The 102,448-nt window shown below is 33.1% G+C and overlaps 2 protein-coding genes and 1 long non-coding RNA gene across 4 annotated transcripts; 2 read left to right on the top strand and 1 right to left on the bottom strand.

The window, feature by feature from the left end:
• Window positions 1–1,899: 1,899 nt before the first annotated feature.
• Window positions 1,900–29,312, bottom strand: LOC126891879 (zinc finger protein 234-like). Its single transcript, XM_050661216.1, has 2 exons — window positions 28,925–29,312; window positions 1,900–6,582 (listed from the first exon to the last, which is right to left on the bottom strand). The coding sequence occupies exons 1-2, from the start codon at window positions 29,154–29,156 to the stop codon at window positions 5,054–5,056; spliced, it is 1,761 nt and encodes a 586-aa protein (XP_050517173.1). The 5' UTR covers window positions 29,157–29,312; the 3' UTR covers window positions 1,900–5,053.
• Window positions 29,313–39,050: 9,738 nt separating this feature from the next.
• On the top strand, window positions 39,051–92,950 carry LOC126891880 (zinc finger protein 664-like). Of its 2 annotated transcripts, none has more exons than XM_050661217.1 (2): window positions 39,051–39,946; window positions 91,442–92,950. In XM_050661217.1, the coding sequence occupies exons 1-2, from the start codon at window positions 39,532–39,534 to the stop codon at window positions 92,785–92,787; spliced, it is 1,761 nt and encodes a 586-aa protein (XP_050517174.1). In that variant the 5' UTR covers window positions 39,051–39,531; the 3' UTR covers window positions 92,788–92,950. The 2 variants fall into 2 exon arrangements, with proteins under 2 accessions (XP_050517174.1, XP_050517176.1); XM_050661219.1 differs by lacking the exon at window positions 91,442–92,950 and adding an exon at window positions 50,991–60,868 and having other exon boundaries at window positions 39,068–39,946.
• A 1,181-nt stretch (window positions 92,951–94,131) lies between these two features.
• LOC126891885 (uncharacterized) lies at window positions 94,132–95,209 on the top strand. The gene is made up of 2 exons (XR_007700603.1): window positions 94,132–94,873; window positions 95,082–95,209. It is a non-coding gene; the product is annotated as an uncharacterized LOC126891885 (long non-coding RNA).
• Window positions 95,210–102,448: the final 7,239 nt, after the last annotated feature.

The raw sequence follows: 102,448 nt of genomic DNA, 5'->3' as shown, positions 1-102,448 counted from the left end.
AATTCTTCTAATAATTTATTTAATCTGACTCATTTATATCGGCAATTCAGACACGTATTATACATTTTAAAGTAGACGACTTTAAAATGATATTGCCAATATTGATGAGTTGCGTTCCTGGGACGACTTTACTAAAAGATAGTTCATTCGATTACATGAAATGAATCCCAACTCAAGAATATCCGCTATAAAAAATCATAGCATGTGATCTGTCTTTAAAAAGACAACCAAATGCAACGGTGGCAATGAAATTCTCGCTAAAGACTAAATGTATCAGCTATAATGGAGTTATTGACATTATGTAGTAATAATACCTATTTTCAACTAAATAATGAATTCTATAAACAAAATTTTGGTCTCGCAATGGGCTCTTCTTTATCTCCATTATTGGCTAATATATTTATGGAGGATTTCGAAACTAATATCATTTCTAAACAAAATTTAAAACCCACAGTATGGTGGAGATATGTAGATGATGTGTTTTCCATATGGCCTCATAGATCGGAATTGTTGGATACGTTCCTGAATATTATAAACGATCAAGAAGAGACAATAAAGTTTACAATGGAAAAGGAATACAATAACACCCTACCTTTCCTCGATGTTTTGGTCTCAAAGAAGGATACTGGATATGACACTCAAGTGTACAGAAAACCAACACACACCAACAGATATCTCAATTACAAATCAAATCACAACATCAACGTTAAAAAGGGAATCATTAAATCCTTATATGATAGAGCCAAAATTACTTGTTCTAACGAAAATTCATTTTTAGAAGAAAAACAATTGTTAACATCTGTTTTATTAAAAAAATGATTATCCCATATCGTTTATAAATAAGGAATTGTCAAGATTGGATCGAATGGAACAGAACAACTTAGAACGGGATCCTACAACATTCACAAGAAATAATACGAGGAAAATATCAATACCTTATGTAAAAGGACTATCCGAGAAACTTAAAACAATAGGAAATAAATTCAACATATCAACAACATTCAAAACAACAAACACATTGAGATCTATTCTATCTAAAACTAAACCTAACAGTGAACAAGAAAGAACAAAGAATTGTATTTATAAAATACCTTGTGAATGCGAACAGTTTTATATAGGTGAAACGTCAAGACCATTAGACGTTAGAGTAAATGAACATCAGTCTTATATAAAAAATAGAGAATTTGATAGATCTCATATATGTCAACACGCATGGGATAATGAACATAGAGTTCAGTGGAGAGATTCAAGTATAGTCCTAAAAGAAGCAGATAGTAAAAAGAGAAAAATCAAAGAAGCGGCTCTAATTATGCTAAATGAAACCAATTGTGTCGCAAATTCCTCGGTAGAATGCAGTAGGATGTGGTTACCCATATTAAAGGAGGAAGTCAATAGAAAGAAAATACCACAATTAGTAAATCAGTAACATATCGAGTTAGTACATATTTAGTATTATTTAAAATTTAAAATATCAAGTCAGAATTTGGTATTGGTTTTTTGAGAGTAAACTAAATGTAAACCCAAATACTTACGATGTCGGGATAGTATCACGAGGTTTTTCCTGGTTTTCCCTCGTGATTTACTATGGAATCTCTAACGCGAGAATTTCATTGCCACCGTTGCATTTGGTTGTCTTTTTAAAGACAGATCACATGCTATGATTTTTTATGGCGGATATTCTTGAGTTGGGATTGATTTCATGTAATCGAATGAACTATCTTTTAGTAAAGTCGTCCCAGGAACGCAACTCATCAATATTGGCAATATCATTTTAAAGTCGTCTACTTTAAAATGTATAATACGTGTCTGAATTGCCGATATAAATGAGTCAGATTAAATAAATTATTAGAAGAATTTTTTACTAAGCAACAACATTTTTGTTTATTTAGTATTATTTTGTATTTTGACAACGACACCCGACTTGGGCGTCGAAACGTTAATAAAATCATTTTTAGGTAAAATTGTGGCTTATTTCCCATTTGAATGTACTTGATTATAAAAATGCCACAAGAAAATAGCTTCGGAACAACTTTTCTTTAATATTTACCCAGTTGTGCAAAGGTTTACTCAAACTTATTTTTTGTACTTATACCGGGTGGAAGAAAAAAATATGTTTTTCTTGTGTTAAGTTTGAGACACCCTGTAGGGAGAACGAGGTACAAATGTAAGTATACATCAGAATAATATTGTAGTCTTATGTTTTGTGAACATGCTGTTGTTTGAATGTCCCTGATATCTTTAGAAACAAAAAAAATATACGGTTTTGTAATTTAACATGTGTTTTAATCGAAACAAAAGTTTGAGACACTTTGTAGGGAGAAATAGCCACAAAGATGAGTATACCCCGATATTATGTTGTAGTCTCATATTTTTTGAATATTTTATTTTTTTAATTTCTCTGATATCTTTAATAACAAAGAAACTAGACGGTATTACTCTTTAATATGTTTTTCTATGTTTCACATGTGTGATGTGACGCATGTCGTCAGTTAAAACACATATTAAAGAGTAATATCGTCTAGTTTCTTTGTTATTAAAGATATCAGAGAAATTAAAAAAAATAAAATATTCACAAAATATGAGACTACAACAAAATATCGAGGTATACTCACCTTTGTGCCTTTTTCTCCTTACAAGGTGTCTCAAACTTTTGTTTCGGTTAAAACACATGTTAAATTACAAAACCGTCTATTTTTTTATTTCTAAAGATATCAGGGACATTCAAAAAACAAAATGTTCACAAAACATAAGACTACAATACGATTTCGATATATACTCCCATTTGTACCTCGTCCTCCCTACAGGGCGTCTCAAACTTAACATAAGAAAAACATCTTTTCTTCCACCCGGTATAAGTACAAAAAAAAGTTTGAGTAAACCTTTGCATAACTGTGTAAATACTAAAGAAAAGTCTAAAATAATAAAAAAACATTTAGCGGAATCCGTTAATCAGTTCACGAAAAAATCTACTATAAAAATTCAGAATTTTCTATATCCCTAACTTTTGACGAGCAGTTTATTATAAAGCCTACTACCGTTTGTCGAGATAAAATTATCAATGGGAATGGGTGGAGATAAAGTGATGGATGAAAACATTTTTGTTCAATCATCAATAGATTTTTGAATTCTGGAAAATTCAATTCGGAAATCGCGAATATGCTTTAATTGTCACAGTATAGTGTAAGAAATATAGTTAGGAGATACAAAACCTCAGGTTTGGATATTACCAAACCTATAAATGGAGAAAAAAGTAAAATAAACGAAGCAGATCGAAGGGAATTAAGACGCATTATAGTGAAAAAACGACGTGCTAGATTTAAGTGTTTTGTGGATTAACCTCGTTGGAAGACACGATTCTAGATCAGCATATCACCGAGAGGACCACAAATTAAGATTTGCTTACTTACAAATTAATTAATGAAATTAAAAAACTCAATATAAATTATTTTTGAAAATTTTCATTTTAGTATCCCAGACTAATCCAGTCTTAACATTACAACACAAGAAAAATAGATTAAAATGGTCAAAAGAGTATTGAGGCTGGACAAATTGACAAGGGATGCAATACAATGGAGTGATGAATCTAGATTTGAAGTGTGTGTTGGAGTCGAATTGGAGACAGTATGAGTCGAGTTATTCGCAGAAAAAAATAAAGATTTTCAGCCTTACTGTCTTAACAGAAAAGTCAAATACGTTTATCGTGGTCTGGGCAGCATGTCGGCGAAAGGTGTGAAAAGTTGCATTTTATCGATATCATTTTAAATACGGGCAAATAATATTTGAAGGTTTTAAATAATCTCTTACCGATTTTGGAACAAAGTCATTCAAACAAGTTAAAATCAGCGAAACATTTCGTCTTCCAATGGGATGGCAAAGGTTGCCATAAGCCAAAAGAGTTTAAACTGGATTGGAGACCATGATATTATACTTCTGGAATACGTCTCTAAGCGTCCCGACTTGTCCCTGAGAGAAACTTTCAAGCCTCTTTGTGGCGCGAAATAAAAAATACATTGGGGAAACATACTGCTAGGTCCGTCAAAGAATTGAAGCAAAACTTGCAAAAAATATGGGATTCATTTACACCAGAGTGTTACCAGAACATTGTAAAAACTATACCTCGAAGAATTTTGAATCTAATTAAAAATAAAAGGGATGTCACTCAGATGTAAACTTTCACATTTCTTTTGTTAAAATTAGATATGTTTACGTTTTTTTTTAAATTTATTGTTATTCTGTTCAATTAATCGTTTTTATTAATTTAAAACATATTTGGTATACTTCTGGGAATTCACAAATTATCGGTGAAAGGAGCTTTCAAAGTTTAGGTATGCTTGACTTTGGTTTTTGTTCTATAAAATTGGCTTTTCTTTTCAATCTGCATTGGGTCAACTGATATGGGAAGGGGCTCGTAATAATTAAGGTTTCAATTATGTTAAATATCCATAATCACAAACGAATTCTGGTTGGACGTTGCCAGCTTATTTTAATTTTCTGAAGATCAAAATTCGTTTATATGGAGAACAATGTAATTTTTTTTGAAACGGTTACTTTTAGAAAAAAATGTTATAGGACTTTTTTGTTCTAAATTATGTATTATATCGATATCTTAAACCCTTTCGGAAACACCCTGTATTTTTTTCAGATGGTCATAGGAAAAAATCATGTATACAAGTAGCATTTAATTGGCATGGTGTATTCCAATTACTTGCATCACAATGATGTTTGAGATGTCTTTTCATCAGTAAATGCTCGTTGCATTAAAAATAATTTTTTCATGGTGCAATCTCAAAAATGTGATTTTAAGTTACTTTTCACAGAAAACTAGTTAAGACAAATCTCACACTTGTAAGGGTTTTTCCCCACTATGCATTCTCAAATGTTTTTTCAAATTACCTGCTTCACGAAATTGCTTAAAACAAATTTCACACTTGTAATTTTTTACTCCAGTATGCACTTCCAAATGTGCTTTCAAATTACCTGCTTGACTAAATCGCTTAAAACAAATCCCACACTTTTTCAGGTTTTTCTCCAGTGTGTATCCTTGTATGCCTTTTCAAATCTTCATCTTGACTGAATTGCTTAAAACAATTTCACACTGGTAAGGTTTTTCCCCAGTGTGCACTCTCAAATGTGCTTTCAAATTATTTGTACTAAAGTGCTTAAAACAAATCTCGCACTTGTATGGTTTTTCTCCAGTGTGCACTCTCAAATGTTTTTTCAAACTACCTGCTTCACTGAATTGTTTAGAACAAATTTCACACTTGTATGGTTTTTCTCCAGTGTGCACTCTCAAATGTCTTTTCAAATCACTTGCCTGACTAAATTGTTTAAAACAAATCTCACACTTATGAGGTTTGTCCCCAGTGTGCACTCTCAAATGTGCTTTCAAATTACTTGCTTTGTTAAACTGCTTATAAAAAATTTCACACTTATGAGTTTTTTCTCCAGTGTGCACTCTCAAATGTGCTTTTAAACTACTTGATTTGCTAAATTGCTTAAAACAAATCTCGCACTTGTACGGTTTTTCTCCAGTGTGCACTCTCAAATGTTTTTTCAAACTACCTGCTTCACTGAATTGTTTAGAACAAATTTCACACTGGTAAGGTTTTTCTCCAGTGTGTATTCTCAAATGTTTTTTCAAAATCCTTGCCTGACTAAATTGTTTAAAACAAATTTCACACCTGTATGGTTTTTCTCCAGTGTGCACTCTCAAATGTCTTTTCAAATCACTTGCCTGACTAAATTGTTTAAAACAAATCTCACACTTGTAATTTTTTATTCCAGTGTGCACTTCCAAATGTGCTTTCAAATTACCTGCTCGACTAAATCGCTTAAAACAAATCCCACACTTATGAGGTTTGTCCCCAGTGTGCACTCTCAAATGTTTTTTCAAACTACCTGCTTCACTGAATTGTTTAGAACAAATTTCACACTGGTAAGGTTTTTCTCCAGTGTGTATTCTCAAATGTTTTTTCAAAATCCTTGCCTGACTAAATTGTTTAAAACAAATTTCACACCTGTATGGTTTTTCTCCAGTGTGCACTCTCAAATGTCTTTTCAAATCACTTGCCTGACTAAATTGTTTAAAACAAATCTCACACTTGTAATTTTTTATTCCAGTGTGCACTTCCAAATGTGCTTTCAAATTACCTGCTCGACTAAATCGCTTAAAACAAATCCCACACTTATGAGGTTTGTCCCCAGTGTGCACTCTCAAATGTTCTTTCAAATTACTTGCTTTGGTAAACTGCTTATAACAAATTTCACACTTGTATGGTTTTTCTCCAGTGTGCACTCTCAAATGTGTTTTCAAAGTACTTCCTTGACTAAATTGCTTAAAACAAATGTCACACTTGTAACGTTTTTCTCCAGTGTGCACTCTCAAATGTCTCTTCAAATGATGTCTTTGAGAAAACTGCTTAGAACAAATTTCACATTTATTAGGTCTTCTTCCCGTCACAACTTTCATGTTTTTATTTAGAGTTTTTTCTTCAGTTTGTCGACTCGTGTCATTTCCTTCGTAAGATAAATCTTTGATGAGTTTTCCACCAATTTCCATTTTGTCTTCATCTTGGAGATACCCTAAAATACAAACCAACTATAATGTAATTATTTTGGTAAAAAGAAAAATGAATGAAATAATCAGCAGAAATATTAAATGATATAAAAATAGGTATGTTCCTTTATTTTTAGGTGTAATAGTCTAAGATCCGAATAGGAGGTCGGAATGTACCCAACTGCTTGCCGGATGAAACATTTTTGAAGTTATACTTCTTTACGGGCGTAATGACGGTGAATTTTTATATGGGAAAACCTACCGACCGGGCGCATGCGCATTATAACTTTGTTCTGATTGGATGTTCAAATGACATGACAAAAATTATCCAATATGGCAGCTGTGGGACTGTGGTTTGGTTATAATGTATGGTTGTTGCGTTTTAAAATTTGTAGGAAGAGAAACAACAAACAAAAAGTTAGTTAATGGTTATACTGCCTTTTTAAATAGTTTTCATATTATATTTTTGGACTTATTTACATAGAAGAGATGATTGTTGCATGCCAATGTGAAAACCCATCAAACTGTGACTAGTATGAGTGCCGCAGAACTCGCTTATTCAAAGCTAAAGAATCTTACACTGGTAAGTGTTTTATAAATAGTTGATCAAATTTTGTTATGATATTTGAACATAGCCACTTTGCACGATTCAAGTGATTGCGAAATTTATTAGTCGTTATACGGGCTCCGATACCTACCTATTTGAACCTACCAAAATACATAAGTAGTATGTAATACTTTTATTTACATAATTTGATTACCATCAAAATTTCTATCAATATTCACCTAATATATTGTTTTCTTACTCTATGTTTTGTTGTATTTTTTCAATTCTAAATCATTTCAATTCAAAATCAAAATAATTTGATTTACATAAGTTAAAAATGTCAAAAGTTTAATCCGTTTAGTTAGTCGATCTTCGCACATAATGACAAACTGTCTCTGTGGCGAAGCTTTTAATGCGAGTGAACCCCAATACAACGCAAATACCAGCCGCGTGGTAAGTTGGTTCGAATCCCAATAGAAACTTTTATTTTTTTTATAATTGGGATTTTCTCAAATCAAAACTAAAAAATATTAGATCCTACGACGGAGATTCTAATAACCTGAACAAATTTATCTCAAGATGCGACGAATTAATGCGAACATATACTGTATATAAGGATGCAGATTTAAATAAACATATTTTGGAATGCATACAGGATAAACTAGTTGGAAAAGCAGAAGCACTAGTAGGAAATCGCATGGAATTAACTACATGGGATAGTATAAAGAAAGCATTACAACAATGCTTCGCAGATAGACGTGATTTAGACTGCTTAATGCAAGAACTAACACGAACAAAACCATATAAGAATGAAAGCCTCCATAATTTTGGAACAAGGATTCAACTCTTAAGAAGTAATGTAGCCCAAAGAATAAGTAACGATACTAGTATAGAACTTGCAGATAAAGTATGCCAAATTAACCATTGTGACAAGATCGCACTAAACACTTTTATTGCGGGATGTACAGGTGTTCTTAAAAATAATATGCACCTTAAGAAACCCAATTCTCTTGAAGATGCCATTGCATATGTCGACGAGTTTCATAATTTTGAAAATTTATATGGACATTCCAGTAATAATTTTCCAAAAAATAATCATAATTTTAAGCCACACAATTCTTTTAATCAATCTAACAGGCAAACTCAGCCTAACAACTATTATCGACCCTTAAGTTCGAACCCCACACATCAATACCAAACAAATCCAAACTTTACTTATCAAAATCAAAACCCTTTCAATTCTAATTATTTTAATCGTAATCAAGGTTATCAAAACCAAAATCCTTCAGGACCCCGACATTTTGAAAATCGGTCCACACCTCAGAATCGTTCCACAAACTTTCGACCAGAAAGTAATGTCTTCAGGCCCAACCGAATTCCTAATGATAGGTTGCCTAAGCCACAACCGATGACTATAGCATCCAAAAATACATTAAATTCAAACTCTAGATCAAATTCCAATAGATATAATAATTATCGAAAAAATTATTTCCCAAGAAGAATTCCTGATACTATAGCTGAAGAGCTATACACAAATAATTATCAAAACGAAAATATTAATTCAAGAGAGCCTCAACATACTAGTCAACTTGAATATTTTAAAAATCCTGAATATGATTTACAACAAAACGGTCAAGACGACCAAAATTTTCGGATAGTTGCCTCGGAAATGAAATAGTCAACATCGAAATAAACTCAAATAATCCCCTACCATATATTGAAGTAGGAAATTCAAAAATAAAATTATTAATTGATACCGGTAGTGCCAGGTCTTTGCTACGACCAAGTATTGCCCAAAAATATTTTTCTAATTGTATTTACCAGTCAAATGTAGACATAAATACTGCTCTTTATACTAAGACTATTAAATATCAAGCCGAAATACCAGCATTTCCAGAATTCGGAAGTGACTTTTATATCAATTATATCCTATACGATTTTCACGAATACTTTGATGGAATCTTAGGATTAGAAGATATGATGAGAATGAACTTAGTTATAGATTTTACTAATAAAATACTTTATAATAATAACGTAATGATACCAGTTAAATTTAGAGGACCTATGGATATTAAATTTGAATTTACTATAGGAGCACAGGAAAGAATTCTTTATCCTCTGCCTGTAACTATACCTAATGGAGAAATAATAATAGAAGAAACATATTTAGACAAAGTTTATATACCCGAAACATTAACAGTAGCAAGAAATGGCTATGGTATAATGGAAATAATAAACACAACAGATAAATCTTTGAAGATAACTTTACTAAGACCAATAGACGTATACGCTGTGAGCTCGTACGTAGAGGGGATATTTACAAATTCTCGAACGCCAGTAGTGACAAGTCTGTAAACCTTTACCGGAAATTTGACATAAATGTCAAAGTGATTAATTTTAAATTAAAATTAAAAACATTAATTATAAAAAATATTAGTTGGTCAAAGCTGTGGTATATATTTTTACCTTAAATATGCTTACGTTTTAAATAATGAATTTAAGTTTTTTTAATGTTCTATTAATCTATTAATCCATTAATCTTAGCGCCATCTACACGATAATTGTGAAAGTATCCGAAGTAAGAAATTCATATTTTGTCAATAGAACGTCAAAATGATTAGCAAAATCTTAAAAAAATCCATTACAATTTAATTACTTTTTTGCGTTGTAAATATTAAGCGATAACAATTAAATAATAAATTTAAAAATTACCGGTGAAAGTTGAATAGTAGTCCGCTAGGAGCGACACCAGCGAAGCTCACAGCGTATACCCATTTGAAAACGAAAATTATGAACTATATAACCTGAATTATTTTAACAAAAATCCTAATGAGAAATGGAGCAAGAAAAACAAAATAGACTTAGGAAATCTAATAAGAACAGACCACATGAATTCAGAAGAAAGAGAAAACATAATTAAGCTATGTAGAGAATTTTCAGATATATTTCTAAAAACAGGAGATCCTTTGACATTTACTTCCAATGTCAGACACACCATAAAAACTACAGACGAAGTTCCGATACATTCAAGATCTTATAGATATCCTTATTGCCATAAAGAAGAAGTTAGAAGGCAAATTCAAGAAATGTTAGACAAAGGAATCATAAGGTCAAGTTGCTCGCCTTGGAGTTCGCCTATATGGATTGTAAACAAGAAATTAGACGCATCAGGCAAGAAAAAATACCGTCTAGTTATAGATTACCGAAAACTTAATGAGAAGACAATTTCGGATAGATATCCAATTCCACATATTACAGAAATTTTGGACAAATTAGGAAGAGCGCAATATTTTAGCACATTAGATTTGGCCAGCGGATTTCACCAAATCGAAATGGATCCAGAATCTATAGAGAAAACAGCATTCAACGTAGACAATGGTCACTATGAATTTCTAAGAATGCCTTTTGGTCTCAAAAATTCGCCGTCAACATTCCAACGCGTAATGGACGAAGTATTAAAAGATTTGCAAAACAAGATATGCATGGTCTATATGGATGATATAATAATATTTAGCACTAGCTTACAGGAACATATTCAAAATTTAAAACTAGTATTTCATAAACTACGAGAAGCACGCTTAAAAATTCAACTAGACAAATGTGAATTTTTACAAAAAGAAGTTGAATTTCTTGGTCACGTTGTGACACCAGAAGGAATTAAACCTAATAAAGACAAAATAATAGCTATACAGAATTTTCCAATTCCAAGAACACAAAAACAGATTAAATCGTTTTTAGGCCTTTTAGGATATTATCGCAAATTTATAAAGAACTTTGCTAAAATAACAAAACCATTAACAGTTTGCTTAAAGAAAGACCACAAAATAGAACATACAAAAGAATTTATCGATTGCTTTAATACTTGCAAAAATTTGTTAATATCAGAACCAATTCTAGCCTACCCAGATTTTAATAAAAAATTCGAAATAATGACAGACGCATCCAAATATGCCATCGGGGCAGTATTATCACAGGATGGACATCCTATTTATTATGCGTCAAGGACCCTAAATTCAGCAGAAATAAATTATTCCACTATCGAAAAAGAATTATTAGCTATAGTATGGAGTTGCAAATACTTTAGACCATACTTATTTGGAAGAGAATTTATAATTTTTACGGATCATAAACCACTACAATGGTTGTTCTCATTAAAAGAACCTAACTCACGATTAGTGAGATGGCGGTTACAACTCGAAGAATTTGATTATACAATTAAATACCAAAAAGGAACCCTTAACAAAGTTGCGGATTGTCTTTCACGAATAGACACCGACAATGAAATAAATGTACTAGAATCTGAATCTTTGTGTGTAAATCTAGATGACATAGATGAAATAATACAAAAAGAGATAGAAAACTTATCAATTCCAAATCAGGAAAGTACCGATCAATTATTTGATCCAAATGAACTTTATTTACCTGAGCTAAGTAATGAAGACATTTCTGAAACATTAAAAGACAAATATGAACAAGAAAAAAGGATAAACGTAATATCTGATGTACAAATTAGACCTCCAGATATTAATCAAAGGAAACGAAGATAGCGAAGGAAATACAGTACATACTTCAGCCGAAAATCCGAAGGAAATACAGTACATACTTCAGCCGAAAATCCAATTCTTAGCATACCAATAACAGATCGAGCCTTGAACTTATACAAGAACCAAATTTTACTAACTTATGGAGAAATTAACGAAATAAAAACTAAAAGAGAAAAGATATTCGACAACACAAGACTATTCGTTATCTTACCCCAAAGAGATTTACAAAAAGGAATAATAAATTTTGTAAAAGATTACATAGACCCAAGAAAATTATACGCCTTGTATTTTAGAGCACCGCTATCACCTGAAACATTTGTAGTTTCATTACAAAATTATTTTAAAAATTCTGCATTCAAATTTGTACACTGTACAAAAATATTAGATGATATTGAGACTACCGACGAACAAAAAGAAAAACTTAATTATTATCATGTTTATAAAAAAGGACATCGTGGCATGAATGAGCTAAAAGTGTCATTAAGTTTACGATACTACTGGCCCAATATGTCAGAAGATATAGAACAATATGTCAATAATTGTTAAGTTTGTTTAAAAAATAAATATGATAGAAACCCACCAGTCATTAAAATTAATCTTACGCCAACGGCTTCTAAGCCATTTGATCATATTCACATGGATGTATTTAGAATATCCAATACACCATTTCTCACAATAATCGACACATTTTCTCGATACGGACAAGCATATCAAATTCCTAGCATTAGTGGAATTTCAGTAGTCGATGGTTTATTAAATTATATCACACATCATGGATTATCCTATAAAATAACAACTGACTCCGGCACTGAATTCGAAAATTATGACTTAGAAGATTTTTGCAAATTACATAAAATAGAATTACATTTTACCACTCCTAAAAATAGTAATTCGAATTCTCCGGTAGAACGCTTTCATTCTTCCTTAATAGAACATTTTAGATGCCTTAAAGAAACAACTAAAGACATGTCAGTTGAACAATTAACGAAACACTGTATATTATCATATAATAATTTCATTCATTCTGTAACTAAATTTACGCCGTTCGAAATTATAAAAGGGCATATAAATAACCCAGATCCATTCGATAACAATGATCATCTTATTTTATCACAATACGTGCAAAATCATAAAGAACAATGCAAGATATTATACGGGAAAATACATGAAAGGAATGCCAACGTGAAAAGTCAGCAGATAGATAAACGCAATTTATCGAGGTCAGAACCTGATGAATACACAAATAGGTCTGGATCCCGCGTATGAAAAAAAAGTTGATTAATAGCAAGCTGAAAATTTGTTAATTGCTTAAGGGTGCCTAGTCGGATAAACTTTGATATATGGGAACACTGGAACAGGAGCAGTTTTAATTGTGGAACAGGTTAAAAATTTGGAACGGTCACACCACGAAAACGGCACATTTATTTTGTCCGACAGAACAGACTTAAACTCTCCGAACAGAGATTAAACTCTCATGCAAAAATCAGACTGCTATTTATCACCTGTCATAATTCCTGTCATTTGACACATTCTACATGTTCCACTCATTAAAACGCTCATTTGGTGATAAATAGCAGTCTGATTTTTGCATGAGAGTTTAATCTCTGTTCGAAGAGTTTAAGTCTGTTCTGTCGGACAAAATACATGTGCCGTTTTCGTGGTCTGACCGTTCCAAATTTTTAACTTGTTCCACAATTAAAACTTCCCCTGTTCCAGTGTTCCCATATATCAAAGTTTGTCCGACTAAACACCCCTAAGCTATTAACAAATTTTCAGCTTGCTATTAATCAACTTTTTTTTCATACGCGGGATCCAGACCTAAAATGAAGACAAAGCCTATATTAAAAGTGGAAACCGTAGCAAGGCACTTTCTAAGTTTAAACAAACAACTATTCTTAAAGACGATAAGCTGACATTACAGACTAATAAAGGAGTTTATCACAAAAGCACAGCTCGCAAACCAAGATCTAATAGAAAAAACTTTTTGCAGGTTCAACAAAATGAAGACGATAATCGTGTTGACTCTGATACAAGTGATATACCGGACGTCTCACCAGGTTAAAGGAGATGACATCGATATCAATATAACGCCCCTTGAAAACCTTTTACTCCCAATTAAATTAGGCACATGTAGATTAATTTATAGTAAACATACATTTATCCATTATATTAACTTAAGGCTATGGGTACATAATTCGCAAATATTTTACGTGTATCCCTACTTGTTCTGTTTTTACACGGCAAATTACGTGTAGTAAAATTCACACTGGTATGGCTATGTAAACATTACTAGAATGTCATTCTACTTAAAAATGTCATCATTAATTTAAAGAGATGGGTTTTGAATGTTCTTGGATAACTGTTATTTTTATAATTGCAAATTATTAATTCAGTTAATAAATGTGATAATTTTTTCACTAACTATGTATTCAGTGATTGTAATAATTTATTTGTACAACAAAGACTAATACTCAATCGAGAAAAGAGGAAAAATGTTAAAGTGATTTTTTAATAATATATTGTTATGGAACGCTTAAAATTTTGAACATCTTTAACAACAAAATACTTGGATCACAGAATATATTATCCTAATGTATTCTCTGCTTGGATCTTCCACAAATAATACACAATAAATAACTTTTTATTAAGTTCACGTCTTAAATCAATTATTTATCAAATACACTATATATCAATAATATTTAATCAATAACTCAACATATTCCCGATGCAGTGTCAAATATTTAAAATTGTCACTGATTGTCAGTGTCTGACTGACAATATATGCTGACATTATTATATTCGGCTGAGTGCGTTGTAAGACAAAGATAGATTTGGAAAATATTACCACGGCATTGTGTTCATTTTTTTCGAATCCTGAAAAAACCAATTAATATTTTTGAAAAATTTAAACGCAGAATGAAAGACTAAATTATTACCGAGGGCCGAAAGTCCCTTAGAATAAATAAAAAGTTTATTTTGAATGATATATTTGAAATTAAAAATCACACTAAATTTTCTCTTAGTTTTTCACCCCTGTAACTTATTAAAATAAACATTATAGAAGTTCTCAGGGACTTTCGGCCTTCGCTAATAACGTAATCTTTCATTCTGCGTTTAAATTTTTCAAAAATACTTATTAGTTTTCTCAGGATTCGAAAAAAATGAATCCCCATTTGAATAGCATTGCAGCCCAAAATACGTACCGATCCTCTTAAACGAAATAGTTAGGCAAGTAGAATCTCTTAAAGATAATTATCAAATAATAAAAACTAGTGTAGTCAAAGTTAATGCCTCAAATCCTATTTCATACCATGGATTGGCAGAAAACATGTTAGAAAGAACAGAAGTTTTAATTAATACATTAGACAAAAAATTAGAAAATATCTATCCCCATATTCGATCAAAAAGAGGCCTAATTGATCGCATAGGTAAAGTTAATAAATATTTATTTGGAATGAGATGACGGAGATAGATATGATAAAGCGATAGAAGTCCTGGAAAATAATCAAAAACATATTATCCATGAGACGAACTTACAAATATCTTTGTATAAAAAACTAATCGATCACTACAACAAATCGTTAGCCACACTTTGGCAAAACCAAGAAAAACTGCAACGTAACTTACAGAAATTCCAATTAGAAATCCAAAACACTATAAATAGTTTAGGAAATTATATTACTTTTCAAGGTACCATAAGTCAGATAAATTTAGATTGCCAAAATATTATAGATTTTATTGAGATTATCGCAAACGGAATTATGTTCTCCAAATTAAACTCATTGCATAGTTCAATTATTTCAAGTAAGGAAATTCAAGACATGATTGAATATTTGCACAGTATTTATCAACCTTCTCAAATCCCAAAATTTACAAATATTTTAACATATTACATGCTACTAGGGACACAAGTAACTTTTTCAAGTTCAAAACTGATCTTTGCTACTCACATACCTATCCTAAAACCAAAAGTCCTTGATTTTTATCATATATACCCAATAATCCAAAAGAACAAAATGTATACTCCCACATACCCTTATTTGGCACGAACCTCCGACGAAATGCACCTACAAAAAGACGAATGCCCAATTTTAGAAGAAATATATTATTGTAAAGAAGACACCATACTACAAGATAATTGTACCTTACGTTTCCTCAATGGTCAAAGTTCAACCCAATGTTTTACCACAGAAGTCACTCTTCAAGAATCCATTATCGAGCAAGTAACCAATAATGAAGTATTGATAATGCCATCCACATCTGAACGAGTCCAATCAAAGTGCAAGAGAGACCAAATTTTCGAAGTCCACAGTCCATCTCTCATTAGTATACCAGAAAATTGTGAAGTGACAATCAATCAATTGAAATTCAATAATAACATCAAAATAAACAGAGGAAAAGCTCTAATTTTACCAAAAATAAAATATTTTTCTACAGAAAATCTACGAAAATTCCAAAGCCATAATATTACCAAAATTGATTTTGAAAATCTTTACGCAATTAATAATATGGCGAAACAATTAGTACCAATAAGAGAAACAAATACTACATTGCATACAACTCCATTAGTGACAACCTCAGTCATAGCAGTTATCCTAATCCTGATAATTCTATATATTATTAAACAAAGAAGACCAAAGCAACGGAACGAGAATGAAATAGAATTACAAGAAGATTCCGGCTTTGAAGAAGAAGATCCAGCAACCAGCAACCAGCATCCCAAAAATAACTCCATTATTTTTCTGACTCAGTGAGGGAGGAGTTACGCCACTGGATTCTGCAGATTCTAGGATACTAGAATCTGCGCAATAATACCTTATAAATAGAGGGACTTTCAAATCATTATAGCTTTTTGTTACTTGTATTCAACTTTTGCTTAACTTTGTTCAGTTTTGTTTAACACTTCTGTTGTTTCAAATTTTTGATTTATATTTTGAAAATAAAATACTTTTTTAAAAACTCCTTCTCGAACATCAAATACATAATTCGTGCGTACAAAGTACACACACATTCTTTTTTTTATTAAATTTCATACATAGACAAACACGACCAGCACGGGTTGCCTATCAAAATCGTGTCATAGCTATCCTTATGGGGGAGCCGTAGGGGTTGAAATCAACATTTCAAGGACATTTTTGTGAATTTTTTTGAAAGTATGATAAAATTATTTTATTTTTATATTAAATAAGCGTATTCAATACAATTCAAAGAATACTCAAAAAAAATTCAAGAAAAAATAAGACAACGGTGGCAAATTTTAAGAAACCTCGAAAAAAAAAAGAATTTTGCGGTGGACATCCAAACTTATCATTAGATCATGGTAAACAAAAAATCCTACCTCGTATGATGGCCCCTATGGGGAATATACCAAATGACCATTGAAAAGTGTCTGCTCCCATTGTTTAATAATATACAGGGCGAGTTGTTAATTTTTACAGAAATTTGTATTCGTCATAATTTTTGAACGGAAGAACAAATATCAGGTCCGGCTTTAAAAAATTAGTTCGCTTTGGCCTTCAAAATTTCACCCTGTATACGGTTTTTGAAAACTCTAAAAATAGTTTTACACATTAGACAAATAGGCAATTAAAATGGCATATTTATTTTTTCCCCACACGATTACTGAATTTTTTATAAAAAAATGAAATTTGACTATAAATTAATTAAAAGTTTGGTAAAGTGAACCTTAGATTTAAAAAAATTAACTTTTATTACAACAATTAATTTTTGAAGTTATTCTTCTTTAGGCGCTAATTAGGAGTAAAATTTTTCATAAATCTGCGCGCATGCGCACACAGGCAGTATGTAGTTAGTTTCTAATCCTTCAAGATAGTATCTGTATCAGCGCAAATAAGTCATTAAAAGAATATATTAGTGTTTTTAGTAAATGTATTATTTATTATAATTTTTGTGTCTTTGAATTTCTCTTCTTCTGTAGTAAGATAATAAAATATATAGGTATAACATTTTTATCACGGTACCATTCAATCTATTTGTCACCGTGTTGTGTAATTATATCCGAAACTTACGTGTCAATAACAGGAGTCTCGGTAGTCTAGTTGTTGAGCGTTCGGTCAGAGATCGAAAGGCCCCGGGTTCCAATCCTGGACGATTCATTTTTTTATTTTTGGTTGTTTTAATAAAAAAAATTTGAAAGTGGTAGATAAGAAAGTTAGTTTAATATTTAAATAGAATACAAATAACCTGTTAAGTATATTTACTTCGTTAAAATTATATAATAGAACTTCTTACGTGCGTACAAAGTACACACATATTATTTTTTTAACAAATATTTAATTTATAAGTTACCACCCAATCATATGATTTATTCAAATTAGAAAAAAAATCAGGCCCGGATTTAAAAAATTACTTCGTTTTGGTCTTAGAAAAAATGTCACCCTGTATAAGGTTTTTAAAAACTCTAATAAGAATTTTACAAATTACACAAATAGGCAATTAAAATGGCATATTTATTTTTTCCCCACAGGATTACTTAATTTTTTTATAAAAAATCGAATTTGATAATGAATTAAAAGTTTGGTGAAGTGACCCATAGATTTAAAAAAATAATATTTTTTTTGCAAAATCTATTTTTTTAACACATAGTTAATTTATACATGTATTAACACTTCCACAGCTTGTGCTATACGTTGTAAATAATAAAACCCTTTTAGCTAATTTCCAGAATTTCAAAAGGAAGAGTTTGTTTTGAATAATACTAAAACATCGCCATGTATAGTATTTGTTTAGTGATTCATATGTAGTGTCGTTTTATTGAATTCTCAGAGTTTTATTTCAAAAGGCAAAATACAGTAAATTTATTTTTTAAATTAACGAAAAGAAAATACATATGTAAAACATCTGCTACATGTCATCATGCAAGGAAGAGTAGAGGGGAAAAAAGGCTTTGGAAGAAAAAAGAAATCTTGGCTGAGGAATATCAGAGATTGGACTAACCTCAGTGTTGAACAGATATTTCACGTTGCAAAAGACAGAGAATCCTTTAAAAAAGTGATCGCCAACCTTTGTTAGAAGACGGCATAAGAAGACGAAGAAGAAAAACATTGAACATAAACGGATTTATTTGCATGTTTAAGTAAATTTAACAATGTGTATATGTGTACAACAATTATATACATCGATACATAAAAGAACTTAAGAAACAAATAAAGCAATAAAACAATTTTTTTTCGGATTTATAGCAGATTTTCGAAATGAAATCCATGTTTGTCGGACCATCAACTGTCTAATAGACCTCCTGAGAGTTAAGGGACCATTTCTAATAATGTTACAAGAATCAATAATTTTATCAATTACTTAGTTCTTGTCGCATATTGATATTTTCTCGATAGACCATTTCTTTTAATCGACCCCATAGGGAATAGTCGACAGGGTTAAAATCAGGTGATCTAGGTGGTAATGCATGAGGCCCTCCGCGTCCTATCCACCTATTTCCATAAGTTCCATGAAGATGTTGACGAACAGCAACTGAGAAATGTGGTGATGCCCCATCGTGCATAAAGTACATACCTCGGCCGGCTACATTGGCAAGTAGATTCGGTAAACTATTTTGTAAAATGATAATGCAGAAAAGTACAAACAGTGTAACAAACACAAATAAATAATAACGATGGCGAACGAAAAGTACTCAAACAACGAAAATGTCAAATTATCATTTTTATACACATACATAGTATTAATACATGGCAGCAGTGTTACCAATGGATAAGCATGGAAAGATGCACCCCCATGTCAAAAATTATGCGATTTTATCCAAAATTATGCGCTCTGTCGTAAAACGTAAAAACTATTTTAAAATTTACTGCGCATGCGCAGAAATTCAAAAGTCTTGACGTGTCAAAGCATTTTTGTCTTTGTCAATCAACCACTAGACATAGCAATTAATCTTTTATTTTGACAAATGACATTAAATATTTTTGTAAATAAATATTTACAATTTACAAATAACCTATAAACTTTTTTTGGTACATGTAATAAGATCTTAGACCCAGATAAAAATTAAAATCATTGAAAAGGGTAAAAAGTTGAATTTAATTATTTTGTCATTTAAAAAATACCATAATCCATAATACTCCTCTTATAATTATGAAAATGCAATTATTAGAAATACTACTTATTTTAGGAGTTGTTAAAATACTTTTGCATATTATGGGTATAAAATGGGGGATTTATGGACAATGTATTATTAGGGAATAGTGGACCAGTCCTCAACTACCTAAAATGACACTATTACAGACAGCAGTTGGAGTGCTGTATAATCAATCACAAATTGCTTCAAGAATTGTGATTGAAAGAACATTTGGTATTTTGAAGAGATTTCCCATTTTAACGTGTGTAATAAGAAGCAAGTTACCATTTTTTCAAAGAATAATATCAGCTTGTTGAGTTTTACATAATATTGCATTAGTTAATAGAGGAAACATTGAAATACTGGCAAATAAGGGTGCTGTTGATATTGATATAGAACATTTTCAACCAGAAGCAAATCTACACTAAAATCACAATAAAGATGCACTAGAAATAAACAAACCAAGACACGTTGAATGTTACGAGGAGCACTCCCGAATCATGATTTACAATGTATAAATTTTGTAAATCATTATTTGGGATTTACAATGTATTCACATTGTAAATTATGATTTGGGAGTGCTCCTCGTAACATTCAACGTGTCTTGGTTTGTATTAGTGATGGAACAAATGTCATTTTTTTAACATTCATGAATACGATTGTGAATATCTGCTAACGACATTCGTGAATACAGATGCGAATGAAAATGTTCAGTTTTTTTAAATTTGTTTCTATTTTTGTAGTGGTTTATAAATTTATAATGAAAAATTAATTGATATTTAATGAAAATCAATGTGAATCTTAAAGCTTTATAGCATAATAGCAAATAATAAAATAAAGTGAAGACTGATAATGTGATTATACGAGATTAAGTTACCTTCTCTGAATAAATAAAGATGAAAAGTGAATAGATTTTGAAAAATATGAGAATATTCGCGAATGCGAATACGAATATTTGTTACATCACTAGTTTGTTTATATCTAGTGCATCTTAATTGTGATTCTAGTATAGTGCAACTAAATTGTGTGTGTTTGTTTTAAAATATTCACCATTCAAGACAAGCTTAATGTTGTAATTTTATTTTTATTGGACTGCAGTTTGTTAATAAATTTATAAATAAATATATAGTGGCTGATTTTAAGTATTTTATTATTATTAGCAGTTTATAAATACATAATTGATATTGGTGTTTGATTTTACGTATCGTTTAAAATATATTACATCTCTTTTGAAAAAGTAATACTTTGATTAAAAACTTTACAGATTCTACTTTATAAAGGATTAAAATTTCAAAAATAAATACTTAAACATTATTTGTTTTATTGTGTTACCTGTTTATATTATTAATACCTACCACTTAATATAACTGTTGAATTGAACTCTGTAGTTCTGTTGTAATACCCGTTGAAGTAATTTTGAATCCAGAATTTTAACAAATCCTAAACTTTTCCACAATGCCTGAAGCATGATATTTGTGTAAAAATATTTATTTCTATACAAAAATGTCAAATATATTGAGTTTAATAAATAAGTTATAAAGATATTATGTCTGATTTTCGTAGTCTATATTCACAATTCCTCGCTAATTGAAGAAACTATCTTCATTAAGGCATCCCTTTATGATTATTCAATAATCACTGGCGATTTTAACCCAAAATCAAGCCCCTCACGTATGAAGCAAATCAAAGGTTTTCTTCAAAATTCTAATTTTTGTCAAATACCTACTCCTCCTACGTTTATAATGGCAGGTAACCCAACCACAACTCCAGATATATTATTTTGTTCTAAAAATATTATAAATAATATCACAAATATACTTGTAACTCCAGATCTGGGAAGTGATCACTTGGCTTTGCAATTTGATTTTAATCTACATCATGATCCTGACCACATTAATGAAATTAATCTTCCCAATATAGCAAAATGTAATGTACAAAATGTAAATGGTAGAATGAAAGAATTTTTGAATATAAGGCATGACATTTGCCCAAATTACATTAAAAATTTCAACACTATGTTGTCTAAATTAATAATAGAAAAATCGCCCAAACAGAAGAAATCACCCTTTAATTACAATCTTCCACCCTTCATTTTGTCTCTGATTAAATTGAAGAGACAGTTACTCAGGCAGATCCAAAAAAATGAGACACATGCATTAAAATCACAATTTAATGAACTAAACAAAGATATTCACAAACTTATATCACAATTTAAACAACATAAATGGATCCTAGCATGTAAAAGTATAAACTCCATGAAAGGAAAAACATACTGGAATGAAATAAAAAAAACTGTCTAAATATAAATCGTTTAGACAACAGATTTCAGAACTGATACATGATGGCCAGACATATAGTACAGATGAAGAAAAATGTAGTGCTTTTGCTAGATACTTTAAAGAAACCTACAAATTTGATGAGGATGACAATTTTGATAGATATACCTTAGAGGAGGTGGATAGTTGGTTTGGAAGTTTTTATGAAAATAGTTGTAATCTGAATGCTCTTCAGGACATCACAGAAGATGAATATGACGAGGCTCTATATAAAGGAAAAAATACTGCTCCAGGCAAAGATTCCATCAATCGTAAAATCCTTAGACAACTAGATCCAGATATTCATAAGGAGATAATGAGCATATATAACTATTGTATCATGAATCATTTCTTCCCTGATGAGTGGAAGACAGGCATTGTAATAGTTATCCCTAAACCTTATACTAACCATCAACTACCCCAAAATTACCGTCCAATCACCCTTCTCCCAGTAATTGGAAAAAAATTTGAAAAAATTATCCAAGGAAGATTATATAATGAATTTAACCAACATATTCCAGCACACCAGTTTGGATTTAGAGAAAAATCATCTACAATCCTTCATCTTTCAATAGTAACATCCAATATACAGGCAGCAAGATTGCAAGGACTAAAGGCCGCTGGAGTTTTCTTGGACATCAAGAAGGCTTTTGACTCCGTTTGGCACAGAGGATTGTTATATAAACTTCACAGAATGAAATGCTCCCCTTCTCTAATATGGATTATCGACAAATTTCTTAGAAGACGCAGGTGTATAGTTAAGATCAATGAAACATATTCCCATTCATTTTCAGTGCAACAAGGAGTTCCACAAGGTTCACCACTTTCCCCTCTATTGTATAATCTCTATTGCAGTGACATATGCGACAATAGACTAACCAACACTAATTTGCTACAATTTGCTGATGACACTGCAGTGATATCATATGGAAAAAATTTAATAAAGACAATGGACTTATTGCAGAGGCAGGTGGATGACACAATATCTTGGATGAATAAATGGAGATTAACAATAAATCCTTTTAAAACAAAACTAATAATATTTAACCATAGAATCCAAGATCACTCACCAACTATAAACATATGCGACAATATTATTAAACCCTCACAAACTGTTAAGTATTTGGGAATAGAAATAGATAACAAATTGAAGTTCAACCACCACACAGCAGTTATAAAAAGGAAAATTATAACTAGAGCAAAACACTTCAGAAGTTTAACATACAGGAATGAGGGAATTACAATTGAAACAGCAGCCAATATTTATAAAATGATTTGCAGGACCATGCTGGAGTACGGTTCTGCAATTTTCTATAATTCTAAAGGTCCTGCCAAAAATAATATAAAAGTGGCTGAAACAGCTAGCCTTCGACAAATTACTAGAATGCGTCATCCTGATAATCCACTTCATAATCCATCCAACAGAATGCTGTACGAGAAAACTGGAATTGAACCTATTAATGAGAGACTCAATAAGCTGTTTAAATATCTCTTTATTAATGACAATAACAAAAATTTGATTGAGCCCCACATTGTGAAGATACCAGAGGACAGTGCCCGTAGATATCCAGGAAGAACTCTTTTTGAAGAAATCTGCTACACATCAAGACAATAAACAACTCTATTCAAATCATCATCTGTATTGTAACTAATTGTTAGTGATATTGTGATTACCGCCACATACAAATATATTTTTTTAATTATTGTATTGTATTAATATTAACAAAAAACATATATTGTAATAATGTATATTAATTGTGTAAATTGGCTGAAAGACTTCGGTCGATGGCCTTTTGGTACATTGTATCAATAAAGTATGTCTCTCTCTCTCTCTCTCTCTCTCTCTCTCTCTCTCTCTCTCTGTCTAATACATGGTGAGAAGGCAGTGATGCAAAAAACGATGGGAAAATATTTCTTTTTGTCTTTGTTTAATTTAGGTTTATTTGTTTATCTCCTTTTTGACAACCAAATATTATACAGGATGTTGTTTTAGTATTATTCGAAACAACCTGTTCCTTTTAAAATTCTGGAAATTGGCTAAAAAGGTATATTTAAAACTATGTAATTTAGCTATTTAAAACGTATAGCACAAGCAGTGGTAGTATTATTACTTATAAATTAAATATTTATTCAAAAAAAATTTATTTTTGTAATAAAAGTTAATTTTTTTAAATCTATGGTTCACTTCACCAAACTTTTAATTCATAGTCAAATTTGATTTTTTTATAAAAAATTAAGTAGTCGTGTGGGGAAAAAATAAATATGCCATTTTAATTACCTATTTGTCTAATTTGTAAAATTCTTATTAGAGTTTTCAAAAACCGTATACAGGGTGAAATATTTTTTTAAGTCCAAAACCAACTAATTTTTTAAAGCCGGACCTGATTTTTTTCTAGTTTGAATAGATTAGTTTATTGGGCGGTAACTTATATGTATAAATCTATGGTTCTTTTCACCAAACTTTTAATTCATATTCATACAAATTTCTGTAAAAATTAACAACTTACCCTGTATATTATTAAACAATGGGAGCAGACACTTCTTAATGGTCATTTGTTATTCCCCATAGAGGCCTGCATACGAGGTAGGAGTATGTACAGTTCTTCATGACTCACCCTGTATGTTTATCGAGATAACTCTGTCGAGTTTTTTTAGTTATAACAATTTTTGACTTTTTGGTATCACTCGGAAATCAAAACAACGAAATTTTTTGCACAAAAAGGGCGAAAATCAACATATTTATTATTTTTAAATAAAAAATAAGCATAAAACAAAAAATATATCGACATCGTTACCTCAAGGAATGTCTAAAGAAAATATATATAAAATTCCAGGTAGGTTGCTCAAGTAGTTTTTGAGTTACAATGTCTACAGCCTTTGAAAAAAGCAGTTTTGAGAAAAAGCGTTTAAAGTATTGTCAACTTTTATTTTCAATTTCTTTTTTACAACAGCAAGCATACCTTGTGGGGGTCACGACTTATAACAACAAAAGGCAGAGAACTGGCACATGTTATACAAAATAAGAATTACTCATTTATCTCAACGGGAACACCAACATACTGGCCGACCGATCACAACTAAAAACCAGATTTATTGGACTTCTTCATAACAAACAGTATCTGTATAACTTATACAGATATAACACCAAGCTATGACCTAACTACTGACCATAGCCCAATAATAGCAACGGTAAGTACAACAGTTATCACTAAAAAACCAAAACTCCACCTGCACAACAATAAAACAAACTGGGACACTTACCGACAAATAATTCACGATACTATCGAAATAACAACGAGGATGAAAAAACCGGAAGAAATAGAAGAGGACTATAACAAATTTATAAACATACTACAGTATGCAGCTAAATCAGTTACCCCACAAAGTAGTCCCAACAGAAACATAAGTAATATACCTTTAGAAATAAAAAAACTGGTAGCTGAAAAAAGAAAGGCCAGATCTGCATGGCAACGAACACACACACCAGACAGCAGAACAAGATACAATCGCATCAGCAACAAATTAAAATCAAAGCTGCAAGAAGTCAAAAATGAGTCATTTACGAATTATATCACCAATCTTTCAAGACAAGACAACTCTATATGGAAGCCCATAAAAAGTAAGAGAAAGCCAATAACAGCATTACCTCCAATACGTAAAAATTCAACACCACCAGGACCATGGGCAAAAAGTGATAAAGAAAAGGCTGACCTATTTGCCGAGTATTTAGCAGAAGTTTTTACTCCACTAAATGATGACCAAGTACCAGAGGCGAACCAAATATTAGAAGAACCACTACAGATACAGGACCGAATAAAACTATTTACTCCAAAAGAAATTAGAGACGTAATTGCCACCCTAAACCCAAAGAAGGCACCAGGCGAAGATCTGATCACCGCAAAAATGTTAAAAGAAATACCCAAAAAGGGCATAGTTAAACTACTGCACATATTCAATGCAATACTTAGATGTGACTACTGGCCCAAAGCACTCAAAATTGGACAAATAATTATGATACCAAAGCCTGGCAAAAACCCTCTAGATGTCTCATCATATAGGCCTATCAGCTTATTACCAACAATCTCCAAGTTGCTTGAAAGACTTATCCTAAACAGAATAAATGCAGAAATAAATCCACAAAATTGGATCCCAGATCATCAGTTCGGATTTCGACAAAGCCATTCAACGATACAACAATGCCATCGCATAGTCAACGCCATTAACCAGTCACTTGAAAATCAGCAGTACTGCACAGCAGCCTTTATAGACATCAGTCAGGCTTTTGACAAAGTCTGGCATCCAGGCTTGTTATGCAAAATAAAAAGAATTCTTCCAGCAAGTTGCTACAACCTACTGAAAGCCTACCTACACGAACGGCAGTTTAAAGTAAAAGTTAATGAAGGAGTCTCGGAATACAAGCCTATTCACTCTGGCGTACCACAAGGGAGCATACTAGGGCCATTATTGTACATACTATATACATATGACTTGCCTACAAATGATAAAACAACCATCGGGACATTTGCAGATGACACTGCTATTTTTGCCAAGCATGACGATCCTATTGCAGCAACACAAAATCTCCAAGAGCATCTAAACTCACTTGAAATATGGCTGAAGAAGTGGAAGTTTAAGGTAAATGAAACAAAATCATCCCATATAACATTCACTCTCCGGACTGGAACCTGCCCACCAGTAACCATCAATCAAATAAAAATACCACAAAGTAATCAAGTCAAATATCTAGGGCTACACTTTGACAATAAACTCAACTGGAAACACCAAACAACACCAAACAAAGAAAAGAATGCAACTTGACCTAAAAACCAAAGAACTTTACTGGCTCATTGGAAGAAAATCCCATCTTTCAATAGAAAACAAATTGCTAATATATAAAGCAGTGATAAAGCCAATCTGGACTTATGGCATTGAACTGTGGGGCTGTGCTAGCAAATCCAATACTGTGATTATCCAGAGAGCGCAATCCAAGATACTTCGAGCAATAGTTAATGCACCATGGTATGTATCAAACCAAACTCTACACACAGATCTAAAAATTCCATATGTAACCGAAGTCATCCGAGAAAACAATAGAAAACACCACAACAAACTAGAAGACCATCCTAATCCACTACTTCATCCACTACTGCAACCTGTCCACAATAGAAGACTAAGAAGAAGCTGGCCCTCCGACCTAAGAGGTAACTGAGGAAACATCGCTGGATGTTTACCTCTCCACGTCACCACATTTACAATAATTTAATTTAATGTAAGACCAACAAATTGACTTATAGATGTTTATTTATATCTGATTGTCAATAAAGGGAGATAATAAAAAAAAAATTTCTTTTTTGTCTATCAAATCTTAAAATGATGCACACTTATTTTGATATAATTAATATTTTTATTGATATAATTAATTAATATATAAATAAATCATTCATTAAATGAACACACCAGACAAGCATTCAATCGACATTGATACGTAGGTTAACGGATGTTTTGTTTAAATCTTCATCCCAATTCCTCTAGTTACAAATAAGAAGCAGCACCCTCGCTTGAGTTCGCAAATTGACTGAAATGGAATATAAAGACTCTACAGTTTATTCGCATAAGCCATGCACTAGATGTAAACATTAGTTGACAGCAATGTCGTCATCCTGCAGCAACAAACGAGGTGGCTATTTAGTTCAGGTTTTGAATATTTTTGGATAATAGTTACTTGTATAATCACGTAAATTATTCATTAATTTAATTAATAGGATTATTTTTTTCATTATCTATGTATTCAGTGATTACAATACAATATACACAATAGAAACTAATAATCGAGAAAAGGTGATGTAAATAATATACTGTTACTATGGAACAAGTAGATACAACTTGAACACCTTTAACAACTAAAATCGTTTACATGCACTACATGTCTTATTGAAATTTAGTTTAACAGTGAGCCTAACAAAACAAAACAGATGCTAGGGGTCGCCAAAATGAAAAGGTCTCCCTAAGAACAATAATGGGGAAAACAAGAAGATACAGGGTAAGAAATACAAACATTAGAGAGCAATGCCAAATTCAAGATATTGTAATATGGGGAAGGCAACGCAAGAGGATGTGGTATAACCATGTAAGATGAATGGACGAGAATAGACTCTCAAAAATTGCCCTAGAAAACAACCCACCCGGTTCCAGACCCCCCGGAAGACCACCTAAAAAATGGAGGGATAGTTGGCAATCTACCTCCCAGAAAATTAACCAGAGGCAGATGCAGAATTAAACAGATCGAAAGATCTCCAAGAAGTAAAAGAAGAAGACTCACATATTATTCGGTGCAAACTGTTTATTTTGTTATACCAAGATTACTATTATTATTGCACTCAGAAGTGTTATTCTTGACCGTTTGTAAACTTAAATGTCGTTCTTATAAAAATATACTAAATCGTGAAGGCCTTAGTTTATGAACAGTCAAGAATGGCACCCCAGGATAATGTACATAGGTACAAACAGAAATCCAACCTAGAAATAAAGGGCCAATGTCAAATCAAATGAGGTGCTGTTAAAAGAAGGGCCCATATCAACATTGGCCTGTATGGAAATAAAATTATTAGAAGTATTGGGGCCTAAGTCTACACTGCTCCTTTCTGTTTTAAAAATTAGTGTTCATGACATTGGCCAAAAGTATTGCCCTAAGTTTGTTGATACTCTATCCAGACATTGGCCCCTTTTACACAGTATTGTTTATGTGAAATCTAAGTTAAAAATACACATATGCCCAAACAGTCTAAAACTTTCATTGGTCCTTTTAGAACCAAGCTCCCGAGTTATATTATAAAGAGGGGAAGAATATTCATTATTGCTATTTACATAACATACCTTTCTCATCTATTTCTTCAGCTGGTCTAAGTTGGCTTTCATCTGGATCTACTTCAATCTTTGTAGGGAATTCCTGTGAGTCTGAATAAACAAATGTGTCATGTATGCTTTCTTTCTTGGGTTCCTCCTGAATTTCAATTTTACAGCTATCCAAGAAACCATCATCCACCTCATTATATATTTCTACTTTTACTTTACCGGTCTCTTCAGTAACCTCTTGCTTTACATCCATTTGGCATTTGGTTTTATTATATATATATTTCAATAACAAATTTACATTTATAATTATTTACAATAAAAGGTGAAAAATTGAAAAACTCAACGAACTGTCAATAGGGCTTTTCATCCATTTCATCGATTTTCATTTGTTTGGAGCTTCTGTCATGTGTCACATATTTGGTCGCGTTCACCAAAATAATCCGAGTGCAATCCATGTGCAATCCGATTAATTTACGCTGAAACGCTGACAGTTTTTTTACTAGTGAACGACTGACGTTTGACATTCGATTCAGAGTGTTCTGTGTTCCATTGTTCCGGTCATTCTCAAATGTTATCCGGGCCCCTGGCCCGGATTACGTACACTCGATACGCATCGTATCCGCCATGTTTTACCGTAGCGCCTTATGGGAAAACATGGCGGATACGATTCGTATCGAGTGTTCGTAATCCGGGCCCAGCAGCGGGATTACGAACACTCGATGCGAGATCGCAAAACGAACCGTAGGTAAACTCGATGCGAATATGCATCGAAGCCAAAAAGTGATTACGAACTGGGTTCGAGTAGACTGTCAGAAAATCATCGGCAATTTTCGTATTTTTGAACCTACGGGATAATATTTCGAACAAATGAAATGATGTGCACGTTATATGCCAAGGAATTTCTCTCATTAACCTCAATAATTATTACAATAGAATATAAAATAAAGTTTCTATTACATATATTTAATTGTTATAAACGTTTATTTTATATTCTAAGGATGGTACAGTGATAACGTGTACCTAGATATAAAAATATATGATTTTCGAACTTGAGTAGAATTTGAGATTAATTATGATTTTTTACCGTTATTAAAGATTAAATGGCCAGGGAAAGATGGGATACGTTATATAAAAATATTACTAAAGGTCGTAATGATCACTGCTAACTACCTATTCACTTCATCGAATTCTGTCTCAGAGCTTTCCTTCACATATTTTTAAAGTAGGAGTAAGTATTAGAGAACTGACAACTTCTGTCCGTGTAATGAGTGTAATAACACCTCACTGGGAGATTTAAACAATATATTTTTTTAATGTTCAAAACATGAGAATTATTATCAAAACCGTATAATCTAAATATCGTTTGATTAACGATTTACATTATTTTTAAATTGAAAAAATCAAAGTATGAAGTAAGTAGGTCATTATGTATTCACTTTTCTTAATTTTTATACTTGGACCGGCAAGAGAGAAAGCGTTATAGGAGATCAGCGATCTATCAGAGAGAGATAGATAGTTCGAGTTGGCAACTCGACAGGGTCGTAGGTATCGAGCAGTGCCTTCGAGTTGACTCGCATCGACAACGTAGGGAAAGAGGTTTTGTAATCACTCCCTACGGTAAACATGGCGGATACGATGCGTATCGAGTGTACGTAATCCGGGCCCAGAATCCAGGGCCCGGATTACGTACACTCGATACGCATCGTATCCGCCATGTTTTACCGTAGCGCCTTATGGGAAAACATGGCGGCTATTAACTGCTAAAATCAACTTATAAAAAAAGAATTATTAGAAATAGTGGGAGTGTCTACTAATCTCATAAAATTTTGTGAAGTTTATTTCTACAAAATATTTTTATTTTGTACAGCCGGTTCCTAAAAAAACTGATACGACTCTTAGTAAGATTTGATCATGTTGAGCAGTGTATTTGATTGATCTGACATTATATTTATTATGACAGACAAATAATAAAATAAACAAACAATAAGCAACTGATTACATATTATGTTAATTCATAAATTGTACTAATTATTAAGGTCTAAATGTTTATATTATTTTGAATTCCTGTATTTTATAAAGAGTATATTATAAATGATAGTTTTTACATCAAATAGATCACATAATTATTGTAAACGTGGATTATACAACAAATTATACAACAAATACACAACAAACGTGGATTACGTTACGAGAGTACTGTCATTTGAATCGTAATATGATTTTTTTCGAATCATGAAAAAACTAATAAGTATTTTAGAAAAATTTAAACGCAGGATGAAAGATTACATTATTACCGAGGGCGGAAAGCCCCTTAGAATAAACAATCAGTTTCTATTGAATGAAATATTTGAAATTAAATATCACACTTCTCTTTTATTTTCAGCCCTGTAACTTATTAAAATAAATATTATAGAAGTTTTCAGGGACTTTCAGCCCTCGGTAATAATATAGTCTTTCATTCGGAGCTTAAATTTTTCATAAATATTTATTAGTTTTCTCAGGATTCGAAAAAATGAATACCTACAATTAAAATACATTGAGAATTTTGACATGCGTCACAATTTTGCATTAACTCAATGTAAAATTCTAAACTGTTGAATTCCAGCTTCCCTAATTATTTGACATCAAAAGACATTAGAAACTATTTGTAGAGTATTGAAAACAACTGTTAAAATTGGTCTACATAATTAAACATATTCCAAAATTTTGTAAAAATGTAATACATTTCAGTTTTCAGCCCAAACTTAGGCCACACACAATGCAATAATGTTCACATTTTTGAACTGTCAATATTTTTATTTTATCATCTATTGTTTAAAAACAATACAGTTGATAAGATACCCTCAGCTGAGGAGAAAGTATTCCTAATAATAAAGATTTATAATAAAGTCTAATAACCGTGGAACAGAATAAGCTATCTGACAAATTTTAAGATTTGGCAGTGACATTGACAGTATGTAAATATTTAGTATTTATCCTTCAAAATACACTGCTCAATTTTCTACAAAATACGCTTCAAGAGTCGTATCAGTTTTTTTTGGAACCAGGTGTACAATAAATTTTTTTTTTTTTATTTTTTTTATTTATTTATTTATTGCTTATTTACAATCTACTTCAATACAGTAATAAGTAAATATAATGTATGTTGTTGGCTTGTGGCAGGTGTCGTCCATTGACGACTCTCTGGAATTTACCTAGCAGCTAGGTCTTCTGGCCAAAGTCTTTTCAGACGTCTGTCAACCAGTGGGGGGTTGAATAATTCATCTATGAGATGGTTTGGATGGTCTGCGCTGCGATTCATGTACCTTCTGGAGTGGTCAGCAATCACATCATTGATGAAGGGGATGTTGAGGTCTGCATGAAGGGTTTGGTTTGACACATACCATGGGGCTTTAGCTAACATACGAATAGTTTTTGACTGGAATGTCTGTAGTATTTTGGTGTTGGATGGTTTGCTACAGCCCCACAGCTCGATTCCGTATGTCCACACTGGTTTGAGTATTGTTTTATAGATGGTCAGTTTGTTTTCTAATGAAAGTTGCGATCTTCTGTTGATTAGCCAGCTCATATTTTTAACTTTTAGGTCGAGGTGTCGTCGTTTGGCTGCAATATGTGATTTCCAAGTAAGTTTTTCGTCTAGATGAAGGCCCAGGTACTTTACTTCTGTTTTTATTGGTATAGGTGAATTATTTAGGTGTAGTTGTGGACATCTAATTCTTCGATTTGTGAAATTTACTTGACAAGACTTGTTTGTGTTGACGTTTATTTTCCAGCATTTAAGCCAGTCTTCTAGTTCATTGAGATGATTTTGCAATTTGTTAAATGCTAATATTTCGTTGATGTCTGATGCTAGTATACCAGTGTCATCCGCATATGTTGCCATTAGTGTATTTTCGCTAATAGGAATATCAGCAGTGAAGATTTGGTAAAGGAATGGGCCAAGTACACTGCCTTGAGGTACTCCGGATTTTATTTGGTGGTAGTTGGATAGAGTACCTTCGTATTTAACTTGGAAGTATCTGTCGGACAAGTATGATTTAAGGAGGAGGTAGATTTGGTCAGTTAGCTGAGTTTTTATTTTAAAGAGAAGACCCTCGTGCCACACTCTATCAAATGCTTGCTGTATATCGAGAAATGCTGATAGACATATTTGTTTCCCTTCTAGGCTCTCTTTTATTTTGTTGACTAATCTATGGCACTGTTGTATGGTTGAGTGATTTGAGCGAAAACCAAACTGATGATCTGGGATAAGGTTTTCTATAGGTATTATTGTTTCTATTCTGTTAAGGATTAACCTTTCGAATACTTTTGATAAAGTCGGAAGGAGACTTATTGGTCTGTACGAACTGGCTTCAGTTAGAGGTTTACCAGGTTTAGGTATCATTATAATTTGTGCATACTTCCATTGCACTGGAAAATAACATAGTCTCAGGAGGCTATTAAAAATAATGGTTATTAAGACGACACCTTTTCTTGGGAGTTTTTTTAAGATTTCGCCAGTTATGAGGTCAAATCCTGGAGCTTTATGAGGGTTAAGCAGGTTGATTTCGTTACGGACTTCATTTGGTGAGAAGTATTTTAGTGGTAATGATAGCTGACTACAGGGTGCATTGAGGAAGTCTCTAATTTTCTCGTCGTTAATATCGTTGGCCTCTGGGGTGGAGAAGACGGTTGATAGATGTTCTGCAAATCTGTTGGATTTTTCTATATCTGATCGAGCCCAGGCTCCATCATTTTTTCTAATTGGTGATTTCATTACTACCGGCTTTTTGAATTTCTTTGTGGCTTTCCAAAGAGAGTTGTCGTCAAGAGAAAGGTTTGTGACATATCTTTCAAAGGATTCGTTTTTGGCTGTTTGGATAGCGGAATGAAGTCTGTGTGTGAGTCTGTTAAGATTTGTTTTATCTATCGCGTTTCTTGTTCTTTGCCATTTGTGACGGGCTCTTCTTCTCTCTTCTACTAGTGTTCTAATATGGAGGGGTATACTATACCTTTCATCGATGGTTTTTTCCTTTACAGGAGTAGCTTTCCAAGCGGCCTGTTGTATTTGTTCCGTTAAATATTTTACAGCTTCTTCAATATCGTTTTTGTGCTTGAGTCGAATGTCAAGAGATATTTTATCATTTATTTCTTCTTTGAATTGAACCCAATTCGTGTTACTGGAACATAGCCTTGGTGCAGGAGTTTTCCAAATTATATTGGTACTTAAGGTAATCAAGATGGGACTGTGGTCCGAATGGAGATCAAAACTGGGGGTGATGTCGCTGTGTATTTCAGGTATTCCCTTAGTTATAGCAAAGTCTAACAGATCAGGAATTTTGTTGTTATCAGTGGGCCAGTATGTGGGGGTACCAGTTGTTAGGTATTTCAGGTTATTATCTTGTATGATCTTTAATAGATTTCTGCCTTTTGGAGATATCAGTCTTGCTCCCCAGGTTGTATGTTTTGCATTCCAGTCCCCTGCCACTAGGAAATGTGAGCCAAGTTGTTCAAAAAACTCTCTGTATTCCTCCAGATTGATGGTGTGGCGTGGTGGGCTGTAGATAGAAGCTATTGTTAGTGGAAAGGTGAGCGCATGTACTTTTATGATAGTACTCTGAATTTTGTTGGTGATATATGGAGCAAGTTCGTAGTGTTTTATAGCTGTACGAATTATTACAACTGAACCAGCATGGGCTGTTCCATCTGGATGGTTTGCGTAATAGACAGAGTAGTGTGGAATTTTTATAAAAGACCTCTCAGTTGTGTGACTCTCGGATATAAGTAGGATGTCTATTTTGTTTAATTTTAGAAATAGTATAATTTCTTGCACATGGTTTGTTAGACCATTTGCGTTCCACTCTGCTATTCTAAGTGAGTTAGCCATTACGACGTTCTATTTATCACTGTTGTAAGCATGCTTAGTATCATGCTGTTTTGGTTTATCAATTGTGCAAACATATTTTTAAATTCGTTGAGGAACTCTGTAAGTTTATTTGAAAGGTCTGAATTATTGTTGTTGTCTTGTGAAGAAGTATTAGTTGCTGCAACTTGAGCATATGTTACATGTGATTGGTGTATGTGGTGAGCATTAGTGTTATTATTATTTAGGCTTGCAACTCTAGGTATAGGAATGCTGCTTGTTATATTTTTGTTTTTCGAATTGACTAGGTCTTTATATATAGCACATCCTTTATAGTTTGCTGGATGATTGCCATTACATAAGGCACATGTTGCTGGTGTGTCGCGTGCTTTTTTGCAGGTTTTTGTGTCATGTGATCCTCCGCATTTAACACAGGCGAATGGCCTTAGGCAGTAACTTTTTGAATGCCCGTATTTTTGACACCTTGTGCATTGAACTATTGTATTTTTTATTCTAGGTGGTTCTACTGTTATTATGCAGTTTCGTAGGACTTGTAGGTTAAATATGTTTTTGTTGTTTTCGTTTGGCTCTATATCGACAAAGAATAAGGGCAATGGTTCTTTGGTAACTCTATGTCTAACATTAATTATGTTGCGAACTTTAAAACCCTTATTATTTAATTCATGCGAGATATCTGCTGTGGGTATTGAATGGTGTAATCCTCTTATGACAACTCTATAGGCCCTCTCTTGTTTCGGTTGGTAAGTGTGATGTACAATGTTTTCTTTTCTAAGGTGCTGTATGAGTGTCCTGTAGGTGTCTGAGTTTGTAGGGTTAATTTTTACTGTATTATTTGAAATGGTTTTGGTGTAATAGGTTTCTGCCGCAGTTGCAGTTGAAAGGTTTGCTATCATAGCACTATAGTCAGTAACTCCATAAATATATATTGGTGGCGGTGAGGGATCTTTTTTGGTGATATTTGTGTTTTGTGTATTTGATAAATTGTCTGTTTGTTCATCTAGATTTTCTTTTGAGAGGGAATCAAATCTGTTTTGTGTTTGGATTTGGTTGGACGTTTCTGAAGTTGTTTGTCTTTTCATCCTTTTTCTCTTATTGGCAACTTCTTGCCAAGGATGTTTATTTTGGTTTTCTGTTTCGTTAAGTTCTATGTCGCTATCGCTATCTGTGTAGTTATTGGTGTTTTGTGTTGATGAGAGTGAGCATTGAGGGTTTGTGGATAATGTTGTGTATTGTGACTGAATAGGGTTTTGAGTGTTTTGAATATTTTGTGCAGTTGATTGACTAGGAAATTGTACTTGGTTTGGTATAGCTATTTGGGTTGGAATAGGTATTTGGTTTGAGCATGACATTTGATTTGTTATCTGGTTAGATGGTGTTTGATTAAAATACAAAAATGGTACTTGCGGTTTTACTGCTGTTTGGTTTGACTGGTTCTGGTTATTTATTGTTGGGACATCCTGTATAGTATTCATTTGTTGATAAATTGGTTGGCCATTATTATCAAATCCTAATAAGTTCCCCGAAGGGAACATATTTCTTTTGTTTGTTTCACTAATCACTTGGTTTTTGTTACTTTTCACTTTAACAATTTTTTGATGCTGATAAGATAATTACTAGTTAATTAGGTAGTTTTACGATAAGGAAGTTCTCTAGCGCTTTTAATGACGGTACATGTTCACGCTTCGAGAATCAGATTGCTACTTTGTACAATAAATAATTTTCTCATTTGCTATCAATACATTATAATGGTTTAAATCAATAACTATTTATTGGCGTAAGGTTTATGTTATTTTTATGTCTGTTTACTATTAATAATATTGGATATGAGCAGGTGCGTTGGTTTTGTAGTAATTTCCAGTCACTTCTGACAACTGAATTTTTCAAAAAAGAAATTACTAACCTACCAAAGCCAGAATCAGAGAAAAAAAAATTACTATACTAACGTCAGACGTCAGTGTCAAAAAAATCTCGCGAGAGCGAATGTAGTATAGTATTTTTACTACAAAAACGTTATTACGTAGGTCAAAATTTTTGACGTAAGAGAACTGTCAAAACATTAGCATGTGACTTTTCATTATTGCCGTGTTTATAATAAACATAGCAATAACGAAAAGTCACATTCTAATGTTTTGACAGTTCTCTTACGTCAAAAATTTTGACCTACGTAATAACGTTTTTGTAGTAAAAATACCATGCCCTGGAATCTTATATGAACAAACTGGGGAATTTCCCCCATCACTTTCACTACGGTCAGCTAATAAAGAGAAATGACAGCCTATCTCGCTCACGAAGACTTTAACCAATCATTTATGTTAACGCCATATCTGAATGTCACAAATAAAATAATCAAACGAGGCTTAACTCGGCAATGTCAATTCTGTCAAAAGTAATGACAATGAAAGTTAGTGGAAATAATTTTCCATTAGTTTACAGTTTTTATTGTATTATCTTTAACGATTTGTTCTTAGTAATTTCAATTTAAGTTGGTTCCTTATCCTTCGTTGATAAAGTGTAGTTTTGTTTTAGTTACGAAACGAAAGAAGTTTTGTGTTGTGTTAATAAAAAAACTGAACATGGTTTATTATTGTTGTGTACGGTTGTGTACAAATCATAGAAAAGTTAGAAAAATGCATAGATAGGTAAATAGTAATTAGTTTATAACTGTTTTATCTGAAACGAAACAACAAATAAATACACGTAGGTACCTATACAGTGATGAGCGCGCTAATAACCGGCAAAATAGCTTAAAAGATGGAAAATCTATTAAATTGTGAGATAAAAAGAAATGCGACTAGTGGAGGTGGGATTTTATCGGTATTAACTTATAATTTACATTACCATTATGGATAGTTTCCACCTTTAAACGTCAGTTAGTTAACTTCGGTCATAATTTTACGTATGACGTTCTTTCAAACCTATAAAAAACCTTTTAACCTATAAAATGACAGAAGTGCCAAAATTTCATAAATGTCATTAGTGTCAAAATTTAATAACAGTGGAGTAAACTTGCCTGCGGTTGGACCTATTAGAAACAAGCATTAAGGCGCGGTAAATTTGAATCACTCCTCTTGGTTAAAAAACAAACAATAGTTTTAATAAGTTATGTATGGCTTCTTCTTCTTTTGTTTATTGGCCTCTACCTGCATGGGTATTTGGCTAGTCCATCGTCTTGGAATAAAGGAATAATCCCTTATTCATCTACAATTTAGAGTTGATATCGGACAAATACAACAAAGGTAAAAATTTTTCTCGTACAGGGATAACTGCCGACCATTACACAATCTGCTTCTACTTCTTCTTCTCGTTCTTTAGTTAATTGGCAATTTTGAATTGTCATGCGACAAATACAACAAAGGCAAAAAGCCTTTCTAACACAGGGACAACTGCCGATCATTACAAGATTTCCCTGGTGTAAGCTTGGCGAATTATCCCAAGGAATATAACCCAATAAAGGAAGAAGAAAAAGAAGATCATTACAAGATTGCGTAATGTGGCCTAATTATTTATTATTTTATCCATTCATTTTCAATATTTTTCTTTCCTCATAACTACGTATGACGTTAACATGACATTAACATTTTTTTTTGATTTCGCATAAAGTAAAAATCAATTGAAGACAATAATGCAAAATAAAAACAGTTTAATTAGTACCTAGTAACCTTTTATTCTAAAATTAACTTAATTTCTATCATGATTTTAGACGTCTCGCATTCACTCATGTCACTACAGAACTGTCGAAGGTTGTTTCAAATCCCACATTTGTGATTTTTTGCAATAATTAAATATTAAAATTTGAAATTATTGAGTTATTAACTCTAAATTGTAGATTATTAAGGGATTTTTTCCTTTATTCTGATAGGATGAGCTGGCCAAAATATCCATGCAGGTAGAGGCCAATAAACCAAAGAAGTAGAAGACATACATAACCTGATAAAACTGAGTTTGAAGCTGCATAGGGATTACGTACACTCGATACGCATCGTATCCGCCATGTTTTCCCGTAAGGCGCTATGGGAAAACATGGCGGATACGATGCGTATCGAGTGTACGTAATTCCTGGTTTGAAGGAACATCATACGTAGAATTAGAATTATGACCGAAGTTAACTAGCTGACGTTTAAAAGTATAAAGGTGGAAACTATCCATAATGGTAATGTAAATTATAAGTTAATACCGATAGAATCCCACCTCCAGTAGTTTCATTTCTTTTTATCTCAAAACTTAATACATTTTCCATCTTTTGAGCTATTTTGCCGGTTATTAGCGCGCTCATCACTGTATTTACAAAAACATTGTCTAACTTTTTTTATATCCCTTTTCCTTACTAAATTTGACAGCAAAAATAACATATACATTTTGTAACTTGGGAATTCCGAATAAGTTATAAGTAGTACTTAGATATTATTTAAATAAAATACTTTAACAAGCTTTGTAAGTTCTGGTATTTTATTTTAATAATATAGGTGAGATTATTTCTCGTAAAATAAGAAGATATTTTAATTAGTAACAAAAGGGCCCGCAAGAGGCGCTGAACGGATGAAATTAATGCTTGTCCATTTAAATTTCCCGCCAAATGGTGATTAGTTAACACTACGGTCGCATGTGGCGAAAGGAACCAAATTTTTACAGTGAGTTGCCTATCTATCCGGTAATACTATATTATTTATCTATGGTAAAAATACTATATATCCGTGTTTTCTTATAAAATATAAAAGAACGTGACTGATTTTATTTTTTGAGTGTAAAAATTATTATTGGAATAAGAATGGAAGTAAAACAAGAAATTAGCGAGGAGCAGTTTAAAATAGAAATAGAGTATAATGATTTGGACCATGCTCTTTTGGATGGTTTTAAATGTGAAGTTCAGGAGGAATTCAATAGGCAAAGTACACATGATACAAATGATTCTGAAGACTTAAAGAATGGTTCCACAAATACTGAAATAGAACAACATGGAAATAAACTTTTTAGCCAAGAAACGTTTAAAATAGAAATAGAGTATAATGATTTGGACGGTTCTCTTTTGGATGGTTTTAAATGTGAAATCCAGGAGGAGTCCAATAGGCAAAGTACACATGATACAAATGATTCTGTAGACTTAAAGAATTGTTCCACAAATTCTGATATAGAACAACATGGAGATAAACTTAAGCCATTTGTAGAAAATCTAAAAGCTGAAGGTAAGTTACAAAATATTTAGTATTATACAGTAGTCTCTCTTTATAACGATTCCCTATATAACGATATTTCCTCTATAACGATGAAAATACAATACTAAACGTTTTTTTGGTTCCTCGTAAGAACAACATATTAATTCTTTCTCTATACCGATATCGATCACTTTTCAGTGTTACAAAGTCAATGATCTCACTCAAGAAATAACTGATAGCATTCACGTTTGGCTGACAACTAAACAGTGCGAATTTTACCAATTAAAGATTACACTTAATGGGGACACAGGTAATAAGTAATAAACATCTTGTGTAGGTGTAACTTGATATAAATAGATTAGTAAGTGATTGATTGTGTGGATCACTGTACAACATTCAGCAAATATTTGGTGGTTCAAATTACAATCTAGTGAGCAGAAAGTTGAGTAACACGCTTTTATCACTTCTCACTTCCAGTTTCGATTGTATCTCTATCTCAGTCTGTGAACAGTCAACATGTTTTCGAAAAAGCGTAAAGTACTTAAGTTATGATATTGTGGCATATATGGTATACTAGTGACGTCATCCATCTGGGCGTGATGACGTAATCGATGATTTTTTTAAATGAGAATAGGGGTCGTGTGCTAGCTCATTTGAAAAGTTCTTCAATTCCCTATTCAGTAATATAAACATTTATATAATTATTTATACAGGGTGTCGTTCTACTTATTTTTTGTCAAATAATTTAATTTAATAAAAATTTTTTGGACATCCTGTATAAATAATTATGTACCTAAATGTTTACATTACTGAATAGATAATTGAAGAACCTTTCAAATGAGCTAGCACACGACCCCTATTCTCATTTAAAAAAATGGATGACGTCACTAGTATACCATATATGCCACAATATCATAACTTAAAAATAAAAATCGACCTGTTTTGGGATTTTTCCTTAAAGTCGCCGGTTTACGAAATAACGAATTTATTACATTCATTTGCACCATATTGTCGGTGGAAAATAGTATCACGCACACTTGATTAGCAATTAAAAAACAAAGGAGTTTTGAATACTGTATTGCAAAAACTCTTCGGGATTTCATCAATCGATGTTTAAAGAATATCTACCTACCTTGGTAACATTCAAATTTTAAGTTCTTCCCATAGTTTTTGAAGGTTAAAAAGGGCCAATTTCGCAATTTTTCAATTTTTAATCGCTTATATGTCAAAAACTATCAACTTTAGAGAAAAGTCACTAAAGACATTTTCTGTTTGGAATGATCCAAAAAAACCTAAAAAACTTTGTTCCATGCAAAAAAATAAATTTTAGAAAAAAACAAAAAAAAATGTTTAAAAAATTTTGACCAACTTTTGGTCCTGGCAACATGCAAATTTGTTAAAAGGGGTCCTTTTTGAGTAAGATTGTGCAAAAAATCCGAATTGGAATATTTTTCCTAGCGGATGTGCAGTGCTACAATATATTGATGTTAATATTGACCGTCTAGGGGCCGCTTAAAACATATTGATATCACAAAAAATACTGGATCCTTTGTAAAAGGTATATTTAAAAGACCCTAACAAGGCTTACATCACATTAACAAAACATTTCGGATTAAAAAATAATCCATCATCACTGTTAAAAGCCAATACCATGGATATACAGGGTAGGGTGTAACAAAATACAGCTCATAAATTTGATCACATATTCTGGGATCAAAAATAATTTGACTGAACCTAACTTACCTTAGTACAAATATGCACATAAAAAAAGTTACAGCCCTTTGAAGTTACAAAATGAAAATCGGTTTTTTCCAATATATCTAAAACTATTAGAGATTTTTTATTGAAAATGGACATGTGGTATTCTTATGGCAGTAGTATCTTAAGAAAAAATTATAGTGAAATTTGGACACCCCATAAAAATTTTATGGGGGTTTTGTTCCTTTAAACCCCCCCAAACTTTTGTGTACATTCCAATTTAAATTATTTTTGTGGCATCATTAGTTGAATTAAATATTTTTAAAACTTTTTTGCCTCCTAGTATTGAGTTGCAGCTTCTTTTTTAATATGTTTACGTAAAAATTTTATGGGGGTTTTGTTCCTTTAAACCACCCAAATGTTTGTGTATGTTCCAATTAAACTATTGCTGCGATACCATTAGTTAAACACAGTGTTTTTAAAACTTTTTGCCTATTTGTATTTTTTTGATAAGCCATCTTTTATCGAGATGTGGATCCTTTTTTAATATGATTCAAAATATACCTAAAAATGTAAATCAAAAATAAATGTTCATATTATTACCAAGTTTCCATAATCGTACTTAACCATATACAAATATGTGGTGGATTTGACAAATATTCAAAATATCTCGATATAAACTGATTTTTCGAAAAAGTACTGGGAGGCAAAAAAATTTTTAAGACATTGTGTTTAACTAATGGTACTACAATATTAATTAAATTGGAACGTACACAAAAGTTTGGGGGGGGTTTAAAGGAACAAAACCCCCATAAAATTTTTATGGGGTATCCAAATTTAACTATTATTTTTTTCTTAAGATACTACTGCCCTAAGAATATCACATGTTCATTTTCAATAAAAAATCTCTAACAGTTTTCGATATATTGGAAAAAATCGATTTTCATTTTGTAACTTCAAAGGGCTGTAACTTTTTTTATGTGCATATTTGTACTAAGGTAAGTTAAGTTCAATCGAATTATTTTTGGTCCCAGAATGTGATTAAATTTATGACCTGTATTTTTGTTACACCCTGTATATATATAATATTCCTGGATATTACCCAGGGCAACACAGGACTCTAACCCATGTGGACGTAATGTGAAAGGGATGAACCTCACATATTGAGAATTGAATGTCAACTGTTAGTTGACATTCTTCACAACAGTTATGAGTCCTGTGTTGCCCTGGGTAATATCCAGGAATATTTGCAATATCCAATATTATTATTAACAATATGTACTACAATTTAAGACTTTGTAACATTTAACACATTGCGTGCCATGCTTTAATCGGGATACTACTCTCAGGGGTCACTGATATCCACAGCCATGAAAGTTGGTCATAGGGTTTTACTCATAACATTTTGGTGACTCACACATGCATGCTACTGGCTTTTAACATTGATTCTTCTTCTTTAAGTACTGTGCCCAAATTTTTAGGCCTGGGTAGCTTCTCGTTCTCTCGTATCGTTCTCGATCTTGTGCGGCATGTAATAATTGATCTGCTGATAAGTAAGTCTGTGGACGAAGGTTTCATGAATATTTCTTTCGACCAATTCCTCTTTTTCTGTCGATCTTTCCATTGAGTATTAACTGCAGCACATCCTGTATCTGCTACATCTCATATGCCCCAGATATTCAAGTTTTCTCTTTTTTATCATCTTGATTAAATCACCTTCGCCTTGACCTACTCTGGTTAAGACTTGTCAAGATATTCTGAGCATTCTACGATACAGTTACATCTCAAAGGCTTCTAATTTGTTCATCATGTTAACCTTCATGATCCAGGTTTCACATCCATATAGTAATACAGGATACACATAACATTTTAGGAACTTGATTCTTAATTCTTTTAATTTTCTTTTTAATTCTTTTAACATTCTTTTTTATTCTTTTATTTTAATATTCTTTTAACATCGACTTATTGTCGACATTGTTGTAGCTGAAATGGCTTAATTTGTATAAAGGTACGGTCATTCAACCTGCCTATGTAGATAGTTCCAACTACTTTGGATGTGAAGTAAGTAACCACGTTTTAATTTTTTCCTAACTTTTTAACAATCAAAATTTCAACTTTGCCTTTTATACAGTGGTTTGCTTATTTTAGGTTTCAACCTGATGATGGACTGATTAGTCCGAAAACGTTTGTTTTGTACTAGTGATGTACAGCTGGTTAACATCGACTGGTTCCTAAAAAAACTGATATGACTCTTAAAGCGTATTTTGTAGAAAATTGAGCAGTGTATTTTGAAGGATAATTTTTTTTATTTACATACCTACTGTCACTGTCACTGCCAAATCTTAAAATTTGTCAGATAACTTATTCTATTCAACATCAAAAAAAGGCTCCACATGCTAGCAAAAAACTAAAAGCAAGAATTGTAACGAAATTAAAAGATGTTTGGTCACTATCTGTCATAGCGAACCATTTTAACGTAAGCAGAACAACAGTTTTAAAACAATTCTTACTTTAATATATTTTTGAGTTAAGTCGTTTGTTTTATTCCTTAATAATATTAAAAATAATAACAACAACCCTATTTTATGTAAAAACTATCATTATATACTCTTTATAAAATGCAGGAATTCAAAATAATATCAAAATTTAGACCTTAATAATTGTTACAATTTATGAATTAATACCGGGTGTCCACTTATATTTTCCCCCATTTTAACTGCCTATAACTTTTTTAAATATGCGGTTTTCACTGAAATGTTTTATTTTAGTAAAAGTTTTGTCTGAATGGATGGAATTTTTTATATCGCTTTCAAATACGAAATACAAAATGGCGGATTTTTGAAAAAAACTTTGTTGACTTTTTTTTAATGGAACACCCAGTATATTCTTTTGTAAATTGAAAGAAAGGTCAATCACCTATCTAGCGATATAAAGTTTTTCAAAATCGGTTGTCAAATCACTGAGTAATTAATTTTTAAAATGAGAGGTGCATCGTGGATATCACATACCTAAATAACATAACTAAGCAAGTTATGTGATTTCCACATTGCATCTCTCATTTTAAAAATTAATTGCTCAGTCATTTGACAACCGATTTTAAAAATTTTATATCGCTGGATAGATAAATTACCGTTTTTTCAAGTTTTTAGGTAAATGACCATTTTTTATATCGCTTTTAAATAAAAAATGGCGGATTTTTGAAAAAAAAAACGTTGTTGGCTTTTTTTATTAAAACACCCAGTATATTTTTTGTGTCTTGAAAAAACGGTCATTTACCTATCCAGCGATATAAAAATTTTAAAAATCGGTTGCCAAATGACTGAGCAATTAATTTTTAAAATGAGAGATGCAATGTGGAAATCACATAACATAATATCATTTTGCTCAGTTATGTTATTTAGGTATGTGATATCCACGTTGCACCCCTCATTTTAAAAATTAATTAATCAGTGATTTGGCAACCGATTTTGAAAAACTTTATATCGCTGGATAGGTGAATGACCTTTCTTTCAATTAAAAAAAATATACTGGGTGTTCCATTAAAAAAAGTCAACAAAGTTTTTTTCAAAAATCCGCCATTTTTTATTTCGTATTTGAAAGCGATATAAAAAATTCAATCCATTCAGACAAAACTTTTACTAAAATAAAACATTTCAGCGAAAACCCCATATTTCTATCTTGAACCGTTTAGAAGTTATAGGCAGTTAAAATGGGGGAAAATATAAGTGGACACCCGGTATATGTAATCAGCTGTTTGTTTGTTTATTTTATTATTTGTCTGTCATAATAAATATAATATAATGTCAGACCAATCAACATTTGATTGGTCGGTATTTAATACACTGCTCAAAATGATTAAATCTTACTAAGAGTCGTATCGGTTTTTTAGGAACCAGCTGTACCTACTTTAACCCAACGTGAATCTTTAAAAAAAAATTTAATAAATTTATATACCATCTACCTACAAGAGAAGTTTTGACTTTCTTAGTAATTTGTTATTATGGTATACAGCCAATGAGAGGAATGTTTTCCTTTTTATTTTAATTAATTCAGATAATAGCAAAAATGCCACATTATAAAAGCATAAAATAATTATTTTGCAGATAGGTACCTACAGATGTCAACAACCCCAAAAAATCACACCTCAAATAGTAAATAAAGAAGGGGTAGAATTAGGTTAAATTTCCAGTTACAAACAAGTTCTTCTATGACACGTTGCCAGGTCATTAAAATTTATGAAAATAAAAATTCACTTCTATGGAGAACAATGCAATTTTTTTCTTGGAAACAGTTAACTTTAGAAAAAAATGTTATAGGACTTTTTTGTTCTAAATTGTGTATTATATCCATACCTTAAAGCAGTGTTTCCCAAACTAACCTAAAGCGCGACCCCTTTTTGTTAAAAAAATTGTTCACGACCCCTACTCATCACCCAAACCAAAATAGCGACAAAAATAGCGTGCCTAATTTACAACTGATGGTTTCTCAAATTTTATTTTACTTTACTGTTTAAATTTAAACTAAATACATTTAAAAAATTCAACAATTATTTTAATAATTGCGATCTGTCCCACTAGTACACTAGTAGTACTTCTGCCAGACTAGCATTTACAATAAAAATAAATAATAAAAAGTTGACTGCACATTGTACACCGCGACATCTTTGTGTCTACATCGCAATACTTTTCCATGATATTCGCGAAGGCTCTACTCCTTATTTCGCTACTAGATGGCACTCTGCAACGTTCTCGTAGCCTCGTTTTGGCTTTATATAAGCGGCGATGTGCAATGAGACCTCAGTTCGAAACAGCACGTTGTGGCGAATGCAGCGGTATTAAGTAATGAGTAAATATTTTGCGACTTACGTATTCCCGTTTACGTATTTACGTCTACGATAAATTACAAATTATGGATAAGTTTTTAAAAAGAAGTGCAGAACCATCTACGTCTGAAAGTGGCAGTAATAAAAAGAAAAACAGACTTTACAGTGATGAATATCTTAAATATGGTTTTACCATTACTTCCAATAAACCACAATGTGTTATTTGCGAAGTATTGTCAAACGAAAGCATGAAGCCATCAAAGTTACTTCGACATTTAAATAGCAAACATCCAGATAAAAAAGACAAACCCGTAGAATTATTTGAAAGAAAGCTGAACGTCCTTCACAAACAGCAAGATACTTTTCAATTGGCAACCACTACTAACGAAAAAGCATTATTAGCAAGTTATAAAGTTGCTTATCGCGTTGCCAAAACTAGTAATCCGCACACAATTGCTGAAAATCTGATTTTGCCAGCAGCTGTTGAAATGGTACATATAATGATTGGTGAAAAAGAGTCTGCAAAGTTAAAAACAATACCTCTGTCAAATAATACTATCCAAAGAAGAATTAGTGATATGGCAGAAGATATTCAAGCGCAAGTTGTGGAAAATCTTAATAAATGCACGTACTTCTCTCTTCAAATGGACGAATCCACGGATATATCTAACTGTGCCCAATTTATTACGTTTGTAAGATATGATACAAATATGTAATGGCATTCAAGAAGATATTTTATTTTGTTCCCCATTGGAGACCAATACCACTGGAAAATGTTTATTCGACAGTTTTGTGAAACGCACAAGTAAATATGTTATTGACTGGGGAAAATGTATTGCTATATGCACAGATGGCGCTAAAGCTATGACAGGACATCAATCTGGTCTTGTCGTCAGATTACAAGAAATAATGCCTAATGCCACATGGAGACATTGTTTTTTACATCGAGAAGCTCTGGCGTCAAAAGCTTTACCTCCTGAAATGGACTGTGTTATGAAATCCATCATTAAAGTTGTAAATTCCATTAAAGGAAAAGCTTTACAGACCCGTATTTTTCGAAAAATCTGCGAAGACATGGGTGCTATATTTCAAAATCTTCTTTATCACACCGAAGTAAGGTGGCTTTCAAGGGGCAACGTCTTAAAAAGAGTATTTGACTTAAGAGCAGAGCTTTTAATGTATTTGAAAGATGAGAAGTCCCCATATGAAAATCAATTTTCCGATCCTATTTGACTTTTGAAACTAGGTTTCCTTGCTGATATATTCGAACAATTAAATATTTTGAACAGTAATTTGCAAGGTCGCGACATTAATATAATTACAGCCACAGATAAAATTAAGGGGTTTATAAGAAAAATCGATTTATGGTCAACTTCACTTGGCAAAAAGCAGCTCGATTCATTCCAGTGCGTTCAGGAAATTATAGAAAATGTATGTTACAGTGCTACAAATTTTGAACAAGTTTATGCAGGCATGCAAGTTACTTTGCTTAATTTAAAACAACAGCTCTGTGATTATTTCCCCGAAGAAATTCAAAACAGTTACGACAGTTGCAGATGGATACTGAATCCGTTTTTAGCCGATTCCTTTCAACATGCTGAAATACCAATAAACATGAAAGAACAACTTATTGAAATATCAAGTGATGGAATGTTGAAGCTCCAATTTTTTTCCCAGAACCCGGACGAATTTTGGACCAAAAAGATGCAGGAATACCCTCAGTTGGCGAATGAAGCTGTAAAATGTTTGGTTCCATTTGTAACATCATATTTATGTGAGTTAAGTTTCTCGTCTATGACTGCCATTAAAACAAAAGTGAGAAATCGTCTCGTACTTGAAAACGATATAATTGTGTGTGTCTCAAATACACAGCCTAGATTTGAAAGACTATTTTCAACAAAACAGGCGCATGGGTCTCATTAACATTGTAATATTTGACTTTATTTTTTTCTTTTACTTTTAAGGACTTTTAATATTTAGTTTTATGTTTCGTTTGATAATTAATTGTTAATTTTTATTTACGGCTTTATTAAAATAAAAATACATGATTTAACAAAGTAGTGTTTTTGTCTTATTTTGGAAATTTCCGGCGACCCCCCTAGTACCTCATTGCGACCCCCCAGGGGGTCGCGACCCACACTTTCGGAAACACTGCCTTAAAGGAACATACTATTTTTGGGGACATCCTGTATATGCATGATGCACGTCATTTGGTGTTAAAAGCAGTTTCGCAGTATTCTCGTAAACTATATCCATGCAGTGCATCAGTGCTTGCTTCCTTTCAACACCAAATGACTCGGATAAAGAATGAGAGAAGGGTTTTTTACTGTAACTCGAAAAGTAGAAAATGGCGCTTACCCCCTTTCAACAATAACCAATAGACGGCCGGAGTGATGACGTAGGAGTGTCAATTTTTATTGACATATATGTCAGATTTATAGCAATAAAATGTATGTATGGGTGAAGTAAGGTTTAGGAGACCGAATTAAGATAGTGAAATTAAAAAAACACTATTAGTCCATTCTTTCACGGTTTTTGCTCTAAATTTTAAAGAACCGCTTGGATTGACATGAAATTTCGCATACGTATAGCTTGCATGTCAAAGAAAAAAAGTGATATTGTGCCGATGTGTGCTTTTGCCCTGGTGGTGACTTTCACCCCCTCTTGAGGGTGAAAAAATATATGTCCAAAATAAGTCCGGAAATGGATAAACTGACTTATTTTAAGTAACTTTTGTTCTATAGAGCTTTTTCGCCAAGTCAACACTTTTCGAGTTATTTGCGAGTGAATATGTTCATTTTTCAACAAAATAACCACATTTTTAGACGGTTTTTCGCAAATAACTCAAAAAGTATTTTTTCGAAAAAAACGTTCTTAGCAAAAATATAGCTTATAACAAAGTAAAAAAAAATGGTGTACGCGTTAGGTCTCTGGATCTCGTAGAACCAGAGTTATAGCCAATGAAAAATAGATTCATATTCACCAAATTTCAAATAGAATATTTCGACGTGAAATACCCAAAAAATTAAGCACTTTTTGGGGAAAACCCATTATAACTTTTTTAAAGTGTTTAAAAAAAGATTTATTTCTGTTTTTACAAAAAGTTTCTAGCATTAAATTTAAGCAAGTTACGCTCAAAATAAAGTTGGTCCCTTTTGTTTTTGCAAAAAAAAAAAAATCGGGAAGACCACCCCCCAATTAGCAACTTAAATGAAATTAATCGTTACCGCTCCACAAATTATTTTACTTATGTTGTGTTTATATGATCTGTAAGTTTCATCGATTCAAAGTGCTTATTTTTGAAAAAATTTGGTTTCAAAGTAAAATTTTAAATTTTGAAATATATGCTTTTTTTTTAAAATAACTTAAAAATTGTTAGAGATACCAAAAATCTCGAAAAACAAAAAAAAGTCAGATTTACTTTTCTGAATATCATGTATGTTTTTGTTTTTCTGTTAGACAAAAATTGATTAAGATTTGGTGTTTCTAAATTTGCATACATTCGTGATCAGTGACTCGTTCAACCCATTTTAACTACAGCCCTTTCAATAATAACGACTTTGAACCGATGAAACTTACAGATCATATAAACAATATATACACGAGTCAAGAAACTTGTGAAGTCGTAACGATTAAGTTCATTTAAGATACTAATTAGGGGGTGATTTTCTCGATTTTTTTACCAAAACCAAAAGGGACTAACTTTATTTTGAGCGTAACTTGTTTAATTTTGATGCTAGAAATTTGTTTTATAAAACAAAAATGAAGCTTTTTTTAAACACTTTACATAAGTTGTAATGAGTTTTCCCCGAAATGTGCTTCATTTTTGTTTATTTCACGGTAAAGTATTCCATTCGGAATTTGACGAATATGAACCTATTTTTCATTAGCTATAACTCTGCTTCTACTAGGTGTAGAGACGTGATATATACACCATTTTTTTAAATTTTTTACAGGCTATATTTTTGCTAAAAATGTTTTTTCGACAAAATACTTACTATTTGAGTTATTTGCGAAAAACTGTCTAAAAGCGTCTTATTTTGTTGAAAAAATGAACATATTCACTGCCAAATAACCCGAAAAGTATTGACTTAGTGAAAAAACTCTATAGAACAAAAGTTACTTAAAATTAGCCAGTTTATCCATTTCCTGACTTTCTTTGGACGAATATTTTTTCACCCCCAACATGGGGTGAAAACCACCCCCAGGGCAAAAGCACATATCGGCACAATATCACTTTTTTTCTTTGACTTGTTAGCTATGTGTATGCCAAATTTCATGTCAATCCAAGCGGTTCTTTAAAATTTAGAGATTTTGCAATATTTTACCGTTAAAGAACGGACTATATAATTAAACATAAAAAATAGCACAAGAAGCAAAATTTTAACTTTATACTAATTAAAAAGGTCTTGAGATTGGGTAAACCCTATCTTTTCAACTTGTTTACAATCTTTGTTTAGAAAGTGATCATAACACTGAATATAGCCGCAGTTGGCTGTGACGTCACACTCCGGCCGTCTATTCAATAACATAGTATTTTTTTTTGTATTTTAGGTTATCCCCAAAATGAAAACAAAACGGAGATCATGGAGAGACTCATTGAAGATTTATCTTACGTAGGAAATTACTCGAGTCAACACACTGAAGAAAAAACAGTAAATAAAGATGTGAAAGTTGTGACTAGAAAAAGACCTTATAAATGTGAGATTTGTTTTAAGAAATTTAGTAGAGCAAGTCATTTGAAAACACATTTGAGAGTGCACACTGGAGAAAAACCTTATAAGTGTGAGATTTGTTTTAAGCAATTTAGTAATTCAAGTCATTTGAAAACACATTTGAGATTACACACAGGGGAAAAACCTTATAAGTGCGAGATTTGTTTTAAGCAATTTCGTGAAGCAAAAACTTTGAAAGGACATTTGAGATTGCACACTGGAGAAAAACCTTACAAGTGTGAGGTTTGTTTTAAGCAATTTAGTCAAGCAAATGCTTTGAAAATACATTTGAGAGTGCACACTGGAGAAAAACCTTACAAGTGTGAGATTTGTTTTAAGCAATTTAGTAATTCAAGTCATTTGAAAAAACATTTGAGATTACACACAGGGGAAAAACCTCATAAGTGCGAGATTTGTTTTAAGCAATTTCGTGAAGCAAGTAATTTGAAAGTACATTTGAGAGTGCACACTGGAGAAACACCTTATAAGTGTGAGATCTGTTTTAAACAATTTCGTCAAGCTTGTGTTTTGACAAAACATTTGAAAGTGCACACTGGAGAAGAACCTTACAAGTGTGAGATTTGTTTTAAGCAATTTAGTCAAGCAAGTACTTTGAAAATACATTCGAGGGTGCACACTGGAGAAAAACCATACAAGTGCGAGATTTGTTCTAAGCAGTTTTCTCACAAAGCTAGTTTGAAATATCATTTAAGAATGCACACTGGAGAAAAACCGTACAAGTGTCAAATTTGTTTTGAGCAATTAATTAACTCAAGTAATTTGAAAGGACATTTGAGAGTGCACACTGGAGAAACACCTTACAAGTGTGGGATTTGTTTTAAGCAATTTATTAACTCAAGTAAATTGAAAAGACATTTTATGGTTGATGGTCATTACTGGGGAAAAACCTCATAAGTGCGAGATTTGTTTTAAGCGATTTAGTCGAGCAAGTGATTGGAAAAGACATTTGAGGGTGCACACTGGGAAAAAACCCTTACAAGTGTAAGATTTGTTTTAACCCTTAACTGGTGATGTGACGTGGGGTCTTAGCGTACCCCATTTTTAAAATAATGTTTATCGGCTTATTTTCTTTTAAATGGATTACATATTACTTTAAAATACAAATAAAAAATATTAGATTAGAGCTACATTGATTATTACATGATTATTTATAAGCTATTGATTATGTATTTTAGGAAGGAACTACAACGTTAACGGGTTTTATTGTTTAAGGGGAGGGGGTATGGTTTGAAATCAACCTATCAAGCACATTTTTGTGAATTTTTTTCGAAGCTATGGTACAATTATTTTATTTTTAAATTAAATAAACATATTAAGTACAATTGAAAGAATATTTAAAAGAAATTCAATCCAAAATATTGAAAAGTAAGCCATTGGTGACAAATTTTGACAGGCAGCTCACAAAAAAATGGATTTTGCGGTGGACATCAGAACTCATCACTAGATCATGCGAAACAAAAAATTCAAAAATATTTAATTAGCTTATGAGTTTCACGAGGTCACAACGTCGAGTTTTTTTATTTTTGATGATTTTTGAATTTTTGGTATCACTCAGAAATAAAAAAAATGAAATTTTTATTAAAAATTTTGTGAAAATCAACAGATTTATTATTGTTGAACAAAAAATAAGCAAACAAAGAAAAATATCTCGACGTTGTTACCTCATGAAATGTCTAAAGGAAATCTGTGCAAAATATCAGGTAGATCGGCCGAGTAGTTTTTCAGTTACAATGTCCACCGCATTTGAAAAGCAGTTTTGAGAAATATTCGTTTAAACTGCATCTTCATTTTCTTATTTGTCTGCCAAATCGAAAAGTGATGCACATTGGAATATGTTTTTTGAATCGAGGAGTAATCCACAAAAGAGAAGGCGAACAGTTGTTTAACGTTTCTCACTACGCTCAAGCGTGCTGGCGCGAGGTTGCGGCAAAGCGAGTCGAAGGTAGGGATATTCAACACGCTGTATCTCTGGTAATTTTACTCCGATTATTTTGAAATTTTCATAGAGTATTCTTGAAAGTATGCACTTTTATTTGAAATAATAAAAAATATATTTCAAACCATACCTCCCCTTAATATAGTCAATGGACCTCTAAATATGAAAAACCCGCGGAGTGCTACCATTTAAAGGGATGAATTAATCCCTAGGTACAGGGCGGATTAGGGTGAGTTCTATGCACTTTTGGTACAAACACGTTTACAGGAAAATTGTTCCAGGTTAAATTTACTATAGAAACATCACATTTTTTAAAGTAAAAAATATTTTTTTACAAAAATATATTCAAAAGAAAAGCAAGAGAAAAACACGAAAGATAGCAATTTTGTTTTTTGCTCCATAACTTTTTTCCACGGGGATATATAGGTATAGGCATTGTTTCACAGAAAAAAGACCTTCCATCATTCCTCTTTAAAATAACGTTTGGTAGAAGTCTCTATGATTTACAGTTTTCAAAATATGATTTTTCAAAGTTTTTGTAACTTTTTTCTTCGTAGCTTTAGGTATATGCAATAGAGTGCATCGAAAAAGGCGAAAAAAAAATTTTTGCGATGGAAAAGTAATACATCGAAAAAGTTACCCAATCAACTGTTAAGTATTTTGGTAAAATCTGGTCGAAATTGGAAAATATCTTCTGCTCCCCCAAGACAATTAAAAATTTTGAAAAAATATTAACAGACGGAAAAGTTTTTTATTTTGAAACGAAAATGTAATACCTCACAAAAGTTGCCTAACACACTTAGTGTTTTAGCAAAAAAAATATTTGCTGCCCCTCCTCCCTCCGCCGGCAACTAAAAATTAGGAAAAATACTAGAAAATATTTTCTGGTTGCACAAGGCAATTAAAAATTTTACTTAAGAAAAGTATACTCCAACATACTTTTTATAACAAAATAGCCTAACTTATCCGTCTCCCTGACGTCACCAAAGTTTTTTAATACTAAATAATATAAAGCTAAATACAAAATTACTATAATTTTAAAATAGTACATTAGGTATATAAATATTACAAAAAATATGGTAAAAACATTCTATTCGAAGATGTCTTCCGATTTAGCACTAAAATGGTGCATAGTTTTCTGGAATCAATTCGCGTTTTTATAAATCCATCCCTCGAATACGCTCCACAAACTGCTATACGCTCTGAGCTTCGCTGGTGTCGCTCCTAGAGGATTACTAATTCAACTTTCACCGGTAATTTTTAAATTTATTATTTAGTTGTTATCGCTTAATATTTACAACGCTAAAAAGTAATTGTAATAGATTTTTTTTAAGATTTTGCTAATCATTTTGACGTTCTATTGATGAAATATTAATTTCTTACTTTGGATACTTTCACAATTATTATCGTGTAGATGGCGCTAAGATTAATAGATTAATTTATAATTACATATTACGGCACATTAAAAAAACGTAAATTCAGTATTTAAAACGTAAGTATATTTAACGTAAAAATATATACCACAGCTTTGACCAACTAATATTTTTTATAATTAATGTTTTTAATTTTAATTTTAAATTAATCACTTTGACATTTATGTCAAATTTCCGGTAAACGTTTACAGACTTGTCACTACTGGCGCTCGCGAATTTATAAATATCCCCTCTACCTACGAACTCACAGCGTTTAGAAGCTTGTATCACAAGCTTGACACATCGTTCTACACATTGTTTATGGCAATGATATTTCTCAATCTCAATGTTAGAAGGCTCTAAGGGAGGATTCTTAATAAAATCTCGCAGATGTCACTCGAAAAGCTAGAGAATATAGGTGGTTCTGTAAGGTGATATTCTTGCTAGTTAATTAACTCAAAGTAGTCATTTGAATTAAAAATTTTATAAGACAAAGTTTGAAGACCCTCATGTTTTTTTATTTGGTCACTGGCAAACTTCTTTTGATGTTCAAGGGGAAGATCATTTGAATTTCGCAATTATACAAACCACTGAAGCCTGAAGCGGTTTTTTAAGATGTTTTTCTAGCAGTCGTATTACATCACCCTTAACGCCAGTATTTACGACTGTTACATGCAATAGCTGGATTTGATTTTTTCTGATGTACCAGGCAGCGGAGACCAGTGCCGGTTTATCCACTGGGCGCTTGGGGCGGGCACCCAGGGGCCCTTCCTTTTATTAATAACAAAATAAAGTCCGATAATAATCGAGGTACATATTATTTTAAATAGAGAAAAGTCTACGAAATACATGATAACCTTGTAAGAACGTGACAACTTTTAAATCAGAGTGATTGCTTAGAAAATTGTATGAAATGTATGAGCTGGAGACAAAGCTTGTTATAGACGAATAATGAAAGCACATCTTATAGAGTAAAACCCAATGGAGGCGAAGAGAAGAGAGATTGGCTAATATAATACGGACAGTGGCGGCTAGTCCTATGAGGCAGGTGAGGCAGTGCCTCACCGGTATATCAATCGACTCTTTACGTTATTTCGTTATGTCATCATCAATTCTTTAAATACAATTTTAATGTTTGAAATTTGCTAAATAACTTTATTTTCGTTATTTCATCATCAATTATTTAAATACAATTTAACTTTTTGAAACTTGCTAAATAACTTAATTTTTATTACAAAACTTAGTAACTTTATTTTTATGATAAAAAATAAAAATAGGTAGGTACGGCCCTGACCCCGTATCTTTGTAGTTAGCGTTCTTCATAAATACATCGGTAGGTACCTAAGTACCCTACGTGGGAGTATATATGCGTCTCATTCTCACTTTCTCAAATTATAGCAGAAGCACTGCCTCAGATGGGTCCTTGTCTAGCATATTACGAAGCCGGCGGTGATCGGCCGGCCGCAATAAAATTTAAACTGAGAATAATTTTTGGAGCCGGGATTAAATATCCTTTCAGAGGCTGGCAAAAATATGCCTCTAGCGTGGTTTTGCAGTTAGTTAGGTAGTTTGTTAAAGCAGTTTGTTCTGGTGTGTACTTGGCCTTCTTACACTACACTCTGGTTACTTACTATTAGTATAATTAGATGTTTAGAATATGTTATCATGCTGTGACTAGCTATATGCCATTTTCCAAATGTCAATTAAATAAGTAAATTAATAAAAAAATTAGAAATTATGATTTCTTTCATAATAATTTTACTTTTAAGCACGCTGTTTAATAAAAAATATAAAAAACCAAAAAAATAAAATTTAACCCTTAGTTTATTTTACATAAAAAATCAATCTTATAATATAACAGTAATTTGCTTACTTGCTTGTTTTTATTTCCTATATATTCAATACATTTACAATATAAGATTGGTTCCAAATGAAATTATCACGTGTTTGAAGGTATATTGATTGCGCACAATAATTTCATTTTGGCAACTGATTAATAATAAAAGAATCAGTCAACAGCGTAACCAGGATGATCCTAAGGGGGTATGGGTCTCCGGGGGTATGGAATTAAGGAGGATGTTAAGGGTATGGGGCGCTTATAACCCCTAAAAACCCCCTGGTTACGCCACTGAAATCAGTTGTATGTTCTTGTCATGTAGTATATAATGTAAATTTTGCTTAATATGACTGTACAACGCTGATGAGACCAAGAAAGGACGAAACATCTGACTCGCACTGTTTTGATATGTGGTATTATATTAATTATTTTTAGCTAAAAAAAAACAGCTAATAAGAGTATGAACGATGTTATAGACTTAGAACTTTCGACTTTCTTTTGCGAATAAAATAATTGTTATTTAATATCGTTTGCAAGCCTTAAAATAAATACGGTGCCGTTTTGTGACGTTATGACGCCACAAAATCGACCTTCCGGCTATTAAAGAAAAGCTAACCATAATAATACAGTAAACTCCCTCTATAACGAGAACTGAAATGGCGTACTAATTACCTCGTTATAAGCGGATCTCGTTATATCAGACAACAATATTATGTAATATATTATGTTTAGGATGTAAAAGAAGAAGACCAACGACAGACAGATGTCAGCGACGTAACGCCATTCCGGCTAGCGTCATGTAACTTGTAAGTTGTAGCTTCTTGATTGCTAATAAAGATTTGTATGAACAATACTGTTTAATATTTGATTTACATGACGAAAGGAACTTAAAACAGTACATATCACCACTATTGAAATGTTTTGAAGCCTCCTACATAGTTTATTAGGTGTCGATCATCGACTTCAACAATGAAACTTGGCCATCGCAAATTGTAAATTTCCTACGATATTCAATATCGGTCGACAGATAAATAGGAAGGAAGTTACAGGCGGTGGAATTTATTACAGCACTGGCCTCGGTAAGCACACAGATGTTGGACATACCTCGTTATAAGCGAAACTTCGTAATACCCGTGTTCGTTATAGAGAGAGTCTACAGTAATATTCATCAAGTGTAGTGTGCCTCACCATCTTGTACTATCACGAGCCGCCCCTGAATACGGAAGTGTTAAAGCTGTTTATTGTTACCAGTGCAAATTATTTTCAATTGAAAAAAATTATTTAACTGATTTTGGATGTATTTTACCCACTGGAAACATTTGAATAGTTTGCTCAAATCTCAGGAAGAAAGTAAATTTTATCTGAACTCTATGGTTACATTAGTAACAAAATCATCAGTTAGATGGAGTTATATGGATCATCAGTTAGGTTGGAGTTATAGACGCTGGCTTGAAAGAGCAAGTAGAACGCGAATCTGACTATTGGGTAAAGGTTATAAGAAGAGTTGTTATCAATTACTTTTAAGTAATTGATTATAAAAATGCCACAAGAAAATAGCTTCAGAACAACATTAAGAAGAGTTGTTGTCACCATTAAATTACTTGCTCCTTAAGGACTAGCTTTCCGTTGATCTCATGAGGAATTAAAGAGTCGTCATAAAGGTAATTAATTAAGTTGTCTTGTATACTTGGCATTTGACAATTTCTTAGATAAGCATTTACAGCGGAATACGAATAAAGCAAAAGGTTCAGTTAGCTATCTGTCTGACCAAATTTTTAATGAATTCCTGGAAGTGATGAAAACAAAACTTGTAGAAACTTTTGACGCTGTAAATGCTTTACTTAAAAACTACTGATCCATCAAACATATTTTTCCAATTAAGGAATAATAGAGACAAAAATTTGCAGTTAGAAGTGAAGCTAAGACACTGTAGAATAAAATGGATACCTTTGAGACAGCTCTATTGACATTGATTTGGGCAAAAATTTTAAAACGCGTGAATGCAACAAGGAAACGTTAGAAACTGTGGACTCGAATGTGTCAATTGGAGTAGAATTAATGACATTTGAGCTTTGTTGGAGACATGAGAAATATATTAAGCGAAATTGAACTAGAAGCCAAAAATATTTTTTTGCGAAGGCGAGGATATCTCAAATATATTCTATAGAATTGACTTTCAAAGAACAAAGAAAGAAAAAACAGTTTTCGATGCAGAAGTTGAAAGTGAAACAATTTTAAAGGGACAGGAGAGATTCCGAATTGAAGTAGGTACCTATTTAATGTTATATGCAACAATATTACCCAAGTTCTTTTAAAGAAAATATAATGCTACAAAGATGTTACATCAGCTGTTAGATGTTTTTTACACTAAATAAAGAAGAAGTCAAGACGTGAGTTAATAGTTTATGAGAGAAATATAAAAAATGTTGATGAAACCAAAGAGAACTTGCATAATGAAACTACTCGTTTTGTAACGTTAAGCCCAAATTTTAACAAACATTTTAAAAATTTGGTGTCATCCAGGATGTAAAGGCAACTTTTCCTAATTTTGAACTTTACTGAAAGTTTATTTGATAATACCAATTTCTAATGCGTCAGGCGAGCGGTCTTTTTCGGCTTTAAAAAGAATAAAGATACATATATTAAAGGTCACATTTGGATCAAGAAAACCTAGAAGCATTATCACTATTGTATTAGAGAAAATGAAGGACGAGCAACTGAATTTTGATAGTAGGTATTAATATGGCAGTTTGCTAATGCCAAGTCAAGAAATAAAATGAGCTAATTTTTGTCTTATGTATTTTTTAGAATATGTTTTTTTGTTTGTCATGTGTTGAAAGTAGAACTTTCTGTTTTTTTTTGTATTTTTAAATGTATTATTTGGAATCTTTTTTACGTTGGCTATTTTTCTTGTTTGTTTTAAAAATTTTATCGTATGGATTTTACAATTAGTCCATTGAAATGTTACATTTAGTGTGCATTTCTTAGAGGAGTCAATTTTATTTTTTTAATGTGTAGGGGGGTTCAGTAGAAGCTTAAGTTCAAGTTTTTGGGGTTGAGGCCCTTGTCCCCCGGCCGCCATCTTGGAAAAAGAGGTGCAAAGGGCTTTCGCGCTGTATCTCATAAACTAGCTACCTTACAGAAAATTTAATTTCACGTAAAATGAAGCAAATTAAATTTTCTACAATTTTATACCTATTACTTTTTATCGTAAAGTGACCAACAAAAAAGTTATAAACAAAAATAAGAGAAAATTTTGTAAAAAATTTCCTTTTGGAGGTTATAACTTTGTTTACGTTCATTTCACAATAAAATAACATCATAGCGATTTTGTAGAGGATTTTTCAATAAACAATTTTCACTATAAAGTTGTTTAATTTTATTTATTATCTAGGTTTTACAGCGCTCCAAACTTGACCAGATTCTCGAATTCTCGTAGAAAAATAATGCTGTTCTATCTACATATTAGTATTAGACGAGCGGCATTAACCGTTATGCCAATCACGAAAATCAAATTTAATTTGAATGATCAATTTTGGTCTATTTTTGTTTTCGAGGTCGCTGAATCCGAATATGAAGTTTATTTTTATCTAGAGTTGGTGGAACATGTTAAAAAAAGAAATTTTATACAAAAATGGCAAAAATCAATTTTGATGGTTTTTCAAATTTACCTCGTTGTATCTTTGGTCGCTGTAAATATTTCCTTTTAAAAAATTTACTGTGTCATCTTTGAAGTATGTAGATAGCAATGAAATTTGTCCAAAATGTTTAAACACATTAAAAAAGGAGTTGTTAATTTATTAACATTTTGTCATCATATTTCGTTAGTTTCATGTTTACTTAAAAAAGTTGAGTGACAAACTTTTTAGTTTATAATTTTAACCAAAACAACAATAAAATATAGTTCATGAGGAAGTTTTTTGGAAAATTTTAAGTCAAAATATACAGGGTGTCCCATACTAATTTAGCCACGCTATATCTCTTAAACCAATAGAGATTTTCGAATGGGACAAAAAGTGATATATTCAACTTGTAACACACTTTAATATGACGTACAAAAAATCATCCCCTAAGTATTCATACCTAAGATTCCTTGAATCTTTCCCTGCATAATTAATTTTAGGAGTTCATATCTGTCACCACGTGTTATATGACCCAAGTATTGAAGTTTTCTTATTTTGATGGAATCCAGTATCTCCCTGCTGTTCTGTATTCTCATTGGTTATTCTGTCTGTCCAGGAGATTCTCAGCATTCTTCGATACGTCCACATCTCAAATGCTTCCAATCTATTGAGGCATTGTTTATTGAGAGTCCATGTCTCCACACCATACAAAAGAACAGAAAATACATAACATTTTAGTACTCGCTTTCTAAGATCTAGGCTGAGGTCTCGACTACACAATATTTGTTTCATATTAGTGAATGCACTTCTAGCCTTTTCTATTCTAATTCGGATTTCTTTGGTATAATCGTTTGTTTCACTAATGTTCGTCCCTAAATAGTTATAATTCTGAACTCGTTCTATCGTCTTATTATTTACGTGTAGATTGATGTTTCTAATATGTTTCTTTGATATAACCATGAATTTCGTTTTCTTTATGTTTAGTGACAGTCTTCACTTGTTGCAACAACCTTATTTAAAATTCTTTGTAGATCTGTAATAGTTTCTGCTATTAGTATTGTGTCATCGGCGTATCTAATTTCGCATATGGGTAGGCCATTTATTTTTATGCCTGCTACTTCATCTTCTAATGCTTTTTTGAATATTTCTTTGGAGTATGCATTAAACAGTGATGGCGACAAGACACAGCCCTGTCTAACGCCTCTTTTGATTTTTATTTTATTGGTGTTTAAATTATTTATTCTTATGACAGCTTCTTGTTCATAATACAGATTATTTATTATTCTTATACCCCGTGTGTCGATGTTCTTTGTTCTCAGTAGTTTTATTAACGGATTATGTTTCACCGTATCGAATGCCTTGTTATAATCTAGGAAGCAGACATAGATGTCCTGGTTTACATCTAAACATCTCTGTATTAGCACATTTACTGCAAATAATGCTTCTCTGGTTCCTTGAGCATTTCTAAATCCGAACTGAGTTTGTCCAATGTCTTGTTCTAACTTTTTGTATATTCTACGATGAATAATCTTTAGAAATACTTTGAGTATGTGGCACATTAGACTGATGGTACGGTGTTCGCAACATTGTCTGGCGTTTCTCTTTTTCGGTATAGTCACGAATGTTAATAGAGGCCATTCTTTAGGTAATATACCTGTTCTGTATATGATATTAAATAATTCGACAATTACATGTATATTGCAGTCGGCTATAAGTTGCAATATTTCTGTCGGTATTTCGTCCGGTCCTACAGCTTTCCCAGTTTTCAGTTCTTTAATGGTGTGTTTTACTTCACTTTCTGTTATTTCTGGTCCAGTCTCTTCAACGAAATATTCGTTATCTATTGTGCCTCGGTTGTCGTTAAACAGCTGTTCTATATAGTTTGTCCATACCAACAATTTGTTTTCTGTATCCATTACTATGTCCCCTTTTCATCAACTAGTATATTTTGTTTGTATGCTGGTTTTCTAGTTAATTCTTTAATTTTCCTGTGTACATTAAAGCTGTCATGTTTATGTTGTAGCGTTTCTATTTCATCACATTTTTCTTTTAACCAATTTTCTTTTGCTATGCGAATTTGTCGCCGTATTTCGTTTTGTGTTTGCTGGTATAACGATTTATTTTTGTCCTTATACATATGCTCTTCTTTTGTCCATTAAGTTTAGTATTTCGTCTGTCATCCAATCTTTTTTCTTTTCTTTGGGTTTGCGTAGATACTTTTTTGAAGGTTCTATTAAGTCAGCCTTTATTTTTTCCCCAGTTTTTGTTGATATTTTCTTCACTGTTTTCCCCCTCAATCTGTACGGTGTTTAGATGTTCGTTAATTCTTTCTTTGATACACAATGTATATATGTACCTAAATGTTGGGGCACAATGTAACAAGACAGGGAGAAATACGAATGAAAACAAATGCCGAAATTGAAGAAGAATTAAAGAGAAAAAATATAGTCAGATACATAAAATCGCTTCGCTTAGAATGGATAGGATATATACAGAGACGCCCACAATCAGATATGTTGAGAAGGATAACTAACTGGACACCACTATGGCCCAGGTGTAGAGGAAGACCCAGAAGAAGATGGCTGGATGATGTAGAAGAAGACATAAGTGCAATGAATGTGAAAGACTGGAAAGTGCAGTGCAAAGGACAGGAAGAAATGGAAAAAAGTCACGAGAACAGCAGACACACAGCAAGCTATAAAATGACAGAGGAGTAATCCACCTCAACCAATAATAGGATTTTAAACGCCATGGCATTAGCTATAATCCCTAGCGTAATGAATGAATGAATATACCTAAATGTACCGGGTGTCGGGTGTCCCAATAAGAATGGCGCTCGGCCATATCTCAGGAACCGTTTATAGTACAGCTTTGGAAAAAAAAATTATAAGAAAAGTTGCCTCGAGAAAAGCCTGGAAATTATTTTCATAATTGTTAGTCCACCGCTAGAGGGCGTAATTGGATCTTCTTCTTCTTCAAATGCAAATCCAGTAATGGATGTTGGCGATCACATTTTCCATTAACTCTCTGTTTCTTGCAATGTGGATCAGTGATTGTATGTCGGTAATCCCTGTCCATTGCCTTATGTTTCGGAGCCAGGACATTTTCTTGCGTCCTATTCCTCTCTTGCCTTCAATTTTACCCTGGATTATAAGTTGAAGGAACTGGTATTTTTCGTTTCGCATGATGTGACCCAAATACGCCGTTTTTCTTTTCTTGATGTTTTCGAAAAGCTGACGTTCTTGGTTGATTCTTTTAAGGACATCCACATTTGTGACTTTCGCCGTCCATGGTATCTTTAGGATACGGCGATAAAGCCGTAACGTAATTGGATATCAAAAATTAAAAAATCGAAATTTTACAAAATTTGCCTAATGAAAGGGCACTGGAAATCAGATTATCATATTCTTTATAAAATTCTGCGCATATTTTATTTCACAAGTTTAACTCTGCCTGTGCAAATAAGAGGTGGGGGTGAGTGGGAACGTTGTTATGAAAAAAATGCTGTAAGTCCGGTTCTGCTTAATCGATTTTTGCAAACTTGGTCTTGTTAAAAACAGCTCTTTTTCGTCAATGTAATAGTTATAATTTGGAAACAGCCTATTACGTAATATGCCGGCTAGGAGGCGCTATTTATTTTCTGTTTACAAATCTAGTTTTCTTTATAAAATATTAAAAACAAGTATGTATTTTTTTTCCTGTATTACAAAATTAGACCAAATTAGCAACAGAATGCCGAAAACCGCATGTCTATACCTTTTTTCTATCTCGAGATATCTTAAGAAACGTGTAAATTTTAAACATAATTGCTGTCATATAAGTGGAAATATATAGAAGCAAGCAGTGTGCTATGGAAAAAAACAAAGAAACATTTTCCAGATGTCACCGTATATAATAAATCAAAACAAAATATGAAAAACTCGACTACTGGGGTGACGTCTTTGGGGATATTTCATTGCATATATTCTAGCCGCAACAGCTGCATTTCTTATGCATTCAAAGAATGGGGCTATCATGTCAAATGCTTCTTAGTTTGTAAGAATCATCTTGAATTTCACTCTGTAAAAATATTATATAAAATTTAATAGAAACAAACCGCAACAAACCATCAATGCACAAATTTTTATGTTTTACTGATTTGACACATGATGACTTCTTGAAGTTAATACTTCTAATAGTTCTATTTTTTTTCCATAGCACACTACTTATTTCCACTTTGGCTTCCTTAACTTAGTTTACCGGTGACAATAACAGTTATGTATTTATCTTAGTTGGGAATAGGATAATTGATATTAAAATATAATGAAATAAAAATTAAAAATTTGTGTAGAAAATCTGACGTTTTTACATTTTCTACGATTCATCGACAAATTTACAAAAAAAATTTACATAATTTACAAAATTTAATATGTAAATTTAAAATTTACATATTAACGCTATTTTTTTGGTATTATTTTAAGTATTAAAATTAGTGTAATATTTAAATAAAAATAAAATTTAACTGTTTAAAATATATTTATTCGTTAAAATCATAATAATAGAAGTATAACTTCTTACTCGCGTACAAAGTACACACACTCTTTTTTTGTTATATTTTATAGTGTTATTTGTCTTATTGTTGTTTTGATTCATTATATACGGTGACATCTGGACAATGTTCCTTTGTTTTTTTTCATAGCACACTACGTGCTTCTATATATTTCCACTTATATGACAGCAACAGTTATGTTTAAAATTTACACGTTTCTTAAGATATCTCGAGATAGAAAAAAGGTATCGACATGTGGTTTTCGATATTCTGTTGCTAATTTCGTCTAATTTTGTAATACAGGAAAAAAAATACATACTTGTATTTAATATTTTCCAAAGAAAACTAGATTTCTAAAAAAAAAATAAATAGCGCCTTCTAGCCGGCACATTACGTAATAGGCTGTTTCCAAATTATAACTATTACATTGACAAAAAAGAGCTGTTTTCAACAAGACCAAGTTTGTAAAAATCGATTAAGCAGAACCGGACTTACAGCGATTTTTTCATAACAAGGTTCCCACTCACCCCCACATCTTATTTGCACAAGTAGACTTAAACTTGTGAAATAAAATATGCACATAATTGTATGAAGAATACGATGATTGGATTTCCAGTGCCCTTTCATTAGGCAAATTTTGTAAAATTTCGATTTTTTAATTTTTGATATTCAATTACGCCCTCTAGCGGTGGATTTACAATTATGAAAATAATTTCCAGGTTTTTCTCGAGGCAACTTTTGTTATAAACATTTTTATCCCAAAGCTGTAGTATAAACGGTTCCTGAGATATGGCCGAGAGCCATTCTTATTGGGACACCCGGTACAAGTAAAAAAGTCATAATGAGAAATTTAAAAATTAATCATTAAAAGTATAAAACCTTGAAAAAGCATAACTTGCTTAAAAAGAGCCATATAGCCTTATACAATAGACCAGCGGTTCTCAATATTTTTGTGTCATGTACCACCAAATACTTTTTATTATTTTTGGTACCACCTAACTGAAATACATATCTAACTAGGTGATCTAATTAACTATAATAGGGCTTTTCACCGATTGTCATTTGTTTCGAGCTTCTGTCATGTGTCACATAATATTAATATATCTACGCCATACGTCTTTGGTTTGTATCATTTGTATATACCAATAACGTATGACGTAGATATATTAATATTATGTGACACATGACAGAAGCTCGAAACAAATGACTGTGAATGAAAAGCCCTATAGTGTGCTGATTTTGGCTGTTGATGCGTTTTGTGTACCACCTCAAGAAATGAAATGTACCACCAGTGGCACATGTACCACAGATTGAGAACCGCTGCAATAGACCATTTTAAAAGTAATTGTCGTCTCTTTCTACTAAATGTACCATTGCATCTACCTAGAAATGCGTAGAAAAAAGTTACAGAACAATATTTGCGAAATAATGGGGAAAATGGCCCAAAAATGCTGTGAGCGGCGAACTTTGAAAAATCCTATTTCAGGAACTATAAAACCTGTAAGGGATTTATAGGAACTTTTACCAAACTTCATTTTAAAGAGGAAGGATGGAAGTTATTTTTCACTGAAGCAATGCCTATACCTTATATCCCGGTGGAATAACGTTATGGGGCAAAAAACAAAATTGCTTTCTTTCGTGTTTGGTTTCTTGCTTTTCTTTTAAATATATTTTTGTAAGAAAAATAATCTTGCCTTTAAAATGTGATATTTCGATAGTAAATTTAACCTAGAACAATTCTCCTGTAGACGTGTTTGTACCAAAAGTGCATAGAACTCACCCTAATTCACCATGTGCCTAGGGACTGATTCACCCGTTTTTCAAAAACGCACCCATTTAAATGGTAGCACTCCGTGGTTTTTTCAAATTTAGAGGTCCATTGACCATATGAGACAATAAAATCCCGTTAACGTTCTTATTTTGAACATAATCAATAGCTTATAAGTGTTTTAACCCTTAACTGGTGAGGTGCCGTGGGGTCTTATCGTACCCCATTTTTAAAATAATGTTTATCGGCTATTTTTTTATAAATTGATTACCATAATATTGTGTATTTACATACATATTACTTTAAACTACAAATAAAAAAATATTTGATTTTAAAGAGGTTCATTGATTATTACATGATTATTTAACACATTCTCTATAAAACCTTTGATTTTGACAAACATAAACTTTATTAGTAACTAAAACAAACTCGTTGAGAATTTTAACAGTTAAACTTCAAAAACCACAAAATGAAAGCACATTCTTATCAAAAAAGCAATAGAGCAACAAGAAAGCAAAAAAGTAATACAGTAGACTCTCTCTATAACGTACACGGATATTACGAGGTTTCGTTTATAACGAGGTACACTAGACGTCACATGAAATTCCTATTAAACTATAACACCTCTTAATGAGGCATATTTGGTTATAACGAGGAAAATGAAATCGAAGCATATATTTCTTTACCTGTTTTTGGCGTGGTGATGGCCATAAATAAATACCCCAACTGCCTGTATACAAGAATCACCAACCTCTGTGCGCTTATTGAGACCAGTGCGGTAATAAATTCTACTGCCTGTAATAAATTTATTCCTTCTTGTTTATTTATCCACCGATATTGAATATTGTACGGCAGTTTAGCATGGCCAAGTTTCATTGTTGATGTCGACCATCGACACCTAATACGTAAAAGGCATCAAAACATTTCAGTAGTGGTGGTATGCACAATATTATTGTTGTCTGATATAACGAGGTAATTAGTAAGTCATTGCAGTTTTCGTTATAGAAGTCTACTCAGTCTATTGTATTTGTTAAGAAATTACACTAGATTTGTTGGACCAGATTTTCTCTCTATCGTATTGTATATTGTTTCCTCTTCTATATCGCTATTTAAATCTGACAATTTCGAGTAGTTTTAAGGATAGATTTTTTTCGGGCCCCCTTAACGAACGCCCCTGTGTTAAGAGCCAATATATGGTAGAGGTACATCTGCAGGGTACCAGGTTTCTCCCCATATGATAATCTGACGCGCCCGAGTATCTGCAAAAATACCCACTTGGGCTCCACTACCATTATCTGTGCCCATCGGGACTGGATGTGGCACGGATAATTAAAAAGCACGGATAATCCGAACATGTATTTCTTATGTATGTATTATACAAATAAACGTATACACTTACATATGTAACTATGATAAAAAGATAACAAAAAAAATAAGATAAATGCAGATTTTTGTTTAGCTATATTCGGTTCAGATTTGGACCACCATCTCCATATAGCCATTTCAGCATCCTCATGCCTCATCAGTGAAGATATGCAGTCACAACTCTGACTGTGACTGCATAGCTTCACTGATGAGGCATGAGGATGCTGAAATGGCTATATGGAGATGGTGGTCCAAATCTGAACCGAATATAATCAAAAATCTGCATTTATCTTTTCCATTTTTACTCAGTTCTGAGTATTTAGAAACTGTCTTTCGGTCCTTTTCCTAGACGAAGAGAAGGTAAATGCGTGGCCTAAGTGTCCTTTTTGCTTTCTCCTATTTTCGTCGTCTCTGTGATTATATATTGTAAAATCCGGAGATACGGGATGCAGCCAGAAAGCAGTTTATTAACGAAAAGTCTTGGATTTAAAATATCGTTTACTGTATTTTATTTCAATTATTCTAATTGTTTAAAAGGTAGTAAACTTTGTATCTAGGGCTTTTCGTTTTCCTCTTAATAAAAAAAAAATAAATCTTTCATTATGAATCTCTCTTTCGGCGAGAGTTTTCGTCGAGTGATTTACGATGACGCTATTTTGATAAAACCTGAAAAATTCAATTTGGGTAATAGAAAATCATAGCACGGATAATCCACACCCGGATAATCGGGGTCCTACTGTATGTCCGGTCTCTACCAATATTATTGTATATACAATATATTATTGACGCTATAATTGGCCGTCTAGGGGCCCCTTAAAACATATTTATATCATTTACTACTTCTGCTGATTATTTCATCAATTTTCCTTTTTACTCAAAGAATTACTTTATAGTTGTTTTGTTTCTTGGAGCGTGGGACCTCCAACGGGTACATTTTTATCCCGGCACTGGGTTGGTTGTTGGGTAGGAGGCGGGAAGCAAGTCCGATTGTTTTCATGTCTGGACTTGTCTGTGAGTCGCCACTATCTATACTCGACTACGCTTAACTTAGGTTTGGAACTGGAACGGAGAAATGCGAAACAGTGGTTGCGTGCGTTATATAGGGGTTTGCTACCCCCCAATATTCATTATACAGGGGTTTTAATTTATCTCCGCAAATCGTAAAAATTCGTTATATCGAGGGTTAAAATCAAAATAGTTCATTATATAGGGGTATTTTTTACATTGAGTGTTATATACGTTTGAAGGAGATTTAAAAAAATTCGTTATATGGGGACTCCACTGTATATTATATTATTGACGCTATAATCGACCGTCTAGGGGACCCTTAAAATATATTTATATCATTTACTACTTCTGCTGATTATTTCATAAATTTTCCTTTTTACTCAAAGAATTTTACTTTATAGAGTCCTTTTCATGAGCATTTTTCAGTGCGTCACAAATGATAGAAAAAAAGGTAAGTCCGTGATAAGACACATTTATGACATTTATTCTAAAGGCGCATTTAAATCAAAGCGAACACGAACGAACGAATTCGTAGGTGTTCGCTTGGTCATTCTTTCGCTACAAAGTAGGGCCATTTACATTGAAGCGAACGTTCCCATTCGTTGATGATCGGGAGTGCATATTGCCCGCAGATGTATTTAAGATGGGCCAGTCTCACATTCTGTAAGTTGATTGTCGTGTTTCTTGTTGGGTAAATTTTAATACAATAAATAGCATATAAAATACAATGTGTGTTCTGTAAGGAAAAAATATGTCATATTCATAAATATAAGTATAAATTTTGATACGACTTCAATAATTTCATTTTGTCCTGTCTCTATTTTGTTGAAAATTTTGATGATAACTTTTATTTATTAATATTTTATTTAAATCTGGCATTATGCGCCACTAAAGTTTGAGATCAAGAAAACGTCCAAAAATGTCTAGCAATTATAAATTCATATTTCTTCTTCTTCTTAGGATGCCGTGCATTTCTGCGTAGGCGTCCACCGTACATTGTTTTGTTTATAAAATATTACTATTTTTAGCAGCATTTCATAGCCGTGTATTCTTGTCCACTGGCGGTGGCGATTACGCAACCATGACATCTTTTTCCCAGACCCCTCTTACCCTCAATCTTTCGTATCGTTCCCCTCGTAATATGTGCCCTAAGTATGCAGTGTTTTTACTTTTAACATAATTAAAAAGTTCCCTATCCTGTAAATCCGCTCTTCTTAGTACTTAATCATTTCTGACTCTGTCCGTCCATGATATTCTAAGCATTCGACGTAGGTACCACATTTCAAACACTTTAAATTTGTTAATGGAACTGGCCTTTAACGTCCATGCTTCCATTCCGCACAAGAGCACAGGTCAAACTTAACATTTTAGCATATAAATTACTGACAAAATATTTGTATTCATATTTCTAATAATGACAAAAAAAATTATCTTGTTAAAATAATTTTGAATTTGATATATTTAGGTAGGTACCTGTAATACGTGTGCTTCGAACTAATGAACGCAATCTGTATCAGCAGCCAGGTAGCAGGTATTATACGCTGTTTGAGAGAGCATATAGAACAATATATTAAAGAACCAGCTTTCTTAAAATTCTTTCTCGAAAAAGTTGCTTGCTCTTGGTATTATGTTTTATGTTCAAATAATAAATTGTAAAATTGGTGTATCAAAATAAATTTGCATTTAATTAATTTTAGCAATTAATTTGATTTGCTTACCTCATTAGTCTTTCCGTGTTGAAATTTATCCAATAAAATCATTAGGCTTTTAAAATCAAACCAATTCGAACCCTCTTTTTGTTTTTCTCATCTAAGCTAATACTTTGTGATGCTTTTTAGCATGAGTTTTTCTGTTTATTATTTTATATAGCTTCGATTTCGGGTTCCATAGGCATTCTTCATCTCTATATAACTCAATTAATTGAAGTATCTTTTCATTGGTCCATTCCATATTGCAAAATTATGTTTTCACGACTACACAATAAACAACCCTCTCAAACTAATGTTTGTAAATAAATTAAATCAGTACTTCTAAACGAATTCGTTCGTTACCGTCTATCCACTGTCCACATTGAACAACGATTTCCTTTGTAGGCCAGGGCGGATCTGTAAAATTATTAGTACATTTGGACGTTGAGAGGTGACTCAAATTTTTTTACAGAAATTGCTTGAAAATAACTGAAATAATAATATTTGAGTTATCCTCCCTCTCAAAAAGGTCCGGAACATTGTTTAAATAATCAAAATGTCAAAAAATTAAGGAAAAATTCGATTTTTTTCTTCGTTTATTGATTATAACTTTAAAAGTATTCATTTCCGAGAAAAGTTGTACTGACATAAAAGTTGCATAATTAAATTTCCTACAATATTAAATTGGTTAAAAATTTAAAAAATAGTCACCCTTGTTGCAAAATAGCAATAATTGCGAAAAAACTATACAAAATCAAGTATTCGCATTTTACGTTTTTTCAACCATTTATGCTACACTTAGGACCTTCATATTTCACCCAGAAAAACTTTATGATACAGTAAAACAATATTGTAAATTTCATTAAGATCGGTTTAATAGATTTTGCAAAATAAATTTTGCAATCCAGCTTTCGAAAAAAAAAATCGTTTTTTTAAATTGTTACAGGACTGAAAATAAAGCAAATAGCAAGTTGAATTTTTTTTTTGCGTATAGAAGTGTACTGTACCTTTTATTTGCAATTTGCAAAATTAAAATCGATTAACTGCCACGGCGTTAGGAATTTTTTTAAAAAAACATTAATTATTGGTGCTACGCGCAGGACAGCGGATAGTTTGCTCTGATTGGGCATTTCAATGACCTTTGATAATGATTGTTACATTTTAATTTTTATTACATTTCGATATAAATAAATAAATTTGTTTATTGCAAAATAAACACATACTCTATCCTTTGAAATAACACTTTTGTCAGCAAAATCTTTCTTTGTTCATATATTTTAACTTAGAGAATAAAAGTTTATTATTTTTAAACATATGCAATTGTTTAAACAATATTTCACAAACAATAATAAAATTAGTTTGATTTTTGTGGAATTAAAATATTAAAATACAACAAAATATAGAGTAAGAAAATAATATATTAGATAAAGATTAGAAGAAATTTTGGTGGAAATCAACTTTTGTGAATCGAACACCGCTGTCCTGCGCGTAGCACCAAAAATTAATGTTTATTTAAAAAATTTCCTGACGCCGTGGTAATTATTCGATTTTAATTTTGCAAATTGCAAATCAAAGGTACAGTACACTTCTATAAGCAAAAAAAAATTCAACTTACTATCTGCTTTATTTTCAGTCCTGCAACAATTTTAAAAAATGATTTTTTTTTGCGAAAGCTAGATTGCAAAATCTATTAAATCGATCTTAATGAAATTTGCAGTGTTGTTTTACTATATCATAAAGTTTTTCTGGGTAAAATATGAAGGTCCTGAGTATAGGATAAATGGTTGAAAAACGTAAAATGCGAATACTTGTTTTTGTATGGTTTCTTTCGCAAGTATTGCTATTTTTCAACAAGGGTGAATATTTTTTAAATTTTTAACCAATTCCATATTGTAGAAAATTTAATTACGCAACTTTTATGTCAGCACAACTTTTCTCAGAAATGAATAGTTTTAAAGTTATATTCAAAAAACCAATAAAAAAATCGAATTTTTCCTTCATATTTTGACATTTTGATTATTTAAACAATGTTCCGGGCCATTTTGAGTGGGAGGATAACTCAAATATTATTATTTGAGTTATTTTTAAGCAATTTCTGCAAAAAAAAATTGAGTCACCTCTCAACGTCCATCTCAAAACAGATGAGCCCTGGACTATTGATGATTCGTTAACTTATCGACATCGGTTGGAACATGTGCGAATGCGAACGAATTAATAATAATAATAATAATAATAACCTGTGGCCTGTGGGAGTTTTTTGTCAGTTCTTTTATCAGGCGCGGCCCCCTGCGAATGGGGGATGCTTTCTGGGTATTCGTAGCGCCAGTACCCAGAGAGTAGCAGGGATACTTGCCGTGGAACAAAAACTGACACCTGGCAGTAGGTATAAAATGCACACCCATTAATATGGAGAATATTGATTTATGTTTAGGATCGCTGCCTGGGGATCGCCAGGGCACGTCTGGAGCCGGCGCTGGACGTGACAGCATGCGGGACGTCGGTGGCAGGGTGTTGAGGAGGCGGGCCCCTGTCATACAATCAGTTACAGCCCAACAACAACAACAACCACAAGCGAGCCAAACAACAGCAAGAGCTCCACCCGCTGAAGGTGCTGCGCTGGAACATCAGCCGGCGCTCACTCAAGCGGGACGACCGAGGCAGCGCATGAAATGGACTGTGTCCATTAACGAAAGCATTTTGCGCTCCTATTATAAGGTGACAAACTTCGGTCAAGAAACGATCGGCTACAGACAACAGCTGTATGCCGAATTTTGCAGGGAGTACCCAGATATTCAAGTATCGGAGCAAAGAGTATCAGATCAATACCGGGTAATCATAAGAAACAACCTTATCCCAGAGGCTAGACGCAATACGATCAAAAGCGAAGTCGAACGGGAGATTAACAACCAAGGGCTAGTTTTAGATCAAGTCCCTAATGAAATCCTTGATGAGCAGATCCCTGAGATTCCCTTACCAGAAACTCAACCTGACAATACACAACAGGAAAACAACGAGTTGCGCGATAGTCTAGCAAACGAAATGGCTCGTGCCGTACAAGAGTTTAATGGAACAAATCCACTTAGCAGACCACCGCTACCACGAATAAACTCTTGTAAGAAACTAGGTGAGCTGTTACAAATTGTGAACACTGAAGTCCTACCCAATTATGTCGTAGAAGCCCACACATTGGAATATCTGCATATGCTAATCTACTGTGCAGCAACAGCAATTGCTAATGTAATGGGCGTTAAGATCAGAACACGACGGGGTACTAATAACGGAAGGACTGGTAACAGAATTGCACCCTGGGAAAAGAGACTTCTCGGAAAAATTGAATTACTGCGTAGGGATATTGGTCAAGTCACAGAATATGTAAGAGGTGTAACAAGTAGAAAAGTCATTAAGAGAGCTGAAGAAATAATGCGGAGCACTGCAAGACACTCGAGATACGATCCAGAAAATAACACAGCCCAACAGTGTCTGGATACATTAAAACAAAAACTCTCCGTCTATTCAGGACGATTAAGAAGGTATAAAGTTAGTAACAACCGAAAATGTGACAATGCACTTTTTGAGAACTCTGAGAAGGCGTTCTACCGAAAACTGAACTCCACCGTAGAAACTGTAGACAAGTCTTACCCAAGCCAGGAAGAGATTCATGAGTTTTGGGGAAATCAACTTTCCACACCAGCTGCTCTTAACAACAATGCTGGCTGGATAGAAGATACGACGCACAACTGTCACCACTACGTCACAGCTAACTACGAACCATTCACGACTGAAGAAGTCTCAAATGTCATCAAAGAGCTTCATAACTGGAAATCTCCTGGACCAGACGGAGTTCAGAACTTCTGGCTTAAGAAGTTTTGGAGTATTCATGAGTGCTTATCAACATTAATTAACCATGTTATTTCTAATCCGCAGGAAATACCATCATTTCTAACTCAGGGAACCACTTATTTAATACCGAAGGATCAAAATAACACCCAAGATCCAGCCAAGTACCGCCCAATTACTTGTCTTCCAACTTTGTATAAATTGGTCACATCCTGTATAACCCGGCGTATCTACCAACACTGTGCTCTAAACAATATCATAGAGCCTCAACAGAAAGGATGCGCTAAGGGTTCTATGGGTTGTAAAGAACAACTTATCATCGACTCAGTCATTTCTAACCAGGCATTCACCAAAAAAAGGAACCTCTTTACTGCCTTTATTGACTACAAAAAGGCCTTTGATTCAGTACCGCATGAATGGCTTATAGATATATTAAGAATATACAAAGTCGATGATAACATAGTGACTTTTTTAAGGCATATAATGACAAGTTGGAAGACTAAAATTCACCTCCAAATACCTGGTGAAAACAATATCGAAACGGAAAATATCGCAATCAGCCGGGGCCTGTTTCAAGGAGACTCGCTGAGTCCATTGTGGTTCTGTTTGGCTATGAACCCTCTATCACAGCTATTAAACTCCACTGACTCAGGTTTTAGCATTAAAAACAACAATACTGTACTAGCGAAGCTTAAATCATCTGTTGTATATGGATGATTTGAAATTAATGGCTTCTACTCGAGACAATCTAGAGCAGATGCTAAAAACAGTAGAAACATTCTCTAATGATATTAATATGCAGTTCGGCCTAGACAAGTGCCGTGTTTTGAATATAGTCAGAGGAAAGGTACAGCCCGGTGGATTCGATATGCAAAATGGCCAGAACATCGAGGCCATGGGTGAAAACGATATATACAAATATCTTGGAGTAAAGCAGGCGCGGAAAATTGACCATAAGCAAATGAAAACTGAAATAACTACTGAGTTTATACGAAGGATAAAACAGCTGCTTCGTTCACAGCTTAACAGTAAAAATTTGTTTAAGGCACTAAACACCTACGCTTGTTCCGCACTTAGCTATTCATTTGGTATTGTTAAGTGGACAAAAACAGATATAGAAAATCTTCAGCGAAAAGTACGAACACACCTCACAAAGGCACAAAAACACCATCCTAAAAGTGCAGTAGAAAGAACAACATTACCACGGAATCTGGGAGGAAGAGGACTTATGGATATAGGTGAGCAATTAGATAAACAAATTGCTAATTTAAGAACTTATTTTCAGATGCAAGCTGAGACATCTACTCTACATCAAGCTATTTGCGCAGTAGATGACACAACACCGATCAAACTGAGGGAACCAGAAATGCGCATAAACCACCTCACTAAAGACGAAAAACTGCGCATCTGGATGGGTAAACCTCTGCACGGGCGACATCCCAATGAGGTCAGCCAAGACTATGTCGACAATACAGCGTCGAACTATTGGTTGACATCAGGAAAGATGTTCCCTGAAACGGAGGGTTCATTACTGGCTATTCAGGATCAGGTTATACCAACCAGAAATTACCTGAAATATATCATCAAAGACCCTCATGTTCAAAATGACAGATGCCGATATGGATGTCAAGCCCAAGAAACCATCCAACATCTTACAGGGGGCTGCCAGGCATTTGCTGCAACTGAATACAAGGAACGGCATGACGCAGTGGGAAAAATCCTTCATCAAGAGATAGCTATCAAGCTGGGACTTCTCCAAACGGATCATCTCCCGTATTATCAATACGTCCCTGAGAGTATGCTTGAGGATGGCAACTACAAGCTATACTGGGACCGCACTGTTCTCACAGACCAAACAGTGGCACATAATAGACCAGATCTCGTACTAGTTAATAAATTAACAAGACAGACAACACTAATTGATGTGGCGATACCTAACAACAATAATCTACGTAGTAAATTTACTGAAAAGATCGCCAAGTACAGAGATCTAGAAATTCAAATACGAAGGCAATGGAGAATGCAAAGTACCCAGACGATACCAATTATTATCTCTACTACTGGAGTCATTCCGAAGACCCTCCTCGAAAGCATAAAAAAGCTGGGTCTAAATGAACACCTTTATAAGACCATGCAGAAAGCTGTACTACTTGCGACGGCCAGATGCGTACGAAAATTTCTGGGAGAAACTCCAGCATACCAAGTCACCTAGGGCTCGAAAACACGGAAAGAGTCCCACCAGAGCTCAATCCTTTTGATACCGTAGGTATCTGGGATGAGTCAATTTTCCCCTTAGAGGGAGTGTGAGCCGTATGGCTAAATCTGGATAACCTGTGGGAGTTTTTTTTGTCAGTTCTTCTATCAGGCGCGGCCCCCTGCGAATGGGGGATGCTTTCTGGGTATTCGTAGCGCCAATACCCAGAGAGTAGCAGGGATACTTGCCGTGGAACAAAAACTGACACCTGGCAGTAGGTATAAAATGCACACCCATGAGAATGGAGATAAATAATTTATGTTTAGGATCGCTGCCTGGGGATCGCCAGGGCACGTCTGGAGCCGGCACTGGACGTGACAGCATGCGGGACGTCGGTGGCAGGGTGTTGAGGAGGCGGACCCCTGTCACACAAACAGCTACAGCCCAACAACCAGAACAACAACCACAAGCGAGCCAAACAACAGCAAGAGCTCCACTCGCTGAAGGTGCTGCGCTGGAACATCAGCCGGCGCTCACTCAAGCGGGACGACCGAGGCAGCGCATGAAATGGACTGTGTCCATTAACGAAAACATTTTGCGCTTCTATTATAAGGTGACAAACCTCGGTCAAGAAACGATCGGCTACAGACAACAGCTGTATGCCGAATTTTGCAGGGAGTACCCAGATATTCAAGTATCGGAGCAAAGAGTATCAGATCAATACCGGGTAATCATAAGAAACAACCGTATCCCAGAGACTAGACGCAATACGATCAAAAGCGAAGTCGAACGGGAGATTAATAACCAAGAGCTAGTTTTAGATCAAGTCCCTAATGAAATCCTTGAGGAGCAGATTCCTGAGATTCCCATACCAGAAACTCAACCTGACAATACACAACAGGAAAACAACGAGTTGCGCGATAGTCTAGCAAACGAAATGGCTCGTGCCGTACAAGAGTTTAATGGAACAAACCCACTTAGCAGACCACCGCTACCACGAATAAACTCTTGTAAGAAACTAGGTGCGCTGTTACAAATTGTGAACACTGAAGTCCTACCCAACTATGTCGTAGAAGCTCACACGCTGGAATATTTGCATATGTTAATCAACTGTGCAGCAACAGCAATTGCTAATGTAATGGGCGTTAAGATCAGAACACGACGGGTTACTAATAACGAAAGAACTGGTAACAGAATTGCACCCTGGGAAAAAAGACTGCTCGGAAAGATCGAATTATTACGTAGGGATATTGGTATAATCACAGAATACATACGAGGTGTAACAAGTAGAAAAGTCATCAGAAGAGTTGAAGAAATAATGCTGACTACCGCAAGACACTCAAGATATGATCCAGAAAGCAACACAGCTCATCAGTGTCTGGATACATTAAAACAAAAACTCTCCGTTTATTCAGAACGACTAAGGAGGTACAAAGTTAGTAACAACCGCAAAAGCGACAATGCTCTTTTTGAAAGTTCTGAAAAGGCGTTCTATCGAAAACTCAATTCCACTGTAGAACGTGTCGATAAGACTTACCCAAGCCAAGAAGAAATTCGTGAGTTTTGGGGAAATCAACTTTCCACGCCAGCTGCTCTTAACAACAATGCTGGATGGATAGAAGATACGACACAGAACTGCCAACACTACAATACCACCCTTTACGAACCCTTCACTACTGAAGAAGTCTCAAATACCATCAAAGAGCTTCATAACTGGAAATCTCCTGGACCAGACGGAGTTCAAAACTTTTGGCTCAAGAAGTTTTGGAGTGTTCATGAATGCTTATCAACACTTATTAATCATGTTATTTCTAATCCGCAGGATATACCATCATTCCTAACTCAGGGAACCACTTATTTAATTCCGAAGGATCAAAATAATACTCAAGATCCAGCCAAATACCGCCCAATTACTTGTCTTCCAACTTTGTATAAATTGGTCACATCCTGTGTAGCCCGGCGTATCTACCAACACTGTGCTCTGAACAATATCATAGAGCCTCAACAGAAAGGATGCGCTAAGGGTTCCATGGGTTGCAAAGAACAACTCATCATCGACTCAGTCATTTCTAACCAGGCATATTCCAAAAAGAGGAATCTTTTTACTGCCTTCATTGATTACAAGAAGGCCTTTGATTCAGTGCCGCATGAATGGCTTATAGATATATTGAGAATATATAAAGTCGATGATAATATAGTGACCTTTTTAGAGCATATAATGACGGAGTGGAAGACTAGAATTCACCTTCAAATACCTGGTGAAAATAACATCGAAACTGAAAATATCGCAATCAGCCGGGGCCTGTTTCAAGGAGATTCGTTGAGTCCACTGTGGTTCTGTCTAGCTATGAACCCACTATCTCAGCTATTGAACTCCACAGACGCAGGTTTTAGCATCAAAAATAACAACAATGTAGTGGCGAAGCTTAATCATTTATTGTATATGGATGATTTGAAATTAATGGCTTCCACTCGAAACCAACTCGATGAGATGCTAAAAACTGTAGAAACTTTTTCTAATGATATTAGCATGCACTTCGGACTAGACAAGTGCCGTATTTTAAATATAGTCAGAGGAAAAGTACAGCCCGGAGGATTCGATATGCAAAATGGCCAGAACATCGTGGCCATGGGTGAAAACGATATGTACAAATATCTTGGAGTAAAGCAAGCGCGGAGAATTGACCATAAACAAATGAAAACAGAGATAACTACTGAGTTTATACGAAGGGTAAAACAGCTGCTTCGCTCACACCTTAACAGTAGAAATTTGTTTAAGGCACTAAACACCTATGCATGTTCCGCGCTTAGCTATTCATTTGGCATTGTTAAGTGGACAAAAACGAACATAGAAAATCTTCAGCGAAAAGTAAGAACGCACCTCACAAAGGCACAAAAACACCATCCAAAAAGCGCAGTAGAAAGAACTACATTACCACGGAATTTAGGAGGAAGAGGACTTATGGATATAGGTGAGCAATTAGACAAACAAATTGATAATTTAAGATCTTATTTTCAGATGCAGGCTGAAACATCTACTCTACATCGCGCTATCTGCGCAGTAGATGACACAACACCGATTAAACTGAGGGAACCAGAAATGCGCATAAACCACCTTACTAAGGACGAAAAACTGCGCGCCTGGATGGGAAACCTCTGCACGGGCGACATCCCAATGAGGTCAGCCAAGACTATGTCGACAATACAGCGTCGAGCTACTGGTTGACATCGGGAAAGATGTTCCCTGAAACAGAAGGTTCATTACTAGCCATTCAGGATCAGGTTATACCAACCAGAAATTACCTGAAATATATCGTCAAAGACCCTCAGGTTCAAAACGACAGATGCCGATATGGATGTCAAGCCCAAGAAACCATCCAACATATTACAGGGGGCTGCCAGGCATTTGCTGCAACTGAATACAAGGAACGGCATGACGCAGTGGGAAAAATCCTTCATCAAGAGATAGCTATCAAGCTGGGACTTCTCCAAACGGACCATCTCCCATTGTTTGCGCCAATATGAATATATTTCATTTATTTTAATTCGGGAACGTCTTGGCAACACAGTTCTAAGTAAGCATAATCTTCTGTCCTTTATGTTAAGTCAGTCAGTCGTTAACAGACATACGGTCGGAACGTATAGTACACTTTGACAATTTTAATTTGATTTTGTGTGTGTTTTCCGTGAGACAAATTGACGATACCAGACAACATATTTTCGGTAAGTTCCCTTCTTTTATTCCATCCTTCATTTTCCTTAATGCCACCGAAAATAGTGCTTCAACATTTAACAACACGAAGAAAATCTAAGAAAATCTCGGTAAGTTATTATTATTAAATTTTTCCATTTGGTTTGCTAAAAGCCAAAACATAATTGGTCAATTTCGAGCTCGGATATTCAGCGTAGGTTTAGAGTTTGCTTTGCTTAGTTTTGTATTATTAAATAATAATATTCTTATTTAGAAACAAATTGTTCGGTAAAATTTAATGTCGGCACGTATCGGAAAAAAAAACTCTGTGATAACTTTTTGCTGATTTTTGTATTTGTATCGTTTTTGTTTCTCGGAACAACTTGGGCTTCGGGCGTGAAAGAAGTTAGGTTTTTAAATATTTGCGGTGTTGTCAAACGTGAATATTTTTCGACTCAATCGGTTACGGAAAAATTCGGATGTATGAATAAAAATTATTTTGTAAACAAATACTAAATTTGATTCACGGTTCTAAACAAAATAAAGAGTTTGCATAATAACTGCCCGGAAGGCTTGTTTTTTAACAAATCTCTATAATTAATTAATTTTATTCAAAATTTATACTCAGACCTGGTTTGTTATATGCTACAGTTTTCTTAAAGTAGACTTTGTTTTTTTTCTGATTTTGCGGATTGATTTCAGTAACAATGACTACTTACGAAAGGCAATTTAAAATATTAACGGCTAAAAAAGAAACGCTTTATACAATCATTCAGACTTTATATGACTTATCGAAAAACTTAACTACGGATAAAACCATTAAAAAATTCACAAACTTGTATCAGTCGATGGATTCGACAAGGACAGAAATTCTCAAAATTTTGGATGAAATCAACGCAGTCGGGTTTGACGTTGATGAAAACTATAAACCAGATTTTCAGGTGATGTCTGTTATTAACGAAATGTGTTGTGAAGCAAGGGCGGCTTATACAAAATTAAACCCAAGCACCAATATTGTAAATCCAACTTTACAGCAAAGTACACAACAACAGTGTAATGTACACAGTCTTTTGCCAAAAATCACTATTCCAGATTTCCACGGAGAACCAAAGGAATGGGAAACTTTTTATTCGATTTACAAACCATTGGTACACGATAATTTCCAGCTGACGGATGCAGATAAGGCTCGGCTTTTGGTTTCACATTTAAAGGAATCGGCCCTTAGTATTTGTGCGGGAATAGCTACTTCTGGGGATAATTATGACACGTTATGGAAAGCACTTTTAGAAAAATATCATAATAAAAGGTTGTTAGCAAACACTTATTTACAACAAATTTTTAATTTTAAATCCTTGCAATCGGAATCTGAAAAAAATCTAAACAGTTTTTTAGAAATCTTTGACGCCTCGGTTAATGCCTTAAAAAAGTTGGATGTCCCGGATTTAACGGATTTTATTTTACTTTATCATGCACTCTCAAAACTGGACAGGGAAACGGTAAAATCTTTTGAAAATCACATGCGCGGAACGGTTATTCCTACTTACACGGATTTAATTAAATTTGTTAAGGATCAAACAAAAATTTTGCATAATAGTGACTCACAAGAGGCTAGCTCCGGTGGCTATCATAAAAATAAAAATTCGAAATCATTTTTTGTAAGCCAGCATGAGAATAAAAACAATAACAGAATGCCTTTTTGTGTTTTATGTAAAAAAACGTCACATTTTTTGGGTAGGTGTGATAAATTTAAGGCTATGAATCCTACACAAAGGTACGATTTGGTAAAAAATAATAATTTATGCTTTCTGTGTTTTTCCCAGTCACATGGTGTAAGACAGTGCTTAAAAAGACCGTGTGCCCAGTGTGCCAAGAATCATCATTTTCTTTTATGCGCAGGAAAACCGGAAATAAGGGGTGCGAAGGAAAATAATCAAAATAATCAACCAAATTCTGGTGTCAGTATTCCAGAAACGGGTTCCAATAACCACAATTCGGGTTCAGTTAATTGTGCGTTTCAAAATTCTAGTTTTTTGAGTAGAAATCAGGAAAAAACGGTTCTATTAGCAACGGTAACGGTATGTGTGTTAAATAGTCCTTTACAAAATGCAACGGCGCGGTTTATTTTGGACAACGGTAGTCAGTGTAATCTTTTGACCACGGAATGTTGTAAAAAACTAGGTCTTAGATATACAAAAATTAATTCTTCGGTACAAGGTTTGGGACAAAACTCTCAGTCGGTAAGGGGAGTAACGGACATTATTATCGCTTCGCGTTTTGATCAGACTAAAAAATACGATGTTCAAGCTTTAGTTATTGATCATATTACAGATAAATTGCCAAAAACGAAATTAAATTTGCAAACTTTATCGGAATTTAAAAATTTACAATTAGCGGACGATAAGTTTTTTGAACCTAAATCAATCGATGGCATAATCGGTGCGCAGTTTTTTCCTATTCTTTTCGGCGGTAATCGGATTTTGAGTTCTTCAGGTTTAGGGGCGGCTTTAGAAACAACGTTCGGGTATGTTATTATGGGTCAGGTGGATACGGAATATTCCACTCCCATAAATTTGCTCACTTTAAGGGAAGAAACATCGGTTGAACAAATTTTGACAAAATTTTGGGAATTAGAGCAGGTTCCAAAACGGGAAATTCCGGATTTAGACGCTATAGAATGTGAAAATATTTATAAAACCACGGTTTCCAGGGATATATCGGGCCGGTTTACTGTTGCATTACCTTTTAAAAGTTCACCAAAAAATTTGGAAAATTCAAGGGTTTCGGCGGAAAATCGGTTAAAAACCTTGGAAAAACGATTAACAAAATCGGACAGCTTGCGTGCGGATTACAATAAAATTATGCAGGATTTTTTGGATCAAGGATACTTAAAATTATTGGAAAAAGAAGATTGTGACATCCTATTATATTAGTCATCACCCTGTAATAAAATTAGAGAGTTTAAGTACACCTATACGTATCGTATTGGATGCATCTTGCCCTTCAGACAGTGATGTCTCCTTGAATGATTTATTGCATAGCGGGCCTAAACTGCAGGCGGACATATGCACTTTATTAATAAATTTTCGGCTTTTTCCAGTAGCATTGAGTTCGGATTTAAAAAAGATGTTTTTACAAATAAAATTAGTACAAGATCACTGGCGGTTTCAAAGAATATTATGGAGATTTGATCCAAACGAGGAAATTTGAACTATAGGTTAACAACCCCCGATAAAAATTGTACAAAACGTAAGATTTTATCTCTTACTGCAAAATGTTATGATCCTATTGGTCTGATTGCTCCATTTATTTTGCATTTAAAGTTAATGATCAGGGAGTTATGGCAACTAAAATTGGGTTGGGATGACTCACCCCCGGATACGATTAAAAAATCATGGGAAAAGGTATGCAATGAATGGCAAGATTTTTCAAAATTTGAGGTCCCTAGACATGTAGGAGCCATGAGGGATGTTCCGATTATGATTTTGGGGTTTGCGGATGCAAGTCAAGACGGTTACGGTGGGGTAGTTTATTTAAGGGTTGTAAATTCTAGCGGTGAAGTGAGTGTGGGACTGGTTGCTGCAAAATCGAGATGTGCACCTTTAAAAAAGACCATGACCATTCCGAAGCTAGAATTATGCGCGGCTTTGTTGTTATCATCTTTGCTGAAATTAATATTTGAAAATTATAGCAAACTTACTCATATTTCACAACTAGTTGCGTATTCTGATTCGACCACGGTGGTGAGTTGGTTAACTTCGGCAAATACCAAAGATATTTTTGTAGCTAATCGAGTGCAGCAAATTAAAGAAAACCTTCCTAATATTTCATGGCAACATATTGAAGGTAAAAATAATCCCGCGGACTGCTTGTCAAGAGGGTTGACACCCTCACAATTAATAAATCATGAACTTTGGTTACAAGGTCCTAGTTGGATAAAATTACGGGAATCGGACTGGCCTTCTTCAATATTAGAATCGGATATTTCGGAGGTTAAGGTTTTGGTTATTGAGGAGGAGAAGCAGGGTGAAAAAATTCATCCCTTACTTGAATTGGTTGAACGTCATTCTAGCTGGCATAAAATTTTACGGATTACGGTTCGGGTTTTAATGTTGTTAAAATTAATTCCTGTGCAAAAATTAATTACGGCTACTGCGCTAAGAACAGCAGAATGTTATTTAATTCAGTTAATTCAGTTAAAACATTTTGAAACTGAAATAAAAATGATAAAAGAAAACAAACAATGTAAAACACAGCTTAAGAAATTACGGCCATTTTTACAAGACGGTTTATTTATGGTGGGGGGACGACTTAATAATTCATCCCTTAGTTTTTCGGGAAAACATCCACTAATTTTACCGGGAAAAGAAACGTTAGTTGAACGGATTGTTGATTTTTATCATATAATTTATATGCATACGGGGGCATATTTGCTTGAAGCTTTATTGCGTCAAAAGTATTGGATTCTTGGGGCAAGAAATCTTATAAGAAATCGGGTTTTTAAATGCAATCGTTGTTTTAGAAATAAACCGAAAATTTTGACACCGCTCATGGCAGATTTACCGGTATCGAGGGTTACTGCTACTAAACCCTTTTTACACGTAGGGGTTGACTATTTTGGGCCAATAAATATTACATTAGGTAAAAAACGTAATGCGGCGGTTCATAAATCGTATTGTTTATTAGCGGTTTGTTTAAGCACAAAAGCGGTTCATTTAGAATTGGTGAGTTCTTTAAGCACACCACATTTTATGCAAGCATTTAAAAGACTTTTAGCAAGAAGGGGCCCATGCAAGGTTTTGTATTCTGATCAGGGATCATCTTTTGTTTGTGCGAAAACGGTTTTAAGTGAAATTAATCGGTTTGCTAGTTCGGAAGAATATCAAAATGCACTGTTATGTGAATTAAATTTGAACGGTGTGGAATGGAAATTTATAAGTCCACAAAGTCCGAGTCACGGGGGTCTTTGGGAAAGTAATGTAAAGAGCGCTAAGTCGCATCTCTATAAGGTCATAGGGGATCAGTTGTTAACATATGAAGAGTTAAATACTCTATTAATTCAAATAGAGGCAATCTTAAATTCGAGACCTCTTTGTCGTCGACCAACTGATTCATCTCAAATATCGGTATTAACTCCATCAAATTTTTTAAATTTAACACCGTTAGGAAGTTTGCCGGCCGACGATTTAACAGATTTAAATATAAACCGGTTAGATAGGTTCCAGTTAATCGATCGAATGGTGCAAGATTTCTGGAAAAGGTGGCGTTTGGAATATTTGACTACCTTACAAACTAGAGAAAAATGGAATATAGATTTGCCTAATGTTAAAATCGGAACGGTTGTTATTTTAAAGGTAGACAATGTACCTACACTTTGTTGGCCGTTGGCCATTGTTACTGAGGTTCATACGGGTAAAGACGGAGTTGTTAGAAATGTTACTGTAAAAACTTCGAAAGGGACATTTACACGACCAGTTTTGAAGTTATGCCCTCTTCCGAATCAATAAATTTACAGTAATATCTTTTGTATATAGTTATAGGTATTTTTCATTAGAATTTATTTATTTTTTTTCGATTATTTTTTTTTTGAGTTACGGTAATTAACTCTGAAAATTTTGGTATATTAATTTATGCCTGGTCCTTTGAGTATTTATTTGGAACTAGTTTTTTTTTATTGTGTTTTCGGCACAAATTGCATACAGATTTGGCTGAAAAATGGGTTTTTCAGGGCGGGGGCTATGTTTGCGCCAATATGAATATATTTCATTTATTTTAATTCGGGAACGTCTTGGCAACACAGTTCTAAGTAAGCATAATCTTCTGTCCTTTATGTTAAGTCAGTCAGTCGTTAACAGACATACGGTCGGAACGTATAGTACACTTTGACAATTTTAATTTGATTTTGTGTGTGTTTTCCGTGAGACAAATTGACGATACCAGACAACATATTTTCGGTAAGTTCCCTTCTTTTATTCCATCCTTCATTTTCCTTAATGCCACCGAAAATAGTGCTTCAACATTTAACAACACGAAGAAAATCTAAGAAAATCTCGGTAAGTTATTATTATTAAATTTTTCCATTTGGTTTGCTAAAAGCCAAAACACCCATATTATCAATACGTCCCTGAGAGTATGCTTGAGGATGGCAACTACAAGCTATACTGGGACCGCACTGTGCTCACAGACCAAACAGTGGCACATAATAGACCAGATCTCGTAATAGTTAATAAATTAACAAGACAAACAACACTTATTGATGTGGCGATACCTAACAACAATAATCTACGTAGTAAATTTACTGAAAAGGTCGCCAAGTACAGAGATCTGGAAATTCAAATACGGAGACAATGGAGAATGCGAAGCACCCAGACGATACCTATTGTTATGTCTACTACTGGAGTCATTCCGAAGACCCTCCTCGAAAGCATAAAAAAGCTGGGTCTCAATGAACATCTTTATAAGACCATGCAGAAAGCTGTACTACTTGCGACGGCCAGAAGTGTACGAAAATTTTTGGGAGATACACCTGCATTCCAAGTCACCTAGGGCTCAATAACACGGAAAGAGTCCCACCAGAGCTCAATCCTTTTGATACCGTAGGTATCTGGGATGAGTCAATTTTCCCCTTAGAGGGAGTGTGAGCCGTATGGCTAAATATGGATAATAATAATAATTTATTCAACAATAATACAATTTTTAATAATACAAATGTAGGTACAATCTTTTTAGATATTTACAGCTAAAGTGAATAAATTAACCAGAAGGTCTCCGAGAGGTGTGGATACACCTGTTTCGGTAAATAGGATATAAAACAATAAATAATAACATATTAACGTAAATAACATAAATAACATAAATAGCAACATAATACAATATAATATTAATACAATAAATAGATATAGGCTATTGATTATATTCAAAATAAGATAGCTAAAAGGAGCTACAACGTTAACGGGGTTTTATTATTTCGTATGGTCAATGAACATCTATATATGAAAAAATCGCGGAGTGCTACCATTTAAAGGGGTGCGTTTTTGAGAAATGGGTGAATTAGTCCCTGGGCACAGGTTACATTAGGGTAAGTTCTATGCACTTTTGGTACAAACACATCTACATAAGAATTGTTCCTGGTTAAATTTCCCATCTAAATATCACTTTTTAAAGTCAATGATACTTTTTTTTTACAAAAATATATTCAAAATAAAAAGCATAAAGAAATCCAAAAGAAAGAAATTTTGTTTTATGTCCCATAATTTTTGTCCACGAGGATGTAGGTATAGACATTGCTTTACAGAAAAAAAACCTATATATTCTTCTTTAAAATTTTGTTTAGTAGAGGTAATTATGATTTATAGTTTTCAAAATATGATTTTTTAAATTTCGCAACTCACAGCAATTTTGGGCAATTTTCCTTGTTATTTCGCAAATATTGTTCTGTAATTTTTTTCTACGTAACTTTAGGTATATGCAATGGTACACGTAATAGGAATAGAAATAAATTACCTTTAAAATGGTCTACTGTATAACGTTATACGACGTTTTTTAAAGAGATTATGGTTTTTCAAGGTTTTATACTTTTAACGATTTTTTAAAATATGATATAAAAATAAAATAATATTATTACATAATATATTATATATCATATAATATGAGATTATATATAGTATATATAATATAATATTATATAATATATTATATATTATATAATACATAATATAAAAAATATTATTTTTTTATATTTACGATTATTTTTGAAATTTCTCATTATAACTTTTTTTTGTACATGAATATACTATATATTGCTCAATAAAGAGAGCTTACTTTCTGTTCTTTAAAATGGTGTATCATCTATATTTAAATATGTAATGGAAACCGAGTGATTCTTTGATTTTTTTTTACCTGTATTATTTAAAATTATTTCTTTTACAAAAATTACATAAAAATTAGTCTTAGAAAACATCACTTTTGTTAAAATTATTTAAGCGTTCACATTTAAAAAATTTTCAAAATCAAAGTCCATCTCTTCGTTAGCATTAGCTTCAATATCTTCCTCTGACACCTCAGTGTGCCTCAGTTATCTTAGAGTTCCCACAATTAGTACCCATGCACATGCACCCTTTGCAGAATATTGAACAACTAATTCCTATCTTCCTACAACCGCAGTTTTTTGTACATCCTTTGGTACATTTACATGCTATTTTTTCAAGCAACGCTTGTGGTGCAGGAGCTTTGACAGTAAATATTGGAATTAATCCATATTTTTAAGTTTGCCCGCCCGAGTCAAGTGGATCCAAAGTATTACCTATAAAAAACAAGATTCAATCATAACACACAATCACATAAAAAAGTTATAATGAGGAATTTAAAAAATAATCCTAAAATCAAAAATCGTTACAAGTACTTATTACATTTTGAAAAAGCATATCTTATTCAAAAATAATCCTAGAATTTTTTATAATACATCATTTTAAAGTAAACAGAATAAGCTTTCTTTTTTATTATATAATATATACCTAAATGTAAAAAAAGTTATAATAAGAAATTTAAAAAATAATCATAAGAAATATAAAAACTCGTTAAAAGTATAAAGTCTTGAAAACGATAACCTCTTTAAAAGAAGTCGTACAACATTATACGGTAGAACATTTTAAAGGTAATTGATTTCTATTCCTCTTACTTGTACCATTGCATATGTCTAAAGTTACGTAGAAAAAAGTTACAGAGCAATATTTGCGAAATAACAAGGAAAATTGCCCAAAATTGCTGTGAGTGGCGAACTTTGAAAAATCATATTTCGAAAACTGTAAATCCTAATGACCTCTACCAAACATCATTTTAAAGATAAAATATGTAAGTTTTTTTTTCGTGAAGCAATATCTATACCTATATCCCCGTGGACAAAAGTTATGGGACAAAAAACAAAATTTCTTTCTTTTGGGTTTCTTTGTGCTTTTTCTTTTGAATATATTTTTGTAAAAAAAAGTATCTTTGACTTTAAAAAGTTATATTTAGATAGGAAATTTAACCAGGAAAATTTTTTATGTAGACGTGTTTGTACCAAAAGTGCACAGAACTCACCCTAATGCAACCTGTGCCCAGGGACTAATTCATCCATTTCTCAAAAACGCACCCCTTTAAATGGTAGCACTCCGCGGTTTTTTCATATATAGAGATTCATTGACCATATGAAATAATAAAACCCCGTTAACGTTGTAGTTCCTTTCTATAGTACATAATCAATAGCCTAATAGGTACGTTTTTTTAATTGTAAATACACAGTTATGTTTTAGTAAATATGATACGTAGAATAAATAATATAATGAAAACAATAAAATAAATACTTAGTTTAACAATAAAGCACGAATAATTTTTTTTTTAAACAATTATGTATGGGTCAATTAGTTAGTAATATTTTTGAAGAATGGTGTATATACGCATGTTTTATTAAATATGATAAAAATAATAAGCAAAATAAATTAGTTTAAAACAATATAAAATTTGAAATATAGGTATAAAAATTGGTAGTGACCCTAGAGTTTCATTTATTTTTTTTGTTTTTTAATTTATGTAAATTCAAGCTACTATAATGATGTCACAAAAATTTCTTGTTTGTTCCATCAGAAATGATTTTAATTTCTTTTTAAATAGAAGAACATTCTTAGTATTTTTGATATCACTGGGGATATGATTATATATTTTTGGGGCTAGAAATAGAAAACTTCTTTGACAGAAAGACTTTGTCATTTTCGGAATCATATAAAGGTGTTTTCCTCTTGTATCATGCTCATGTGATGGTAAATTGTTGTCTGTTTTCATGGTGTGATATTTTAAAGACACACAAAGAAAGTATAATTGTTTAAAGTCAAATATATTACTATCCTTATATAATCTATCTGTAGAGTTGGTGTATGGTTTAGACATAATAATTTTCAGAAATCTTCTTTGTATGATTTCCAGTGGGAGAATGTGTGTTTTTAGGGCGCTTCCCCAAGCCAGTATACCATAACGGAGATGACTTTCTACTAGTCCGTAATATAGTGTGCGAAGATATATATTAGGTATGTGTTTTTTAATATGTTTAAACTTATACAGGATAAACTGTAGCTTTTTAATGATATATTTAATGTGAAAGTCCCATTTTAGATGTGTATCTATAAAAACTCCTAGATATTTAACATTTGTTACGGGTTTAATATAAAAATTTTGTTTATTATGTGATATTTGAAGGGGTTTGAAAAGATCAGTGGTCAAGTTAGAGTTAAATATTGGTAGATAAACAGTCTTCTTAAAATTGATTGTTAGTATTTTGTAGTCAAACCATTCTTTTATTAGTTGTAGATCACATTCTGCTTTTGTTTTTAATTCATACCAATTCTCAGCATCATAAATAATAGCTGTATCATCAGCAAACCCAATTATATGCCCTGTACTCTGTAATGAAAATAATCCATTTATATATAGATTAAACAGGACAGGACCTAATACTGTTCCCTGTGGCACTCCATATGTTATACTTCTTTGTCCGCTTATTACTTCGGATACCCTTACTACCTGTTGTCTCTCAGAGAGGTAACTTCTAAATAATTGTAAACAGTTGTCTCTTATACCAATTTTCTCTAAGGTTTGTAAGAGGTTATTGTGACTAACAGTGTCAAAAGCTTTGGCCAAATCAAGAAATACGCATAAGCAAACTTTATTTTTGTTAAGTGCTTCATATGCTTTAGATGTTAAATTCAAAATGGCATCTTGGGTGGAAGTATTTTGCTTAAAACCAAATTGGTGAGGGGAAATTAAATTATATTTTTTGATATATGCTGTAAGCCTATTTTTCAATAATAATTCAAATATTTTAGAAATATGCGGAATAAGAGATATAGGTCGATAGTTTGCATTTTTTCGGTTATTTTTTTTAAATTATTTTTTTTTTTAGTTCGTTCGGTAGTGCTCGATTCGCTGTACAAATACAATAAAGTTAACGAACGAATTCGTTCGTTAGTTCGTGTTCGCTTTGATTTAAATGCCCCTTTGGCATTTTAGTTAAATCTGACAGTTGTCACATTTTATTTACAATTTGGCATAAAAACAAATCAATTGTGTTTATTGCATTTATAAATATGTATTTTCTTTGATATGTATATGTATAGTCTTATAAATTGTACATATTATATTCGTAGATGTATTATATACTTCATAAATAATTTTTTCTTCGATTATAGCGCCATCTATCGACAACTAGAATAACTAGAATAAATGTTATAAATGTCTGTAATCACAGACGTGCCTTTTTTTCTGTCACATACAATTTAATGCGTTAGAAAGAAATCGAAAAACTGTGACGCACTGAAAAATGCTCATGAAAAGGACTCTAACTGTTTTGTATTTTAGGTTATTCCCAAGATGAAACCAAAATGGAAATTATGGAGAGACTCATTGAAGATTCATCTTGCAAAGGAAATGACATGAGTCGTCACACTGAAGAAAAAACACTAAATGAAAACATGGAAGTTGTGACTAAAAAAAGACCTTATAAATGTGAAATTTGTTTTAAGCAATTTAATAGATTAAGTCATTTGAAAAGACATTTGAGGGTTCACACTAGAGAAAAACCTCCAAAACAAACAAAAAAGTGCGAGATTTGTTTTAAACAATTTAGTCGAGCAGGTCATTTCAAACGACATTTGAGAACACACACTGAAGAAAAACCTTACAAGTGTGAGATTTGTTTTAAGCGGTTTTCTCTAAAACATAATTTGAAAGATCATTTTTTAACAATGCACACTGAAGAAAACCCGTACAAGTGTGAAATCTGTTTTAAGCAATTTAGTAATGCAAGTCATTTAAAAAGACATTCGAGATTACACACCGAAGAAAAACCTCATAAGTGCGAAATTTGTTCTAAGCAATTTCGTGAAGCAAGTACTTTGAAAACACATTTCAGAGTGCACACTGGGGAAACACCTTATAAGTGTGAGATCTGTTTTAAACAATTTCGTCAAGCTTATGTTTTGAAAGAACATTTGAAAGTTCACACTGGAGAAGAACCTGATAAGTGCAACATATGTTTTAAGCAATTTAGTAAAGCTAGTAATTTGAAAAGACATTTGATGATGCACACTGGGGAAAAACCTCATAAGTGCGAGATTTGTTTTAAGCAATTTAGTCAAGCAAGTCAATTGAAAAGACATTTGAAAACACACATTGAAGAAAATCCTTATAAGTGTGAGATTTGTTTTAAGCAATTTAGTAAAGCAGATCATTTGAAAAGACATTCGAGGGTGCACACTGGGGAAAAACCATACAAGTGCGAGATTTGTTTTAAGCAATTGTTTGATTTGAAAAAACATATGAGAATACATACTGGAGAAAAACCGTACAAGTGCGAGATTTGTTTTAAGCAATTTAGTGACACAAGTAATTTGAAAGGACATTTGAGAATGCACACTGGAAAAAAACCTCCAAAACAAATAAAAAAATGTGAGATTTGTTTTAAGGAATTTGGTAAAACAAACCATCTCAAACAGCATTTGAGGATACATACTGGAGAGAAACCTTACAAGTGTGAGATTTGTTTTAAGCAATTTAGTCAAGCAAGTAATTTGAAAACACATTTGACAGTCCATACTAGAGAAAAGCCATACAAGTGCGAGATTTGTTTTAAGCAATTTCGTCAAGCAAGTGATTTGAAAAGACATTTGAGGATGCACACTGGGGGAAAACCCTTACAAGTGTAGGATTTGTTTTAACCCTTAACTGGTGAGGTGACGTGGGGTCTTAGCGTACCCCATTTTTAAAATAGTTTATCGGCTTATTTTTTTATGAATTGATTACATATTGTTTATTTACATACATATTAAGTACTTTAAACTACAAATAAAAAATATTAGATTTTAAAGAGCTACATTGATTATTATACGCTGTGTCTAGGTACACGCTAACGTGTACGCAAATAAAAAAGTTAGGTACACGCGAACTAAACTTCATCAAACCAGTGACGTCATTATCTAGCGTGCGCAGTGACTGCATATTTTGGTACACGCTATTTTGATATGTTTAGTGTTTGTTTGATAGAAAAATATTTGTTATTAAGGGGAGAGAAGCAGAACTATTCAAATGTTTTAATCTTAATTGTAATAAATCAATGTATATGTATATAAAATAACAAAGTTTGACAACATACAAGTGGAATGCGGAGTGATTCACCGCAATAAGCGAATCAGAGAGCTCTAAGTAAGAGCGGCAAATATTCCACCCGGAATGAAAAGCCCTGATGATGATTGTAATGTATCAGCCCCAACTATTCTGCTGACACACACACATACCCCAGATAGCATGTAAATTTGTGGCAAGTTTGATTCTTCTTTGATTTTAAATTGCTGCGTCAAATATGACGAGGCAAGTTTGTGTCAAGTTTGCTGCAATATTGTTATGACAAAGATGATGATTCAAGTTTATAGCAACTTTGCTGCAAGCGTACAGTTGCAAAGCCACGTCATGCGTGCCATCTATTTGGTTGACTTACACGTTACGGTCGGTTCGGTTTCGTTCGTTACCCTGACTGATGTCACGCCCACGAAAACGAGAGTATTGCCACCGGTGGTAAATTTCCCTTTCTGCGAGAATTTTCAACATAAAAGGGAAAAAGTTGACTTATAAAGGCCGCGTCTCACCATCAAATAATTTGATCAAACAGTTTGAGCAAACTCCGGAAGTACGTCAAAGTGACGTCACAATTGCAGTTTTTTTGAAATTCTAACAATCGTATTCTATGACATTCCCTCATACTTGTATCATAACGATCATCATTAAATGCTCATTGCATAATATATGTTTGTTCCAACACAACGAAGAACAGTCATGTAGCGATCACGTTACTATAAAATTAACGTTTCATGGTAACGAAATAATACGTTCCATGTTACTGCGCAGGACTATTAAAAATTTTTCATGGTGCAATCTTAAATGTTATTTTAAGATACTTTTCACAAATATTGCTTAAAGGTCTGCGCTTATTAGATCGAATCGGTCGGCAACAGAACGGACCACTACAGCTAGTGGCGGATACGCAATTTTTTTGGGGGGGGGGGGGGGGTCATGGATCTTGGTGGTGAGTTAAGGCCGCCTCTCACCATCAAATAATTTGATCAAACAGTTTGAGCAAACTCCGGAAGTACGTCAAAGTGACGTCACAATTGCAGTTTTTTTGAAATTCTAAAAATCTGTGCTCTCACTATCAGTCTAGTTTGATCAAATTTTTTGTATTGAGTTGTCTAACTTGTTTGTACTTTATTTAAAATTAAAATTTTTCATTATTATCCACAATGAACACTCAGGATGTGACGTCACTAACTGTCACTTTCAGTTTGCTCAAACCAATTGGATCAAATTATTTGATGGTGGGACGCGGCCTTAAGGGAATCTTTGCTCCAGTCCAAATTGTAAAATATTTATAAAAATCAAAATATTTGAAAATAATTCAACATATTTTCACAGATTTTTTAAATAGGAGCATAGGACGGAATTTTATCATAAAAGTGGGAATTTTTAAGGTACGTTGAGGGAAAAAGCTTACTCCTCGACAGCTGGCAACACGGGAAAAGTAACCTGCCATCCTGTCAAGCGGTGATAATTTGTGCTTAGGTATGTCCTATCCTATGTTGATATTTTTCTTTGATTTTTTTACAACATTTACCGTATAATTCTCCGAGACTATTACTTTAATTACTAAGCTGAAGCTTGTTTTCTTCAGTTTTTCATAGACCCACCTGCTTGTGGTGATTAGGTACAGATTGGCATTCTTTTTGCTTTGGTGATATTGAGGTAAGTTTTTTTATATTTTGCGTAGATTCTAAAACTGTATTTACATACATACTATCTAAAATAAACATATTTTAATATATTATTTATAAATAAGTTTTAGGTTTTATTGTAAAATTGTTACTTTAACATGTTTTTATCTCTTTTAATAGCAAATATTAATTCTGTTCACACAGCAAGACTTTATAACAATTTCTTTTATTTGTTTCAGAGCTGAGACAAAACTGAGCATCGGAATCTGAAGCTAACGGGTTTAATGTAAGTTCCAATAAATAATTTTAGACAATAGATTGTATTTTAGTTGAGTGATTACTGGATAAATAGATATATAAAATGGTATCGTATTTTTTATTCACATTGTTTTATTCAAATTGTGGCTAGTATGTCAAAACAAACCTTAAGCAAGTTTGTGTCAAGTTTGAAAAAACAAACTTTATGCAAGTTTGTCACACTCCAACTAGCAAGTTTGATTTATGCCCGGTTGCACCAACAGATCTTAAGCTTAAGTCGAGAATATCATAAGAATTAATATAATATAATTATAATATATTACAATAAGAATACCATAATATAATAATAGATGTAATTGATAATAAGGTAAGAATCTAAAATTATGGTGCAACGTAAGTAATATTCAAGGAGGCCCTATCTATAAGTAGAGCTTAGCTAAGCTGGAGCTTAAGATCTGTTGGTGCAACCAGGCATTAAACTTGCTGCAAGCTTGCAAAGTTGCCATGGCAAACCTGCAGCAAGCTTTCATGTTTGATGTATCAAACTTGTTGCAAGTTTGAAACAAGTTTATATTGCTCTCTGGGATATGTGCTCGATACGTTACTACTTTAAATAAAAGCAGGACATTTAACGGACTAGTTTTATTGTTAAAATGAAGTAACATACAAGAGAGAGATACAGGTTACAATTTCCTTATATTACATATATTACTACAGTGGAGTGGGATGGTCACTGATGTCAAAATGAGCAGTGACACTTGTTACACTTTATATTAATTTCAGAGTCTGTAAATACAAAAAAATATATATCCTTCACTTAACTATAATGTTGTACTTATCTAGAGTCCAATATTTTTATATAAAAAAACGATTCAATGTTTCCTATACCTATATATATTTTCTTTTATCATATAACCTTATCAGCCTAATATAATAAATAAATAGGTACAGTTTCGTAACAAACACAAAATATATAAACATCAAATTTTAATAAGTTTCAGCAATCATTTATTTTTATTACGTTTAGGGCCGGTTGTTCGAACGCTAATCAAGAAGTTGATTATAATCAAGCAGTTTATTGTAATCAATTTTCTTGATGGGAATCAAATCGAGACATCAAAAATACATGTAAAACACTAATCATTCATTGATTGTAGGTAAAGCAGTAATTAAAATATAGCCGCAGCTCTTAAATTATTAAAAATGGCTTATTATTATTATTGATTTTTAAGTAAAAACAAGAAATTAACACCAGAAAGAGTTTAATTATGGTTTATTTCAAATTAAAACCAAAATAATAAAATAAATCAGTCAACATAACCTCAAAATGTGACATCTGTCAGAAGTACGCTTAATCAAATATAACTGTAATTAAATATTTGATAATGATCAGTGGATTCCATTTTTGATTAGCGTTCGAACAACCGGCCCTTAGAGCGTCTTAAAATTGGCGTGTTTTGATTGTCGTGTTCATTAAAGTTATTTTCTGAGGAAGGCTGTGAAATTTGAGGAATGTCTTTAGCAAAATTTTCAGCAAGGTTTTCTTTTAATTCAATCTTTTGACATTCGTCAGATTTATCGAATTCTTGAACCTCGTTAGCTGAATGAATATAATTGGTATATATTTTTATTTTATAGTCGTATTACTCCGTAGAGTAACCAGGTGCATTTTCCGTTGGAACTTTACCGAGCTGCAGACGGCGGATGTGAATTGCATAGTGTAGAATTCCTTCCCTTTGTCTTCACTGCAGCATCCATTTGGCTTGCAAATTGTAGAAGCCTTGGAGGTGTCACCAGGGAAATGTACCAATAAGTTTTTAATTTAAAAATTTTTTGTAATATTTTTAATATTTTCAATATTATTAATTTTGCTATTAGGATTGAAAACTAACTTCATCTTTTAATTGCCAGATGACGCTAGTCACCTAATACCTTCACTTCGGTTGCAATGGGTGGGAAAAACTCCCGACGCTAGTCAATTGGGGTATGGAGAACAGTGCCTACGTTCTTTCCGATGAGGCTCCAATAAGAGCCGAAAATCGCGATTCAGAGGACTGGACTGCGCTCCGTATTCTAATTGAAAAGTAAGATTGTTTTGCCTTCGCATTGCAACTGAATAAAAATGGTATACATTTTTACTTATGATTTGATTGGTGTGCCTTTTCCAAGTTTTTTGCAAATCGATCATTTCAACTTAGTAAGTTCGCTTACCTAAAATTTTTACAATTTTTTCCTTAATATAACAAGATAAATAACATTTCTATAATCTTTTACTAAAACTGTTTCTCATATTTCAAAGTTAATATTATTTTTACCACCTTTATATTCTACTTGCTTATTCTGTACGTTTTCGACCCTTTTGCGTATTTCAACAGTGTTTAAGCCTTTATTTGTAATTGTGTGTTCTGATGGCAAAAGAGTTGAAAACCTATTTCTTAACTGTCTACCGAACATGAGCATCGCTGGGCTAACACCAGTAGAAACATGCGGTGCGTTACGGTAGTCAAACAAAAATCTAACTAATGCCAAATGAGTATCTCCAGTGTTACGAGATTCAAGACCTTTTTTAATCGCGCTTTTGTCCATACGCTAAATAAAATAAAAAAATCGCGCTTTTAACAGTTTTGACAGAATTTTCTGCAGCCCCGTTGGAGGAGGGAGAGTACGGAGGACTAGTTAAGTGTTTAATGTTATTTTGTGTCAAAAAATACTCAAATTCTTCAGAAACTAATGATCTACCATTATCTGAAACTAACGTTAATGGCAGGCCGAATCTAACAAACACACTTCTAAGTACTTTAATTGTGCACACAGAATTTATACTTGACATTTCGAAAACTTCCAACCATTTTGAGAATGCATCTACAATAACTAAGTAATATTTTCGTTTTAGCTCAAAATTATCTAGATGTATTCTTTCCCATGGACCTTTTGGCCACGACCAGGGTATTATTTTTTCGCTTTTTGGGGATTGTTAGAATGAATCGTACAAGCTTCGCATGACTTGCTAATTTTTTATACAATCTTGTTTAATACAAAAATCATATCTTTTAACAAAAAATGGTTTCAACTGAGCCTCCTTTACTTTCTTAGGCCATCCATTTGTAATATTTTTTTTTAATTTAGTAAACAGATCATCCGCATTGGTAGCTTGCCTAATATTTTCGAAATTTAATTTTAAATCTTGACTCTACAAAATTACAGTACCTACATAATCAAATTCAACCGAATCACTTAATAAAAGATCTTTACTATTTTTAATCGGTAACCGTGATAGCCAATCTGCACTGTTTTTTCCACTTAAAACGTACTGTATCTCGTATTGATATCCCGATAAAATAATTACCCATCGCCTTAGACGATTTGCTGAAAATTGTGGTATTGCTTTTTTCGGACCAAAAATAGTTAAGAGTGGCCTCATATCAGTAACTAAAATAAATGTTTTATTATATAAATATTGACTAAATTTTAAAATTCCAAAAATTACTGCTAATCCCTCTTTTTCGATTTGAGAATAGGAACGTTCAGAAGTTGATAGCGTTCTGGACGCAAAGGCAATAGGTTTTTCTTCCGAATTTGGGAACTTATGACTTAACACAGCCCCAACACCTTCTATAGAAGCATCCAATGTTAGTCTAAGCTCCAAATTCGGATCGAAATGTACTAAAACTTGAGAAGATTTTAAAATTTTTTAAATTTGATTGAATGCTACCTCGCATTCTTCAGTCCAATTCCAAGAAACATTCTTTTATAACAATCTATATAGAGGATTTAAAATAGTCGACATATTTTTAACAAACTTACTATAAAAATTATAGCTTCCTAAAAATGATTGGAGTTCTTTAACTTTAGTTGGCCTCGGTGTGTTATCAATGGCTAGGGTCTTATCTTTAGATGGGTGTAACCCCTCAGAATCAATAACAAATCCTAAATATTCAACACTTTTTGAAAAGAAAATACATTTATCATAATTTAATTTAAACCCTGCATTTTGTAAAATAGATAAAACTCTCTCTAAATTTTCTAAATTACTTTTTTTATCTCTTCCCGTTATTAAAATATCATCTTGAAAAACTACACAACCCGCAACTCCATTAAATAATGCATCCATAATTTTTTTAAATTTAGCTGGTGCGCATGCTATGCCAAAAGTTAAACGATTAAATTTAAAAAGACCTAGCTAAATGAGTAGAAATAGTTAATAATACTTTACTGCCCTCATCCCTCATCCAGACTTATTTGCTGAAAAGCTTGTGACAAATCTAACTTGGTGAACTCCCTGCCTCCTTGAAGCTTTGCAAACAATTCTTCTATTCTTGGCATATAGTGCTGATCGATCTCTATTTCAGGGTTGACTGTTACTTTGAAGTCACCGCAGATCCTAATTCGCCCATTTTTCTTGAATACCGGTACTATCGGCACCTATCGGTGTAGCCCAGGGATTGTAATCCGTCGGTGATATAATACCTAAAGACAAAAGACGATTTAGTTCTTGTTCAACTTGTTGCCTAATGCCAAAAGGTATAGGCCTTGCCTTTACAAATTTTGGAGTTACATTGGGATTTTTTAAATTAATTTTCACTAACCCTTTTTTTAAAATTACCTAATCCAGGCGAAAAAATGTCATTATATTTCTTTACTAAACTTTCAATATTTTTGCCATTTAAGTTACCTTGTTTTATATTATTTATGACTGATAAGCTTAAATTATACAGGGTGTCCAGAAACTCTACCGACAAACGAAGACAGGAGATTCTTCAGATAATTTTAAGACAATTTAACCCAATTCACTTAGTCCGAAAATGCTTCCTAAGGGAGCTAGAGCTCTTTGAAGATGGCGTCTTGTAATTAGTTTTTCTAAATACCTCCAGAACGCTTCTTTTTAGAAAAACAAAAATTGGTACGCTTATCTATCTTACAGATATAAATCTAATCCATCTATTGGGAATTTCTAGTACCGATCATAGGCGTCCGTTTTGGGTAGGGCAACGGATATTTTATCGCATAACTTTTTTATCTTTAACTTTTATGCATTTTTGACACTGGCATATTAAATTGTGAGGTATTCTAGTACAAAAAGGTACTCTTGCTCTCTTGCTTCAAGTAGGTAGGACACACCGTTTTCTAGAAAAAATGATTTAAAAATTTTTCGCATTTTGAATTAAAAAAAAACTGTTTAGAAAGACGAAAACTGGTACATTTATTTATATTCCAGAGATAAATCGATTTCATTAATTGCGAATTTCTAGTACTGCTCATAGGCGTCCTTTTTGGGTAGGTCAACAGTTATTTTATAACATAACTTTTTGTCTTTAATTTTTCAGAATTTTTGACACTAGATTATTAAATTATGATGTATTCGAGTACTAAAAGTTACTCTTACTTTATGTTGGTAAAATACATCGTTTTTTTTAAGTTTTTTCAAATTCCAAAAACGAAAAACTTTCAAATCGATTTTTCTAGAAAACGGTGTGTCCTACCGACTTAAAGCAAGAGTACCTTTTAGTTCTAGAATACCGCACAATTTAATAATCCAGTGTCAAAAATGCATAAAAGTTAAAGACAAAAAAGTTATGCGATAAAATAACCGTTGCCCTACCCAAAACGGACGCCTATGACCGGTACTAGAAATTCGCCATGGATGTAATCGATCCATCTCTAAAAAGTAAATGTGCATACCAATTTTTGTTTGGGTCTTAAAATTATCTGAGGAATCTCCTGTCTTCGTTTGTCGGTAGTTTCTGGACACCCTGTATATTACCAGAAAATCCCTACCAAGCAAAGGCGGACTTCCATTTTCCATAATAAAAAAATCTAAATAATTTTCTTTATTGTTATATGAAATTTTCAAATTTATTACCCCCACCGGCTCTACTTGCACCCCGTTATAAAAAATAAAACGTCTATTTGTTTTTTTTATAAAAATATTAGAAAAACATTTTAAATAACACTCCTTAGACAAACAAGAAACACTACTACCCGTATCAATTTGAAATGCTAAATAATGATTGTGTACTAATACCTTTAACGTAAATAAATCCTCTAAAATATCCGTATTTGTGCTTTGCAAATCGAAAATATTTTTATCTGATGTATTAAAAAGGTTAGCGTCATCATCATTATTTACTTTAGGAATGTTTTTTGCCTTGTCTTGGTTTTCAAGCTTCCAAGCCATCTTGGAAGCTGCTAACTGACCATTTTTTCGAGATCGGCGCTTACATCTTCTTCCATAAGCCGGTCCAACACGGGTCCCTTGCCGAAACCGAACAAAAATCTGTCTCTTAAGCGGCGTCCTCATTGAGTTGACATTGTCGATCGACTCTGTCGCCCGACAAATCGAAAAAGCTTCGCATATCCACACCAAGTAGGCAGAATATTTGTCGACAGTCGAAACGAAAATATGTGACGAAGATGACGCATTAAAAATCTTAAACTTTCATAAGCAAACCATTTACTTTTGTATACATCCTCCGTGTCACTGCCAGATTTATTGCCATCCTTTGTTTTTTTATTTCTCTTGCTAACTGGCTTTGAAGATTTTTTTATTTTTTGTTCTACCACCTGCTTTTCTATATTAAATTCACTGGCAATTTCCATCAAAGCATCGTGTCTCGTGTTTCGGTTTTTATAATATTTGCTTCTAGTGTTCCATAGATTTGTTTTTAATTTGTGAGCTTCAATAAATGCAATCACTTTTTCTTTTTCCCATTCCATTTTGCCGACAAGTACAAAACACGAGACTTTAGATGAGGCAGACTACGCCGCACGCTGAATTATTTTTACTGTATTTTTAAATGTCGAAGGTCGAATGCACGTCCACATTTCGGATTCGACTCGACTACCCTTTGATTTTACCGACAGAGCATGGAAAACCAGTCGACACGTCGATCGACATCTTTTGTCGATCAACAAAGTTGATTGCCGCGTAAACACTCGGTCGAGAGTGTCGATAAACACAGTCGATCGACAACGTCGACTCATTGAGGACGCCGCTGCATACTTTTAGCTTGCTGCCGAACTCACAGCCTACCACTAATCCTCTTAAGCGTGCAGCCCACTCACTCGCCGATTCTGTCACGTCTTTCTGAGCACTGTACAATTTAAATCGATAGACTGCCTCATCACAATATCGGCTTTTAGCTCCTCAATTAGCTTTCTGTTGTCAGCACCATGCACCTGGCTATGCATTAATCTGTGCATCACTGATCTGGCCTCGCCCGGAACAAAGATATGAAGTAGTATGGTAGATTCAGCAGGACTTCCAACGCTGCTGTAGGAGTTGTTTTATGGCCCCCGTAATACACAGGCATGCTAGCCTCTGTGTATTACCTAGAAGCCTTATTGCTCA

Source organism: Diabrotica virgifera, chromosome 9 (genome assembly GCF_917563875.1).
Source record: "Diabrotica virgifera virgifera chromosome 9, PGI_DIABVI_V3a".
NCBI lineage: Eukaryota > Metazoa > Arthropoda > Insecta > Coleoptera > Chrysomelidae > Diabrotica > Diabrotica virgifera.
Note: the sequence above shows the minus strand (reverse complement) of the source record. Positions and strands in the feature narration are given on the sequence as shown.

What these genes read in the sequence shown, in the direction of transcription:
- LOC126891880 (XM_050661217.1), top strand. Translation starts at nt 39,532, where the DNA reads ATGGAAGTAAAACAAGAAATTAGCGAGGAGCAGTTTAAAATAGAAATA. An exon ending in AGAAAATCTAAAAGCTGAAG is followed by an intron (nt 39,947 to 91,441) that starts GTAAGTTACAAA and finishes TTTGTATTTTAG; the next exon opens with GTTATTCCCAAGATGAAACC.
- LOC126891879 (XM_050661216.1), bottom strand. Translation starts at nt 29,156, where the DNA reads ATGGATGTAAAGCAAGAGGTTACTGAAGAGACCGGTAAAGTAAAAGTA. An exon ending in TGAAGAAATAGATGAGAAAG is followed by an intron (nt 6,583 to 28,924) that starts GTATGTTATGTA and finishes TTTGTATTTTAG; the next exon opens with GGTATCTCCAAGATGAAGAC.